Consider the following 130904-nt stretch of genomic DNA (forward strand, 5'->3'; position numbering starts at 1 on the left):
CGCTGCTGTGGCGGACGGTTCTTTCCCCGTATATAATACTGGACCGCTGAGCCCGCCTTGTCGGGCAGGTGCTCGTACGACCAATATCTGATTGTAATAAGGACGATGATAAGAGGAGGACTGAGTCGGAAGCCAAGAACGACAAATACGCATTAAGCGATGCGTCGGACTCGGGGAGCGAGAGTAGTGCTGATTCAATGAACTCCGTGTTGGAGAAGCACACAAATGAAAACGGAGTAGACGAGTTGAGAAGGGTACGGAGCAGAGGAAGTAAAAGAGCTCTTTCGCAGTACCGTGCAGCATTAAGAATTGTACAACCCTTGGGAGCAGTGGTCGACCCAACAGAAGTGGAGACCGAGCGCTTGGAATGGGCCCATGAGGCGGTAGCATTAGGTCCAAGGCAGTTTAAAAGGTTTGCTGCGAAAAACCCTCGGTTCTGCAACCGGTACGAGGAGAAAGAAGCGTCGAATGGCAGAATGAAGAGGCAACGTTCGGCGGAAGGCGACAAGCCTGCTTTCAAGAGGCAGAAAGTACCCAGTCATAGAGCCGCTAGGCAGGGAAGTCGCATAGACAAGACAAGTAGGCCCAAAGCTGTAAGACAGATGGGCCCCAATGGCGAGGTAGCAACTACCTCGAAAGCTGCGAGTCCGAGGGAAGTTCCAACTACGGAAGTAGGAGATAAGCCAAAGGGAGATAATGCTAAGACTCCGGCTTTTCCCGATAAGATGAGTGATGTGGCAAAGCAGTCACTGACTGTGGCGCTAGCAGTCCTTTCGGACGAATGACTACTGAAAGGTGGAGATTTGTGGAAAGGGAGCTTAATAGCTTAATGCTTAAGATGATGTGGGAACAACCAAGTAAGCCTCTTCCAACCTTTGATTCGGGGGGATGGTATAATGGTGTGAAGATGATAGCGTGCGACAACATTGCGAGCTTGCGATGGGTGGAGCAAGTGGTTCCAAATCTCCAAAGGCAAGGCACGAACGCGCGGTTTGAGGTGCTGGATAAAGCGCGAATCCCCAAGGTACCAAAAGTTAAGGTATGGATATCATGCGTGATGAAGTCGGAGGATATACTGCGACTTCTGCAGAATCCGAACATACCGACAGAGGATTGGAAGGTACTTACCGTATCTCGGCTTACCGAGGAAGGTCAGTTCTACATCTTCCAAATACACAAGCAGGCGGAGGATATTTTGTACACGCAGCTTGGCAAAATGTCCTTTGGCACTGGCAAAATTTACATGCGACTCAGGAAAGGAAGTCCCGAGGATAAAAATCCTAACACGCTAGAGGTGGGTGAAGTCGAAAAGGACCTCAAAAGCCTAAGGGAAAAAATACAGGTGGAGGTCCCCGACGTCACCACGAAGGTGCTAGAAGAGGACCAACCGCGAAATGGTGCTGTGACTCGCACAGAGGAACACCCGGCACAACAGTTACGAGAGGCTGAAGGGGGCTCGAATACTCTAAACCAAAAGGGCAAGGGGAGGACGACGACGTCACGATGAAGTTGCTGGAGGGGTACAAACAGCCCAATGGTGCTGCGAGTCCTACAGATAAACCTCCAACACAGTAAAGTGGCGTCCAGCGAACTCCTCCTAACCCTTGAGGGGGGTTCGTTTGACGTGGCGCTGATCCAGGAGCCGTGGCTCTCATCGGGAGGAAATGTTTCTGGTCTTAGTGCGCGCGGATTTGGCGTTTACTACGGGCAAACGGAAGGACGGGTGCGAGCTGTAGTAATGGTAGGGAAACAGCTGCATTCATATATGCTGCCTAATTACACTACTGAGGACCTCGTAGTGGTGGCAGTTGAGCAAAAGAATAAGCAGGCATTTATCCTGGCATCCTGCTACATGGCCCATGCTGCGGAGGTTCCACCGATGGAGTGCAAGAGGCTAGTACAGGACGAAGGGCGCAAAGGGCGGTTGGTCATAGACGCGGATGCAAATGCGCACCACAATGTGTGGGGAGGAGCAGATACGAACGAGAGAGGTGAATCTCTATTTTGTTACATCCTGCAAACCAATTTGCAGAGGGGAAATGTTTCTACATACATTGGTCCAACATCCAGCAATGTTCTGGATATTACATTGAGCTCCATCAATTATTAGTCATAATTTCACAAAAACTCACGCGATGTCGGCGAACGATCTCATTCAAATTCACTCAATGCACTTCAATTCATTATTTCATTGACTATTTTACATTTGCAATACAAAAAGTAAGGAAAATAAAACAAGTAAGGAAATCTAAGTTCGGGTGCAACCGAACATTACATACCCAGCTGTACACTTGAAATGCTGTTGTTGTTTGTTTTGTGTGCTTAATAGTGTTACAAGACTGCGCAATAATACATATATATATATATATATATGGCTATATTCTGAAATAATTTTTCTTCGAGTTATGGCTCCCGAATCATAGAAAATTGCCAAGCCCATTTTTTAAATTTTAAGTTTCTCCTATTTATTGTTATAAATCCACTTGGGAAATGAAATAGCATTAATATAAAGTTGTTTTTGCTAAGATATAGCTTATTTTATTTGTCCACGACCCTTTTAAAAATCTTTTATATAAAAGTGGGCGTGGTCCTTAACCGATTTCGTTAATTTTCCTTCAAAGCATTCTTTATAGTAGTGGCAACCTCTCTGCCGAATTTTGTTACGATAGGTTTAACGATTTTTGATTTATGATTAATAATATTTGTAAAATTGATTTTTTCACAAGTGGGTGGTGCCACACCCATTTAAATAAATTTTTTAAAATTTTTATCAAGAGTCTCAATATCAGTCCACACGTCAAATTTCAGCATTCTAAGTGTATTATTTACTAAATAATCAGGTTGTTTGTGTTTTCCAAAATGTTATATATATAAAAAGAGGGCGTGGTTATCATCCGATTTCGCTCATTTTCATCATTTTCATTACCAGTCTACTCTGGGTCCAGGTAAGCTCGTGTACCAAATTTAGTGAAGATATCTCAATATTTACTAAAGTTATCGAGTTAACGGGCAGACGGAAGTAGCGTAGATAGGGGGGGATTTAGGGGATATATCTCCTCCCCTGCTGTAAGCGAGCAATGACAACAACAATGCATACTTAAATTTTGCAATGCAATGCTTTATGTGTTATTAGTTTTTAGTTTATTTCCATTCTATATTGTTCTTTTCTTTTTTCTACTTCCCCCCTCTTACTGCTTTGTTGATCTCATTTTGCTTCGTTGCTATGAGTTTGGTTAACTTGACCCATAATTGCACTGACAGTGGACATGTGCGATGCATTTTGAGTCAAATTTGTAAAAGTCATAACATATTAAATATGTGTCACTTAAATGTGCGGAGTCTTACGACTCAGAAACTTGATTACCTTTCGTATTTATTTGCCGATCAAAATATTCATTTAATTTGCCTTACGGAAACCTGGTTCAGATCCAATGTTAATGATGATTCTTATTCTATAAATAAATATGTACTGCTGAGGAATGACAGAAAAGATAACATTCGTGGTGGTGGTGTTGCAATTTACTGCAAAGATGTTTTAAATCCAAAAGTGGTTTATCGTTCAGAGCATGCAAACGAGGTTGAATGTATTTTTATTGAAATAGGCGATGCATGTGCAATAGGTGTGGCATGTGTTTATAACCCCAATAGGTCTAACGATTTCACACACCTTTTTCACAAAATAACAGAGTTTTCTTTAAATTATGACCACGTCATTATTTGTGGAGATTTTAACGTAGATCTGCTTAACTGTGATTCCCGTAGTAAAAGTGTGACTTAAAAATTATAAATAAATTTGCAACCCGTTTTGCTCCTAATAGTAAGCCTAGTTTGCTAGATTTAATGTGTGTTAACAATATAAATTATATCAATCATACTGACCAGCTTCCGATGGATGGTATCCCGACCATGAAATGCTCTTCTTGTGCTATGATTTGAAATTTAATACAGCAGAGCCCGAATCTGTAATAACCTACAGAAATTACAAAGGTGTTAATATGAAACTTCTTAATGAAGAAGCCTCTCGTCTTGATTGGAGTGGTTGCTTGTCCATTTCAAATTTGGACGAGAAGGTAAAATATTTTAATAACCTGGTTTGGTACCTTTTCGATAGATTTGTTCCGCTAAAATATTTTAAAATCCAGGGCCATAAAAAGCCCTGGTTCACACCGGAGGTTTTGAAAAACATAAAAAAACGTGAGAGGGCTTACAGGGAATGGAAGAGATATCGCGATGATAAACACTGGGAAGATTACCGCCTTCTGAGAAATCAAGCTACCCTTTTCATTCGGAATGCTAAAGTAGCATACCTGAATATTAAATTTAATACAAATTTGCCAACGAGAATGCTCTGGAAAAATCTTCGATCTTTGGAGTCTGTAAAAAGCATAACATTGAATGCAGCCACGACCGAAATGTTATGAACTCGTATTTCTTGTGTGGTAATACAAACAATATTGAAAAAAATAATGATGTGAATAAGAATGATATCGATGACAGAATCGCTGTAACCTGTGTAGACAGAAGACTGGATATAAGTGCCTTTGATTTTTCAGTGGTCACCGAAAGCGATGTGCTGGATGCTATTTTTGCTATAAAGTATAATGCCGTGGGAATTGACGGTATTAGCATACGATTTATAAAACTTATTCTACCTTACGCCACCGCTTCGCTAACACATATCTTTAATTTCTCAATTATGTCCAGTAGGTTTCCTAGTCAATGGAAAATTGCAAATATTATTCCAGTTCCTAAAACGAGGTCTCCGTGTTCTTACAAAGAATTTAGACCAATAAGTATGTTGCCTGCCTTATCTAAGGTGTTTGAGAAGCTATTAGCAATGCAAATAACTCACCATATATATAATAATAATTTGCTATCCGAAGTCCAGTCGGGATTTAGAAGGGGGCATAGTTGTGCAACATCTATGCTTAAGATTCTTGAAGATATACGTCCGGCTTTTGACAATAATGAACTTACCGTGCTCGTGCTTTTGGATTTCTCAAGAGCTTTTGACATGGTTGATTTTGAAGTACTAATTCACAAACTTGAAACTAGTTTTAACTTCAGCCCATATGCCATAAAGTTAGTGCAAAGCTACCTCTGTAACCGGTTTCAACAAGTAAAATGTGCTGATAAAGTCTCAAATTTAAATTCCATAAAATCTGGTGTTCCGCAAGGATCTATCCTAGGTCCAATACTCTTTACGCTTTTTATTAATGACATAGTCACCTGTTGTCGCAATGCCTCCATTCATCTTTATGCCGATGATACTCAAATATACATGTCTCGTCCAATTGGTCTTTCCGAAGACATATTTTTCAGGCTGAATGAAGACTTTACACGCATAGGAGAGTGGGCTCAATTTAATAAACTATCTCTTAATGCAACTAAATCAAAGGCAATAGCAATATCGAACGCCTCGTATGACTTAAACAACCTTCCTGAAATTATGCTTAATGTAGACAAAATATTCTTTCACGATGTGGTTACCAATTTAGGATTTAAAATCAACTCCACTCTGACTTGTGTTGATCATATGAACCTTGTCATTGGTAAAATTTATAGGCCTCTACGAAGTTTATACAGAACTGCCTATTTGTTGCCGCGAGATACCAAGATGAAGCTGGTGAAATCTCTTATTGTGCCTCATATTTCCTACAGCGAATTTATAACCGGTAACCTTGACTCGATATCGCTAAACAAATTACAATTGGCCTTAAACAATGCGGCCCGGTTTATTTTTTCTAAAAGGAAGTATCATATATATTCATTTTCTACACAAATCCTCGGATGCGATGTATATAATTTCTTAAAAATGAGAAATCTTTGCTTCTTGCATAAGCTATTGTATTCCCAAAATCCACCTTACTTATATAAAAAACTAAAGTTTTGTCAGTCTACTCGAACTATGAATCTTTTGGTTCCGAACTTCCAGAATGTTCTTTGTCAGTTCAATCCGTCTATGGAACTCACTTCCATCTAAGATAAAAGCTATACGAAAAGCAGGATGTTTCAAACAAGCAGTAATAACTTTCCTCAGCTCTTAACTTATCCTAAACGATAGTTCGATCTGTGATTCTTAATCTGTGTACCGAAAATGTTTTTGTGTTAAAATGTATAATGCTATTTTTAAGATATTAATGTTATTAGTATTATTATGGTTTTCTTTGTATTATTTCTTTGGAATTATATTTATATGTGTCATATTTCCTTTGTAATCTTTAAGACTGATTGTTGTACTACTTAAAAGACTTAAGTCTTACTTGTACAAATTGTTTATACAAATAAATAAATAAATAAATAAACAAGTAAGGAAGGCTAAGTTCGGGTGTAACCGAACATTACATACTCAGTTGAGAGCTATAGAGACAAAATAAGGAAAATCACCTCGTAGTAAAATGAACCTAGGGTAACCCTGGGATGTGGTTGTATGACATGTGTATCAAATGGAAGGTATTAAAGAGTATTTTATGAGGGAGTGGCCATAGTTCTATGGATGGACGCCATTTAGGGATATCGCTATAAAGGAGGACCAGGGCTGACTCTAGAATTTGTTTGTACGATATGGGTATCAAATTAAAGGTGTGACTGAGCATTTTAAGAGGGAGTGGGCATTAGGTCTATAGGTGGACGCCTTTTCGAGATATCGCCATTAAGGTGGGCCAGGGGTGACTCTAGAATGTGTTTGTACGATATGGCTATCAAACGAGATATCACTATTAGGGTGGGCCAGGGGTGACTCTAGAATGTTTGTACGATATGGGTATCAAACGAAAGGTGTTACTGAGCATTTTAAGAGGGAGTGGGCATTAGGTCTATAGGTGGGCGCCTTTTCGAGATATCGCCATTAGGGTGGGCCAGGGGTGACTCTAGAATGTTTGTACGATATGGATATCAAACGACAGGTGTTACTGAGCATTTTAAGAGGGAGTGGGCATTAGGTCTATAGGTGGACGCCTTTTCGAGATATCGCCATTAGGGTGGGCCAGGGGAGACTCTAGAATGTGTTTGTACGATATGGGTATCAAATGAAAGGTCTTAATGAGTATTTTAAAAGGGAGTAATCCTTAGTTCTATAGGTGGACGCATTTTCGAGATATCGCCATAAAGGTGGACCAAGGGTGACTCTAGAATGTTTGTACGATATGGGTATCAAACGAAAGGTGGTAATGAGTATTTTAAAAGGGAGTAATCCTTAGTTCTCCAGGTGGACGCCTTTTCGAGATATCGCCATAAAGGTGGACCAAGGGTGACTCTAGAATGTTTGTACGATATGGGTATCAAACGAAAGGTGTTACTGAGCATTTTAAGAGGGAGTGGGCATTAGGTCTATAGGTGGACGCCTTTTCAAGATATCACTATTAGGGTGGGCCAGGGTGACTCTAGAATGTGTTTGTACGATATGGGTATCAAATGAAAGGTGGTAATGAGTATTTTAAAAGGGAGTAATCCTTAGTTCTATAGGTGGACGCCTTTTCGAGATATCGCCATTAGGGTGGGCCAGGGATGACTCTAGAATGTTTGTACGATATGGGTATCAAACGGAAGGTGTTATTGAGCATTTTAAGAGGGAGTGGGCATTAGGTCTATAGGTGGACGCCTTTTCGAGATATCGCCATTAGGGTGGGCCAGGGGTGACTCTAGAATGTTTTTACGATATGGGTATCAAACGGAACGTGTTATTGAGCATTTTAAGAGGGAGTGGGCATTAGGTCTATAGGTGGACGCCTTTTCGAGATATCGCCATTAGGGTGGGCCAGGGGTGACTCTAGAATGTGTTTGTACGATATGGATATCAAATTAAAGGTATTAATGAGGGTTTTAAAAGCGAGTGGCCCTTAGATGTATATGTGAAGGCGTTTTCGCGATATCTACCAAAATGTGGACCAGGTGATCCAGAAAATCATCTGTCGGGTACTGCTAATTTATTTATATATGCAATACCACTAACAGTATTCCTGCCAAGATTCCAAGGGCTGTTGATTTCGCCTTGTAGAACTTTTTCATTTTCTTCTACTTAATATGGTAGGTGTCACACCCATTTTACAAAGTTTTTTCCAAAGTTATAGTTTGCGTCAATAAACCAATCCAATTACCATGTTTCATCTCTTTTTTCGTATTTGGTATAGAATTATGGCATTTTTTTCATTTTTCGTAATTTTCGATATCGGTAAAGTGGGCGTGGTTATGGTCGGATTTCGGCCATTTTCTATACCAAGATAAAGTGAGTTCAGGTAAGTACGTGGACTAAGTCTAGTAAAGATATATCGGTTTTTGCTCAAGTTATTGTGTTAACGGCCGAGCGGAAGGACAGACGGTGGACTGTGTATAAAAACTGGGCGTGGCTTCCACCGATTTCGCCCATTTTCACAGAAAACAGTTACCGTCATAGAATCTATGCCCCTACCAAATTTAAGAAGGATTGGTAAATTTTTGTTCGACTTATGGCATTAAAAGTATTCTAGACAAACTAAATGAAAATGGGCGGAGCCACGCCCACGTGATATAAACTGTAAGGTTTAATAATTTAGGTGTAAAGTTTTAATGTGAAAAATATATAATTATGTACAATATAGAATTCTTTTGTCGCAGACGAAAAAGCCTAATTATCGTTAAAGCTTACAATGAACTTATAAAGTGTTATATTTCTTTAGAGTCAATTTATTGTTTACTTTTTAGTTAATTTTATTAACCAATAATAAAAGCTTATTTTTAAAAAAGTTTTTTTTTTAATTTTATTTTTTTCTTTAATTTTATTATATCATAATCCGAATATATTGGGGCATATTCATAATCGAAATAAAATGTGACTAAGTTAGTTGAAGCATTTTTGACAGAGAGCACATATAAAATTGTGTCAAACAGTGTTAAATAACTTAACTTTGCCTATGCCGCGTTCAGTTTACAACTACTTATTGCAGATCTCTCATCTGTGGTTTAATCTGTTTTAAAATAAAATTCCTACTTTCGCTTAGCTAAAATTCCATCGCCAAAAATCTGTAAAACAAAATCAAGTGCGCAGAAAAGTATGCAACACTTACCGATAACAGCCTAACGGCGTTAGCGTTCGTTGTATCAAAGAATTTTTACACTTTAAAAATGACGGCTGTTGTTTGCAAGGTTGCATTCCTTTGAGTCTTCGTTTTCACCATCCGGATTAACAAAGTCATGAGCCTGGACATTCGTGCAATTTTAGTGATGTAAATTGCATGGCGTCAGCGCCATTGCGGTGCCAGCTCAATGGTAGCTCATTGACGAAATGACTCCAATCGAATTTTTGACGCTACTTAGTAGTGAGTGCGTAGTACATTTCACTTGCGCTATTGAGTGAAACGAATTTTGTGTGGCAGGCACGAGTTTGGTGTTATTGGCGCTACTGGCAATGATGACACTGAGCTGATGGCGGTAGCGCTGGTAGTTCAGCTTTTGAATCAGAGAAAGAATTGATGACCCGTGCAAATTATTATGGCTTTGGCCGTGTAAATTATTATGTTGTATTTGCACCAAATGAATGCTGCGGACATAACAACCGGAGTCATTTTTGAGTTGTATATTTTAAATTTAATGCACAATTAATATGGGTGTGTTTGAGCGGCCAAATAATAACAGTAGTATTGCTAAAGTGCTGCTAAGTTGATGGAATGTCGCTATTTTCCTAGCGATGATCAATAGCTTGTCAATATTTCGTTCAACGGACACGCGAAATTGCCACATCTGCTCAAATTTTCCAAGTTTTTCCATTCTTGATTTAACTTAAGCTGTTATGCCAATATTTTTCAGCCAGCTTTTTTCAAATAGGTAATTTTTCCAAAAGCAAAATAAATTACAGAAAAGATTACAGAGTTAAACAGCCTTAAAAATTCAGCTATGTTGGTTATACACAGAAATACAACAGAGGGTTGTGTCTCTGCTTTTCGCAAGCGTTGAGATTCACCACGCGTGACACGCGTGATTCACCACGTCCAAATATCACAATCCACGGATAGGTACCGGCGGGTTTGTATGGGACTTAGGCTGTTATGCCAAAGTAAATACAAATCTTTACCGATAACTGTGTTATCGATTAATTTATCGAATTCTAACAACGTAATATTGCATTGTCATCGGAGTTATACATGTGCGCAAAATTTCAGCTCAATCGGACACCGTGAAGTGTATCAAATTTAACTTGCAAGATTCCATTACAGACAACAAAAGTGAAACTAAATAAAAGCTTATAATAATAAAAACAAAAAACTGGATACAAAGTGAAGAGATAAAAACACGTAAATATTCTGTGGAAATTAGTAAAAAAGTGATTAAAATTGTTGATGAAATTGTGTAAAAAAAGATAAAAAAGTTAAGTGAAGTGAAATATTGTCATAAAAATAAGATTTCTTGAAAAAAGAAGTTGTTCGTTTGAGGTTAAATGAGTGAAAAGAAGATTGTGTTGTTTATGCTCAAAAGGCAAATAAGTGGAAATATAAACAAAATTGTGCAGAAAGTTGAGAAAATTGTGGAAAATATTGTAAAGTGTTAAGTGAAGTTTGAAATCGTGGTATATAATTTCAAAAAGAATTTGTGTGTGATTAAAGAAACTAAAAGGAATTATGCAGGTGTATAAGTTTTTCCAAAATTTATATATGTATTATATATATATTTTATATGTGTTTTTAAAATCTATACAATATTATATAAATGTATATGTATTTGGATTCCAGCAATAAAGTTATTAAACTCTGATTTAATGGAAATTATCGGAAGAAAATTGCGCCAAAATTGGTAAAATTCCAATGAACATTAAATATACAGAAAACTTCGAATTAAGTAGAAGCATATATTTCTGCACCCGTGCTGTTAGTTCAGCTTACTCCAAGCTGGAAAAAGAAGCGGTAAAGATGGGTTTGATGGTGAATGAGGACAAAACGAAGTACCTGCTGTCATCGAGCAAAGAGTCAGCGCATATGCGCCTTGGCAACCACGCTACTGTTGGCAGCCATAATTTCGAAATAGTAAAAGACTTCGTTTATTTGGGAACCAGCATCAACACTAGCAACAACATCAGCACTGAAATCCAGCGAAGAATCAATCTTGCCAATAAATGCTACTTTGGACTAGGTAGGCAATTGAAAAGTAAAGTCCTCTCTCGGCGAACGAAAATCATACTCTACAAGTCACTTATCGTACCCGTCCTGCTATATGGGGCAGAAGCATGGACCATGACAACAGCAGACGAAGCGGCTTTGGGAGTGTTCGAGAGAAAAGTTCTTCGAAAGGTTTATGGACCTCTACGCGTTGGCGATGGCGAGTACCGAAGAAGATTTAATGATGAGCTGTACGAGCTATACGCAGACATCAACATAGTCCAGCGAATTAAAACGCAGCGGCTGCGCTGGCTAGGCTATGTTATGCGAATGAAAGATGATGCTCCGGCCAAGAAAGTGTTTCTATCGGAACCCGCCTATGGAAGCAGAGGTAGAGGGCGGCCCCCACTCCGTTGGAAGGACCAGGTGGAAAAGGATTTAAACTCCCTTGGTGTGACCAATTGGCGCCGGTTGGCGGAGCGAAGGAGCGACTGGCGCGCCTTGTTGGACGGCCATAACCGTTTAGACGGTTAAGCGCCAATTAAGTAAGTAAGTAAGTATATATTTCTGCGCAAATCAAAATCTGTGAAAAAGTTGTGAAATTGTGAAAATCAAAAAAAATTTACAAAAAAATGTTTACTTATATTTATACAAACATACACAAAAAAAGTTTTAAAATAAATTTTAAATAATTGAACACATCGCGCGCGTAGATTAATGATGGGTGAAGGATTTGAAAAATCTGCTGCCGGCTAAAGAAAGAATTAAAATATTTTGCTGAAGCAATAGATTATTATTATTATTATTAACTTCTTTATTTAGCTGTAGCTATTTAAAACTTTCACGTACAGTTTAGTAATACAAAATCGGGTATAAATATGTAGATATGGTACAACTGAATAAAATTTTTTCGAGGCCTCTTGGCATAAGGTTCAAATTTAGAGACGGATTTTTCCTACTTTTTTTCAACCCAGTCTAATGTACACATATATATGTGGGCAAAAGTCATAAACGCCTAAGTTCACAATTCATATTCAATTCCTTAAGAAAGTTTCAGTTATAATTTTAAAAGACTTTATAAATAATTTTTATTTATATGAATATGAATAATTTTCTTTTAAAATTGTATGTAAGTTTAGTTTTGTTATTGATAATAAATGAAATTAAGGAAATGAATAATAGAATGAGTAAATACATATAGAAGAAAAGAAAAAGTTTATTGAGCATTTTCTTATGATCATGATACCTTTCTTAAAGGTTAAGTTGTGTGAGAAGTTGTCGCTTTTTGGTGGCAATTTCGTAATTCCGCTACAAATTCATATCTAATCCGTTATGTTAAGATGTAAGTTAAATTTTTATTATCGAAATAATAATTAAACTCAAACCATAAAAAACAATCTTTTAATTCAATGGTTACCTAAAAGTTTTGTAGTAAGTATACAATTTCTTCAAGATTAGCAAAATGCACCTAAATTACAAATGCAAATATATTCATATACCTACATATGTATGTACATACACCTAACTAACCTCATATTGCATTCCTTATCAAAAAATATCCAAACTACAAAATCGTTAACAAAGGCAAAACCAACAAACATTCGCACATACATATATATTTGTACAAATGTCGTTTAATATACATACCTCTACCGCACTAACCCCTAACCCCAACCACTAAAATCTGTACCATTTTTAATTATTTGCAAATGAAATAAATTCGTGAGGAAGAAAGAAATGTTGCAACTTAGCTTCTTGCAAAAGTCCAAACATTTCATTCATAAAGATTCTTCCTCTTGAATGTTGATTCATAAAAATGCTTCTTCTTTACTTCCAAAAACTTCATGATGAAACCATGGTTCAACTATATACAGGTTGGCTCATCTGTAAAGCAACAAAATATGTCTGTTCAAATTGTCAAAATCTGTGTATTGGTGTTGGTGCGAATGGTATGGAATGGAAACATAAAACTTAGCAGTTTTTGTATGTGTAAGTAGAATGTTGCCAATGTGTTGGTTTCATTTTAAGTTTGCCATCTCCTTTTGACAATCCCTTCGACCATGCAATGACATAAATAAAATCAGCTGATGAGATGAGCCAACCTGTACATAATTGAACCATGGATGAAACTTTGCAACACAACATTCTTACAAAATCATCAAAATTCCAATTTTGTGATTTTTATAATTTCCAGTTTGACTTCATATTAGGGGCTTTCACTAAACCGCGCATATGAAGCTACGTTACTTTATTTCATATATTTATTTAGAAATATGCAAGCAAGGTTTAGCTGAGATCTTCACTTACCAAGTGAATGCAATGTATGGTTTAGGTGCGGTGTTACTACACAAAGCTTTTCAAATGTAAAACGAAGGAAAAAGGTAAAGTATTTTAATATAAAACAAAGTTATCTTTAAAAATGAAAGATTTTTGCAAAGCAATAATGATTATACGGTCACACGGCTGTGTGGAAGTAAGTATTTCGGAAAAAGTGTATCACAAAAAGAAGCATAGCTATCGCATAGCAAAGATATATAAAAAATAATGAATAAATTACCCCCTATTATGCGAATAAATTTAAATAATTTTTTTTTAAATATTTATCTAAAGTGCATAATATCGCGGGTTCACCGCTTCATATTTTTCATCTTTTAGATGGATACGCTTATTTTATTCTTGCCATGATTTTATGCGCAATGTTGCTGTTGCGGCTGAAGAGTTTCTAGTTTGCCCTCTTATGGCACAAATTCGCATTTGTTGCTATTTTTTTCGTTTAAAGAGCATATTTGCGCTAATTTTATAATGTAATATACAAAAGAAGATTGCGAACAGTCTTTCCAGAATAGTATGGATGACTTAAATAGCCTTATTGATGAAAACAGCTAGAATTTAGTTAATTCTAGCAATTATTTAATTCCCTTTTTTGTCTCCCGTTATCTGAAAGCTGTAAGCGGCAACACTTTTTATAGCTGACAACTTTGCCAGCGCTTCGTGTTTGATTCTATTCGCCATTGGTATACGTAAATTTGTATTTATAAATAAATATATGTTTTCGTACATACATATGTATGTATATGTTCAATGGCAGCTGACAGATGTCCATATGTACATATATTTAAATGCAGCCATGCAACTACCCCCAATCCCAACGAAAACGCTTAATTCGTATTGTTTGCGAATAAAATAATTACATTTTTATTTATTATAAGTACATACATACATATGTACTTTATGCAATGTATGTAAATTTTAGTGACCATGAATATAGTTTGCCGTCGGCAAAACGCCAATCTTATAGATCTCCGCCTGATTAATGAAATTGATTGAAATTTTTGAAATGTTCTTTTATTTTAAGTCTTATAATTTGATAGATCAGAACTATTTTCAATTCACAATATTTTTATATTTATCAAAACTAAATATCAAAGAAAAGTATATTAAAATATTTGACATAAATTATAAACATATTTAGGTATTTGAAAGTTGATATATGTACAAGTGTATATTGTTGTATACAAATTATATAATTTATTATATATTTGTTGCATAAATATCGTGCATGCTATGTTGCATGAAATTACATTTTGAAACCATGTAAATTTTTGTTGCCATTATTAAGATTTGCCGTCGGCAAAACGCAACGCCTCCCCCTGATTAATTAAATTGTAATATGGTATAATTTATTTATTTAAATTAAAATTTTCAATATTGCATAATTATTGAACGTAAATTGTGCATAAATATTCTAGTCATTTGTACAAAAATATTAACATGCTATTTTGCATGAAATCACATTTTGTAAGCATTTGTACAAAAGTTTACAAAACTTCAAAAAGCTCAAATGCATAAAATAACTCAATGTCACTCATTTTGACTTATTCTCTACTTAATTTTCGTCAGGCGAAACAAAAAATATGAGACAAGAAATTACGAAAAATAGGAAGAGACGGAAAGGCCGAGCCCAAGAAGTAGGTACATTGGCAAATTGCAATTCTGCCCGACATTGTCAGCTGGTGTCTCTTATTATCTATCCTCTTTGCTAATATAATAAGAAATTTCTATAGAAATGTCATTTAAAAAAGCTGTGTAAATATTTGTATCTTTCATCATTAAGGGCATTGAAATTTTAATTACACACTTCTAACCAAAAATTTACTCAATATTAAATGGGTTTAGTGAACAAAAAAAATTTCCATTCTATAATAGCTTTAATTTGTTTTTATTGTTCAAATTCCTGGAATCTATTTTTATTTATTTTTCATTCACACGCACGAATCACGCAAGAACGGGTGGACGGATTCGGATGAAATTTGGCACACTTGTAGCCAAAAGTCTTCGGGGATCCACTAGCTATATGTTTTTGAAAAGAGGGGGAGGGCGGATTTCACGTCCCCTAGGAACAGTTACTCTTCGTTTCCTCCCGCCATCCTCACTCCTTCAATTGTTTTTATTAACACGCTTTTATTAGCTTTACCTGTGTGTTTGTTTTTTTGTAACTCTTCATTCGCTTCAACGCGCCTGCTGCCTTATTAACATGCTTTTACAATTAGCTTCACCTTATTTGTAATCCCGTGGGGGTAATTTAGTGGCTTTTTCTGTATTATATCAGGGATCATTTCGGGACGGTTTTCAGTATCCGTCCGGATCCCGTCGTGAGAATTTTGTGACTTTTTCTGGACTATTTCAGGAGTCATTTAGGAACTCTTCCGATATCATTTCTGGAGCCGTCCGAGATCCCGTCGGGTCATTTCCGGACTATTTCCGAATCATTTTAGGACCCTTCAGTGATCAAATCTGGATGGTTTTCGGGATCTCGTCGGGACTATTTTGGGATAATTTAGGGACCCTTAGGGGATATTTTCTGGATGGAGTTTGGGATCCGTCCTGGAGCCCGTCAGGGTAATTTCGGAACTTTTTCGGGACTATTTAGGGATAATTTCTGATTCTCCCTTCAGGAAGAATTTCTAGATGGTCTTTGGGATCCCACGGGGAAATTTCGTGACTTTTTCTGTATTATTTCGGGATCATTTGGGGACTCTTCCGGCATCATTTCTGGATGGTTTACGGGATCAGCAGGGATCCCGTCAGGGTTATTTCGGGACCATTTCGGGATGGTTTTCGGTATCCGTCCGCATCCCGTCGTGGTCATTTCGTAACTTCTTCCTGGACTATTTTAAGAGTCATTTAGGACCCTTCCGACATCCGTCCGAGATCCCGTCGGGGTCATTTCGGGACCTTTCCGGGATCATTTCTGGATGGTTTTCGGGATTCGTCCGGGATCCCGTCGGGGTAATTTCGGGACTTTTTCTGGACTGTCTGGATAATTTAGGGACCCCGTCCAAACTATTTTCTAGATGGTGTTTGGGATCCGTCCGGAAGCCGTAAGGGTCATTTGGGCCCTTTTCCGTCATATTTATGGATCATTTGGGTACCGTTCAGGGATCATTTCTGTGTGGTTCTCTGGATCAATCTAGAATCGCGCCCTTGTCATTTCGGGACTATTCCGGGACAAACAAATGCTCCCAGCTTTCGCACCACACTTTTTCGCAATTTCTACACCATCGTATTATGTAATCTACGTATATAACAAACTACCTGCTGCAATACGACAATATTTTCTTATTTGTATTTTTATTTCATATTGTAATACTCTAGAAATTGTAAATATTTACGAGAAAATAAAGATTATACAATACAATACAACACCTTTTGGACCGGGACCTTCAGGGAGCATTTATGGATGGTTTGCGGGATAGTCCGGGATCCCGTCAGGGTTATTTCGGGACCATTTCGGGATGGTTTTCGATATCGGTCCGCATCCCGTCGTCATCATTTCGGGATCATTAATTTGGGATCCGTCCGAGATTCCGTCGGGGTAATTTCGGAACTTTTTCTGGACTATGTCGGGATAATTTAGGGACCCTTCCAAACTATTTTCCAGGTGGTGTTTGGGATCCGTCCGGAAGCCCTCAGGGTCATTTGGGCCCCTTTTCCGTACTATTTATGGATCATTTGGGTACCGTTCAAGCATCATTTCTGTGTGGTTCTCTGGATCAGTCTAGAATCGCGTCGGTGTAATTTCGGGATTATTCCGGGACCTTTCGGAGACCTTTCTGGGAGCATTTCTGGATGGTTTTCGGGATCCGTCCGCGATACCGTCAGGGTCATGTCCCAGCTTTTTCTGAATAATTTCGGGATCATTTGGGGACCCTATCAGATTATCAGCTCATTTAGTTTTTTTTTTTTTGCTCTATTACAAAAATAAAATACATTATAGAGAAAAAAAAAAAATTAAACAGATAACTTGGTAAGCAGGCTAACGTGAATACCCCATATATTTTATTTTCTCCTTGCGGACGGGACCGCGGGTAGAGGCTAGTAAAAATATAAAGCTAATACAATAAGAAATTTCTATAGAAATGTTATTTTAAAAAGCTGTGTAAATAGTTTGTATCTTTCATTATTAATGGCATTAAAATTTTAATTACACACTTCTAACCAAAAATTTCTTCAATATTAAATGGGTTTAGTGGAGAAAAAAACTTCCTTTCTATAATAGCTTTAATTTGTTTTTATTGTTCAAATTCATGGAATCTATTTTAATTTATTTTTGATTGACACGACCCAATCACGCAAGACCGGGTGGACTGATTCGGATGAAATTTAGCACTCATGTAGCCTAAAGTCTAGAAGGATCTACTAGCTATATGTTTTTGAAAGGGGGGAGGGGAGGTACCTTGGCCCCTAGGAACAGTTATAATTTAATTAGATATTTCGTCTTTGTGACTGAATCACGCCAGAACGGATTTTGATGAAATTTGGGACACAGATAGATAATAGTCTACTGGCTAAAAACTTTTTGAAAATGGAAAGAGGGGGGAGGTCCCACGACCCCTTCAAACAATTACTTTTTAATAATTTTTACACATTATAACTTTAAGTATACTGATCTTCACTAATACATATTACAAACTCAATGGGTCAAATAAGTCGACGGCTTACAAAGTGAGCAGTGGCACCCTCTGTCGCCCCCTGCCCCCTCCCCCCTCTACCCTATGGTGAGTTATGGTTATAACACGAAATAAATTTTCTCCTAGATCAATAATTTTTGGTATCTGGCTCATACAGATTAACATCTAGACAATCTTGGAAAAACGATCAGTGGTGCTCTCCGTCTCCTCCCGCCATCCTCCCTCCTTCAATTGTTTTTATTAACGCGCATTTAGTTATTAGCTTTGCCTGTATGTTTGTTTGTTTGTAACTCTTCATTCGCTTCAACGCGCCTGTTGCCTGATTAACATGCTTCACCTTATTTGTAATCCGTATTATTTCGGGATCATTTGGGAACCTTTCCGGCATCATTTCTGGATGGTTTACGGGATCGTCCGGGATGCCGTCAGGGTTATTTCGGGATCACTTTGCGATGGTTTTCGGTATCCGTCCGCATCCCGTCGTGGTCATTTCGTATCTTCTTCTTGAACTATTTCAAGAGTCACTTATGGACCTTTCGACATCCGTCCGAGATACCGTCGGGGTCTTTCGGTTCTCTGGATGAGTCTAAAATAGCGTCGGTGTAATTTCGGGACTATTCCGGGACCTTTCGGAGACCTTTCAGTGAGCATTTCTGGGTGTTTTTCGGGATCCGTCCGCGATACCGTCGGGGTCATGTCGTAGCTTTTTCTGGATAATTTCGGGATCATTTGGAGACCCTATCAGGTTATCAGCTCATTTAGTTTTTTTTTAATCTATTAGAAAAATAAAATACCGTAGACAGAAAAATATTTTTAAACAGATAACTTGATAAGCAGGCTAACGTTTATACCCCATATATTTTATTTTCTCCTTGCGGACGGGACCGCGGGTAAAGGCTAGTAAAAATATAAAGCTAATAATATAATAAGAAATTTTTATAAAAATATCATTTTAAAAAGTTGTATAAATATTTTGTATTTTTCATCATTAAGGGCATTGAAATTTTAATTAGATTTAATTGGTTTTTATTGTTAAAATTCCTGGAATCTATTTTTATTTATTTTTCATTCACACCGCCCAATTATGTATAAATAGCGTCCACAAAATTGATCTTAGTGTAGTTTTTACTTAAAAAGCGAAGGAAATAAGAGTCTTAAACTATGAATTTACGCATATATTTCGCGCACTTGTTTGTCATTCTTAACTGTTCTTTGACTTATACTAATTCGGAATATCGCATAGTAGGTGGTAGGAATTGGTTTATAGAGACCGAACCATACTTGGTATCAATCCATTTTGACGAAGAATATCATTGCGTTGGGTCATTACTAAAAATGGATAAGGTGGTTACAGCTGCAAATTGCGTGGCAGGTTTTGATGTGGACTTGTTCGTTGTTGCAGCTGGTGTAAGGGATTTACGTCATATACCCTCACATGGACAATTTCTTGGTGTGCGGGTAGCACATCATCCACGTAATTATAATCACGAAACAAATCATATGGACATTGCTGTGATGATTTTGCGAGGATTTTTTAAAGAGTGTCCAACAGTAAAAGCAATAGAACTTTCCACTCGTACATTTGCACTGAGCTCAGAAATGCGAGTTAGTGGATGGGGTTGGACAACTGTACAATATGAGAGTCCTTCGAAAATACTCCAGTCTACGCTCATGCGTACATTACCATTTGATGAATGTGCGTGTCGTTATTCTACTTCAGGAAGAGTTATTACACCATCAATGATTTGTGCTACTCATGATACAGCTGATGTGTGCGTTAAAGATAATGGGGCACCAGGCGTTGTGAGAAGACAACTTCGTGCGGTGGTATCATTTAATATGGGTTGTTCGCACGCCTTGTATCCGAGTGTTTTTACAGATGTAATGAATGTGGATGTTCGAGAATTTATAAGTCGATTTATAAATGCTTAATTGCAGGGTGTTGTTGTAAATCGACTGCTTAGAGGAAAATCACCCTAACTCGGCCGAATGCCACATTTCAGAACTCTTTTTTCATAAACGCTGCTGCTCACGTCAAAACATATAAAAGTTATGCTAAGATAGAGCCTTTTCGAAACCGTAGCTGAGATTTGGTGATATTTCAATAAGCAGTCGACTTGACCATATTTCTTTTTGTGTTATCTATAAATAAATATTTATAATTGCGATTAAAAAAAACATGTATGATTGTATTCAATGAAAGTGTGACACATGCAAATGCCTCAGGTTGTGAGATCAAACTTTATTCTTAGCTTTAAAGTTCCCTCTTTAATGAATAGAACTTGAAATAAAAAGAAAATTGCGGAATAAGTACTTTATGGCCCTAGAAAATTCCGTATAAAATAGCTGATGCAATCAGCATAATGGAAGTCAACGTATTCTGTTATTTACGTCATAGCATAACGCATTAGTGATAACCATACCGTAGATAAGCAATTTCTTTTTGGTTGAAGTACATAGCTGAGCCAAGTATAGCAGTTCATCAATAATAAATTATTTTCTTTCAAAACTCAAACGCTTGCAATATGGGTCTGGATCAGTCTGTCATCATGTCCTTGTCATTTCGGGAGTTTGGGGACCTTTTGGAGACCCTTCAGGAAGAATTTCTAGATGGTCTTTGGTATCCCCCGGGGAAATTTCGTGACTTTTTCTGTATTATTTCGGAATCATTTGGGGACCCTTCCGGCATCATTTTTGGATGGTTTACGGGATCGTCAGGGTTATTTCGGGACCATTTCGGGATGGTTTTCGGTATCCGTCCGCATCCCGTCGTGGTCATTTCGTAACTTCTTCCTGGACTATTTCAGGAGTCATTTAGGGACCCTTCCTACATCTGTCCGAGATCTCGTCGAGATCATTTCGGGACCTTTCCGGGAACATTTCTGGATGGTTTTCGGGAGCCGTCCGGGATCCCGTCGAGGTAATTTCCGGACTTTTTCTGGACTATGTCGGGATAATTTAGGCACCCTTCCAAACTATTTTCTAGATGGCGTTTGGGATCCGTCCGGGAGCCCTCAGGGTCATTTGGGCACTTTTTCCGTAATATTTATGCATCATTGGGGTACCGTTCACGGATCATTTCTGTGTCGGCGCCCGTCTATAAACATACATACATAAATAATAAACTACTGTTATTTATAGATCCGTATACATGGGTGTAGATAAAGTAGGGGGTTTCATTAAGGCAGAAGTTCTGTTGGTGAGCTCTAATCCGACTATGGATGAGTTTGTCCTAATCATCAGGGATTGTCAAATAAATTCAAAGCCCTACTTGAAAGATTCAGGAGTAAACAAGAACCGAAATATTCTGAGCGATGGTAGGGAAAGTTTCTTAAGTTAGTTGAGCCTTTTTGCGAATAACGACTAAAATCGATGGCCCAAACGAAGCCGAAGGTCCGAATATAGCGTAATGGTATGAGCGTAAGCACGCTGGTCCTTTAAAGCAGTTCTTATTATGAAATTTTTATTGTTATGGGAGAGCTTACTGCGCTTTGATCGGTTCAGATCGTATTCGGCGTAACGTAAAATGCTCGATTCCGTTACCGTTCTTTCTTACTTACTTAATTGGCGCTTAACGGTCCAAACGGTTTAGTCGCCTAACAAATCGAGCCCATCGCTTTTTCGGTGCGCAACATGAGATCAATTGGAAACACCAAGGGAACACAAAACATCTTCCACTGGTCCTTTTAATGAACTAGGAACCTCACTTTTCCTTTGCTTCCATAGGATGATGCCGAGAAGAACACCTTCTTTTGGGATGGGACGAGGCAATGCTACAATATGAAGAAGAAGGTCATTATGAAAACTTCTTTGCTACCCGCCGTCGCCTACCTGCAGAGGTCCGTAAGCCGGAAGCCAGCTCATCTAAAGCTTCTGCACCAAATGGTAGGACACGACTGGTACGATAGGTGACTTGTAGAGTTTGATTTTCGTTGCCGAGAGAGACTTGAAACCATATTGAGTTAGGTCCCAAAAGTCTGGACGATATTATTACGAAAATAATTCCGAAACGGATTGGTAACAGTCCCAAGAAAATCTCGAACGCAGTCTCTAAACGGTCCCGAAATACTCCTAGATATAAAATTTTAAATAGTCCCGAAAATGTTCCTCAAATAATCCTGGAACGGTCCTCTAATAGTCTCAAAGTATCTAATCTATAAACAGTTCTGAAACGATTTCGTGCACTATCCCGTTATAATCCTGAGGTAATCTAAAAGTAGTCCCGAAAAGATTCCATACACGGTTTCGAACTGGCCCAAATATTTCTGATTTCATCCTGAAAAATATCCCAAACTGTCTTGTTATAATCTCGGGAGTACGGAAATGGTCTGTAAGTAACCAGAAGACACAATCTTTTAAACTAACATCTATATAAACCTTGAACCGCGCATGCATACATGTATTATAAAAGTGAAATTTGGGATGTTCGATGGCTGGATGAACCAAAGTAATAACGAATTAGGAAAACGGTTTATATAAGTGGAGCGCATGTTACATGGATACGAAAGTTGACAGAAAAACAATTTTTTTAAATCAAAGTTCAGCAATAATATATATTTATATAAGGATACATTTTTAGCTGATTTCTGTCCATTTCTATAAAGGAAATGCTCAACATTTTTTAATTTTATTTCCAATATATTAGGTCGGTTGAAAGTTCGGAAAGTTCCACGCCCCTTAGGAACAGTTATAATTTAATTATATTTTTTCGTCTTTGTGACTGAATTACGCCAGAACGGATTTTGATCAAATTTGGGACACAGATAGATAATAGTCTATAGGCTAAAAACTTTTCGAAAATGGAAAGGGGGCACGTCCCACGACTCCTTCGAACAATCACTTTTTAATAATTTTTGCACATTATAACCTTAAGTATACTGACCTTCACCAATATTACAAACTCAACAGGTTAAATAAGTCGAGGGCTTACAAAGTGAGCAGTGACACTCACCGTGCCCTCCCCTCACACCGTCTGATGAGTTATGGTTATAACTCGAAATAAATTTTCTCCTAGATCAATAATTTTTGGTATCTGGCTCATACAGATCGAGATCTAAACAATTTTGGAAAAACGATCACTGGTGCTCTCCGCTTCCTCCCGCCATCTTCCCTCATTCAATTGTTGTTATTAACGCGCTTTTATTAGCTTCACCTGTATGTTTGTTTGTAACTCTTCATTCGCTTCAACACGCCTATTGCGTTATTAACATGCTTTTATAATTAGCTCCACCGTCTAATCCCGTGGGTGTCATTTAGTGACTTTTTCTGTATTATTTCGGGATCATTTGGGGACCCTTCCGGCATCATTTCTGGATGGTTTTCGAGATCCTCTGGATCCCGTTGGCGTCATTTCGTGAGTTTTTCTGGGCAATTTCGGGAGTCCTAGGGACCCTTCCGACATCATTTCTGGATCCGTCCAGGATCCCGTCGGGGTTCTTTGCGGGATCACGTGGGAACCCTTCAGGGATCACTTCGGGATGGTTTTCAGTATCCGTCCGGATCCCGTCGTGGGAATTTCGTGACTTTTTCTGGATTTCAGGAGTCATTTAGGAACTCTTCCGACATCATTTCCGCATCTGTCCGAAATTCCGTCTGGGTCATTTCCGAATCATTTTGGGACCATTCCGTGATCATATCTGGATGGTTTTCGGGATCTCGTCTGGACTTTTTCTAGACTATGTCGGGATAATTTTCGGACCCTTCGGGGATATTTGCTGGATGGAGTTTGGGATCAGTCCTGGAGTCATTTCGGAAATTTTTGGGGACTATTTAGGGTTCATTTCTGTGTCGTTCCATGGATCAGCCTAGCATGGTGTCCTTGTCATTACCGGAGTTTTTGGGACTATTCCGGGACCTTTTGGAGACCCTTCAGGAAGATTTATGGATGGTCTTCGGGATCCCCCCGGGATCATTAAGTAACTTTTACTGTATTATTTCGGGATCATTTGGGGACCCTTTTGGTATCATTTCTGGATGGCTTACGGGATCGTTCGGGATACCGTCAGAGTTATTTCGGGACAGTTCATGGATCATTTTGGGATAGTTTTCGGTATCCGTTCGCATCCCGTAGTGGTCATTTCGTAATTTCTTCCTGGAGTCATTTAAGGACCCTTCCGACATCCGTCCGAGATCCTGTCGGGGTTATTTCGGCATCATTTTGGGACCTTTACGGGATCATTTCTGGAAGATTTTCATCCGGGATCCCGTCGAGGTAGGTAATTTCCGGACTTTTTCTGGACTATGTCGGGATAATTTAGGGACCCTTCCAAAATATTTTCTTGATTGGATAACGGTTGATTGTACAGGTATAAAGGAATCGAGATAGATATAGACTTCCATATATCAAAATCATCAGTATCGAAAAAAAATTTGATTGAGCCATGTCCGTCCGTCCGACCGTCCGTCCGTCCGTCAGTCCGTTAACACGATAACCTGAGTAAATTTTGAGGTATCTTGATGAAATTTGATACGTAGATTCCTGGGCACTTATCTCAGATCGCTATTTAAAATGAACGAAATCGCACTATAACCACGCCCACTTTTTCGATATCGAAAATTTTTCAAAACATAAAAAGTGCGATAATTCATTACCTAAGACGGATAAAGCGATGAAACTTGGTAGGTGAGTTGAACTTATGACGCAGAATAGAAAATTAGTAAAATGTTGACAATGGGCGTGGAATCGCCCACTTTTAAAAGAAGGTAATTTAAAGGTTTTGCAAGCTGTAATTTGGCAGTCGTTGAAGATATCATGATGAAATTTGGTAGGAACGTTACTCCTATTACTATATATATGCTTAATAAAAATTTTTTTATAGTCAAATTTTAACAAAACATTTAATATCTTTACAGTATATAAGTAAATTATGTCAAAACTCAACTCCAATTATGATATGGTGCAACAAAATACAAAAATAAAAGAAAAATTCAGAATGGGCGTGGCTCCGCTTTTTTTTCATTTAATTTTTCTAGGATACTTTTAATGCCATAAGTCGAACAAAAATTTATCAATCCTTGTGAAATTTCGTAGGGGCTTAGATTCTAGGACGATAACTGTTTTCTGTGAAAAAGGGCGGAATCGGTTGAAGCCACGCCCAGTTATATACACAGTCGACCGTCCTTCCTTCCGCTCGGCCGTTAACACGATAACTTGGGCAAAAATCGATATATTGTTGTAAATTTGAAAAAGATTACACAAGTGTCAGAAAAGAATGTTCATAAAAATAGCAGTTTGAAAAGATTTTTATTAAAAAGTCACTATAACAAAAGATATATAGTGAATTAATTCAAAAAACACAAATAGTTGACTATTATTTCGTTGTATAACCCCCATTTCGGATGACGGCGGCACATCTACGAGGCATGGAGTCTCCACTAAGCGCTTACATCGGTCCAATGGTATATTAGCCCAAGCTGATTGCACTACTTCCCACAATAACTTTGCATTGGACGGTTTTTCTCATCAACGGCGTTCTTTATATCCCCCATAAGTTTTCAATGGGGTTCAAGTCCGGAGATTGAGCTGGCCACTCCATTACGGCAATTTTGTTCTCCCGAAAGAAATCCTTTGCTCGCCTGCTTGTATGTTTTGGGTCGTTATCCTGTTGGAAAACCCATTTTAGGATCATTTCGTCTTCTACATACGGCAGCATAACATTTTGAAGGATTTCCACATATTTGTGCTGATCAATGATACCATCAATTTTATATATTGGACCCACACCATGGTATGAAAAACAGCCCCAAACCATTTTTTTTTGCTACTCCATTTTTTACTGTTTTTATTGTAAACTGAGGCCGATTACCTGTATTTTGTGGTCTTCTTAGATACTTCCGCCGACATTTGGAACTAAAAGTACCACCTAACTTTCATCTGTCCATAAAATATTTCGCCATTTTGAAACCGGCCAGCAACTAGTAGTCTGTTTTTCAAGTGGCTTTTGGTCAAAAGTGGTACCTTCCGTGGGCTCTGGGTCCATAATTTATCTTCCAATAACCGTCTGCGTCTGCCGTATGTAGAAGAGGAAATCCTAAAATAGGTTTTCCAACAGGATAACCACACAAAACATACGAGCAAGCGAGCAAGGGATTTCTTTCGGGAGAACAAAATTGCAGTAATGGAGTGACCAGCTCAATCCCCGGACTTGAACCGCATTGAAAACTTATGGGAGGATATAAATAACGCCGTTGATGAGAAAAACCGTCCAATGCAAAGTTATTGTGGGAAGTAGTGCAATCAGCTTGGGCTAATATACCATTGGACCGATGTAAGCGCTTAGTGGACTCCATGCCTCGTAGATGTGCCGCCGTCATCCGAAATGGGCGTTATACAACGAACTAATAGTCAACTATTTGTGTTTTTTGAATTAATTCACTATATATCTTTAGTTATAGTGACTTTTTAATAAAAATCTTTTCAAACTGCTATTTTTATGAACATTCTTTTCTGACACTTGTGTAATCTTTTTCAAATTTACAACAACTTTGCGTGATGTAGAAAAAATATTTTTTGCTCTTAATATAATTAGCCTTATTGCGTTATTATATAACGCAAACGTTTTTAAGTTTGGTTTGATTTACTTTAGATAAATCAACTTTATTGGGCTTCTCAGAAAGTACTGCTATTAATATGAACATGACTGTATATGAACTCACTTTGTATTGGTGTAAAAAACGGCCGAAATCCGACTATGACCACGCCCACTTTTTCGATTTCGAAAATTACGAAAAATTAAAAAAATGCCATAATTCTATACCAAATGCGAAAAAAGGGATGAAACATGGTAATTGGATTGGTTTATTGACGCAAAATTTAACTTTAGAAAAAAACTTTGTAAAATGGGTTGACACCTACCATATTAAGTAGAAGAAAATGGAAAATTCTGTAGGGTGAAATCAAAAGCCTTTGGAATCATGGGACTGTTCGTGGTATTACATATATAAATAAATTAGCGGAACCCGACAGATGATGTTCTGGGTCACCCTGGTCCACATTTTGGTCGATATCTCGAAAACGCCTTCTCATATACCACCACTCCCTTTTAAAACCCTCATTAATACCTCTAATTTGGTACCCATACCGTACAAACACATTCTAGAGTCACCCCTAGTCCACCTTTATGGCGATATCTCGAAAAGGCGTCCACCTATAGAACTAAGGCTTTTTAAGATACTCATTAACACCTTTCATTTGATACCCGTATCGTACAAACACATTCTAGAGTCACCCCTATTTCACCTTTATGGCGATATCTCGAAAAGGCGTCCACCTATAGAACTAAGCCTACGCCTTTTAAAATTCTCATTAACATCTTTCATTTGATACCCATATTGTACAAACACATTCTAGAGTCACTCCTGGTCTACCTTCAGGCCCCACCGCGCCACCAACTCATACGGCCGCTCCCACTCATAACTACTATCTCCGTAGTAGAGTCGGTAGCAATGCCGAGCATAAGCCCCTGCCCCCGTCTTCTTCACCACTCTTTTCCTGCAGCAATCTTGTAGGTCAGGGAAACAGACTCTTAGTCCCTACCTCCATCCTACCTCGTTTGTCAGCACAGAATATATATGTTTGCGACATCCGTCCAATGCAACTTCTGCCTTGGACGGTGCCACTTTCCTAGATGTTCTGGTCTCCGCGACGGCAACCCCCCGACGGGTTTTATTGCGCCATGTTGCCAGGCCGCAAACCCAAATACACCGGGTACCCTAATGCTTACTGCTTTCCAAGGACGTCCAGTACCAGCGCCACAACAGCAGTTACGTCCTGTCCTTTCACAACCCCGTTGCACTTCAGAGTTCTGCAGTTAAACTGTAATGGATTAACTGGGAATATCACGGAGATAGTCGATTTCATGAAGCGGAACATCATCCGCATTGCAGCGATTCAAGAGACTAAACTCACAGCAAGATCTGATCTGTAGATCTGTTCTGGGTATAATGTCCACAGAAAAGGTCGCGAGAGCGGAAATGGAGGCGGCCTCGCGTTTATCATACACCACTTAGTGCAATATCATATATTTGATCCCGACATCCGCCGCAGGGACAGTGTCTTAGAACGTCAAGGCTTATCTGCCCGGTCAGGCTATGCAAACCTAGACATCACCAATATCTAAATCCCTCCTGCCTCTTGTTGCCCCAGTGGATACCACCCTAAAAAGCGCTGACCTTACTCACTGGCAATAATCGCATTATCTTAGGCGATTTCAATGCCCATCACGATCTATGGCATTCAAGCTTGCAGGCAGAGAGTAGGGATGAGAAGAAACGACGTTCTGCACAATAAACGGAGATGCCCCCACACGTATGGTAGGAAGCTGTCACAGTTCGCCGGATATGGCAATCGTGAGCCTGGCAGCCGATGGTAACATTGGCATCCGACCACCTGCCTATACTTATTTCGCTCGAGCTTATCGCCGACTTCATGGTCACAGAAAACGCATTTCATTATCTTTAAAAAAGGAAAGTGGGACGAATACAAATCCTTTACAGACAACCGCTTTGCTGCCCTCCCTATACCAACTGATGCTCTCCAAGGGGAGCGTGCTTTTCGCAAGTTCATTGAATCCGCCTCGGCTCGCTTCATTCCCGCTGGTAGAGTTCCCGAAATTCGGCCTCACTTTCTGGCGGAGGCCGCAAATTAACGAGAGAACGTGACCTTATAAGACAGGTCGATCCAGGCGACTCCCAAATAAGGGTTGATGTATATCAGATTGCTTGTGGATGAACACAAGCGGGCGAAATGGAGAGGGGCACCTAAGCGGTTGTAACCTCTCTGCCGGTGTAGGTAAGCTTTGGTCCACGATAAAGTCCCTATCGAATCAGTCTAAGCACAATGACAAAATCTCCATCGACTTTGGCGATAAAGTGCTGTCGGATGCGAAAAAATGCGCGAGCGCTTTTTGCCGAAAATATATAATGCATTTTACGGTCGAAAAATATAGATAGATAGGGCCAATAGACACGCACATAAACATACATTCAGCGCGTCTCCAATCACCATCACCGCCAACGAGGTTGAGGATGCCATCGGTCATGCTAAACAATGCAAAAAGCACGTCCAGACGGCATAGCCTAGGACAAGAGGGTTTTAAATATTTAGCACATGTCTTCAACCTGTCTCTTTCCACCTTTGTCATTCCCGAAAAATGGAAAATGGCCAAGGTGGTCTCGCTACTAAAGCCTGGGAAACTAGCTAACATATCGCCCGATATCTCTCTTATCGCCAGTAGCCAAGACGCTTGAAGCCATTTTGCTCTCCTACTTCGAAGCAAATTTGCGGCTTTAGACAACTCCATAGCACCACCACCGCGCTAAATGCCATTAGTACCCAGATAAATTGCGGCTTAAATCAAAACCCCCACCAAGGAACAGTACTCGTTGCACTAGACTTATCAAAGGCTTTTGGTACGGTCAACCATGGCACGTTACTGCAAGATCTGGAAGGGTCTACCCTTCCACCATGTCTTAAAAGGTGGACCGCAAATTATCTGGGTGGTCGGCAGGCAGGCCCTACGAGAGGGGGGGGGGGGGGAGATTCCCCTCGGGCCCGGGGTTTCTCAGGGGGCAGCGATTTAGAGGTACTAAGACATTTTTTTAATTCTAGAGAGTCTTTAGTTGTTCCATGTGCAAATTTTAAGCCGAATTTCAGAAAAAACGAATATTTATAATGATTTTTTGCCTAGGCCGACTCCGAAATCGTAAAGTTTCGTAGTGACACTGATGAAGGTTCATCTTCAAAAAGTCTTCCAACAATACCACTCTGTATCAAAGTCCAGAAAGTCGATATCGGTACCGTGAATAAAGAGTTTTTGCGATCTGAAGAAGTCAACGAAATAATTCGTCGAGGTCATCAAAAGTGTCCTGTAATTTCTCCACATGATCGTCATGACGACGCATTTCCTACCTCGTTGTTAAACAGAATCTTGCCAAATGGAGAGTGCCAGAAGCAGCGCTTTTTATTGCCTACCATGTCGTCTGTTAAGCACCAATACTTTAAATCGACCTAAAATTTGTTGTCCTGGCGGATATGGAAGAACCTATACGATAAACTGCCAGCACACCAAACAACTGAAGATCACATTAAATGTTATATTCAATGGCGATCTTTACAAAATCGAATTCAAAAGGAGGCTGCATTTGATACACTTATCAATGAACAGCTAATCACTGAACCTCAAAAGTGGAAAGAAATTGTATATAGAATTTTGGACACTATTTTATTTCTGGGCGAAAGAGGCCTTACTTTCAGAGGCGAAAGTATATATCTTGGTGAACGAAACAATGGAAATTTTTTGGGCATCTTAGAACTCATAAGCCATTATGATCCGATGCTTAGAGATCATTTGGAGAAAGTTAGGATTTCACAACAGCAGCATAAACGTTTACAAGTTCACTGTCTTTCCCCAGACATTCAGAACGAGTTAGAAATTTGTGCAAACCACGCGAGGGAAACTATATTAGATGAAGGCAAAAAAGCCAAGTATTTTGCTATTATCGTTGATGCTACGCCTGATGCTAGTCACGTTGAACAGACTACGTTCATTTTGCACTACCCCATTTCAATTCCAAAGCAACAAATTTTACAATTTAAGAACGATTTTTGGCTTTCGTGGATTGTAACCAAAAAACTGGTAAGGAAATCGAGGATTTAATTTGCCATACTCTAGGTAAACATGAAATACCATTAAAAGATTGTCGTGCGCAAGGGTACAATATGAATGGAACTTACAACGGAGCACAACGTCACATTCTCGACAAAAACTCGAATGCTGATTACTTGCCTTGTGCAACCCACAGTCTCAATCAGTGTTGCCAGGTGATGCAAAAAAAAGGAGCTAGATTGGCAAAAAAAAAAAAGATTAGAAACGGCTAAATTTAGTAAAAAAAGAAGGTTAAAAAAAGGCCAGAAATTGTTTGGTTAATTCATTAAATTTTTTTATATTTTAGTTTACACATTGCTAAATAAAAACTTATAAACATAACTTAAGCATAACTTCCTGTTTCAGAACATATCAGGCACATTTTCCTTGACTAGCACATGGAATTACTTTAAATGATTGCATATGTGTATATACATAAAAAAATATTACAAATTAATTATTTATATAAAATATTCCCCGTCTGTAGAATCAGAAGAGCTTAAGTCTGGGTATAAAGTTTGGCTATTTACCATAGATATGAGATCATCGGTAATTTCAAAGTCATTACAACATTTAGATAAGCGTTTTAACGAGCATCTAATATTAAGCAGCGCATTAAGCATTTTAATTTTTAGTTTGTTCCTTAATTTAGTTTTCAGAATTTTCATGCCACTAAAAATTCATTCAACTTCCGCGTTACTGAGTGGTAATACTAAAAAAGTAAATATTAATTCGACAAGTTCTAAAAAAGGAGGTTCGTTTCATGCATTTTTATGTTCTCGGACTTCCGACCAAAATTCCATGTACATTTTTCGATTGTATAGTTATAAGTTTTCGCCACTGCAGCTCTATTAATGCTATTTGACTTGAAGAATAACTATACTTCTCTTTTTCAAGTCAGAAAATACATGTGGCTTTGAAATTTTCAACGAATTTTCAGCAGAAAAAGAATTAATCTTTTGTAGAGAACTCATATTATTAGGTATTGGGTGTTCACAGGATCTATTGAAATTATTTTATTTTAGAAATTTTTAAAAATACATTCGGAGTAAAAAAAGCTAGAAAAAAGTCACGAAGCTAAACCCAAAATTTCGAGGCTAAAGGCAATAAAAAAGGCTAAATCTAGCCTCGAAAAGGCTAACCTGGCAACACTGGTCTCAATTTATGTGGTGTTGATGCTGCAGAATGTTGTACGACTGCAATTACTTTCTTCGGAGTTGTACAAAAATGTTTTACTATTTTCAGCAGCAGTCCACAAAGATGCGACTAAAAAAAATGTACCGAGCTCTCTTCACAGTCTTTCAGACACTAGGCGGTCGGCTAGAATTAAGGCAATTAGACCATTCGCAAACCATGTTCCAGGATTAACACAAGCACTAAACGCATTACTTAATATAAGTTTGACTGTACAAGCATACGGCATTCTCAAGTACATCAACAAGTTCGAATGTATTGTACCGAATTTACTTGCAAATCCTCTTATTTGCCCTTTTGCTCTGTTCGTATCACTAAACTGTTGAATAAATAACTCCAATATTGAATAATGGAAAAATGGCCTTTATTACAGTACTTCACAATAACACTTATACTTTGCAACTAGCTTGCTTAACAACCAAACTGATTGATAGCTCAAATGAAACTCTACTATTCAAAATAATACTGCTATTGCTCGCTAGATATAGTTATAAATTTCTCAGCTACAACTACAGATGTATAATTTCTCATTTGAGTAATACTTGCACAAATTATTGCCCTCTCTTGTGACAACTCAGATAAGATATATGCATGTGTTTGTGCATTGCTTCTCCGCTGTTCGTATACTTACATATGTGTAAACGCAATTATTGATTCGTTTATGGTAGATACATAATGATTAAATTATTGATGTGAATTCACGTCACTGCTTAGCATCGGCTTAGAGATAGCAGCACCCCTTAGTTTTGCTAATATTCGTAACAGTATCTTGCTGTCCTCAATTTAGTTCAAAATACTGACGACCATTAATGAAAGGAACGTCGTACTCCATCTTCTATCTAATCTAGAGACGCCACCATAGATGTTGAGGTCCGACATCTAGATGCCTTATTAGCTGATTTGAAGTTGATCAGGAACCAATGAGAAACAATTTTAAACGAATGAAAAACAGTTGCTATTCAATTGAACATCTCGCCAAAATTTCCGGACAGACGAAAGAGAAGACCCAAAAGAAGTCTTGAAGATAATGGCAATGAGATGATTACGGATGATCCAGAGTCTGATTTTGAAAACGATACATTCTTGGTGATCGTTGGTTCGGTAATCACTGGCATTACTGAACGATTTGCAGCTATGAGAAATTTGAACGAGACGTTTTTCTTTTTGTGGCAATTTGAAGACATGGCTGAAACTACGGTTCGGGTGAGCGCTGCAAAATTGGTCGAAAAATACAAGTCGGACTTTTCTCAAAGCTTAGAATGCGAAATAATTCACTTGAAATACATTTACGAAGCAAATTTTGATAAAGGTCTGTCATCATTGGCATTGCTAAATTCCATCTATGTTCAAAATCTGTATACAATTTTCCCCAACATTTGTGTTGTTTTACGTATCTTTTGCACTATACCTGTCACTCTAGCTAGTGCAGAAAGTTCTTTCAGCGTCCTTTCAAGAATCAAAAACTTTCATAGATCGTGTTCATCTCAAGAGCACTTTGTGTTGAATCCGTTTTGGCAAGTCAGTTAAATTTTGATATTGTGACGAATATCTCTGTAAGGTTATTAAATAAAGGCACAACAACAGAAACATTAAGCAAGCTGCATAAACACATTAATCATCATTTACCCACATACATACAAGGCAACGAAGAGATAACTCACATACAGATGTAGTCAAAGATGGAAGTATTACTCACATATACACGCGCATATGGCTATGCGAGAGGCTATAAACGTGAATCTGTAGTTTTTAGCTGGTAGCGTATAGCTGGTAACCAAGTAGAAAATTCTAGCAGTAGAAACGTATAGACATTTGGGCACAGCGTATAAAAGCAGCGAAAGCTGAGTAATTTGTCATCAGTTTGATTTAAGCACGCTATTGGTTGCGAAGTATAAGTGTTATTGTGAAGTACTTTCAAAGTAGTCTAATAAAGACCATTTTGCATTATTGCATATTGGAGTTATTTATTCAATAATTTAGCGATGCGAACGTTAGTTGAAGGTGTAAAATAAGAGGAGCTTCCCTAAATTCGTTGCAATATTATTATAAAAAATTTCGCAGCGAAAAAAGCAAGAAAATCCGCTTTTTGAATAATTAAAATTTATAATCATCATTATATTTATTAGAAATGTACTATAATATTACCAAATAACTTAAAAGATTATTTAAAATAATACATGGCTGTTAAAGGAGAATTTTATTTCTACGTTACAATAAAACAATATAAATAGTAAATATTCTGTGTTAATTTTATTTTCAGCTCTTAGTCCAAAAATCATTTAGTTGATGTTGCAAACATTTTTTTGAAGTCAATAATGATTAATGACGTGAGACGCCATTAAAGCAAATCAATCGAATTTATTAGTGGATTTTTTATAGGGGGCTCGTGTTTAGTCCCGGGCCCGGATTTTCTCTCTACGGCCCTGCATAAAGCTTCAATTTATGTAACAGGATAACATGGTCCACCTTGTCAAAGGTTTTAAAAAAATCTGAGTATATTGCATCTAGTTGGAATTGGTAATTGAATGCCAAATTCTTCTGCCATAATTCTATACCAAATACGAAAAAAAGGATGAAACATGGTAAGGTAATTGGATTGTTTTATTGACGCGAAATATAACTTTAGAAAAAACTTTATAAAATGGTTGTGACACCTACCATATTAAGTAGAAGAAAATGAAAAGTTCTGCAGGGCGAAATAAAAAACCCTTAAAATCTTGGCAGATATTACATATATAAATAAATTAGCGGTATCCAACAGATGATCTGGGTCACCCTGGTCCACATTTTGGTCGATATCTGGAAAACGCCTTCACATATACAACTACCACCACTCCCTTTTAAAACTCTCTTTAAAACCTTTAATTTGATACCCATATCGTACAAACACATTCTAGAGTCACCCCTGGTCCACCTTTATGGTGATATCTCGAAAAGGCGACCACCTATACAACAACCACCACTCCCTTTTAAAACCCACATTAATACCTTTAATTTGATACCCATATCGTACTAAGACATTCTAGAGTCACCCCTGGTCCACCTTTATGGCGATATTTCGAAACGGCATCCACCTATAGAACTAAGGATTACTCCCTTTTAAAATACTCATTAACACCTTTCATTTGATACCCATATCGTACAAACGCATTCTAGGCTCACCCCTGGTCCACCTTTATGGCGATATCTCGAAAAGGCGACCACCTATACAACAACCACCACTCCCTGTTAAAACCCTCATTAATACCTTTAATTTGATACCCATATCGTACAAACACATTCTAGAGTCACCCCTGGTCCACCTTTATGGCGATATTTCGAAACGGCATCCACCTATAGAACTAAGGCCCACTCCCTTTTAAAATACTCATTAACACCTTTCATTTGATACCCATGTCGTACAAACAAATTCCAGAGTTACCCCTGGTCCACCTTTATGGCGATATCTCGAAAAGGCATCCACCTATAGAACTAAGGATCACTCCCTTTTAAAATACTCATTAACACCTTTCATTTGATGCCCATATTGTACACAAAATTTCTTGGGTCACCCCTGGTCCACCTTTATGGCGATATCTCGAAACGGCGTCCACCTATGGAATTAATGATTACTCCCTTTTAGAATACTCATTAACACCTTTCATTTGATACCCATATCGTAAAAACGCATTCTAGAGTCACCCCTGGTCCACCTTTATGGCGATATCTCGAAAAGGTGACCACCTATGGAACTAATGATTACTCCCTTTTAGAATACTCATTAACACCTTTCATTTGATACCCATATCGTACAAACGCATTCTGGAGTCACCCCTGGTCCACCTTTATGGCGATATCTCGAAAAGGCGACCACCTATACAGCAACCACCACTCCCTTTGAAAACCCTCATTAATACCTTTAATTTGATACCCATATCGTACAAACACATTCTAGAGTCACCCCTGGTCCACCTTTATGGCGATATCTCGAAAAGGCGACCACCTATACAACAACCGCCACTCCCTTTTAAAACCCTCATTAATACCTTTAATTTGATACCCATATCATACAAACACATTCTAGAGTAACCCCTGGTCCACCTTTATGGCGATATTTCGAAACGGCATCCACCTATAGAACTAAGGATTACTCCCTTTTAAAATACTCATTAACACCTTTCTTTTGATCCCCATATTGTACAAACAAATTCTAGGGTCACCCCTGGTCCACCTTTATGGCGATATCTCGAAACGGCGTCCACCTATGGAACTAATGATTACTCCCTTTTAGAATACTCATTAGCACCTTTCATTTAATACCCATATCGTTCAAACACATTCTAGAGTCACCCCTGGTCCACCTTTATGGCGATATCTCGAAAAGGCGACCACCTATACAGCAACCACCACTCCCTTTGAAAACCCTCATTAATACCTTTAATTTGATACCCATATCGTACAAACACATTCTAGAGTCACCCCTGGTCCACCTTTATGGCGATATCTCGAAAAGGCGACCACCTATACAACAACCGCCACTCCCTTTTAAAACCCTCATTAATACCTTTAATTTGATACCCATATCGTACAAACGCATTCTAGAGTCACCCCTGGTCCACCTTTATGGCGATATCTCGAAAAGGCGACCACCTATGGAACTAGTGATTACTCCCTTTTAGAATACTCATTAACACCTTTCATTTGATACCCATATCGTTCAAACGCATTCTAGAGTCACCCCTGGTCCACCTTTATGGCGATATCTCGAAAAGGCGACCACCTATACAACAACCACCACTCCCTTTTAAAACCCTCATTAATACCTTTAATTTGATACCCATATCGTACAAACACATTCTAGAGTAACCCCTGGTCCACCTTTATGGCGATATTTCGAAACGGCATCCACCTATAAAACTAAGGATTACTCCCTTTTAAAATACTCATTAACACCTTTCTTTTGATCCCCATATTGTACAAACAAATTCTAGGGTCACCCCTGGTCCACCTTTATGGCGATATCTCGAAACGGCGTCCACCTATGGAACTAATGATTACTCCCTTTTAGAATACTCATTAACACCTTTCATTTAATACCCATATCGTTCAAACACATTCTAGAGTCACCCCTGGTCCACCTTTATGGCTATAGCCCTAAATGGCGTCCGCCTATAGAACTATGGCCCACTCCCTTTTAAAATACTCCTTAATACCTTCCATTTGATACGCATGTCATATAAACACATTCCAGGGTTTCCCTCGGTTCATTTTCCTACATGGTTATTTTCCCTTATGTTGTCACCATAGCTCTCAACTGAGTATGTAATGTTCGGTTACACCCGAACTTAACCTTCCTTACTTGTTTTTAATTGGTATTAACAATTTGCTAGTAATTAGTAGTTAAAGTTACCATGGTATAACTATCACTTTTTATCTACATACGAACACTTTCACAAGTATTTTATACATAAGTACACTTTATAATGTTTATAAAACCAAAATCAGGTATTCTCATTTGTTTAAATTTGTTTATTATTGTAAAATTTAACGATTTATTTGTTTACTTTCCGCGAAAACAAGCATACGTCCATTTTATCTAATTCACTGCTTGCTTGGTGGTACCAGATGCTTTTTAAATTGTTCGAACGAATGAAAAATTTTTAAATAGTACCAACGAGGAAAATGGACCTTTTTCATTGAACTCTATTTTACAAAAAATAGAAAATTTGGAATAAAAAATTGCGTGATGCACAGTAATTCTGCGTAGAACAACTTTCTGCATAAGTGGCCTTCGGCCGCGCTTATAAAAAATAACCCTCGGTTACGCTATGCCAAGTCCGGGTGTGTGGTATAACCGTGGCTACCGCCACGGTGATGTTCTTCTACGCAGAAGGGCGTACTACGCCGCCTATGCAGAAAGGTGTTCTACGCAGACTTGTTCCTTTTATTTTTTACTTCTAATAAATTATGTTAATTTCATAAAAAAAAATGCGATTTTTTAAAATAAATTACGTTTACTTCGACGACACTATTCAAGTTTTCTTGTAATTGTAACTTTTACATATGTACATAATAGTTTGCTGTATTTTTCAAATCTCATTGTAACTGATTATATAGTATAAAGATACCATTTCAAATTTTGATTTGGGATTTATTTAATTTTTTTGGGACTTATTTCATTTGGGAGTTATTTCATTTTTTTTTTTTGGGACTTGTGGTTTCATTCTGAAATAATTGGCAAATATTGGGAGTTATTTCATTTCCTTCTTTGGGAGTTATTTCATTTATGAAAGTTGGGAGTTATTTAATTTTTATTGGGACTTATTTCATTGGGAGTTATTTCATGGGAGTTATTTCTTTTGGGCGTTATTTCACTGCACCTGAAAAAGGCAGGGCAAAAACCCTCACTATCCGAATTTATTTGGTATTTAAGCTCAGATATCGCACGGGAAACGTCATTACTGTCAACGACACATTCCGATATTTGTGGTAAAGGTGGTGACGGAAACCGAGGAAGAGATTGGTTGTCACACAACTTGTAGCATTATGCGTCATGCCCACCTATGCAATACAATTGCGGCATTACGCATCATGAACTTCTATGCCAATGCATTTTTGTGAACCGACCACACGCAGTCATAGCATAATCATATTACAATATTATGCGACATAAATTACATTGACCCAACACAGCGGTAAGCCAACATCAATGGAATGCCGAATATGAAACCCTTGTCAGTTCACACCTTACTATTTTTTCCTCAGTCACTCACCCCGGTCAATACACTTGCCGATCGTCAATGTTGGTTTGTCACCAAAATATTTACACACAACTAATTTACATTGTTTACTTTGTTAATATGAATTACCCAAATATTCACATACAAAAATTTTACATGGTTCATATAAATACCATTAATACAAATCTACATATATACAAATCTACATATTTTTAGTTCGTAAGTATTAGAATAATTATGAATGTATAGGTTAAGAAATTATGTATAAAAGGGAAAGAATTTCTTTTAATAAAGACAATTACTATCTGACTCCCAAAGTGGGAAATATTTTATTTTTGAATATTTAAACCTTTTCATGGCGATCCTGCCAAACTAGATTAACTTGGCAAAACTGCTAAACAATCTAGTTGGAGGAAAATCCTGCCAGCTTGTTCAGAAATTGGCAAAATTGCTGAAGATCTTGCTGGAGGAAAAGATCCTGACAGATCTGACTAAAGATGTGAAAGGTCCTGCCAAGTTTAAAAAAAAATAGAAAATCTACTAAACGTACTTCCACAATATAGAGAAATGTGCTTGAAGAAAAAACCGCTTGGAAAATATAATACTGAAGAAGAAGAAACCCACCTTAAAAGGCAATTATTATTATTTAATAAAACTGTGGCAAAAAGTATAATGGACAAAACGAAGGAGTTATTGACGGGTGCTCGAATGAACAAATATCACAATTGACGGGAATGCCGGCGAGCATAAAGAAGTGTAATATAAATCGGCAACAAGGCAACTAATATTATACTTTTGCCTAGAATTTTTTTTTGTACACTAGGAGATATTAAAAACAAAAAATATATATATGTAAAGACTTAAAGAAAAACAAGCAAGGAAGGTTAAGTTCGGGTGTAACCGAACATTAGATACTCAGTTGAGAGCTATGGTGACAACATAAGGGAAAATAACCATGCAGGAAAATGAATCTAGGGAAACCCTGGAATGTGTTTGTATGACAAGTGTATCAAATGAAAGGCATTAAAGAGTATTTTATGAGGGAGTGGGCCATAGTTCTATAGGTTGACGCCATTTAGGGATATAGACATAAAGGTGGATCAGGGTTGACCCTAGAATGCGTTTGTACGATATGGGTATCAAATGAAAGGTGTTAATGAGTATTTTAAAAGGGAGTAATCCTTAGTTCCATAGGTGGAAGCCGTTTCGAGATATCGCCACAAAGGTGGACCAGGGGTGACCCTAGAATTTGTTTGTACAATATGGGCATCAAACGAATGGTGTTAATGAGTATTTTAAAGGGAGTGGGCCTTAGTTCTATAGGTGGATGCCGTTTCGAAATATCGCCATAAAGGTGGACCAGGGGTGACTCTAGAATGTGTTTGTACGATATGGGTATCAAATTAAAGGTATTAATGAGGGTTTTAAAAGGGAGTGGTGGTTGTTGTATAAGTGATCGCATTTTCGAGATATCGCCATAAAGGTGGACCAAGGGTGACCCTAAAATTTGTTTGTACAATATGGGTATCAAAAGAAAGGTGTTAATGAGTATTTTAAAAGGGAGTAATCCTTAGTTCCATAGATGGACGCCGTTTCGAGATATCGCCATAAAGGTGGAGCAGGGCCACCCTAGAATTTGTTTGTACAATATGGGTATCAAAAGAAAGGTGTTAATGAGTATTTTAAAAGGGAGTAATCCTTAGTTCCATAGGTGGACGCCGTTTCGAGATATCGCCATAAAGGTGGGCCAGGGGTGACTCTAGAATTCGTTTGTGCAATATGGGTATCAAATGAAAGGTGTTAATGAGTATTTTAAAAGGGCGTGGGGCTTAGTTCTATAGGTGGACGCCTTTTCGAGATATCGCCATAAAGGTGGACCAGGGGTGACTCTAGAATGAGTTTGTACGATATGGGTATCAAATTAAAGGTATTAGTAGGAGTTTTAAAAGGGAGTGGTTGTAGTTGTATATGTGAAGGCGTTTTCCAGATATCGACCAAAATGTGGACCAGGGTGACCCAGAACATCATCTGTTGGATACCGCTAATTTATTTATATACATATGTATGTAATACCTGCCAAGATTTTAAAGGTTTTTTATTTCGCCGTGCAGAACTTTTTCATTTTCTTCTACTTAATATCGTAGGTGTCACAACAATTTTATAAAGTTTTTTCTAAAGTTATATTTCGCGTCAATAAAACAATCCAATTACCTTACCAGGTTTCATCCCTTTTTTCGTATTTGGTATAGAATTATGGCATTTTTTAATTTTTCGTAATTTTCGATATCGAAAAAGTGGGCGTGGTCATAGTCGGATTTCGTTCATTTTTCATACCAAGATAAAGTGAGTTCAAGTAAGCACGTGAACTACGTTCATTAAAGATATGTCGATTTTTGCTCAAGTTATCGTGTTAACGGCCATGCGGAAGGACAGACGGACGACTGTGTATAAAAACTGGGCGTGGCATCAACCGATTTCGCCCATTTTCACAGAAAACAGTTAACGTCATAAAATCTATGCCCCTACCAAATTTCAAAAGGATTGGTTAATTTTTGTTCGACTTATGGCGTTAAAAGTATCCTAGACAAATTAAATGAAAAAGGGCGGAACCACGCCCATTTTGAAATTTTCTTTTATTTTTGTATTTTGTTGCACAATATCATTACTGGAGTTGAATGTTGACATAATTTACTTATATACTGTAAAGATATTAAATTTTTTGTTAAATTTTTAATTTAAAAAAAATTTTTTTTTTAAAAGTGGGCGTGGTCCTTCTCCGATTTTGCTAATTTTTAGTAAGCGTACATATAGTAATAGGAGTAAAGTTCCTGCCAAATTTCATCATGATATCTTCAACGACTGCCAAATTACAGCTTGCAAAAGTTTTAAATTACCTTCTTTTAAAAGTGGGCGGTGCGACGCCCATTGTCCAAAATTTTACTAATTTTCTATTCTGCGTCATAAGTTCAACACATCTACCAGGCTTCGTCGCTTTAGCTGTCTTCTGTAATGAATTATCGCACTTTTTCGGTTTTTCGAAATTTTCGATATCGAAAAAGTGGGCGTGGTTATAGTCCGATATCGTTCATTTTAAATAGCGATCTGAGATGAGTGCTCTGGAACCTACATACCAAATTTCATCAAGATACCTCAAAATGTACTCAAGTTATCGTGTTAACGGACGGACGGACGGACATGGCTCAATCAAATTTTTTTTCGATCCTGATTATTTTGATATATGGAAGTCTATATCTATCTCGATTCCTTTATATATGTACAACCAACCGTTATCCAATCAAACTTAATATACTCTGTGAGCTCTGCTCAACTGAGTATAAAAAAGAATCTTTTTAAACATTGTTAAAAATTAAAGAATTGTTTGAGTAAATTGGAATGCCAGCTAAATACTGGGAACACCCCATTGCATGGGAAGATAAAATAATTATAGATAAAGGAAAGGTAGACTACGAAAAACAACTGAAATGGTTAAAATCATTTTGGAAGACAATAGGAATGACTAGGGAACCTACAATATAAGATGTTAAAAACCCTACAACAAGGGAAGAAGAAACAGCTATGATGTTACGAGTGGTCTTCCCAAACGAAAAATAAATTTTTAAAAATACAAAATTATAAATTTTAGAATTAAAGCGTATTATGATTACTACTTACTGCTTACTCCAAACTTGAAAGAGAAGCGGTAAGGATGGGTTTGATGGTGAATGAGGACAAAACGAAGTACCAGCTGTCATCGAGCAAAGAGTCAGCGCATATGCGCCTTGGCAACCACGCTACTGTTGGCAGCCATAATTTCGAAATAGTAGAAGACTTCGTTTATTTGGGAACCAGCATCAACACTTGCAACAACATCAGCACTGAAATCCAGCGATGAATCAATCTTGCCAATAAATGCTACTTTGGACTAGGTAGGCAATTGAAAAGTAAAGTCCTTTCTCGGCGGCGAACGAAAATCATACTCTACAAGTCACTTATCGTATCCATCCTGCTATAGCATGGACCATGACAACAGCAGATGAAGCGGCTTTGGGAGTGTTCGAGAGAAAAGTTCTTCGAAAGATTTATGGACCTCTACGCGTTGGCGATGGCGAGTACCGAAGAAGATTTAATGATGAGCTGTACGAGCTATACGCAGACATCAACATAGTCCAGCGAATTAAAACGCAGCGGCTGCGCTGGCCAGGCCATGTTATGCGAATGAAAGATGATGCTCCGGCCAAGAAAGTGTTTCTATCGGAACCCGCCTATGGAAGCAGAGGTAGAGGGCGGCCCCCACTCCGTTGGAAGGACCAGGTGGAAAACGATTTAAAATCCCTTGGTGTAACCAATTGGCAGCGGTTGGCGGAGCGAAGGAGCGACTGGCGTGCCTTGTTGGACGGCCATAACCGTTTAGACGGTTAAGCGCCAATTAAGTAAGTAAGTAAGTAAGTCATATTGTCGGCGGCGAACGAACGATTTAAATTTAACATTAAAACATTTCTTTATTTGTAAATTGAGTACAAGTATTAAAATACAATTACTGATTTGACAATTCACTTCTTATTGTGTTGTTGCTTGACGTTGTGGTTAACGTTGTGTTTGTATGGCTGTGTGGCTGTGTGTTTGGTGGGGTGTGGTGTTTCAAAATTGGTGCCTTGCCCGCTGCACTGACTATATTGTACTGAAAATTTCCGTTTATATGGCATACAGTTTTGCCTGGTCTTTCGTTAAGTTGCAGTGATGCCATCTTGTTTCGAATCGTGCAATGACATCCCACTCCCCGGTGAATCCTCTGGGGGATTCACTACCTCTAAAGCGGCTAGCTTGCTTGTTGGGCGACGAATTACCCCGGAGCTGGTACTAACTGCGGCAGTTCTAACTTGCCCATCTTTAGCTACGAACACCTCAGTTATCCTACCTCGTTCCCATTGGCTTCTTGGTCGGGCAGAATCGCAAACAATTACTAATTGCCCCGGTTTAAGTGGTGGTACTTCCGCTCTCCATTTAGAACGGCGGAGTAACTGTGGCAAATACTCGACGGTCCACCTCTTCCAAAGACGATCCTTTAAGTTTTTCGCTATGCGCCACTGCTTTCGTAGACACGTTTTCTCTTCGGCTTGGCTGGGCATTTGAGTGGAATTGAGGCATCCTAACAAGAAGTGGTTCGGAGTTAACGGCTCGTCTTCATGTGGCGTAATTGGCAACTCAGTCAATGGACGACTATTAACGATATTCTCCGCCTCTATTAGAACGCTCCGAAAGGTTTCAAGTCGCGGTGCTTCTTGTAGTAACACACGCTGTAATAAACGCTTGACGCACTGGACGAGGCGCTCCCAGCAACCGCCTTCAGGCGGATTCGCAGGACAATTAACCCATTGTATATTACGTTGTGACATCTCGCCCTCAATACCTTTGAAATCAAATAAACTTTCTTCTTGCTTCAACTCCCTTTGCGCTCCAACAAAATTTGTGCCATTATCACTCCGAATTTTAATTGGCACCCCTCGTCTGTTTACAAAATTTCGCAGGCACAAAATAAATGCGTCAGTTGATAGCTCGTCTGCTACCTCTAAATGCACTGCCCTCATAGTTAAGCAGGTGAATAGTGCCACCCATCGTTTTTCTTTTCTTCGCCCTATTGTTACAAAAAAGGGACCGCAGTAATCAACCCCAGAATAGGAAAAAGGGCGGACATATGGCGTAAGTCGATCACTCGACAACTGACCCATTCGTGGTGTTGCGGGTTTGGCGTTGTTAAAGATGCACTTCGGACACTCCTTCTTGATTGACTTGAGTAAAGCGCGCGCACGGGTTACCCAAAACCTTTGTCTCATTTCATTTATGGTAAGCGAATCGTTTTGATGGTGTACACGGCAGTGATATTGTTTCATTATAAGTCGTGTAACTTGATGATAATGTGGTAGAATAACTGGGCGTCTAGCTGTGACTGGTAGGCAATATGCGGCGTCGATTCTGCCATTGACTTTGAGCAGACTATCGACATCTAAAAATGGCGTGAGTTGATATATCGCACTGGATTTGGACAGACATTTATTTTTTTCAATGGCGTTGATCTCTTCAGCGAAAGACTCGGACTGAACTCTTCGAAGGATTACATTTTCAGCGTCGGAAAGCTCTTCGACGAGTATCAGCTCTGGCATTATAGCGAAATCGAAAAACCCAGGCGACCGTTCTGACAATCTTTAAAAAAGACAAAAAATTAGTAAAAAAATATAGGATACTTCTCTAAATTTGACAGCATCATGACTCGTTTTGCCGACTCTTACAAGGCACAATGATCAGACGACAACTCTGCGATTTGTTTAGGCCAATGTGACTCATCTTGATATAGAAATTCAGGGCCCATGAACCATCTTAATTTTGGTTCACACTCAAACGATGTACGTGATCGTGTTGCTTCATCTGCTACGATGAAAGCGGTGGGAATCCAGCGCCACTGATTTGCAGTTGTAAAACTCAAAATTTCGGTAACACGAAATGCGACGAACTGTTTATAGTTTCGATTTGTAAAGCGAATCCAGAGTATGGCGGTTTTGGAATCGCTCCAAAATGTTGTACTATGCGCTCGAAAATCATGGCAGCGTTCGAGCGACTCCTTGAGACGGCAACCCAAAACTGCGGCTTGCAACTCCAATCGCGGGATTGTCATGCCCTTCAGTGGTGCACACCTTGACTTTGCACACACCAACCTAACTACAACTTTATGGCCTTTGTATACGCGTAGATATGCAACAGCGGCATACGCGCAGGGACTGGCGTCAACGAAAATATGCAACTGTATGTTTTCTGCTGCTGGCAACATAATGGAGTAACATGCAACTTCCACAACGACTGCACAAGTAACTTAAGGCTTATTGTTATGTTCGCCAAAAGACCAAACGGATCGAACATTGACATGGCAACGGCCAATAACTCGCGCTTGGTGGGCGATCGTGTACCATCGAGAACGTCGTGGGCAATTTTATGGAATCTGAAATTAAATTCTAGGATGTCGTTAGCGGTGTTCCAAAACATACCTAATACTTTCTCCATTGTTGCGTGACGCTCCATCTTTATTACCTCGTTGCTGGCAGCAATACCATTGTTTAAATTTGGCTCGACATATTTGTTGTTGGAAACGAAATTGCGTAGTTTAAAGCCAGCGGCGGCGTTAATTTCAATGGCTTGTTTAGTAACATGGACGGCTTCTTCGATGCTGTTGTAACTTATAACCAGATCGTCGACATACGTGCTTTCAACGACTGCCCGCACACCTCTGGGCATCGTTGACTGGCACTTGACGGCGTTAGTACTTTTAATATGCTCAGCACAACATGGTGAGAAAATTGCTCCGAAAATCATTGTTTGCATTCTATATGTACGGATCGGCTCGTTCTGATTTCCATCTCGCCATAGAAATCGCTGGGCATCCCGATCGGCGTCTCTGATTCGCACTTGAGAAAACATCTCCTGGATGTCACCAGCGACGGCAACTATTCCTTGGCGAAATTTGTGGATTATAGCCTGTAGTGGTTGAGCTTGCTCCGGACCTTTTAGCAAGACTGAATTCAAAGAGACGGCGTTCGTAGTTGCGGCTGCATCGAAAACAATACGCAGTTTTTTTGGCTTATGCGGGTTAATTACACCAAAATGCGGGAGATACCAAGTCGTTGGTCCTTCCTGGCGGCTTCCTCTGGTGTTCGTAGTTTTGCGTAGCCCTTTTCTAAATATTTTTCCATTTCCATTTTGTACCGACTGCCATAATCTGGATCTCTTAACATGCGTGACTCAATATTGAGCAAACTTTGCTTGGCCATTGCATAGCTAGACGGAAGATTGGCCCTCTCTTCACGCCAAAGCAAGCCAACTTTATACTAAGGCGATCTTACAATTGACCCCAAAATTTTCAACAGAAAAGTACTCCTCCACTAATTTATTGAGCTGGCCCATAGTGTCTGACTGACGGATGTGCAACACCTTTGGAGTGGTCGTCATCTCCTCGCGAAGTGGTCTGTACACGACCCAACCTAACTTTGTATTGACGGCAACTGGTTGGTCGTATCTGGCGGCGACTGTTTGGCTAGGTACGCTTATGTAGCAATTGTCCAGTCCAAGTAGCAAGACTGGTTGTACGTCCGTGTAGTTATGCACTTGCAGCGTTTGTATATGTGGATGCATCGATTTGTTAAACGACTGTGTAGGCAAATTCAGTCGTTTGATCGTATGTAAGTTTTTGAGCTGATAGCTCTGTCGACTGCTTACCCCTCTGATATCGCAAAATACAGTTCTTGAAGGCTCGGTTGTTTGGCTGTCACCATACCATTGCAAGGTTAAGGAATTGGCTCGACCTCTTAACCCCAATTTCGTGGCGACCTCATCTTCAATGAGTGTCACAGAGGACCCCTCGTCGCATATGGCGTAAACCTCCATACTACCATGCGGGCCTGACAGAATGACTGGCAATATTTTAAAAAGACTAGACTCGTAAATGCTTCGACAGTTCAGAATGTGCTCTCGATCAGAAGTGGGCCTTGGTGGCGTTTGTTCACCTTGATGTAATAGCTGATGGTGCATACGAACACAATCATTTATGGCACACACTTTGCGACGGCCACAATTAGACAAACCATGACCCTTTTGAAGACAACCAAAACACATACGTTGTTGTTTTACAAAAGACCACTTACCTGCACAGTCTAATTAAATTTACGGCAACTCGTGATAACATGGGCCTGGCTGCAGCATGGACACTTATGCTGCCCCTCACTACTGTGCAAGACACGACGCGTTGCTCCTCCGCCCGAGGTAGGTTGACGATTGGCGTTTACATTTTGGCGCCACGATGAGGAAAGCGGCTGACTATTGCGAAGCGAATTATCGGCTACACCAGGCATGATTGACACGACCTTGGCTAGATCGCTCAACCAATTGGCAAATGTTTCCACAGTTGGAAATGGAGAAATGTTGGCGGCGTGTTTGCTCCATTCGAACTGCTTCGACAATGGCAGCTTCGATATAAGTTGATCCAAAAGATTTGGGTTCATCAAATGGTGTTCACACTTTGCTGATTTAAAAAACGCTGATATGTTGCGCACTCGATTCGAAAATTTCAGTAAATGATCTAGGCGGTTGTCGTGAATGGTCGGAAACTGTTGGACTTTTTGTAGCTGTGCACGTATTAACAAATCCTGACGGCCGAAATTAAATTCCAACTCCTTAATTACTTTGGGCACGTCGTCAGGGTAAATGAGCATCGATGTAACTGAGCGTTTGGCATTACCTTGCAGAGCCTTTTGTAACCGCATGAGGTTTTGCCTGTTATTGTACCCAAACTCTGCCGTAGTATCATTAAAATTTGCCAGAAATAACGGCCAATCGTCGGGATTACCGTCAAATGTTGGCAACGGATTAAGCCTGGCTGCTGAACCCTCTACAAATTGGAATGCGCTTCTTGGCAACGACGTTGGCGGCAGTGCTATTGGCAGAGGCAAATCTGGTACTGAGTGTGGCGACTGTGCAGCTGGCTGCTGCACCTCAGACGTTACTGCGTTAGCGATATTTTATTCCATTCGCGCCCGTAACTGTTGGACCTCAGATTGGCTATTATTTATTTCGCTCCGTAACCCTTGTACACTGGCATTTAGGGTTGCGATACTGGCTACCAAAGATGCTATCGCGTCACCACCAATGGTTGCTTGCGGTTGTGTTGCAGAGCTATGTGCTCCAACATTTACGGTGGTGGCATCTGCATCAGAGTCGGAATGGCTTTCCTCATGCTCACTTGCACTAGTATTTCTATTTCTATATCTGGTGTTCATCGTTGTATGGCAAAACGTATACGATTTTTAGAATAAAAGACCACAGAAATAGTTTAAAATATGATGCAAAGTATTCGAAGAAATATTAAAATAATTTGTATATAATGGCTGCGCTTTGCATACTCTGCATAAACTTGCGTGCACTTATTGTTTGTCCGCTTACTCTGAATTAAACTTGCTGATTATTTTTTTCGCTTACTCTGCCTTACATATATGCTTGGGAACTTGTAAATTTTTCGACAACCAAAAAAAAATGCAATACTTGCCAATATTTTATGTACATATGTAACTGTCCGTAATATCTTCTGATTTTACCGTCCGTACGGTGATCTTCCAATAAAATTTGCGACAAAGTTCAGACTTCCGAATAGCGGCACACTATGTACATATGTATACTTGGACACACACACTCACAAATGGTAGTGGGTTTCTGGCAAATTCTAAATATTTGTTATTTCACCATATATGTATTTGTTAACCACGCAAATGTTTAAACAGCGATATGTATGTATGCCAGATATTTCAAGTCACATCCGATCGTTATTTAATTATTTGTAAATGACAAAATTAAATTTGCAAGCGCGCAATCAGGGATGCACCTTAACGTTAAGCTAATCGTTTATCAAAAAATTTCCACCGTTTCCGTTGAAACACTTCGAAATATTATCGATAAAGAAATTATCAAGATAAATTGTATCTCGTTTTTAACCGAAACGAAAAGCTTTCGTTAACGTTAAAAACGTTAACAAAAACGTGATACTTTATGTTTGAATTGTGCTGGCAATGCTATAGCCATGGTGAAGCCGTAAGGTGGCAACAACGAGCGCACATACACACACAAACTCTATGTAATTTGTTTGTGTAATTCGTTGGTGGTAATGTCAAAAATACTCTGAGAAATGTTCGTACTGTCAAAATTCATGAGAAAAGTTGCAATCAGCTTGGCTAATGCTTTCAACTTTAATGACTGCGCCATCAATCAGCTTTGCCAGCATAGTTTGAAATTAATAATCAACATAAACGATTTGATTTCGTTTTGATATGGCAGAAAACGAAACGAAATCATTTCGTTAATTTGACGATCTTAACGTTAAAAAACGAAACGAAATGACTTCGTTTCGTTTATTAACGTTGATTATCGTAACGAAATGATATCGTTTCGTTGGTTAAGCATGCCTGCGCGCAATCACAAGTATGTGAACAAGACGATGACGAAAAAGGCGACAAGATGAAATCACAAAATGGCAGCGGGCTGCAAGGCAATTTTGAAAACTTTTATGTCGGCGGCGAACGAACGATTTAAATTTAACATTAAAACATTTATTTATTTGTAAATTGAGTACAAGTATTAAAATACAATTACTGATTTGACAATTCACTTCTTATTGTGTTGTTGCTTGACGTTGTGGTTAACGTTGTGTTTGTATGGCTGTGTGGCTGTGTGTTTGGTGGGGTGTGGTGTTTCAAAATTGGTGCCTTGCCCGGTGCACTGACTATATTGTACTGAAAATTTCCGCTTATATGGCATACAGTTTTGCCTGGTATTTCGTCAAGTTGCAGTGATGCTATCTTGTTTCGTATCGTGCAATGACACGTATGATGGTTGATAAATAAATAAATAAATAAAAAAAAAAATAATAATTTTTAAACATGGCATGGTGGAAACCTTATTAAATGGTATACTAATAGGTATCGCAGGATACCAAGTTGATAAGAAAAATAGCGAAAACAACCTTGAAAATACATTGGTCAAGCATGAACCGAAAGCGAGTATAGAAAGTAAAGAAGAAATTTCTGATAAATGGTTAACTATTTTTGTTTGTGTAACTACATTTTTGATTGTCGCAATTGCAATTTTAGTAAAAAATTACATAAAAAACAAATTGAGACAATTAAGTAATGTACAAAGAGTTTAAAGGAAATTTCAAATAGAGATGAATACATGGCAAGAAATCCATGATAAATTAATAGAAGAAAAATTAAAAGCCCATAAATCATACAAGTGCATAAACAAGAATATTACCATAAACACAGAAACGATAGCAAAACATTTAAATATAATATTAGAAGCTCTAAATGTTGTAAAAGAATTGATCAGTAAAGTAAATCACATACTAACGATCACCAAAAAGAAGCTTACCAAATTTTTTCATTAGCAAGATATAACATTGAAATTCCCATACCAACTACGATAGAAGAAAATATCCAAATTGACTTTAACTCCGTTCTAACCGAACCGTCAAGAAACCGTACCCCTTCAGCTCTTTTGAGTCAAACTTCATCAGGGGAAGAACATAAACCACTGCATACACCACTCATAAAAGTTACAATGGCACAAACAGTAGTAGAATTTATCAAAACTGCCTCATCAGTGCTGCCAGAGTTTGATGGCAAGCCTGAAAATTTGCATAGTTTCTTAGATGCCCTTGATATCTTAGACCAATAAGATCCATACATTTCTCAGACCCAGTCCCTTCTTATCATTCCCGCTTGCTGCTAATTAATTTGGAACCATTAGAGCTCAGAAGGTCAACCCTTTCCTTGTCTTTCATTTCGGAGTTGTTAATGGAGATATTGATTGCTCCTCTTTACTGCACGCGATTCATTTTCTTATTCCAACGAGGTCTCTTCGTTCTCATAACCCCTTTTATATTAAACATAAGTCTACTAACTATGCGATAAATGCTCCATTGTCGCGCTCTCTACGTGAACTTAATGAGATCTCGAATTCTATTATGCTTGATTTTTCTTATCCAAAGTCTTTTTTTCTTAATTTACTTAACTCTGTGTTGGAGCCAGGATTAGTTATTCGTTTTAGTCAGTAAGAACCATTGTTGTTTTTGACTTTTCGAAAAATATAAATAAAATTAAAAAAAAAAAATTTAATTAATCATGAAACCTTAGCGATAACCATGATAAAGACCAAGCTAAAAGGCACTGCAAGAAATTTTATTAGCAACGAGACTACTATTGAACAAATTAAATTAAAATTGAGAACAGCAATAAAAGGCGAATCAGTAGAGGTTTTGACATCAAAACTACTAAATATCTAACAGCGCAGCAAAACTGCAAACCAGTATACTACAGAAATAGAAAAGATAACTAGGTCATTGGAAGGAGCTTATATCTCGGACGGATTAAACCCAGACTTGGCAACGAGATATGATACTCAAGCAGCAGTCAAATAATGCTCAAACGAAAAAGTGAAAATGATTATGCAGGCGGGAACGTTCACAACAATGAACGACGCAATCTCAAAGTTCACAAACAGCTGCTCGGAAATCTCAGTCAGCTTGAACACAATTCTAAATATACGTCAACAAAACCAGTACCGAAGTAATTTTCGTGGAGGTTACCAAGTTAACAGCTAACAGGTTACCGAGGTAGGAGATTTAGACCACAGCCAAGATATAACAATAACTTTAGAGCGAATACTAACAATAATAATAATCCTCAAGGAAGATTGCAAAACCAAGATAGATCCTATAATCAAACTCGCAATCAGACACGCAATGTACGTAGCTATAATCAGCAGGAAAACCAAGACACTCCACTTCAAAATCAGTAGATAGGGAAATATGTGTACTGAACCTACACTTAAATAGTTATATATCTACAAAAACGTCTTTAAATAACTCAATTTCAAATTTTTTAGTAGACACTGGAGCAGATATCTCCATAATTAAAAAGAATCAAATAACTAATCATGAAAAAATAAATACAAAACAAATGACAGACTTAAAGTGCATTGGTCAAGGTATAACCAGTACATTAGGCACAATCAAAGATGATTTAAAAGCGATGACTTTCTAATTTATCATAAATTTCACGTCGTAGAAGACGACTTTCCAATACCGTGCGATGGAATAATAGGTTTGGATTGTATAAAGAAATATAATTGTATTCTAGATTATGGCAAAACAGAGGATAAACTAATCCTAAGACCATATGATTTTCCCCAAACCATCACAATGTATCGAACAAGTTACCTAACTGCTAACACAATTACAATCCCTGCTAGATCTGAAGTCATTAGACAGGTAACAGTAAACACTGATAATAAATCCATCTCCATACCCCACCAACAACTGGCTGAAGGCATTTGTGTAGCAAACACAATCACCAATAAGGATCAAATTTTCGTCAGAATTATTAACACCACACATAAAAATACAACTATTCAAAATTACAAAATACATACTGAAAACTTAGATGACTATAATTTAATTAAAACAAAAACACACAACAAACAAAGTAATGACACAGAAAAATTAAAAAGATTAACCAAAAAGTTCCTAAAATTTGTCAGTTCACAATTAACTCCATTATGCACAGAATTCATAGATATATTTGCACTAGAAACAGAACCAATTTCCACTAGTAATTTTTATAAACAAAAACTACACATAAAATATGACACACCAGTCTATATAAAAAACTATAGATTACCCGAGACACAAAAAGGAGAAATAGGTAAACAGGTTAACAAATTGATTGAGGATGACATTATAGAACCTTCAATATCAGAGTACAACAGTCCAAATTTACTAGTACCTAAAAAATCACTACCAGGTAATACAGAAAAGAGATGGAGACTGGTAGTGGACTACAGACAAGTAAACAAAAAACTAGCAGCGGACAAATTCTCACTTACAAGAATTGATGATATTTTATACCAACTTGGAAGAGCAAAATATTTTTCATGCCTAGACCTTATGTCAAGTTTTCATCAAATAGAATTACACCCAGACTCTAGAGATATAACCTCATTCACAGCAGAAAATGGTACATATAGATTCAAAAGACTACCCTATGGATTAAAAGTAGCACCAAGTTCATTCCAAAGAATGATGACAGTAGCATTTGCGGGCCTCAAACTATCCCAAGCATTTCTCTATATGGATGATTTAGTTGAACTAGGGTGTTCAGAAAAACACATGCTGAAAAATTTAAAAGATGTTTTCTCGACTTGTAGGAAATACAATTTAAAATGACATCCAGATAAATGCCTATTTTTCAGTGAAGAAATAATTTATTTAGGACATAAATGCACAAGCAAGGGAATACTACCTGACCCAAGCAAATTTGAAACAGTTCAAAACTACCCAACACCAAAAACAGCAGATGAAGTTAAAAGGTTCGTAGCGTTCTGCAACTATTACAGAAGATTTGTACCGAATTTCGCAGAGTACTCAAGAAAATTAACTAGGCTTTGCAAAAAGAATGTTTCCTTCGACTGGACAGAAGAATGTCAAAAAGCTTTTGTCTACTTAAAGGAAGCATAAATCAGCTCAAAACTTTTGCAATACCCCGACTTCAATAAAGAATTCTGCATAACAACAGACGATAGTTGGTATGCTTGCGGAGCAGTCCTCAGCCAAGAACACGATGGCAAACAACCAATTGCTTACGCTTCTAGATCATTCACAAAAGGTGAAACAAACAAAGCAACAATAGAAAAAGCGTTAGCAGCAATCCATTAGGCCATAACCTTTTTCAGACCATATGTTTATGGCAGAAAATTCCTAATTAAAACCGACCATCGTCCTTTAACATACCTTTTCTCGATGAAGAGCCCTTCATCTAAGTTAACAAAAGTGAGACTTGAGTTAGAAGATCAGCAGCTAAAGATATCAAAAATAATATAAAAACTGAAGAAAGAGAAACCCCAAAATATATGAAGCGCTAAATAAATTTGAAGTAATAAGACATGTCAGGCTCATTTTCAATCCTCCGAAATTATATTTCAAAAAGGGAAATAAAAATTTTAGCACTATGAATACAAGCAACCTATTTGTAGATGATAAAATTGACTTAGGACAATTCTTTATCAGGCTTGAAAAAGAAGCCGCCAATTTAGGAATTGAAAAGATACAGTTGTCCTTAGGGGACAAATTGTATAAAAGTAATTATACTCGAGTAGGCAAATTTATTGAAACAGGAAATAGGGTTCTCAAGAAACTAACAATTACACTAACCCCAGAGGTTATGTACGTAACTAATCCCGGGAAAATTAAAGAAATTCTGCAGAAATATCATGACGATCCTATTAGTGGTGGCCACCCAGGAATAAATCGCATGATAAAGAAAATCAAACAGAGCTATAGCTGGAAAAATATGCGAGGTGACATAAGGAAATACGTAAATAACTGCATCCGCTGCAAGAAAAATAAAATAAGTAAGCATATAAAAGAGCCAATGACAATAACGGAGACATTTCCGAAGGCTTTTGATATAGTACAGATCGATACGGTCGGACCATTACCGAAATCGGTAAATGGAAGCGAATACGCAGTGACCATCTTATGCGATCTCACCAAATATTTGGTAGCAATTCCAGTTCCGAGCAAACACGCGATAACAGTTCCTAAAGCTGTATTCGAGCACTTCATTCTGATTTATGGTTGCATGAAAACAATCCTAACAGACATGGGAACCGAATACAAAAATTGCTTATTCGAAGAACTATGCAAACTGTTAAAAATTGAGCATAAAACCTCAACACCATACCATGCTCAAACTTTGGGCACCGTAGAACGCAGTCATAGAACGTTCAACGAATATGTACGTTCATACATATCCAGTGACAAAGATGATTGGGATGAATACCTCAAGTATTTCGCGTACTGCTACAACACGACCCCATCGACCGTACACGGGTATTGCCCTTGCCAGCTTATATTTGCGAAAAATCCACCGACATACGAATTCCTAGATGAGAATAAAATAAGCCCAGTGTATAATCACGAAGCATATGATAAGGAAGTTAAATATATACTTCAAATAGCACAACAAAGAGCTAGAAAGTTAGTGAAAGAAGCTAAAGAAAAACAAAAAGTTAGTTATGATAAAAGTAGCACCAGTACGGAAATAAAAATAGGTGATCTAGTATTAGTTAGAGACACAATAGATTAATGGTCGCAGTGCGATCCTCAACTAATTATCTATTAGTTAGAGAAGAAGCTAGCCATAAGCTAGACAGTAGATATAAAGGAAGGTATAAGGTAAAGAAAATTGACAAAACTAACAATTTTACTTTAATACCACATAGAGAAGAAACTAGTAATAGGAAAAATTCAGATAAGGAATTAATAATTCATAATAATAGGCTTAAACACATTTGAAACACCTTTTGATAATTTAAAGCAAATAATCGTAAAATAAGCATTCCAATTTACTCGGTTATTTAATGAAAACTTCTAGAAACAAGCGGATTTTAGGTGGGTCGATACATTTAAAATCCGGCTGTGTAAAATATGTAAAATAAGCAAAATATGGAAAATAAGTAAAATAAATAAAATAAGTAAAATAATTGTTAAATTTAAAAGTTTGAAAAAAAAATTGTACAAAATATTGTTAAAAAAAAAATAATAATAAAATGTAAAAATAATAAAAGTATCAAGGTCAGCATATTAGAAACAAAGTACACAAACTCTTTCACTTTCATATCAAGTTACCAAAACATTCAAAACTCAAACAAAGAGTCTTACACAATTGTTCACACAATTATATAAGCCCTTTTTTCTAAGGCGGATGGTGTAGCATTATGCGTCATGCGCACCTATGCAATACATTTGCGGCATTACGCATCATGAACTTCTATGCCAATGCATTTTTGTGAACCGACCACGCGCAGTCATAGCATGATCATATTACAATATTATGCGACATAAATTACATTGGCCCAACACATTGGTAAGCCAACATCAATGGAATGCCGAATATGAAACCCTTGTCAGTTCACACCGTACTATTTTTTGCTCAGTCACTCACCCCGGTCAATACACTTGCCGATCGTCAATGTTGGTTTGTCACCAAAATATTTACACACAACTAATTTATATTGTTTACTTTGTTAATGTGAATTACCCAAATATTCACATACAAAAATTTTACATGGTTCATATAAATATCAATCTGCTGACTTTGCATACCATTAATACAAATCTACACATATGCATACCATTAATACAAATCTACATATATGCATACCATTAATACAAATCTACATATATACAAATCTACATATTTTTAGTTCCTAAGTATTAGAATAATTATGAATGTATAGGTTAAGAAATTATGTATAAAAGGGAAAGAATTTCTTTTAATAAAGACAATTACTATCTGAATCCAAAAGTGAGCAAATATTTTATTTTTGAATGTTTAAACCTTTTCAAACTCGTACACTCCCTGGAAAAATTCAGCAAACAAGTTGCAAGAGTCGTGTGTCTTATCAGAGACCTTACCATTATACGTAAAATTAGTTGGAAAACCATTGGTCTTCCTTTTAGAATTTATATAATGCCAGAAATAAGAGGGATTAGATTTAAGTCCTGATTCAACATTAAATATATACTCTTTAAATAAGAAATTATGAAGGCAGTCAAAATTTTTACAAAACCGCTCGAAATTAGTAGTCATTTTCCCTCTGGCTTAATTTGAAACAACTAAAAGCTTTGTTTTTTCTGTTTTTCAAATTGCATAATCGCCTATTGAATCAAGGTGGTTTATTTTCTATATACTTTTTTTTAATGGAATAAATCTCGAAATAGATAACGTGAGCAAAGAATGAAAATGTTTATAAGAAACCAACGGACTATTTGGAGGGTCCAGGAAATCCCAGCCAGTTTTCGGGATCCGTCCGCGATACTGTCGGGGTCATTTCGTGGCTTTTTCTGGATAACTTCGGGATCATTTGGAGGCCCTAACAGGTTATCAGCTCATTTAGTTCTTTTTTGTACTCTATTAAAAAATAAAATATATTAGACAGAAACAATTTTTTAAACAGATAAATTGGTAAACAGGCTAACGTGAATACCCCATATATTTTATTTTCTCCTTGCGGTCGGGACCGCGGGTAAAGACTAGTAAAAATATAAAGCTATGTAAAACAATAAGAAATTTCTATAGAAATGTCATTTTAAAAAGCTGTATAAATATTTTGTATTTTTCATTATTAATGCATTGAAATTTTAATTCCACACATCTAGCCAAACATTTACTCAAGATTAAATGGGTTTTGTGAACAAAAAAATTTCCTTTCTATAATAGCTTTAATTTGTTTTTATTGTTCAAATTCCTGGAATCTGTTTTTATTTATTTTTCATTCACACTACCCAATCACGCAAAAAAACTTACGAAATGATGCCGGAAGAGTCCCCAAATGATCCCGAAATAATACAGAAAAAGTCACTAAATGACCCCCACGGAATTGCAAATACGTTGAAGCTAATTATAAAAGCATGTTAATAGATACCAAAAATTATTGATCTAGGTGAAAATATATTTCGAGTTATAACCATAACTCACCAGTGGGTGAGAGGGGGGCGACGGAGGGTGTCACTGCTCAATTTGTAAGCCCTCGACTTATATGACCCATTGAGTTTGTAATATTGGTGAAGGTCAGTATACTTTAAGTTATAATGTGTAAAAATTCTTAAAAAGTAATTGTTAAAAGGGGGCGTGGGACCTCCCCCTTTCCATTTTCGAAAAGTTTTTAGCCAGTAGACTATTATCTATTTGTTCCAAATTTCATCAAAATCCGTTCTGGTGTGATTCAGTCACAAAGACGAAAAAATATAATTAAATTATAACTATTCCTAAGGGGCGACCACCGTGGTTTGATGGTAGCGTGCTCCGCCTACCACACCGTATGCCCTGGGTTCAAACCCCGGGCAAAGCAACATCAAAATTTTAGAAATAAGATTAGAATTAGAAGAAAACTTTTCTAAGCGGAGTCGCCCCTCGGCAGTGTTTGGCAAGCGCTCCGGGTGTATTTCTGCCATGAAAAGCTCTCAGTGAAAACTCACCTACCTTGCGGATGCCGTTGGGAGTCGGCATAAAACATGTAGGTCCCGTTCGGCCAATTTGTGGGGAAAATCAAGAGGAGCACGACACAAATTGGAAGAGAAGCTCGGCCTTAGATCTCTTCGGAGGTTATCGCGCCTTACATTTATTTATTTATTTATTCCTAAGGGGCGTGAAACCCCTCCCCCCCTCTTTTCAAAAACAAATAGCTAGTAGATACTTTAGGCTATTTGCTACACGTGTGCCAAATTTCATTCGAATCGGTCCACCCTTTCTTGCGTAATTGGGTCGTGTGAATGAAAAATAAATAAAAATAGATTCCAGTGATTTGAATAATAAAAACAAATTAAAGCTATTCTAGAAAGGAAATTTTTTTGTTCACTAAGCCCATTTAATCTTGAGTAAATTTTTGGATAGAAGTGAGTAATTAAAATGTCAATGCCCTTAATGATGAAAGATACAAAATATTTACGCCGCTTTTTAAAATGACATTTCTATAGAAATTTCTTATTATATTAGTGTTATATTATTACTAGCCTTTGCCCGCGGTCCCGTCCGCAAGGGGAAAATGAAATATATGGGCCGTTCACGTTAGCCTGCTTATCAAGTTATCTGTTAAAAAATGTTTTCTGTCTAATGTATTTTATTTTTGTAATAGAGCAAAAAAAGAACTAAATGAGCTGATAACCTGCTAGGGTCCTAAAATGATCCCGAAATTATACAGAAAAAGGCACGAAATGACGCCGACGGTATCGCGGACACCATCCCGAACCATCCAGAAATTCTCCCGAAATGGTCTCCAAAAAGTCTCGGAAGAGTCCCAAAGAAGTCCCGAAATGACAATGACGCGATTCTAGACTGATCCAGAGAACCACACATAAATGATCCCGAAATCGTCCCGAAAAAATAGTCCAAACGTGACACCGACGGAATCCCGGACGGATCCAGAAATGATCTCGGAAGGGTCCCTAAGTTAATCCTGAAATAGTCCAGAAGAAGACACGAAACGACCACGACGGGATCCGGACGGATACCGAAAACCATTCCGAAATGATCCCCGAAGGGTCCCGAAATGACTCTGATGGGATCCCGAAAAATATCTAGAAATGTTTAGCATACAATCATGTACATGTATTGGGCCGCATGCGGAAAGGATTGGCGCTCAATTTAATGATTTTTGTAGAAGCTGCGGCAACGAAGAGGAGCCTGAAACTGTTAAGCATCTACTCTGTGAATGTCCAGCGCTCGATAGAAGAAGGCAACGTTTTATGGGCAAGATGTTTCTCGTAGATCTCACTGATATAGCTGAGGTCAATACACGACGCTTAGTTACCTTGACAAACTCAACGAAGTGTTGAGAGAGAGTAGGGAGAGTAGGAACAAATCCGTATGGTTTCACATTGGGCCTATAAAGGCCTAAGTGTGCCGCTCCAATGTGGATGGCAGCCACTTGAACCTAACCTAACCTAGCATACAATCCGAATCTATATCAAAATTCAAAATTTTCAAATTCTCATCTAATTATTACGATGCGTTCCCCACCTCACGGAATTTTGTTCTCATTTTGTTCCTTTGGCACGGTATCTTAACCTATACGTGAAGTTCCACGTTTGTAGCTCAATGAGAAGTTACTTAGAAATCGATCGCAAGATTCCCTCTGTTCCGTAAGATTTTTCTAAATATATCGATCCGTGCGCCCCCTATCAAAACTTTTTTTATGCGTTTTATACTGTCATCGGTCTCTGAATTATGTTTGAAATTTCTAGTCTCTAGCTCATCGAAAAGATATCTAAAAGCCAGTTTAAGTTATCATCTCATTATTTCGATCCGTGCGTCACCTAGCGGATTTGTTTCGCATTTTGTTGCATTGTCTCGCTGCCTTAACCTATATGTGCTTAATGAGAAGTTACTTAAAAACCGATTACAAGGTTTGTATTGAAAATGCGTACAAACATTCAACCGACCTAATATAAAGGAAATAAAATAAAAAGAAAATAAAATAAAACAAGTAAGGATGGGACTGTCTTGGGCTGTGCCGAAGACTTCAAACCTTTCATGAATGGGGCTGAACAATAATCTTATCCCGTTCGTAATCTCCAAATAATCGGATGTATAAGATAAGAAATATATAGTGAACAGATGTACATACCTAAACGATTTTTAAGATAAATATAAAATAAAAAATGGAAAAAACCCCCTTATCTGAACGATCGGTTGTATGAGATATATACTATATATAACTCCGATCGAAATGATTTTTACAGGAAATCTTCTATAATATTTTATAATAAATATCACCAAGTTTAACGTTTTTATATTGGAAATTAAAGGAAAATTTTCCAAAAATCTTTCTATCTGAACGGTCGGTTGTATGGGATATTGGTGCGATGAATTACCCATAGTTTTATTGGGATTACGATCGGTTTTTAAAGAAGACATTTCTGCTACACCAGCTGAAATGGTTTTTGGGCAAAATTTATGATTGCCTGGCGAACTTGTTGTTTTAACTTCTGAAAATGTTTCTCCGGCAGAAATTTTAAGTAGTCTTAAAGAGCGTTTTAAAAATGTTAATTTGAATTTGAAACATCATCTCAATTTAAACACAGGTATATTTCTTCCAATGGATCTTCAGAGTTGTAAATTTGTTTTCGTTCGGGTTATAAATAAGCATTCTTTGCAAAAACCGTATGAAGGGCCTTATAGAGTTGTTGGAAAAGATAAGAAATATTTTAGGATTGAAATTAATAATGAAATCAGAACCATTCCGATTGACAGATTTAAACCTGCAACTGTTGAAACACCTATCACAGACATTTACACCAATAACATTACAACATAAAGAAAAAGAGATACATTTAATTTATTTAAAATAGATTCTTTGAAAAGGGGAGTATTGTAGGGATTTTGGTAAAATATATTTACTTGTTTAAATATTAAGCTTGATTAAATTTTTGGTTAGAAGTGTCTAATTAAAACTTCAATGCGCTTAATGATGAAAAATACAAAATATTTATGCAGCTTTTTAAAATGCCATTTCTATAGAAATTTCTTATAATATTAGCTTTATATTTTTACCAGCCCTTACCTGCGGTCATGTCCGCAAGGAGAAAATAAAATATATGGGGTATTCACGTTAGCCTGCTTATCAAGTTAGCTGTTTAAATTTTTTTTTCTGTCTAATGTATTTTACCAGAGTGAGAAAAAAAAGAAATAATGAGCTCATAACCTGATATGGTTCCCAATTTATCCAGAAAAAGCCACGAAATGACCCCGACGCTATCGCGGACCGATCGCGAAAACCATCCAGAAGTGCTTCCTGAAGGGTCTCCAAAATTTTCCGGAATTGTCCCAAAAACTGCCGAAATGACAAGGACGCGATTCTAGACTTATCCAGAGAACCACACAGAAATTATCCCTGAACGGTACCCAAATGTAGAACGGAAAGAGGTCCGAAATAACCCTGAAGGGCTCCCGGACGGATCCCAAACACCATCCAGAAATGATCCCGGAAGGCTCCCAAAGTGATCCCGAAGTGACCCCGACGATATCTCGGACGGATTTCGGAAGGGTCCCTAAATGACTCCTGAAATAGTCCAGAAAAAAGTCACGAAATGACCACGACGGAATGCGGACGGATACCGAAAACCATCCCGAAATTATCCTTGAACTGTCCCCAAATGATCCCGAAAACTCCCGAAATAACCCTGACAGGATCCCGGAAAAGTCCCAAAAAAGTTCCGAAATGACCCTGACGGGCTCCCGGACGGATTCCAAATACCAGAAAAAGTCCCGACGGGATCCCGGACGGATCCCGAAAACCATCCAGATATGATCACGGAAGGGTCCCAAAAAGATTCCGAAATAGTCCAGAAATGACCCCGACGGGATCCCGGACGGATCCAGAAATGATGTCGGAATAGTTCCTAAATGACTCCTGAAATAGTTCAGAAAAATTAACGAAATTCCCGCGACGGGATCCGGACGGTTACCGAAAACCATCGCGAAATTATCCCGAATACCCCTGGTTGAAGGAGGGTGTCACTGCTCACTTTGTAAGCCCTCGACTTATTTGACCCATTGAGTTTGTAATATTGGTGAAGGTCAGTATACTTAAAGTTATAATGAGTAAAAAGACGAAAAAATATAATTAAATTATAACTGTTCCTAGGGGGCGTGGAACCTCCCCCCCCCCACACCTTTTCTTTCAAAAACATATAGCTAGTAGATCCTTCTAGACTATTGGCTTCATGTGTGCTAACTTTCATCCGAATCCCTCCACCCGTTCATGCGTGATTGGGTCGTGGGAATGAAAAATAAATAAAAATAGATTCCAGGAATTTGAACAATAAAAACAAATTAAAGCTATTATAGCAAGAAAATTTTTTTTTGTTCACTAAACCCATTTAATCTTGAGTAAATTTTTGGTTAGAAGTGCCTAATTAAAATTTCAATGCCCTTAAAAAAAAAATAAATGTAAGGCGCGATAACCTCCGAAGAGATCTAAGGCCGAGCTTCTCTTCCAATTTGCGTCGTGCTCCTCTTGATTTTCCCTACAAATTGGCCGGACGGGACCTACATGTTTTATGCCGACTCCGAACGGCATCTGCAAAGCAGATGAGTTTTCACTGAGAGCTTTTCATGGCAGAAATACACCCGGAGTGCTTGCCAAACACTGCCGAGGGGCGACCCCGCTTAGAAAAATTTTCTTCTAATTGAAAAATCTTATTTCTAAAATTTTGATGTTGCTCTGCCCGGGAGTTGAACCCAGGGCATACGGTGTGATAGGCGGAGCACGCTACCATCACACCACGGTGGCCGCCAATGCCCTTAATGATGAAAAATACAAAATATGTACAAAGTAGGCCGGGTCGATTTGTGGGGTAGCAAAAAAATCGCCCATTGCTCTACGAAAATCATATTCTAGGCATCAAAATAAGAAACTTTGCCGAAGGAACCATACCCCTAAAACGAATTCTGATGTCCCCCCAGTCTTACGTAACCAAGCAATTCAGAATTGGGTTCTCTCAAAATAACAGGATGAGGTTCTTTTACCATCCTAGTATGATACTTCTCATCAATTTTATCTATCGTTTCTTCTCTTGATTTGCTCTTGATACTTGTCAAGCAATTTATTCAATTTATTAAATACACTTTTTTTCAGTATTATTTCCATACCAAGTTTTTCCCAAATTCCAATCAACTTATCTTGTACTTTAATAGTGAATGATTTATGGGAAAACTTTTTTTGTTCTGTTTTAGCACGTTCGCTTAAGTAAAAATAATATCTCAAGATATCCAGATGGGTTGGTAAATTAAGATCATTTAAATCAATAGACACACCAAAAACAGTAACATCATGCTTGGGTATATGACTCATTGGGTTTTCGATAGTTGTTGATGTAGTTGCTTCATCTTGCGATGTAGAGGATGGTGGATTCATTGTAAACTTTTTGGTTTGGAATGGTCACTTCACTTATTATTTTTTTTTAAATATTTTTTTATCTGCAATTAGCACTTCACACTTTGAGTTCTTCACAACGACTTAATGCATTCACAAAAACTGTTGCGTTATATATGGTCTACGAGACGAGGTAGTAAGAATGAAATGGTAATTTCAATTCTACCTGCTGTGTCTTGTGGTGGCTTAAAAAAAACAACTCAAGCAATTTTACGATTTGCAATTGTGTCACAGTGATACCTTCATTTTTTAAAACGGTTGAATAAAAACCCACACAACTATGTTTACGACATGCAAATGCACCACAGTGATGCCTTGGTTATAAAAGGGTTGTAAAAACGCTAATTTCTAATAATTTTTTTTTATTTCTTTTCTATTACTAAGTTAAATTCATTTTTAGCACGCTTTTGTTAGCTTGGCCTGTATGTAACGGAATCTTTGAGCTTAATTTTCACCGGTTTCTAGAAGTCTGATTAATTTGAAACTTTGCATACGTATCAAGGACCGATGACAATGCTGATGGTGTGGTGACATAATGTCAACGGCCATAAGGTCAATTGGCCTTATCACCACTTTGAATGGCGATAAGTTTGATTGCAACTTTGCACACCTATCAAGGCTCGATGACAATGCATTAATGTGATGGTGTGGTGACATAAGGTCAACGGCCATAAGGTCAATTGGCCTTATTACCACATAGCCATTTAGCTGATTTTTTCATGTAAAGTGCAAAACCGGCGATTTTTTTGAAATGTTTGTATGGTGAACCCCCAGGGGGGTTCCAGGGGGTGTGCCACTGGCATCGTTGGGTCGGGCTTCCAAAGTTAGTGGGGGTCGGCCATACATTTGGACTCGATTGGAGCACTCTAAATGGGTCAAAGTGGGATTTTTCAAAATTTGCCCCTACCCAAATTGGAGGACATCAGAACTCGTTTTAGAGGTATGGTTCCTTCGGCAAAGTTTCTTACTTTGATCCCTAGAATAAGATTTTCACAGAGCAATGAGCGATTTTTAAACCGACCCGCCCTAGTACACAGCTTTTTAAAATGAGATTTCTATAGAAATTTCTTATTATATTCGCTTTATATTTCTACTCGCCTTCACCCGCGGTCATGTCTGCAAGGAGAAAATAAAATAAATGGGGTATTCACGTTAGCCTGTTTATCAAGTTATCTGTTTAAAAAATTGTTTCTGTCTAATATATTTTATTTTTTAATAGAGTACAAAAAAGAACTAAATGAGCTGATAACCCGATAGGGTCCCCAAATAATCCCGAAATTATTCAGGAAAAGCCACGAAATTACCCCGAGGATATCGCGGACGGATCGCGAAAACCATCCAGAAATTCTGCGTGAAGGGTGTCCAAAAGGTCCCGGAATAATCCCAAAAAACTCCCGAAATGACAAGGACGCGATTCTAGACTGATCCAGAGAACCACACAGAAATGATCCCTGAATTGTACACAAATAATCCCTAAATAGTACGGAAAAAGTACCGAAATGGCCCTGACGAGCTCCCGGACGGATCCCAAATACCAGCCAGAAAATATCCCGGAAGGGTCCCTAAATTATCCCGACATAGTCCTGAAATGGTCCCGAAATTACCCCGACGGGATCCCGGACCGATCCAGAAAACCATCCAGAATTGATCCCGAAAGGGTCCCCTAATGACCCTGAAATTGTCCGGAAGAGTCCCCAAATGATCCCGAAATAATACAGAAAAGTCACAAAAATGAAGAAAAAAGTTGTTTAATTAGAAAAAAAATTTTCTAATCAGCGTCGCCTCTCAGAAGTGTTTAGCATACACTCCGAATCTATATCAAAATTCAAAATTTTCAAATTCTCATCTAATTATTACGATCCGTGCCCCACCTAACGGATTTTTTTTCTCATTTTGTTCCTTTGTCACGGTGTCTTAACCTGTACGTGAAGTTTCACGTTCGTAGCTCAATGAGAAGTTACTTAGAAATCGATCGCAAGATTCCCTCCGTTCCGTACGATTTTTCTAAATATCTCGATCCGTGCGCCCCCTAGCGAATCTTTTTTATGCGTTTTATACTGTCATCGGTCTCTGAATTATGTTTGAAATTTCTAATCTCTAGATCATCGAAAAGTTACCAAAAGCCGGTTTAAGTTGTCATCTAATTATTTCGATCCGTGCGCCACCTAGCGGATTTGTTTCCCCTTTTGTTGTATTGTCTCGGTGCCTTAACCTATATGTGCTTAATGAGAAGTTACTTAAAAATCAATTGCAAAGTTTGTATTGAAACGGCGTACAAACATCCAACATACCTAATATATAGGAAATAAAATAAAAAAAACTTTGAGCATTTCCTTTATAGAAATGGACAAAAATCAGCTAAAAATGTATCCTTATATAAAGACATATTCTTGATGAACTTTGATTTTAAAATTTTGACATAGAAATAGTAAAAATATTTATGAGAAATAAAATATAAAGGTGGAGCGCAATTAATTGACTGTATATTGATAGGTTGACTCCTTTTCTGTCAACTTTCCTATCCATGTAACGTGCGCTCCACTTAAATAAACCGTTTTCCTAAGTCGTTATTTCTTTGGTTTATCCAGACCTCGAACATCCCAAATTTCACTTTTATAATATACTAGCAGACCCGTCAGACGTTGTTCTGCCCTAAATTTGGTCTACCTGCATACATTTTAATAAGCTTTTTCTCTCTAACTCTGCCCTCCCCTCTTCACTTCTTTTTCGTTTCATCTATCTCTATTTTCGTCTCACTATATCTCTTTCTCAGTCTCCTTATCCTTCTCTTCTCTCAAGTTTTTCCCATTCTTCTTCACCCATATTTTCCAGTCCCAGAGGGTGGTATGTATTTTGTTGCAGTACCATTACGAGTTCCATTCCCACTCCGAGTCTCAGTCCCACTCCTAGTCCTAATCGCATTCCCAGCCCGTCTCTGGTCTACTTCACCGAAAAGGGATCGTAAATGCTAATATAGGCAAATTTATATACCAAATTTCAGACAAATCGAATAGGACGTATGTAAATAGGTATGTGGGTATTATCAATTCATGCTTTGTTTCGGCTTCGCATGCATATTTATCAGTTTTGCCAGGTTGATGCAACTAAATCGAATATCACAATGAAAATTACTTTAAAGCTCTGAGCAGCAGCTTTCATTCGATATCCATATTACGCACACATTCTAGGGATATCCAGGTCCACGTTTTGACCTATATCTCGAGACCCTAGTCACCTATAGGTATGAAAATTACCCTGCTCTAAAGCACTCATCAACAGCTTTTATTTGTTATCCATATTCTATAAACACATTCTAGGGGTACTTAGGTCCACATTTTGGGCCTATATCTCGAGACCCTAGTCACCCATGGGTACGAAAAATACCCCTTATCAAAGTACCCATAAACAGCTTCCATTTGACGCCCACATTTTACAAACATATCCCAGGATTACCCAGGGCCACGTTGTGAGATCCTATCCAGAACGGGATAAAAAGTATCCTATGTCTGTCTCCTGGTTCTAAGCTACCCCTCCACCAATTTTCAGCCAAATCTGTTCATCCGTTCTTGAGTTATAAATAGTGTAACTAACACCACTTTCTCTTATATATGTACATATATACATCACATTAGAATCTTCAAAAATAACAATATTTCTCCACTATTTAATGGATGTTATTATACAATCTACAAACTTCAATCACTCTATCTATTAAAAAAAAGCGCATGAAAATCCGTTGCGTAGTTTTAAAGGTTTAAGCATTCAAAGGGACATGGGTCAGAAAAAGCGACTTTGTTTTATAATAATTTATAATAATGATAGTGATACATGCAAAAATACCAAAAAATAAAACTTTTTTGAAGAATTTTAAGGAAATGTTTAATATTTTTAACGAAAGATTATTTTTCAATAGATGTATGCATTCTTAACCATTTATGTTGCATTAACAATTAACCATTTATGTTACATAAATATGTATGTACATACCTATGTCAAGCTGATATTATATGAAAATACATACAATATGTACATTCATACATGCCTATAAACCTACTCCCGAATTTAAATAATGCAGCGAATGCTATGTACATATGTACGTATGTGTCGCATCATACCTAACTCAAAAGCAATTAGCGCGAACAGTTGACACCGAACAATCACACACACGAATTTTTTGGTAAAAATGTTACTTTTGCTTAAACAATTTGGCTATTATAAGAAAGGAATCGAGAATTTTTTTTGATGCAGATCGAAGGTAAATATTTCAAAGTTTTACTGAAAAGTAGAATTTTTTAAATCCATCCATCCGTTTATGAGTTATAGCTGTGTAAACAAAAATTTTATGATTTTTTACTACATTTTGGCAATTTGCCACGCCCCTATAATATATATCTTCAAATGATTTCAACTGTACCATCTCACCTAGCTAAGCTTTCAAATGCAAAAAAACCGTTTTAAAATCGGAGCATTCTGTGTGAAGTTATGTGCATACCTGGCATTTAGCGACTTTATTTTATAAGATTGATAGATGTATGTATGCACTGTTCAAGGTTTATATAGATGTTAGTCTAAAGGATTGTGTCTTTTGGTTACTTACAGGACAAATTCGGCATCATTCTGGGACCATTTCTGTACTCCCGAAATTATAACAAGACAGTTTGGGATATTTTTCAGGATGAAATCAGAAAAATTTGGGCCAGTTCCAAACCGTGTATGGAATCTTTTCGGGACTACTTTTAGAATACCTCAGGATTATTTCGGGAAAGTGCTTAGAATCGTTTCAGAACTGTTTATAGATTAGATACTTTGAGACTATTAGAGGACCGTTGCGCGATTATTTGAGGAAAATTTTCGGGACTATTTCAAATTACCGTGTGCTTATCTCCGCGACTGCGAGTATTTCGCTTTTTGTTGGGACTATTTAAAGATTATTCTCTGGACAATCTCATTATTTTTTTTTTTTCAAGATCATATCGTGCGGACAGGGACGCCGTGCTAGGCTAGTATTACGAATATGTGAAATATGAACAGACGTTTAAACCCACAACAAATTAACACCTTATTAACACTTAACGAAATATATTGATTATGTCAGCCCATTTAAGTTCGAGCGGTTTTGTTGCTCAGAATTTCGTGCACTTCTCCCAACTTTGGTTTTTTGGCAGTATACAATAGAAACTATTAGCAGTTTGGAAACAGATAAAACTTCACTAAAAATATCGTCATTGTACACATATCAATTTGATAACACAATTCAACTGTGGAAATATACATATATATAAATAAACAAACAATTATTAGGAAATTTTCTTTTGAAAAAGTATAGCAAAATGTTTTGTGAAAGCCACGTGCATTTCATTTCGCTGGTATATGCGTCAATATGAATCTTTCCATTATAGTTATTAATTAAATAGGCTTATTGGGCTCCTATATCAGAAAATTTGTATGGGAAGGTATAAAAGCTTAATAAGCTTTTTGTATTTGCCATAAACTCCGAAAATCATCCAGAAATTATCCCGGAAGGGTTGCACTACTCCCTTTGTAGCCACTAGACTATGATCTATCGGTGTCCCAAATTTCATCAGTCACAAAAACGAAAAAATATAATTAATATATAACTGTTCCTTGGGGGCTGACCTCCACTCTTTTCAAAAGCTTATAGCTACTAGAAACTTCTATACTATTGGCTATATGTGCGCCAAATTTCATCCGAATCCCTCTAGCTGTTCTTGCGTGATTGAGTCACAAAAACAAATGTATGGACATCCAAAAATCTTAACATTCGAACTTTCGCATTTATAATATTAACTAGCCTTTACCCGCAGCCTCGACTGCAAGGATAAAATAAAATATATGGGCTATTCATGTTAGCCTGCTTATCAAGTTATCTGTTTAAAAATTATTGTCTAATATATTTTATTTTTGTAACAGAGTAAAAAAAAAACAAGTAAAGACGGCACTGTCTTCATACCTTTCGTGAATGGGGCTGAACAATAATCTTATGCCGTTCGTAATCTCCAAATAATCGGATGTATAAAATAAGAAATATATAGTGAACAGATGTACATACCTAAACGATTTTTAAGATAAATATAAAATAAAAAATAGGTAGGTACTTTGTGTGAGGATGCAAAGTTTCAGGTTTTTTGTGGTCTGCGTGTAAAAACTATGACTACGAAACACATATTTCAACAATATATGACGTAAAAGTAACTATTTGATGAAAATTGATGAATTTTGAAGCTTCTAGCCGTAAAAAAGGGGCAAAAATTATAGTTTATATGGGGTATATAATATATTACCACCGATCTCAATGGTTTTTTCAGACATCAATATATGCTATACACGTAAGCATTTGGTGAAATTTGAAGCTTCTAGCTGTTAAAATGGGGCTGAAATTGCAAAAAAAATGTATATATATACTATATATACCATCATATATCTAATATATTGTCACGGATATTACCATCACTAAGTTATCCCATCACTAAGGCGATGCTAAGGCCATGCCAAGCAGTATTTACGTTAATAATCAAATCAAGTATACACATATATAAGGCAGCCCATAGAGATATCACACACAGATGCATTTACTTATACGCCTATGTGCGCGCAAGAGACTGTAAACTACAAACATTCACATCAATAATTCAATCTTTATGTATCTACATAAACGAATAAATAATTGCGTCGACACATATGTACCATCTACGAATACGAGCAGCGGAGAGTCAATGCGCAAACACATGCATATACCTGAGAAGTTTGAGAGCTCATGGACAATGCTAGCACATTCTGGAAAAATGCGAACGAGGAAACCAAAGGGTATAAAAGGCAACAGATGTGGAGGCGCTGCAATTCAGTTTGAGTTGAGCAATCAATCATGTATTGATTAAGCACGCGATCTGGCGGCCAATAGTAGAGTTTACTTTGAGTTATCAATCAGTTTGGTTATTAAGCCAGCGAGTAGCAAAGTATAAGTGTTATTGTGAAGTACTTTAATAAAGGCCATTTTTCCATTATTCAATATTGGAGTTATTTATTCAACAGTTTAGTGATTCGAACTTAGCAGAGGATTGCAAATAAGAGGATTTGCAAGTAAATTCGTTACAATTGGTGTCAGAAGAGGAATTGTTGAATAAATTCCGAAGATTGGGAATACAACTTGGACATGGCAAAGTTCAGTGAATTGAAGATCCAGCAACTGAAAAAGGAGTTGGAGAACCGTGGATTAAATACAACCGGCAATAAGATCGAACTTCAAGCACGGCTACGAGAGGTAATAGAGTCGCAAGGAATTGATGTGGACGAGTTTGTCTTTTATCCTGATGGGGACGAAACAACAACAAAAATTGAAGAGAAAAACGAAACATCGCAGACAGTTACAAACACAGACTTGAACATGATATTGGCTGCAATATCGGCACAAATGTCCGAAATGTCATCACAAATATCCACCAACATGTCATCACAACTGGAAGAACAAAAGACAAATATAACATCCCAACTGGAAGAATAAAAGACAAATGTAACATTCCAACTGGAAGAACAAAAGACAAATATAACATCCCAACTGGAGTCACAGAAGACATATATGGCATCCCAACTGGAATCACAGGAGGCACGTATTTCAGAAATGACGTCGCAAGTGTCATCTCAACTGGAAGACCAAAAGACATATATGGCATCTCAATTGGAAGCGCAAGAGGCACGTATATCTGAAAAGTCGGCAGAAATTTTGGAACAGGTATCATCAAAACTGGAAGCGCAGGATGCAGAAATGGCTCAATTTCAGGCAGAAGTAAATGATTTAAAAGGTCGTATGGAGCAGTTACAACTAAATCGCCCAGCTGTTGCAGCGAGTAATCCAAAGGTAAAGACACCATCCTTTGACGGTTCTGTTCCTTTTCAGGTCTTTAAGCTACAGTTTGAGAAGACCGCAGCAGTGAACCAATGGAATGCTGAAGATAAAGTTGCAGCTCTGTTCGTGGCACTGAAAGGGCCTGCCGCGGAAATCTTACAGACCATCCCGGAGTACGAGCGGAACCATTACGAAACATTGATGAGCGCTTTAGAGAGACGTTACGGAAGCGAGCATAGAAAACAGATATTCCAAATTGAGTTGCAAAACCGCTACCAAAAAGCAAATAAGACATTGCAGGAGTTTGCTTCAGATATTGAAAGATTGGCTCATCTTGCAAATGCGGACGCACCCGTGGAATACCCTGAAAGGGTAACAATCCAGAGTTTCATAAATGGCATACGGGACGTGGAAACGAAGCGAGCTACATACGCAAACCCAAAGCTGACATTTGCTGAAACGGTATCACATGCATTGACTCAGGAAACGGCCTCACTATTGAGTAAACCAGCATACAAAGCTCATCGTGTAGAAGTGGAAAGACCAGATTGGGTAGACACTATTTTGGAAGCACTGAAGGGATCACAACAGAAAAATGCCGGAGTTATTAAATGTTTCAAGTGCGGCAACCCAGGTCATATTGCACGACATTGCAGCAGCGGCCCCAATAGCTCCAACAATGTGGGTGGTCGTAAACGCAGAGCAGAAGGTGATGAGCAAATATCCAAGACCACTGAATCGTTAAACTAAATCGAGTCAGCCGCAAGGGGCGACAGCTGGCTCCCGCAATTGAATGCCCCATAATCTCTATCTCGCAGATTGGAAGAAGATCGAGCAATCTTACTGTTGGAGGACATGTGGACGGAAAGGAACGGTTACTGACTGTAGATACGGGTGCATTTCATTCCATCATTCGAGCGGATTTAGTCAACAAAAAGATAAGACCATTGCTTGGAGCAAGATTACGTACAGCCACGGGAGAGGACACCCAGGTAATTGGAGAAGTAGAATGTGAAGTCGCAATTGGGAACGTCACGGTAGTACACAATTTTATAGTGGCAGAAATTGTTGATGAAATCATAATTGGAGTGGACTTCTTAATCGACCAGGGCATCAAGATCGACATGCAAAGCAAGACGATGCGATATAAAAACATGGATGTGCCACTTAATTTCGGCTACGAGAGAGGCTACAGCAGTAAACGAGTTCTGGTGGAAGAGAGTCAGCGAATACCACCAAAATCCGAAGCAGTCATCTGGGCAAAGGTTGATGGAGATTGCGGGACAAAGAAATTGTGGGTTGTCGAAGCAGTAAACAAATCAGCACTAAACATACTTGTAGGAAAAACCCTGGCTATGACAAAACAAGATGGACGTATTCCGGTAAGAGTACTCAATGAGTTCAAGTCACCACTCAAACTGACTAAAGGAGCTATTTTGGGAAGATGCCAAGAGGCTGAATTAGTTATTAACTGTGAACAGCTCCAGGAACACGTTTCAGCTAGTAATACTGATCTTTCAAATGACATCACGGCATGGATGCAGGGGCTAGAGGAAGCATATCAGAGTAAGGCAAAACAACTGCTACTAAAGTACGCGAACATATTTGACCAGGATGATTCTAAACCAGGCCGCACCAATGTTGTGAAACATCAAATTGACACTGGAGATGCGAGGCCGATCCGTCAAGCTCCACGTAGTGTTCCACTGGCGAAGCGGGAAGTTGTGAGTCAAATCATTCAAGAAATGAGCGACAGCGGCGTCATCGAACCATCAGCTAGTCCATGGAGCTCACCGGTAGTACTTGTAAAAAAGAAGGATGGAAAAATGAGGTTTTGCGTGGACTACCGGAAGTTGAATGACGTAACGAAAAAGGATAGCTACCCATTGCCAAGAATTGACGACACTCTGGACTCGCTATCTGGTACGAAATGGTTTTCCACGCTGGACTTGAAAAGCGGTTACTGGCAAGTGGAGGTGAAGGAGGAAGATAAAGAGAAAACAGCCTTCAGTGTCGGTGATGGTCTTTGGCAATTTACAGTGATGCCTTTTGGACTTTGTAATGCACCAGCTACTTTTGAGAGACTCATGGACCAGGTACTGAAAGGACTACATTGGAAAACATGCTTGGTGTACCTGGACGACATCATCGTATTGGGCAAGAACTTTGATGAACATCTTAAGAACTTGGAGGAAGTTTTCCAGAGAATAGCTGGCGCTGGTCTGAAGTTAAGTCCCAAAAAGTGTGCGCTGTTTAAAAAGGAAGTCAATTATTTGGGTCACAAGGTAACGACAGAGGGCATCTGCACTGCGAACGAAAAAATAGAGGCTGTAAAGGATTGGCCAAGACCACAGAACCTACATGAATTGAGAAGTTTTCTTGGGCTGTGCACATATTACCGCCGATTTGTACCAAATTTTTCCAGCGTAGCCCATAGCCTCCATGAGCTTACAAGAAAAAACAAAGCTTTTGAATGGAAGAAGGATCAAGAAGTGGCTTTCCAAACATTGAAGGAGCGTCTGTGCACTGCCCCAATGTTAGCATATCCGATTCCAGGAGCAACATTTATTCTAGATACAGATGCGAGTGGATATGCTATAGGAGGCGTTTTATCACAACTGGTCGATGGACAGGAGAAGGTAGTTGCATATTACAGCCGTTCGATTGGAAAACCAGAGAGGAACTACTGTGTTACGCGGAGAGAGCTGTTGGCATTGGTAGAGTGCATTAAACATTTTCACAAATACCTCTACGGCAAGCGATTCCGTGTCAGGACAGATCACGCAGCGTTGAAATGGCTTCTGCAGTTCCGTAATCCGGAAGGACAATTGGCACGGTGGATCGAGCGACTACAAAGCTATGACTTTTCCATTGAGCATCGAAAAGGTAGTACCCATGGAAATGCTGATGCAATGTCACGAAGACCATGTAGTCTGGAATGCAAGCACTGTTCAAAAGCCGAGGCTAAATAAGACATTATAGATGTCCGGCTAATGAATATAACATGTACAGATGAATGGGACAAGGAACAACTAAGAAAGTGTCAGCTAGAAGATGCAGACCTGTCACGTGTTATGCAAGGGCTCGAACGAAATGAAAGACCAAACAGAGAAGAGATGTCAGCAGAGAGTCCCATTGCGAAGTCATATTGGGCACAGTGGAACAGTTTAGAATTGATATCCGGTTGCCTTCATCGAGTATGGGAGAGTGAGGATGGTAAATACAAGAATAAACTGATAGTTGTTCCCTGAAAGAGGATTCCTGACGTGCTCAGCGAGCTGCATAATGGTCCAAGCGGAGGTCATCTTGGAATAACGAAGACGCTCGAGAAGATTACACAGAGATTCTATTGGGTTGGTTGCCGTCAGTCGGTCACTGAGTGGATTGCGAACTGCGAGGTTTGCAGCAGAGCGAAAGGGCCCAGAACACGAAGTCATGGCCAGATGAAGCAATATAACTCAGGTGCGCCATTTGAAAGGATCGCCATGGATGTCGCAGGTCCATTTCCTACTAGCAACCGCGGAAACAAATACGTACTGGTGGTTATGGATTATTTCAGTAAATGGCCAGAGGTATACCCAATCCCAAACCAAGAAGCAGAAACAGTAGCAGAAGTGGTTAAAAACGAATGGGTTGCAAGGTATGGTGTACCAATGGAGTTACATTCTGACCAAGGCAGGAATTTCGAATCAGCTGTGTTCCAGGAAATGTGTAAGTCATTGGGCATTCGAAAAACACGGACAACTGCATTGCATCCTCAATCCGATGGTATGGTAGAACGATTCAATAGAACATTGGAGGAGCACTTAAGGAAAGTAGTAGACAAGTGCCATAAAGAATGGGATATCCGCATACCATTATTCTTGATGGCTTACCGATCAGCAGTGCATGAGACAACGGGCCAAACCCCTGCAAAAGTAATTTTTGGCAATGACCTTAGACTGCCAGCTGATTTGAAGTTTGGGATAGATGCCAATGCGGAGAGAAATGTCAGGAAATCCACTAGTGATTTGGAAGAAGAGCTAAGAGAAATACATGATCTGATAAGGCAACGAACAAAGATTATGAGTGACAAGATGAAAGCCAGATATGATAAAGCAATTAATTCAGAAGGTTTTCAAGAAGGAGATTTGGTGCTGTTATACAACCCACAACGTAAAAAAGGTTTGTCCCCGAAATTGCAGTGTAATTGGGAAGGCCCATACAAAGTTGTAAAACGGATCAACGATGTAGTGTACCGTCAACGATGTACAAACCATCGGTAAACCACGAACCAAAATGAAAGTGGTCCATTTGGAAAGGATGGCAACGTTTAGATCGAGAGATTTGTCTGATCGGGACGATCAGACTTAGGTGGAGGGCAGTGTCACGGATATTACCATCACTAAGTTATCCCATCACTAAGGCGATGCTAAGGCCATGCCAAGCAGTATATACGTTAATAATCAAATCAAGTATACACATATATAAGGCAGCCCAGAGAGATGTCACACACAGATGCATTTACTTATACGCCTATGTGCGCGCAAGAGACTGTAAACTACAAACATTCACATCAATAATTCAATCTTTATGTATCTACATAAACGAATAGATAATTGCGTCGACACATATGTACCATCTACGAATACGAGCAGCGGAGAGTCAATGCGCAAACACATGCATATATCTGAGAAGTTTGAGAGCTCATGGACAATGCTAGTACATTCTGGAAAAATGCGAACGAGGAAACCAAAGGGTATAAAAGGCAACAGATGTAGAGGCGCTGCAATTCAGTATGAGTTGAGCAATCAATCAGTTATTGATTAAGCACGCGATCTGGCGGCCAATAGTAGAGTTTAATTTGAGTTATCAATCAGTTTGGTTATTAAGCCAGCGAGTAGCAAAGTATAAGTGTTATTGTGAAGTACTTTAATAAAGGCCATTTTTCCATTATTCAATATTGGAGTTATTTATTCAACAGTTTAGTGATTCGAACTTAGCAGAGGATTGCAAATAAGAGGATTTGCAAGTAAATTCGTTACAATATAAAATTCTTCTGTCACGGTGTTTGAGGCTTAACTCCTCCGAAACGGCTGAACCGATTCTCATGAAATTTTGTGAGCATATTAGGTAGGTCTGAGAATCGGCCAAGGTCTACCTTTCTTTTCACTACGTACCTAGGGTCTTGAGATCAAAACGTGGGCCCGGGAACCCCTAGAATGTGTTTATACAATATGGATATCAAATGAAAGCTGTTGATGAGTGCTATAGTACAGGATAATTTTCATACCACTGGGTGGCTACGGTCTCGAGATATAGGCCAAAACGTGCACCCGGGTACCCCTAGAATGTGTTTATACAATATGGATATCAAATGAAAGCTTTTGATGAGTGCTATAGTACAGGACAATTTTCATACAATTGGGAGGCTATGGTCTCGAGATATAGCCCAAAACGTGGACCCGGGTACCCCTAGAATGTGTTTATACAATATGGATATCGAATGAAAACTGTTGATGAGTGCTATAGTACAGGACAATTTTCATACAATTGGGAGGCTAGGGTATCGAGATATAGCCCAAAACGTGGAGCCGGGTACCCCTAGAATGTGTTTATACAATATGGATATCGACTGAAAGCTGTTGATGAGTGCTATTGTACGGGATAATTTTCATACAACTGGGACGCTAGGGTCTCGAGATATAGCCAAAAACGTGGACCCGGGTACCCCTGAATGTGTTTATACAATATGGATATCAAATGAAAACTGTTGATGAGTGCTATAGTACAGGATAATTTTCATACAACTGGGAGGCTAGGGTCTCGAGATATAGCCCAAAACGTGGACCCGGGTACCCCTAGAATGTGTTTATACAATATGGATATCAAATGAAAGCTGTTGATGAGTGCTATAGTACAGGATAATTTTCATACCCCTTGGTGACTAAGGTCTGGAGATATAGGCCAAACGTGGGCCCGTGAACGCCTAGACAATGTTTTTACATTGTAGGTATCAAATTGAAGCTGTTGATGAGTGCTTTAGTACAGGGTAGTTTTCATACCTATTGGTGACTAGGGTCTCTAAATATAGGCCAAAACGTGGATCAGGGTAACACTAGGATGTGTTTTTACATTATGGATATCAAATTGAAGCTGTTGCTGTGTACTTTAGTACAGAGTAAATTTTGTGCCGCTAGGTGACTAGGGTTTCGAGATGTCGGCTAAAACGTGGACTCGGATACACCTAGAATGTGGATTTAAATTATGGGTATCAAATTGAAGCTGTTGATGTATGCTTTAGTACAGAGTAAGTTTTACACCGCTGAGTGACTAGGGTCTCGAGATATAGGCCAAAACATGGACCCGGATACCCCTAGAATGTGTGTGTATTATGGATATCAAATGAAAGCTGTTGCTGAGAGCTCTAAAGTTCATTGTGATATTCGATTTAGTCGCATCAACCTGGCAAAACTGATAAATATGCATGCGAAGCCGAAAAAAAGACAAGAATTAGTAATACCCACATACCTGTTTACATACGTCCTATTCGATTTGCATGAAATTTGGAATATAAATTTGCTATATTGGTGTTTACGATCCTTTTTTCCGACCAGATACGGACTGGGACTGGGATTAGGACTAGGACTGGAACTGAGACTGAGACTCGGAGTGGGACTGGGACTGAGACTCGGAATGGGACTGGAGCAAAATACATACCACCCTCTGGGACTGGCAATAAGAGATGAAGAAGAAGGAGAAAAACTCGAGAGAAGAGAAAAGAGAAGAGGAGACTGAGAAAGAGATAGAATGAGAGAAGATGGTGATGAAGCGAAAAAGACGGAGGGAAGAGTGAAAAAGGTTAGAGGGGTAGGGCAGAGTTAGACGGAAAATCTTATTAAAATGTATGCAGATAATCCAAATTTAGGGCAGAACAACGTCTGCCGGGTCTGCTAGTATATTATATATATTACTGTAGTAAAGTTAAATATTTCAGGCAGTGAATAAAAACACGACACGTTTAATGGTAGTACAAACCGGAAGAGAGAGTATAAAAATTTCATTTTATTTGACAGAATATATATGGTAGTGTACATAGCAGAGTTGTATTTAATAGTATGAGGTATCGTTCTATTTTACACGTCAACAATTACACTGGTCAACAACATTACATGTACATGGGTCGTGCGTATATTTTTTTATTGCTTTTGCACCCAGAAATAAGATTATGAACATAAAAAAGTTTTTGATTTGGTTTTGTTCGAAAAAATGAGAAAAACGAAAAACATGAAAATTCATCAAAATTTGACATAGATTTGATTTATTCTAGTATAGTTAAAATCAATTTAAGATTTATTCTTATAAATTTAGTTTTAGAATATAGTTTAAAAGTTTAAAAATGCTTTTTCCTGCTTTTCCTGCCATATTCGGTAACATTTTCTCTTATTAACGTCCAAATATAGTCCCCCAGCATGCCTTCCGTATACTGGCCTTGGTAGCGTTTCTCAAACTCCATTATATCTTGATGGAATCGCTCCCCGTGTTCTTCTGAATAAGCTCCCATATTATCTTTGAATTTATCCAGATGTGAATGTAACATGTGCATCTTTCTACATCCGATGGCGGAAAAATTCGTAATCATGCCAGTTATCAGCTCATCATAATTTGCATCCATATGATTTCCAAGAAAGCCATGAACTACTGCCTTAAAACTGTTCCACGCTAGCTTCTCTTCATTGCTAAGTAGGTCCGGGAAAATATCGCAGTTCATAATTTTTTTTATTTGAGGGCCAACAAAGACTCCAGCTTTAATTTTCGCCTCTGACAGCTTTGGAAAAAAGTCTGCAAATATTTGAAAGCTTTAGACTCAATATTAAGAGCCTTCACAAATTGTTTAATAAAGCCCAATTTAATATGCAATGGCGGCATCAATATATTTTTATGATCGACAATTGCTTCATGTTTAATATTAAATCTTCCCACTGCATACTCAGTACGTTCAGGCCAATGTTTTTGGCGATAGTGGGCGGCATTATTTCTGCTATCCCATAGGCAAAGATAACAGGAGTGTTTGGTATATCCACCTTGCATTCCAGTAAAAAAACAAACCATCTTGAAGTCTCCAATAACTTCCCAATTGTATTCCGTATATTTGATTGCTGTTAATAGCATTTTAATTTTCTTTGAGATGTATGGAATGTGCCAGTGGAATAGATGGAAATTTGTTCCCATTGTGTAGTAAAACTGCTTTTAGACTTTTTGTTGAGCTGTCGATAAAGAGGCGCCATTCATTTGTATTACAAGGAATACCAGTTGCTTCAAATAAACCTTTCACGTCATAACAAAAACAGAGTCCATCTTCCTTACTGTAGAAACAAGAAAATTCTTCATGACGCTTTCTTTGCGGAGATATTCGAACATCAGAAGTAAGTAAATTTCGTTGTTTAAGCCGCGATGCTAACAACTCTGCTTTGTCTTTTGATAGTTTTAAGTCTCTTATTAAGTCTTTGAGATCTTCAGAGTTGATGAGATGTGGTATTCCTGGTTGAAATTGAGGAGCAAATTCGGAATGTACGGATGCAGGTGAACTCCTTGAGGGAATAGTTGCTTTTCCAACACAGGTGGATTAGGTACAGGATTTTGTTCCGAATGTGGTACTGGAGCGGATGTCGATGGTAGTTCCGGATATATTGTTTTCCTTAAACGTTTCCCTTTCAGTGGTTTCACTACACAAAAATAGCAATCAGTGTCATGATTACTCGGTTCCCTCCAAATCCTCGGCACTGCGAACTTCATGTCTCTTTTCTCACCCTGGTACCAAACAATAACAAAACGTAAAGCATTTCATAACAATTTCAGTTATTATGCAATTATATATGTATATGTAGATATATGTATATATATATGAAACAGTTAGTACAATAAAAAAGAGAAAATAAACTTACGCTCCAGAATGCTTCTGCAAGAGTTACATGAAACATGTGGAGCCCATTTTTTGTCCTGGTTTTTAACAGGTAGACCAAAGTAGGCTAGGTAGGTCTCGCAAATCCTTGTGTTTTTAGTTAAATCAAACTTTTTTTGTCTTCTTTTAATACATTCGCCACATATATAGCAAAACGAAGTAGCCGCTCGTTTACAACTTTTCGAAGACATCATTCCTCTGTGATATGCAAAAGCAGAGTGTCGCCCACAACGAGTAACCCAAGAAACTAAAGCTTCTTAAACAAAATTTTACTTACAAAAACGCTATCAGGTAGGTGGCATGCTCTATTGCTAGGCCTGCCAATCCGTCAGTAAAAGTCTCGATGAGTTTCTTAATATGTACTTAACGAATTGCAAAATCTACCTAAAATCATGTGTATCTGGGACCTTTTATCTCCTTTTTACTGTTTCTCAGCCACATTTTTTTGTTTTTTTTTAAAGATGAGTATGTTGTGCTTTAAGCAGATATTTTTTCGATGCATCGCTGCATCAGGTAGCTACCCGCCGCCCTCTATCGACCGAAATAGCGCGAAAGGACCTACATTAGCCTGGTGCAAAAATGCAAAATTTTCAAATCGCTATAACTTCTACAAAACCAAATATTTTTGATTCGCAGTTGCATTTTTTTATAGAATTGAACATAGAATCCGAATATATAGGCAAAACCCATGTACAAAAAAAAATTTTTTTGTTGACCTGTGTTATATATATCACCGATCTCTATGATTTTTTTACACAACAATATATACTATATACTTAAGCAATCGGTGAAATTTGAAGCTTATAGCTGTTAAAATAGGGTAGAAATTGCGAAAAGTTTCTTTTCTGAACAATCGGTTGTGGGGGATATATACTATATATGCGACCGATCTCATCAATTTTTTCAGAAAACAATATGTGCAATATACGAAAGCATATGGTGAAGATTAAAGCTTCAATCTGTTAAATTGAGGAAGATATGACAAAAATCCTCTTTTTCTGAAAATCGGTTGTATGTAGGATATATGCTATAGTGGTCCGATCCGGCTAGTTCCGACAAATGTCAAATCGAACACGCAAATACACACGCTCACCAAATTTTATAAAGATATCTCAAAAATTGAGGGCTTAGTTTGCATACAAACAGACAGACGGACAGACGACAGACGGACATGGCTAAATCAACTCAGCTCTTCATCCTGATTATTTCGGTATACTTAATGGTGGGTCTATTTATTTTCCTTTAAGGACTTACAATTTTGGGTTTCGTGACGAAATTAATATACCATTTCATTTTCATGAAAGGTATAATAATTAAATGAGCTGATAATCCGATGAGTTATGGGAAAAAAACTTGGATACATGCTCAACTACGAAGTAGGTTTTTACTTGCATATGAATATAAATAAATAAAATTACTTAGGCATAGTAGGAGGGGGAGGACATTAGTCTCGTTTTATGAACGAAAAAATATTTCTTTTTGTCGGTTGTGTGCCATGGTTCCGAGTGGAGACAAGACCTATAGGTTTTTAGGCCGACTCCCAGCAGCATCTGCAAGGCAGATGAATTTTCGCTGAGAAGCTTTTCACGGCAGAAATAAACTCAGCGCGTTTACCTAACCACTGTCGAGTGGTTTCACCGCTTAGAATAGTGTTTTTTTTTTTTTGTTTCGTTGTCGCCTTACCACATTAGCCCAGCACCAAACGTATCTTCATTGGCTACCTAACGAAAAATCACTCTTACCAACAAATGCGGGTTTGAACTGAGTAGGCAACTGAATGTAAAGTTCTATCTCGGCAACGAAAATTATACCCTACAAGTCACTTATCGTACCAGTCGTGTCCTACCATTTGGTGCGGAGGCTTTAGATGAGGTGGCTTACGGCTTACGGACTTTTGCAGTTTGGCGACGGCGGTTACCAAAGAAGATTTCATAATGAGCTTCTTCTTCTTCATCTTGTAGCACTGCTCGTCCTATCCCAAAAGAAGGTGTTTTTGTAAGCGTCATCCTATGGAAGCAAAGGAAAAGTGAGGTTCCTAGTTCACTGGAAGGACCAGCGGAAGATGTTTTGAGTTCACTTGGTGTTTCCAATTGGTCTCATGTTGCGCACCGAAATGCGAGTTCGATTTGTTGGACGACTTAAACCGTTTAGGCGGTTAAGTGCCAATTAAGTAAGTAAGAAATAATGGTAACCGAATCGAGCACGCCGAATACGATCTAAACCGAACAAAGCGCAGTAAGCTCTCCCATAACAATAAGAATTTCATGATAAGAACTGCTTGAAACGACCAGCGGAAGATGTTTTGAGTTCCCTTGGTGTTTCCAATTGGTGTCATATTGTGCAACAAATAAGCGACGGCCGCAATTTGTTAGACGACTAAGGCCGTTTAGATTAAATCACCACTACTTCGCATGTGCATTTCTCTCCAATCGTGTAATTACTATAAACGCCTTTCGCCCACAGCAGTCCAAGAATCTATTTGTCTGCCCTTTAGAGGATCAGTGCGGACAGAAGGCATCCTCGTCTATTCTACGCTTGTATAAATACTCCTTGGATCCGCTGTGCCCACTCAATATCTGCTTGATGTGGTATTTTAGTTCGCGTGTTTACGTTCATACCATTACGCTATATTCGAACCTATCGTGAGGGTCCAGCGCCTTTTTCTCGCTTTCTCCTATATTTCTTGCCGTTACGTTGGACAATAGCTGACGGTTAGCTTTGTCTGGGCCACCGATTTTGGTCGTTATTCGCATAAAGGCTCCACTAACTTAAAAAACTTTCCCTACCATCGCTCAGATTGCTGTGGCACTTGTTTACTCTTGAATTTTTCAAGTAGGGCTTTGAATTTATTTGATAATCCCTAATGATTAGGACAAACTCATCCATAGTCCGATTCGAGCTCATCAACACAACTTCTGCCTTAATGGAAACCCCTTCTTTATCTACGCCCATGTATACGGATCTATAAATGACAGTAGTTTATTATTTATGTATGTATGTTTATAGACGGGCACCCAGTAACTGGCTTTGGCCCCTTAACGGGCGCATAACTTATCTACTGTATATATGTAATCAGCTATCTGTCTATCTGTCAGTCATTTGTTATGGCATATTTTGTCAACAATGTTATTAGTTAATGTTATTCGTTTCTAGTCGTATATACACATACATATATACATACATACGATTTAAGATACAAGCGCAGCGTTGACAGGTTGACGACGCGGTCGTCATTTTGACGATTTTCAACTAGAATGACGCTTGAACGATTTTGTCATAGTGTACCTATACCAAGTGTGTTCACTAAGCGATAAACGTCAAAACTACAAACAGCCTCGCTCACCTGATGGAAATCTCAGGTCTAGAGTCGCATTTTTGGTCTCAACGACAACATTTTTGTCTACCAATCGTCTCGACTTTTTCAATTTTTCAATCATTCGGAGCATTCGGTAATGGTATCCATTTTGAATTCGCTGTCATTCCGAATTCAGCGAGTGCCTGTCAGAATGCTTGACAGATAAGTCAACACACTTGTACTTGTACACTATGGATTTTGTAATGAAAAATGAGGATTTAAGCCTGCCTTCTATGTAAGATTTATTTTATATATTCAAACACCAAGAAATTACATATATTTAAAATTGAGATACAAGCTTTATTGAACATTGTATACCTTATACTAAAAATATGCTAGCTTTTGCTGCAGACGAGGCAATTACATTACAGGCTCGAAGCATTCGGTCGCCCGAATTTTTGAAAAAGAAATTCCTGAATTAATTACTTTTAAATGGATATGACATTCTTTGGCGCTTTGCTATTCGTATGCCTGCTTAAAGCTACCCAGCAGTGTAGTGGTGCGCAATGTGTATAATTACGTTTCCAATAGTTCTCAGAGAAGTACCTACTCAATCGAAAACGATTGAAAAATATAATTGCGCTATTGGAATTGCAGCCAAAAAACATGCTACATCCATGTAAAACTCGCTGGCTATCCTTAGAGGAATTAAAAATATTTTTTAACTTCGCTGTTAATGTTGACAAAATAGACAGTGCAAAAACCATTCTTGATAACTTGGATGATATGAATGAAATTTATCTCTCCTTCCTGAAGTATGTCCTTCAAAATATTAATAAAGTTAATAAAATTTTCCAGAGTGAGGGGATTCAAATACATAATGTGACGAATATGAGTGACACTAAGTGATACTCACATCCCTAGTCTGATGCTAAGTAAATAAAGTCACAACAACAATAAAGCAGACAGTCACTTGTATCTACATCAGGCATCGGCATTTAGTAGCACAATTGTACACACTCAATTCACACGTATTCTTATTCTCTTTAGTTTAGTAGTCACTGAGCCATTGTAAACTTTACCAAGTAGCGCAACTAATAGCTGATCGCTCAAAATTTGCACACACACACAAACATCACTAATGGCCATATTACGGAAATCTTGGGGAAATTGAAGTTAAATTTTTAAACAGACATAAAATGTTATAATTTTGGAATATATAGCATCTAGGACACCTTAATTGCAGTAATTGAAAGAAAATGTTTGCTTATACTCAAGTATTTAATTATTTTTTCTAAATTTATCTTTAATATTGATGCAATGATTGATCCAATGCAACTCTGGTCTTCCTACTGTTCTTCATTCCACTCCATTCGAGTGCCTATTTTCACGGCCTGCGAGTGCCTTCCACTCTATTCGCAACATAACCTCGAATTAAAGCCGGAGTCATTGGTGCCGTATGTCGTATCGCTGTATCCGTATCCCTAACGTAATCAGCTGTTTATCGTTACGACGGTAAACCAAAACCCAATTGGTTGGCTACGATACGGTTACGACCTTAGCGGCACCAATAATCGATTGCATTGATTCTCATAAGGTTGGTCGAATCAGCTGTTAAAAGGTTACCGATACGGTTACCGATAAAGCACCAATGTCTCCAGCTTAAGCTGCCAAACTATATAGTAAACAATGCACTGAGCATTTGGCGCAGCAACATCGATTGTGTGCGTCGCTCGCAATGTTGACGAATATTATTAGCAAGCAACAAGCGAAGATCGTTTGTTAATTCTTTCAATGCGCACAAGCGAAAAATATTAATGTTGACCAACCCTTTTGCGCAAATACAACGTATTTAATTGTATAAACCTTTTGCTTCCCATTTTGCGCATTAAAAATATAATAACAAACGATTTTGTCTTGTTGCTTTCTAATAAGCGAATGAACTAAGCAAACCGATGCATCAAGTGATTTGCGCGACTATCACGCTCTCACTACCACACCTGCATTTCCAAAATGCCGATGCCTGATCTACATAAACGAACCAATCATTATGTCTTCACATATGTACGTATACGCAGCTGAGAAGCAACGCACAACCACATGCAGATATCTTATCTGAGATGCTCCTATAGGTATGCTATTACAATTGTGGAAGTGTCGCTCACACATACAAGCGCATGGGGTATGAGAGAAGCTATAAAAATTATACATCTGTAGTTGTAGCTGAGAAATTTATAACTAACCAGTAAGTTCTGGAATTAGAAAAGCCTAGAAATTTGCAATGAAGAGGTCGGACAGTATAAAAGGGCGACAACAGTGTAGGCGAGAATCAGTTTCATTTGAGCTATCAATCAGTTTGGTTATTAAGCAAGCTATTCGTTGCAAAGTATAAGTGTTATTGTGAAGTACTTTAATAAAGGCCATTTTTCCATTATTCAATATTGGAGTTATTTATTCAACAGTTTAGCGATACGAACGTTGGCAGAAGATTCCAAATAAGGGGAATTGCAGTAAAATCGTTACAATAATATGTATTCAGAAATAAAAAGATTTTATTATGTATGTATATTGTATTATTTTGTAAAGCCGGAATGTATTACATTATACAACATAGAAATTATAGATTATAAAAATATTTCAAATATATTGCAAAGTGATCAGATTTATATAAGAGTTTATGCGATGGATAAGCTTATCGCCTCTAACATTTCCGAGCAAGAAGAAGCCAAATTTAAACAAGATTGTATTATTTTTTATATTGAACTGTGTGATCAAATTAGAAAGCGTTTTGATTTTAAAATTGTTGTTCTACAAAACTTAAGTTTCGCGGATCCCAAAGAAATTGCTGGAAAAAAATGGATTCTTTGCATATGGTCTTGCAACATTTTTCGCATACAATCGATCAGAAAATTGTGCAGGATATTGATAGCGGGTATAGGGAATTAAAGTTTTTAGAATTTGAGACATATTTTGAAGACATTTCTAAGGTTACTCCAGAAGTGTTTTGGAAAACTATTTCTACTATCAAAAGAGCTGACTCTACATACGCTTTTTCTAATTTATGTACATTTGTTGCAGATCTAATGTGCTTGCCACACTCATCAGCGAATGTAGAACGAATATTTTATAAAATAAACTTAAACAAAATAAAAATCCTAAACCGTCTGGAAACTGATATATTAAAAGGAATATTGCTAGCCTAAGATTATTTAAAATTGAATGACTTTTCCTATCATAATATTGAACCGCAAATAAATATGCTAAAAAAAATTAACGCGAAAATGTATAACTAAGAAACTAAAAGGATATAGGAGTTTATGCGAGATTCGATTCGAGCTCAAAGAAAACAAAAGCAAAATGATTGTTAAAATTACCGAAAATAACTACCTTTTGTATGTAATACAAAATTTATCTTTTAAGATGTTTTTGTTATAAAATAAAGAAAGTTCGATCGGTGCGGACGTGTTTATTTTTGCTCCGCAGTTTTTGTGTGTATTCCTGGTTATCTTTATGTTTTTTTTTTCAAAGTGGATCTGGGAATGGTCTTTAATCCTCAATTAATAATTGATTTGAGGTAGTGACTGGAATCTTGTTCCAAAGTATATACTTTCTATAATTTATCTACAAATGATAAATGCAAAAATAACTAATCTTTGCTTATTATTAAATTTTTTACTATGCCGTGTGTGTGTGGTCAAAAGGTTGATCGTGGTCAGCCGAAAGTATGTTGTGCGAAGTGCAATGACCTCTTCCACTTAAAGTGTGTGAACATATCATCGACTGATCTCGAATTTCTTCTCGCATCAAACAGACATTTTTTCTGTAAATCTTGTACGGCAGAGCGGCGCGCCTCTATACGTAGTCCGCCACCAAACTCTCTCTCTAGTGCCGTAAACAGTATCGGTAACAATATGAGTGCAAGTGAAAATATAAGTAACCAACAACTACTTTTGCTTGACTTTTCTAAAAATATTGAGGCGTTACGCGCTGAAAATGCTCTCATTCTCACTACAATGAATGCGTTAAAAGACGATAACATTAAACTTTCGCAAAAGCAAGATTCTCTATTTGCTGAAGTTCGCTCTCTAAAATCTTCGATTGTTGATAAAATCACAGAAATCTCTACTTTATCATTGGAACTAAAGAATGTGCATAGTGTTGTTGCTGCTTTTGCCAATGGGCAAAAATCAACTCGTGCTGGTTCTTTACAAAAAGATGACAATAAAGAATTGGCTGAAAAAACAAAGAAGCCAAGCAATAACAACAAAGACAATAAATCTGATGCGAGTGCAAAATCAATGCAGGCTGAATTGTCTAAAAAAACAAAGCATCCAAGCACTAAAAACAAAGACAATGACATGCTCGCGGGTGCAAAAACAACGCAGCCTGTAAATAAATAAATCGGCGACTAACAATGTCTCGGCCTCTAAAGCTAAACAATTAGCTAATATAGCTAAACAAAATGCAAATACCAATTCGGCTGCAACAACAAATCAGCCTCTAATTGATTTGTCTTTGACAAACACAACCAGTAGTGACTCTCAATCGGCTGCCATGCAAAGCAATAACACTATGACTGCAAAGAATGTGATGCCGTTGAAGTCTGCCAGTGAAACTGTGCCTACTTATGCTGACGTCACTATTATGGTGAAAGGTAATAATAAACATTCTGCATCTGATGACGTTGCTTCTGCCAGTGAGACCGTGCCTACTTGTGCTGGCGTCACTATTATGGATAAAGGCAACAATAAGCAATCTACATCTGATGTCGTAACTTCTGAAATTAAGACAAATAAATCCAAGAAGGCTGCTACTATCGTTGTAGGCAGTAATGTAAATGCTGATCTTAATCTAGCTGTTCGCCTAAAATGGTTACATTTATCCTCATTCAAGCCGTCAGTTAATGCAAGTGATATTATCAGTTATGTATCAAAAAATGCGAATATTTCGCCATCTCTTATTCATTGTTATAAGTTAGTAAAGAAAAACACAGACTCTAGCTCGTTAGTAAGATGCAATTTCAAACTTGGGGTCTCGACTTCAATCTATAGTAAATTACTAGACTCTTCTATATGGCCAACTGATGTTAAAGTAAAGCCGTTTCGTTTTTTTCAAAAGGGCAAAGGCCAAACGCTCAACCCCTAGTAAATAATCCGCAAAATTCAATTTTTAATAATGTAAATATTTACTACCAAAATATCTCGGGGATGAGAACTAAAGCTAAGGATATTTTCTTAGTCACTTCGCGCTGTGAATATGATGTGTATGTCATAGTTGAGACCTGGCTCAACAATGATTTCTTTGACGCAGAATTTTTTGATACTACTTTGTTTCATACCTATCGTAAGGATAGGGATCCAATCAAAACGGGATGCCAAAGAGGTGGCGGGGTACTAATTGCCGTAAGACGTACCCTCCTCTCTTCTTTCGTTCAGCTCCCCAATACTGACTCGCTACTGGACCAACTGTGTGTCTCTATTTGTGGGTTGTTTGGAAAGCTGTTCATTTGTGTTTCGTATATTCCGCCTTGTAGTAATGAGTCTCTGTACTGCGCGCATGTGAATAATATTTTTGAAGTTTACGAAAAAAATGTAAACAGTCATTTTTGCGTTTTGGGTGATTTTAATATGAACAGGGTTGTTTGGTCAAAATTGCTAAATGACAATCTATTAACACCTATGAATGTCAATCATCAACATGAAATATATTTTTTGGATACTCTTTTTAGTGCCAACTTTGTTCAGATTAATTCATTTGTGAACCAGCTAAATAACATACTGGATCTTATTTTTGTCGATAAAAATTTAATTTCTCACTTATCTGAGTGTCAATTTCCTATCTGCAAATCGGACATGCATCACGTGCCCTTATCTTTATTATTAAATTTCATTGAATTTGTACCTAACAACAATACCACTCAAAATACTCCCTCCTACAATTTCAAAGATGCAAATTTTGATGCACTCAATTCGAGTATTGCTGAAATTGACTGGAAGTCTATTTTCTGTGCTAAAAATGCCTCTGAATGCTTTGAAATTTTTCTGCTGCAGTTATCTGATATATTTAGTAGAAATCTCCCCCTTCTTCGAGGCAAAATACATAAATTACCCTGGTACAATACCAGGTTAAAAAAGCTTAAAAATCTTAGAAATAAGTATTTTAAGTTGTACAAAGCAACCAACGACTTTTCATTTAGAGATCGATATTTATTATACATGAATCAGTTCAATGTGCTTGATAAGTTTTTATATAATAAATACATCTCCCGTTTCGAAGAAGAGTTAAAGCAAAATCCCAAGGCCTTTTGGAACTTTGTCCGTACAAAAAAAGGTTGCTCCAATATTCCAACATCTGTCAATTTTAATGTCATTAGTTCAAACAGTTTAGTGGAAACAGTGAACCTTTTTGCTGATTTTTTCAAATCTAATTTTGTTGTTGACTCTAATATTTCTGATGTTAGGGTTGGTTCTGATACAGCTAATTCCTTGGACTTTGGCTCATTATTGGTATCGGAATCAGATATTATTATTGGCATCTCGTCCCTACAATCTTCTTTAAAAAAAGATATTGATGGGCTGTCTTCTTTTTTGGTTAAAAAATGTAGTAGTTCGCTATGCGTGCCGTTGTGCCATATCTTTAATGTGTCATTGTCCACTGGCGTTTTCATTGATCGATGGAAATTGGCTTCTATTACTCCAATCTTCAAGTCTGGAAATAAGAGCGAGGTAGCAAACTACAGGCCAATCTCTAAACTATCAACCTGTTCAAAACTGTTTGAGAAAGTTGTAAAGGAGAAGTTGGCTTTTGCTATTAAAGGAATAATCGATCCATGTCAGCATGGGTTTGTTGCGTGTCGTTCAACAGTGACAAACTTAGCTGTTTTTTCGCAATACTGTGTTTCTGCTTTTAAGGATGGGTATCAAGTTGATACTATATATACATATTTCTCTAAGGCGTTTGACACAGTGTCCCACAAGATACTTCTTCAGAAACTTGAGTACATTGGTTTCCATTCAGCTTTTCTGTCATGGTTAAAGTCATACCTGACAAACCGAATTTTATTTGTTGAAATCGAGAATATGAGGTCGTATGAGTTCTTGGCAACCTCTGGGGTGCCACAAGGTAGTATTCTCGGTCCAATCTTATTTGTTATCTTCATTAATGACGTCGGCTTATATTTAAAGCATTCAAATTATTTACTTTATGCTGATGATTTAAAACTGTTTAGGCGTATCACCACTGTATCTGATGCATTGCTCCTACAGAGAGATTTGGATGCTCTTAATGTGTGGGCTTCTAATAATCATCTGAGACTTAACAGTAGCAAATGTTGGCATATAACGTTTTCTAGATCTACAAGTGCGCTTACGTCAACATACTATATCGCTAATACATATCTTGCCTCGGTCAAAGAATTTCGTGATCTTGGTGTCATTTTCGACTCTTCGTTCACTTTCGTTAACCATGTTAACTATCTTATACCAAAAGCGTATGCTAATTTAGCTTTTTTACGGCGTTATGCGAAGGATTTTAAGGACCCATACACTAGGAGTATATTGTATAATTCATTAGTGCGATCTAAATTAGAGTACGCCTCTATCATATGGAATCCCATTTACAGCACATACTCTGCTAGAATTGAAAGGGTTCAACGTAAATTCATTCGATTCGCCCTCCTACCCCTTCATTTTGTTAATCCCCTACCTCCTTATATAAACAGGTGCATGCTTATAAATGTTATGCCACTGCATGTCAGACGCTCAGTACAACATTTAATGTTTATTTACGATATTATCTCTGGTACTATTGATTGCTCAGCTCTGTTGGAGCAGTTAAATTTTCTAGTTCCTAGTAGATCTCTACGCTCTCATAATATATTCTACGGTGAAGTTCTGAGAACCAATTACCTTAGCTTTGCCCCTCTCACAAGAGGTCTCGAAGAGTTTAATAAAATTTCCAGAATGCTAAATCTTGACTTTGCAATGCCCAGGCCTTTGTTTAAGTTACGGATTGAGTCTTACTATCGAGAAAATTTATCTCATCCTTGAATTAATTAATTTTAGTTGCTTAGTTTTAAGTTAATTTGCAAACTTGTAAATCTAGTCAGTAAGGTTTCTGCCATTGACTCAATAAATATGAATATGAATATGAAACGAATTAAAAACGATTTTATACGTTGTATGTGGCAACAAAAAATAACAATCAGAGACAATTTTCAGAAAAGCGCTTTTAAAGTTAATATTGTTGAATGAAGTCCGCCGATCCCATTTTGGTTTCCGGCGAATACAATCGTACGTCCCCTGGTAATAACCCAACTTCGTACTAATTCAACTTTGGTTGTTGCCATAGATATGACGATTTTTGACAATTTTTTGGGCGGCGTCTGACGACATGGAAAAAAATATATGGCAACGCTGCACAAGCGTCTAATCAGCAACACCTCCCATACATACAGCTGCTTGGCCCAATCCTCTTTTGCCCCACTTCCTCCTTTTAGAGCTGAGGAGCTATCCAACTTTTGTTTCATTTACATTTTTAAGTAAGGGAACGTACCCAAATTACGTGACCCCTTTAGGGGGTAGGGGGGTTTCTTTAGGTTTTACACCTGGTCACAGGGGGGAGGGGAGGGATTGGGGCTTTGTCACGTAGTCAATAATCTCTAGAGAATCTTGCAATTTTTTTGTGGAGTTTATTTCGCGTCAAAAATGTCCATGAAAAATCATCAGAAAAACGTGCACGGTAATGAAGTGGACGACGTGTCTCGCGTGCCACCTCTGCATGTCCTCTCCAGGAGACCAAAAGAGATCTTATGTATCGTGGAGCAAAGCGCGGAGTGGATAGACATCGAGGCAGTCGACGAGGAAAAAATAATCACGTCTGAGGAAACTCCTGATGCTACTGCTCCCATAATCTACGATGTATCCCAGTGGCTTGATGCTGGAAGCGTATTCCTTATAAAGTTGAATTAGATGAAAAGAAATAAAAAGGAAAAAGACTTTATAAATTAAGTTGTTGTTCGGATATGTTTTTAAATACATTTTTTCTTCTTAATATTATTAACTTGTAATTATATGTATGCACGCACGCTTCGCGTAACGCGGCGGATGCCGAATTAATAAAAACAAATATCAATCAAATAAAATTTTTTTAAGTTAGGAAAAAATTATTTAAAATCATACTTATGAACTACTACGTGAAAACTAAAGGGGGAGGGGGGGTCTTAAAATATACTACCGATGGTCACCGAGGGGAGGGAGGGGGATAAAAGTTGTAGAAAATGGGTCACCTAGTTTGGGTACGTTCCCTAATTGCTTTATTATAATTCCAGCTTGTGGAAATTTTCTATTTTTTGCATAATTTTTATACCCAGCTGTACTTGTACACAGGGTATTATAACTTTGATTGGATAACGGTTGGTTGTACAGGTATAAAGGAATCGAGATGGATATAGACTTCCATATATCAAAATCATTAGTATCGAAAAAAACGAGCTTTTCTGGACCCAGAATAGATTGATATTTAAAATGAGCGAAATCGGATGATAACCGCGCCCGCTTTTTATATATAACATTTTGGAAAACACAAAAAATCTGAATATTTAGTAAATAATACACCTAGAATGTTGAAATTTGAAAAAAAAAAAAAAATTTAAATGGGCTTGTACCGACCACTAGTGACAAAATAAATTTTACAAATATTATCATAATCATAAATCAGAAATCGTTAAACCTATCGTAACAAAATTCGGCAGAGCGGTTGCCTGTACTATAGGGAATGCTTTGAATACAAATTAAAAGGATCACGCGCAGTTTCATATAAAAGATTTTTAAAAGGGTCGTGGACGAACAAAATGAGCTATATCTTTGCAAAAGAGAGCTTTATATCAATGCTATTTCATTTCCCAAGTGGATTTATAACAATAAATAGGGAAAACTTCAAATTAAAAAAAAAAAAACGGGTGTGACACCGCCCTTCTCTGTTTCGGGAGCCATAACTCGAAGAAAAATTAGTTCAGAATAGAGCCAGATGTATATGTATTATTGCGCAGTCTTGTAACACTATTAAGCACACAAAAAACAACAACAGCATTTCAAGTGTACAGCTGGGTATGTAATGTTCGGTTTCACCCGAACTTAGACTTCCTTACTTTTTTTATTTTCCTTCGTTGTTTTTTATTGCAAATGTAAAATAGTCAATGAAATAATGAATTGAAGTGCATTGAGTGAATTTGAATGAGTTCGTTCGCCGACATCGCGTGAGTTTTTGTGAAATTATGACTAATTAATTGATGGAATATGGCACAGTTTGACATATGTTCACAAAATAAGAGACAAAAGACAATGGTAAGGTATTCTCCCTATGAAATCGGATTGAGTAACTGTTAATTTATCTCTGAGAATGAATCGGGGACTAACTTTAATATACTGCAAGATGCAATATCTATGATATGAAAGCGTGCAGGTTTAATCCGTCGTTCATATAAGCCCAGAGTTTACGGCTAAGCTTTTTTTCATTCAGTTTGTACTCATCTGTAATTCCTTAATGGTTAATGGTTATATCGCTAGCTCCTAATGACCAATACAGTAAAACATCTTCGACTCCAAACCTACCAAAGCCATAAACTTACAGTCAGAAGTGTGGGCATCTTATGATCTTCTTGTAAACTCGATAGGGCTCGCGTGCAATATTGGGGCTACGACAACAAGGCAGTACCCTATCATCATCCATCTGACTTTGTGTTACCGACGTGCATACTTCGTAAGCTCAACAGGTGAGACGTTAAGTTGGCTGCTTGCGTTGATGGAGACTGCAAACCGGTGCTGGAGTTGTGTCTCAGGAAAGTCCGGTATTATGTATGAAACGAGATGGCAGCGCCACGACAATAAATTATTTATATATACATCTGGCAACTGTGTTGCCAGAACATTCTTTATCTTCTTCTTTATTACTTTTTTATCTTTCAATTGATATACTTTGATGCATTAACTTTAAAATGTACCAATTAACTTATTTCATTAATTAAATAAACACTCATATATAAAAGTGGTGTCAGAAGTGTATTTTAAAAATGAGCCTTACACCGGAGGATTTAAAAACAGTGTTGGATGCGCTAGCAGGAGCAATCCGAGGAGCTGTGGAGGAGGCTGCACAGAATGCTGCGGCAAATACAAACGTAAATCGTTCGGTGTCACCCAAACCGCCACCGTTTAGTATTACAGAATACAAATCAGAAGATAAATCCTCAGTACAGGATTATTTCACACGTGTAGATTGGGCATTACAGTTGAGCAAGGTTCCAGAAGCGGAACAGCACAAGTTCGTACGTGTACACATGGGGGCAGAGCTTAATACAGCGCTAAAAATTCTTGTTAGCCCAAAAACACCAGACTCGCTCTACTACAGCGAAATAAAAAATATCTTGATTCGCAATTTTGATGGCTGTAGGAATAAGTATGCAGAAAGTATCAAGTTCCGGCAAAACAAACCAAAAAAGGGAGAGCCGATTTGCAAGTTCGCACTTCGGTTAAGAGAGGCGGCTGTACACTGTGAGTATGGAGAATTCTTAGATAGAATGCTGCTAGAGCAATTGTTGTATGGCGTAGAATCACGAGTTATTTGTGATGAAGTTATTGCAAAGAAACCAAAAAATTTTGCTGAAGCATACGAAATTGCGCATACAATCGAATTAACACAAAACGCCACAACAGACCTAAAGTGCACAGAGATGATACAAACAAGCGAGCCAACGTATAAACTGGGATACGCACCAGTTAAAACAAAAAGAAATACAAATTCGAAAAACCCGAGTGGCGAAAAACCGATTCAGAGGGAAAAAGGGAAAGGGTCCAATTGTTACGGATGTGGGGGGCAGCACCTTAGAAAAGACTGCAAATTTAATAATTCCAAATGCTTTGCATGTTGAAGAGTGGGCCACATCGCCAAAGTGTGCAAGACCAAATTAGATCAGATTTCAGAGGATGAATGTGAATCAGTTCAATGAGTTCAGTAATGAATTGCAAAACGTTGCGTTCGATTAAACCAAATTTTAGGTTGTTAAAGACAGATCGACGATTTGCAGGCTATACGGGCCACAAGGTGAACTGCATTGGACGGGTCGTAGTAACTGCGACAATGGGGAAAACTTCACGACGACTTAATTTGTATGTCGTTCAAGGAGATTGTGATACACTTTGCGGCCGAGAATGAACATCGCAATTCGCACGAGAAATAAACTTCACTGAACTGTTTTCATCGTCTAACCGAATCAATACTATAAATTCAACAGCACCAAAACTATCAATAAACCAACAAACGCGACTGCAACATCTTATTACACGTTTTGAGGACATCTTCAGTACGACAGCTGGGAAGTTGAGTGTGCCACCTGCAAAAGTAAAGCTCAAAGCTGGAGCAACACCAGTTTTCGCGCGAGCGCGCGATGTACCGATGGTGCTGAGAGAGGAGTATGCCCAGGAAATAGATCGTAAAATTCAGTCAGGTTTTTACAAGAGAGTGGAGCATTCAGAATGGGCCTTAACAACACAGTAGCAGCAAAAAAGAATGGGGGTATTCGCATTACCGGTAATGATAAGCCCACTGTCAATCCAAAAATGATCATCCACGAACACCCGATTCCAAAAGCAGAAGATTTGTTTAATAAAATGAAAAACGCTACAATATTTTGTCACTTAGATATAACAGATGCATATACGTATTTAACAATTGACGATGAGTTTGCGCATGTATTGACATTAAATACAGTGACGCATGGGCCTACTCGTGCGGTATATGAAGCAGCAAATATTCCAGCTATCTGGAATGGAGACTGTGTTACAGGGAGTCCCAAATGTTTTAAATTTTTTTGATGATATCTTGGTGTTTGCTGAAAACTTCGAGCAGCTACTGATAGTTTTGGAAACGACACTAACTCGCATTAAATCACATGGTTTGCATTTGAACAAGTCAAAGTGTGTCTTTGCGACACCATCGGTGGAGTTCCTTGGCCACCGTATCGATGAACCACGTATTGTAGCGCATTTATTCCAGATTTGGCCACAAGTGCACGGCCATTGCAGGATATGCTGAAAAGAGAGAAATTTTACTGGACTAAGGAGGTAAACGCAGCGTTTGCCCTATTGAAAGAGATGTTGGTTTCACCTCAAGTGTTGATGCCATACGACCCAACACTACCTGTACTACTGGCAACAGACGCGAGTCCAACAGGACTAGGAGCCGTGCTTTCACACCGTTTAGAGAACGGGACCGAACGACCAATTGCACACGCAAGTCGAACATTGAATGCTACAGAACAACGTTATCCACAGATTGACAAAGAGGCATTGGCAATTGTGTGGGCGGTTCAGAAATTTTTCCAATATTTATACGCACGTCATTGGACACTAATCACCGATCATAAGCCATTGTCACAAATATTACAACCTGACAAATCGCTTCCAGTATTATGCATAAGTAGAATGGCGAACTACGCAGACTTTTTAAGCAGATTTGATATCGAGGTAGTGTACAGGAGCTCAAAGGCGAACGCGAATGCCGACTATCTTTCACGCGCCCACTTTCGGCCACCGAAATCATTACAAATTAAGCAGTTGCAGCAGACAGCCATGACGAATCTAGACGAATATGATGAGTTCGACCACTTCATGATTCGCCAAATCAACCTATTACCACTAAGACCGCAAGAGAGTCCAGAAAAGATGAACGAACGGGTAAAATAATTAATCTACTGGAAAGTGGCCAGTGCTTGAAAAGGGCAGGGTACAAATCCCCAGAAGTAAATTATAAGTTGTCATCCGGATGTTTGACGTTAGAACATCATGTTGTTATTCCACCAAAATATCGAAACAAACTGCTTGACAATTTACACACGGGGTATTTAGGAATTGTTAAGATGAAAGGGATTGCTCGCTCATTCATATACTGGCCGGGCATAGACAATGGTATCGAGAATATTGCGAACCAATGTGATGCATGTGCAAAACAAGCAAACAAACCGGCAAAACGTGAGGATCATCATTGGGAATACCCCAAGGGACCATGGGAACGTATTCATATCGACTATGCAGGACCTTTCGAGGGAGCGATGTTGCTGATAATCTCGGACGCATACAGTAAGTGGTTAGAAGTGAGAGTTACTAAATCTATAACAGCAACGGCGACAATTGCGTTGTTGGACGAAGTGTTTGCGGCTTACAGCATGCCGCTAACTGTCGTTTCTGATAATGGGACAAATTTCACTTCTGCAGAATTTAACAACTTTCTGACAGCAGTTGGTGTTAAATATCACAAATATTCAGCGCCGTATCACCCAGCAACTAACGGACAAGCAGAGCGTAGCGTACAAACAGTCAAGAAAGCATTGAAAGCGATGGATACTACGAGTCGTTCATTAAAGACAAATTTGAATAAATTTTTGAGGCAATACAAAAACGCACCGCATGCAACCACAGGGTTATCACCAGCACTACTATTTATGGGGCGACAGTTGCGCAGAAGGTTCAATCTGATTCGACCAGAGGAAATTTCAAAGAAGGTAGAAGAGAAGCAATACGTAAAGTCCAAGAAAACTATTAGAGAGTTTGAATCAAATCAAAATGTTTACTTTTTGTCTGGAAATTCACGAATTTGTAAGTGGCTCAGGGGAACCATAAACGCACGTCTAGGTGATCTGCACTATGAAATACTCTTCAATGGGAAAACTGTAAAACGGCATGTGGACCAAATACGCAAAGCCCCAGTTGGACCTGATAAAACAGCTCGGGAAGTTGATTAATACAAGGGGAGGCTGTCAACCGAAGACAACACTAATGAAACCGAGACATCAGCTGAAGTAGATAGCACTGAAGCAATAACGCAACCGGTGGTTACTGAAACGGCGCAAAACGAATCGTGGGGATCGGAAGATTTTGAAGGCTTTGCTTCGGCCAATAGTACAATAGGGCAAAATCCTACATCGACACCGCATACAACACCCGAAACAAGTAGGATACCTCAAATTCCATGGCGATCAACCAGACAGAGAAGGGCACCTGTCGGATACTCACCTTAGCCCTTGCAGAGGAGGGAAAAATGTTATGTATGAAACGAGAGGGCAGCGCCACGACAATAAATTATTTATATATACATCTGGCAACTGTGTTGCCAGAACATTCTTTATCTTCTTTATTACTTTTTTATCTTTCAATTGATATACTTTGACGCATTAACTTTAAAATGTAACAATTAACTTATTTCATTAATTAAATAAACATAAAAAAAATAAATGCAAGGCGCGATAACCTCCGAAGAGATCTAACGCCGAGCTTCTCTTCCAATTTGCGCCGTGCTCCTCTTGATTTTCTCTACAAATTGGCCGGAGGGGACCTACATGATTTTATGCCGACTCCGAACGGCATCTGCAAGGCAGATGAGTTTTCACTGAAAGCTTTTCATGGCAGAAATACATCCGGAGCGCTTGCCAAACACTGCCGAGGGGCGACCCCGCTTAGAAAAACTTTCTTCTAATTGAAAAACCTTATTTCTAAAATGTTTGAATTTGCTTTGCCCGGGGTTTGAACCCAGGGCATTCGGTGTGGTAGGCGGAGCACGCTACCATCACACCACGGTGGCCGCCAATTAAATAAACACTCATATATAAAATCCGGCATATTTTGCTTAACGAATTTTACATCGAAAAAAAAAATTTTATAAATATTTCCTATATATGACAGGCTTCCATACTAGTTATGAGATTTTCTTACAGACTGGGAAGGTTTGAGTGGGATTTCTTTTCTACTAAGAATTACAGAGCTTTCACAAAGATTTGATACTTCTGTTTTCATGAACGGCTCCAAAATGACATGAGAACCAGAATAGGGAATTTTTGCTGCCACATCCATACCCGGCATCACAGCGACCTTGTTGCTATATGAGATTTTCGTTATAGAAAAGCAAACAAGACATCGCTCTTACAAAAAGCCAAGCGCTATTGTTAGATATTATAGAAAGAGAACCTTGAAAGCCTCGTCTTTAATTTGGGCTTCTCGAACGTCATAACCTGCAACTTTTGCCCCTCGGTTTAACCAAGGGTCCCATCTCCCAGAAGGCGCTAACGAAGCCCAAAATAGGTATATGCTATTTATGCTCTGCAGGCTATTTGGCGGCTCTCTAAAAGTTTCACATCCATATCGATTTACTGTTGCGGTCAAGTAGCGATCAAAGCCCTCCAAGGCAGATGCACTTCATCGAAGGTAAAAATAGACTGGATGTGGTGGCTAAAAAAACTGGCCTCTCGGTGCGGCACAGCTATAGCTTAGTTGCTTGTTGTCGTTGAAGCGATAAAGACACCCGCAGAAGGTTTAGTGCGAGTCTTATCGTATATAGTTCCGGCACGTTCCCGTAACAAGCAACAGTAAGGTACTAGCCCGAACATTTTCGAAACGATTTAATATGGCCAGATTGAAGCTTCTAGGCCATAATACCCCCAAATCTCTAGCTCCATGAATAACTTAGGGTCGACAGAGCGTCGCCTGCTAAATAGTGTATGATAGATTAATATTTGTAACAGGATACCCAACGCGTAGGTAACGTCGACAACTGGGTTGCGGAAACTTTTAAGCTATAAAGCTTTGAATTGCACTTATTTAACCCCTTTGATGTGATCACAGTGGTGTTTCTAGGATCTATTTTGCTGCCGAACTAGCGAGCTTCCCCGCTGACACTATACAGAATGAGTTAAACCAGCTGAGTGACATTTCTCTTCCTCTTGCTGTGAGCAACTACTGACTTCTACTTACTATTGAATTTCTGCTTTCGGCGAGAAAGCTAATACCAGATAAACACTGGAAACCACATATGACGTACCTAGACAAACTTGGCTCCGCATAAATGAAAATCGAAGTAGATTCGTAGTTAATCTTAATCATCTCTCCTTAGATTCATTATTTAAGATATTTACGGGCCATTGTCTGATGTAAGTAGTCGGCGAAAGCATGGACGTCGCTGTAGGGACGTAGGCAGATATAAAGTGTTTCAGCACTTTCGTGTCCCTATCAGCAGGACACGTGTACAATTCTGAAGGGGCACTACATTGACAGACTTTCTAGCGCAGCTTGTATTAGGTAAGATCGGAGACATTCTGCGCTGCATGTGAGGGACAAATCGGTGTGATGCCCTACATATTTAAAGAGGAAGAGCTTTAGCTCAGCCAGTAAATACCAACACAAATATGATCTTCATGTATTGTACAGATGGGCATTGGACTCCTTTGACACACAAGGCACAATTGGATTTGTAAAACATCTCATGTCTCTTCGAGATTGTCTAGCGCACTCATAGGAAAAACCTTTTTTTAGAGCTTCTCTACACTCAATAATATAATAACCCAAGGACATCTCAAATAATTCTACTGCCCGGGATGAGTAATTTACTCAGTAGAACGGGACTCTGATAGCGGCTGTTGGATACTCGTTGGCTTTGCGAAATTTTTCATTGGTTAATGCATGAACTGTGATATTTATTGAGCAAATCAACGCTGAAATTAGTAGCCACACCAACTAACTATCATTTAATGTGATATTTCTGTTAGACATGTTATCAAATGGCTTTGACCTTTGATTTACATATTTCATATTTTATCTGCTTTATTATATGACGGAATATAATGTGGTTTAAGGATCTAATTTGGAAAAAATGTCAATAAGATAAATTAACAAGTAAGGAAGGCTAAGTTCGGGTGTAACCGAACATTACATACTCAGTTGAGAGCTATGGAGACAAAATAAGGAAAATCACCATGTAGGAAAATGAACCTAGGGTAACCCTGGAATGTGGTTGTATGACATGTGTATCAAATGGAAGGTATTAAAGAGTATTTTAAGAGAGAGTAGGCCATAGTTCTATGGATGGACGCCATTTAGGGATATCGCCATAAAGGTGGACCAGGGCTGACTCTAGAATTTGTTTGTACGATATGGGTCTCAAATGAAAGGTGTTACTGAGCATTTTAAGAGGGAGTGGGCCTTAGGTCTATCGGTGGACGCCTTTTCGAGATATCGCCATTAAGGTGGGCCAGGGGTGACTCTAGAATGTGTTTGTACGATATGGGTATCAAACGAAAGGTGGTAATGAGTATTTTAAAAGGGAATGGGCTTTAGTTCTATAGGTGAACGCCTTTTCGAGAAAGCGCCATAAAGGTGGACCAGGGGTGACCCTGTACGATATGTGTATCAAATGAAAGGTGTTAATGAGTATTTTCAAAGGGAGTGATCCTTAGTTCGATAGGTGGACGCGGTTTCGAGATATCGCCATAAAGGTGGACCAGGAGTGACTCTAGAATTTGTTTGTACGATATGGGAATCAAATGAAAGGTGTTACTGAGCATTTTAAGAGGGAGTGGGCATTAGGTCTATAGGTGGACGCCTTTTCGATATATCGCCATTAGCGTGGGCCAGGGGTGACTCTAGAATGTTTGTACGATATGGGTATCAAACGAAAGGTGTTACTGAGCATTTTTAGAGGGAGTGGTCATTAGGTCTATAGGTGGACGCCTTTTCGAGATATCGCCGTTAGGGTGGGCCAGGGGTGACTCTAGAATGTATTTGTACGATATGGGTATCAAACGAAAGGTGTTACTGAGCATTTTAAGAGGGAGTGGGCATTAGGTCTATAGGTGGACGCCTTTTCGAGATATCGACATTAGGGTGGGCCAGGGTGACTCTAGAATGTGTTTGTACGATATGGGTATCAAACGAAAGGTGGTAATGAGTATTTTAAAAGGGAGTAATCCTTAGTTCTCCAGGTGGACGCCTTTTCGAGATATCGCCATAAAGGTGGACCAAGGGTGACTCTAGAATGTTTGTACGATATGGGTATCAAACGAAAGGTGTTACTGAGCATTTTAAGAGGAAGTGGGCATTGAGTCTTTAGGTGGACGCCTTTTCGAGATATCGCCATTAGGGTGGGCCAGGGGTGACTAGAATGTTTGTACGATATGGGTATCAAACGAAAGGTGTTACTGAGCATTTTAAGAGGAAGTGGGCATTGAGTCTTTAGGTGGACGCCTTTTCGAGATATCGCCATTAGGGTGGGCCAGGGGTGACTAGAATGTTTGTACGATATGGGTATCAAACGAAAGGTGTTACTGAGCATTTTAAGAGGGAGTGGGCATTAGGTCTATAGGTGGACGCCTTTTCGAGATATCGCCATTAGGGTGACCCAGGGGATGGCTCTAGAATGTTTGTACGATATGAGTATCAAACGAAAGCTGTTACTCAGCATTTTAAGAGGGAATGGGCATTAGGTCTATAGGTGAACGCCTTTTCGAGATATCGCCATTAGGGTGGGCCAGGGGTGACTCTAGAATGTTTGTACGATATGGGTATCAAACGAAAGGTGTTACTGAGCATTTTAAGAGGGAGTGGGCATTAGGTCTATAGGTGGACGCCTTTTCGAGATATCGTCATTAGGGTGGGCCAGGGGTGACTCTAGAATGTGTTTGTACGATATGGATATCAAATTAAAGGTATTAATGAGCGTTTTAAAAGCGAGTGGCCCTTAGATTTATATGTGAAGGCGTTTTCGCGATATCGGCCAAAATGTGGACCAGGTGATCCAGAAAATCATCTGTCGGGTTCTGCTAATTTATTTATATATGCAATACCACTAACAGTATTTCTGCCAAGATTCCAAGGGCTGTTTATTTCGCCTTGTAGAACTTTTTCATTTTCTTCTACTTAATATGGTAGGTGTCACACCCATTTTACAAAGTTTTTTCCAAAGTTATATTTTGCGTCAATAAACCAATCCAATTACCATGTTTCATCCCTTTTTTCGTATTTGGTATAGAATTATGGCATTTTTTTCATTTTTCGTAATTTTCGATATCGATAAAGTGGGCGTGGTTATGGTCGGATTTCGGCCATTTTTATACCAAGATAAAGTGAGTTCAGATAAGTACGTGGACTAAGTTTAGTAAAGATATATCGGTTTTTGCTCAAGTTATTGTGGTAACGGCCGGGCGGAAGGACAGACGGTGGACTGTGTATAAAAACTGGGCGTGGCTTCCACCGATTTCGCCCATTTTCACAGAAAACAGTTACCGTCATAGAATCTATGCCCGTACCAAATTTAAGAAGGATTGGTAAATTTTTGTTCGACTTATGGCATTAAAAGTATTCTAGACAAACTAAATGAAAATGGGCGGAGCCACGCCCATTTAGAAATTTTCTTTTATTTTTGTATTTTGTTGCATCATATCATTACTGGAGTTGAATTTTGACTTAATTTACTTATATACAGTTGGTGTTGCGGGTTGCGTGTTGGTAACAGCTGCGGGTTGATTTGGTGGACTGTATGCGGATGCGGAGATACCTTTCCAATGTAAATGATAAAGGCCGTGTTTCGATTAAATTCGCCTTAATTATAACAATACACTTTATTGTAATTCAATTGATAAATATGTTCACAATTAATTATTTGTGGCGGTATGTAGTGCACCGCGAAAAGCAAGTAGTTAAGTAGAAAATTCAAAGACGACAAGAAAAATATAAGAATATGGAAATAAGGCAAATGTCAGACATGATTGACGATGCTTGCGCATTAACCCTTTCAGTGCTATTATGAAAACTTTCGATTATGTTAATTCGAACTCAACAACAGTAAAGATATTAAATTTTTTGTTAAAATTTGAATTTAAAATAATTTTTTTTTAAAAAGTGGGCGTGTTCTTCATCCAATTTTGCTAATTTTTATTTAGCACATATATAATAATAGTAGTAACGTTCCTGCCAAATTTCATCATGATATCTTCAACGACAGCCAAATTACAGCTTGCAAAACTTTTAAATTACCTTCTTGTAAAAGTGGGCGGTGCCACGCCCATTGTCCAAAATCTTACTAATTTTCTATTCTGCGTCATAACGTCAACCCAAGTTTCCAACACCAAGTTTCATCGCTTTATCCGCCTTTGGCAATGAATTATCGCATTTTTTCAGTTTTTCGAAATTTTCGATATCGAAAAAGTGGGCGTGGTTATATTCCGATATCGTTCATTTTAAATAGCGATCTGAGATGAGTGCCCAGGAATCTACAGCCCAAATTTCATCAAGATACCTCAAAATTTACTAAAGTTATCGTGTTAACGGACAGACGGACGGACGGACGGACATGGCTCAATCAAATTTTTTTTCGATACTGATGATTTTGATATATGGAAGTCTATATCTATCTCGATTCCTTTATACCTGTACAACCAACCGTTATCCAATCAAAGTTAATATACTCTGTGAGCTCTGCTCAACTGAGTATAAAAATTATGTAATGTCGCATGAAATGATGATGCTATGTGATGCGATATGGCGATGTGATGAGATAAAATAATTTATGTTTTTTTGTATCTTTTACATAATTTGGTTTGACTATTTATATATTTTTTATATATGTATTAAATTTTCAGCTCATTCATCACCCGTGATATCACATCATCTGATGCGTTTTTTTAACGGACTTCGTTTTTCTTCTTAATGTAATTTTATTGAAGTTTCATTTGTTTTTTTGTTATAAGTATATTCATACAAAATTTAATATGCTTACGTGTTTCTAGTTTGAATTTTTTTTGTAAATAACTTTGACATTGTTTTTATAATGCAGTGGAATCGTGCAAAATGGCAAAAAACTGACTTTACGCTTGAATGAGCTGATTTTTTAAACGGTTTTATTTAGCTTGAGTTGACAGGCCGCATGACCGCATGCACGGCTGCACGGCCGTTGTGAACGAATCTTGTAATTGAAATTTAAGTAACTTCCCGATAAGCTACAAGCATGAAACTTGGAATATAGTTCAGAACCCGATGACAATGCAATAATAAGAAAAAATCGCCGCTAGGTGGCGCATGGATTGAGATATTCGCAAAAATCGTATTTGTGGACCGATTTGGCTGATGTTTGGAACACTTAATTCATACAAGAATAGAAATCGACCTGTGAAAAAAAATCGTCGCTAGGTGGCGCATGGATCGAGATATTCACAAAAATCGTATTTGTGGACCGATTTAGCTCATATTTGGAACACTTAATACATACAAGAATAGAAATCGGCCTGTGAAAAAATCGCCACTAGGTGGCGCATGGATCGAGATATTCACAAAAATCGTATTTGTGGCCCGATTTGGCTCATATTTGGAACGCATAATACATACAAGAATAGAAAGCGACCTGTGAAAGAAAATCGCCGCTAGGTGGCGCATGGATCGAGATATTCACAAAAATCGTATTTGTGGCCCGATTTGGCTCATATTTGGAACACTTAATACATACAAGAATTGAAAGCGACCTATCAAAAAAAATCGCCGCTAGGTGGCGGAAGGATCGAGATATTCACAAAAATCATATTTGTGGTCCGATTTTGCCCATAATTGGAACACATAATACATAGATACATGAATAGAAAGCGACCTATGATGCCCGATTTGGCTCATATTTGGAACAAATATTGCATACAGTCCGGTAGAAGTGACATCAAAATATTTTGGAGTTGGAGGAGGGACAAGCATAAGCATACGTGGCGCAGAGTCGAGTAAAGTCTTTGGGAGGATTATGTATTGAGGACTTAGGTTGTAACAAATTGTCAGGAAAGAGTCCTTGTAATAATGAGTCACTAAATGAACTAAATAGAATGAGAAATAATAGGCAATTAAATAAAGACTAAAAACTTGAAAATAAAATAATTAAAAAAATTTTTTTAAGTTAAACGGTTTTATTGAAAACAATACTTACATGAAGTAATAATAATACGAAAAGCTAGAAAATAATTAGGTAGGTCCTAGGTACTAGTCATCACACTCCTTATCAATCTATGGCGTTGATCAGACAATTAAATAAAATCGTTGGACGCGTCATATTTCTACTGATAGTCATAAGTAAAACTAACTGAACCTTAATCAATCACATTTTTAGAAATTTCACGCGCCCAACGCTTTTATTTAATTGTCTGATCAACGCCATAGATTGATAAGGAGTGTGATGACTAGTACCTAGGACATACCTAATTATTTTCTAGCTTTTCGTATTATTATTACTTCATGTAAGTATTGTTTTCAAGAAAACCATTTAACTTAAAAAATTTTTTTTAGTTATTTTATTTTAGTTTTACAGTTGCTTACTTGTATATTCGTCACAGAGTTGGTACCCTGCAAAAATCGTTGGATCATGTGGTCCACTGGAGTACTTACCATTATACTCCACTGTAATGCAGCAATGGACCAACTCATGTTTCTACACGAACATATTGTAAGCCGATCATTGCTTGTTTTTAACGATTGCAATCACTGCACGATGTTTATTGGACTGTGGGCACTCCATGGATTACTCTGATGTAATGCGGAGCTGGAGTATATGGTCCAGTCCTAGGACATCGCAATGTTAATTGGACCATATTGTTTGTATGAATTATGGCTAATTTTGGAGCACTCGGTTGGTCCATAGCGAGTACTCCATACATGCATGCATGGAGTACTCGCAATTTTTGCAGGGTAGTTATTCATACATACACTTATACATATGTACTCAGTTGTTTCCCTGCAAAAAATCATGCGATTAATCCCTAAAGAGATTGATCCCCGATTGATCTCTTTTGTCTACAGTTGGGCATAATTGATCCCCTTTAGTCTCTTTTGGGTACAGTTGGGATTAGTCAGTTTGAAATCTATGTAGCCCTTTTTAAGATATATTGAAAACAAATCAGCAACGAAATGAGGAAAATATAAAAAATTACAGGTGATGGAATCGAATTATTTAAGAAAAATTGTTGCGCCCTATACCGAACTTAAATTACTAGTACTTACCGACCACGCCGAAGTAAGGGTTAAATTTTCGGAGAATGTTTTTTATCCTTTTTGAAAAGTGGGCGAACAACTTACTTCAAACAGATTTTGTGGCTTGATTAACTCTTCGATTGTGCTTCTGCCATGAAAGTTTCTCAGCAAAAAAAGTCATCTGCCTAAGCAGATGCGTTCGGAGTCGGCCAAAAACGTTTAGGATGACCAGTGGGAACAATTAAAAACAGCACACCACATATTGGAAGAGAAGCGGATATTTACCGAGAAAAAACACTATTATTATTATTTTAGTAGAATATATAGGATCATACTCAACAGTAAACTTGGCTGCTTGCGGGTTAACATATAAATTGCATGTTCTTTTAAATTTGTACATAATTGTAGGGCTGGACTAATTTTTCCTTTGAGGAAAATCAAGTATTTATGTTTTACTAAAGATCCTTTAACTAAAAAGATAAACACCACCCTCTACTACTGCTAACTTAACGTACTTCATATTTATACAAAACATACTTTGATTTTGCGTTTTTTAATAAACTTGGAACCTTTTAACCTAAATCATCCCAAATAGTACACAGCAACCAAGGTACCCAATATCCAATTCGCTTTCTGCACGTTTCTCTGCTTAAATTTTTTCTTCAAGTCGTTTATTCATAGCCCCAAGTGATTCGAATAAATTATTTTGTATTTCACTGTACCTCTTCATAGGCAAGATCAGATTTTCTTCGATTAATTCCGCTTCTTGTGCAAATTTTGTATTATCTTCTGCATGTCGTATAAGCTTTTCAGTACGTTCACCCGGTATACTGCGAATTTATTCAGCACCGAGTATGGATTCAAGTTGTTTGATGCGTTCCAATTGATCAAACTCCATGTAAATCTGGAGCTGTAGCATTGAGGTTTACCCCTTTAGAACGCACTTGCTGGGTTATCTCTAAAAAATTGTGATTGAAATATTTTTCCAGCTCAGAAGCACGTGAAATAGTTTTAGTGATTTGTTCTCGGTTGCCAGTAACTTCATTTAACATACTATTGACTGCTAGAAAGAAGCCAACAATTATTTCTGATGGAGTACCTGCAGATTTATTGATCTCAGCAGTGTCAGTTGCAGTGGCTGTATTGCCATCTTCGCAAAGTGGGCCCAATACGCGATTGAGAGAATCTATTCTTTTTCAAGTATATTCAGAACTCCATTTTCCAAGTTCTGTGTTGGTGAAGTAAACGAAGAGTACCTATATATCCTATATAATTTATCCTAAGTTGCTTACTTTTTAGGAACTCATACTTGCCTTTTCCTTAGACTGAAGTATTTTAAAAGATATTTTTATACAATTTATATTTCCGAAGTTATTTTTGTATGGGTAATAGTCTAGTTGAGGGGTCGACTGCTAATACGCTACCAAAAATATCGAGAGAGGTGTCAAAAGACGCGTCTTGACATCAGTATTAATAATCCGAAGGCGAAAAATAAAAATATTAACGCGTTCAAAAGATATTAACGAAAAACCGAAAAAAGACCCGCGGGTACCTCCGAAACCGGGGGTCGGATCCATAGTATTTTTGCGCAGAACACCTTTCGGCGTTGGCGGCCTTCGGCCGCGCTTATAAAAAATAACCCTGGGCTACGCCATGCCACGTCCGGGTGTGTGGTTTAACCGTGGCTACCGCCACGGTGATGCACAATTTTTTTGGTGGGTACAAACACAACAACAACCACATGGAAATCGCCAACTTCAACTGCAAATATCTCCGGACAGAGATAAAATTTTTCTTTTCCGCCTTCAGATTATTGTTCTCGAGGTTAATACGCGTCTTTTGACACCTCTCTCGATATTTTTGGTAGCGTATTAGCAGTCGACCCCTCAACTAGACTATTACCTTTGTATGTTACATAGTATATAATTTTGTGTAGAAAATTAGTATATGAGAAAACTAAAACAAAGGCAGGTAATTCTATACGACAGCATGACACTGCTAATTGACATAAGTACTAACAATCCGAAACCGGAGAAGAAAAATTTTAAGTCGTTCAAAAGATATTAACGAAAAACCGAAAAATGATCCACGGGTCCCTCCGAAACCGGGGGTGGGATCCACAGTATTTTTGCGCAGAACACCTTTGCATTGGCGACCTTCGGCCGCGTTTATAAAAAATTACCCTGGGTGGGTCCAACACCGGTTTGGAGACCAAAACTATATCCGCGCAAAACACTTGTATTCACAATTTTTTTTGTGGGTACCCCAACATTACAATAACCACATGAAAATCGCCAACTTCAACTGCAAATATCTCCGGACAGAGATAAAAGTTTTCTTTTCCGGTTTCGGATTATTAATACTGATGTCAATACGCGTCTTTTGACACCTCTCTCGATATTTTTGGACGCGTATTAGCAGTGTCATGCTGTCGAATAGAATTCCCCAAAGGCACTTTTTCGGTAAATAATGGTGTAATATCTCAACAATGACTCATTTAGGCCTGCGTATTTTCAATTTTTAATCCTTCCATGTAATTGAATTTCTCATGGCTCTTTAGTAGGTAGAATACACGTCCTGAATTCTAAAAAAAACTGGCGACCAGATCCTCCTTGACCTCCTTTGCTGAGCTTGTCCCAACATAAACGTATTTTCTTGGTTTCACAAACTTGAGTACAACATTGGTATTTGTTTATTTTAGCTCACAACTGCTAAAACCAGACCAAAAATATCGGAAGAGGTGTCAAAAGACGCATTTTGATTCCAGGACCACGAATCCGAGAGCGAAAATTCTAAATTTTATTTCTGTTAAAAGTTATTTCCATAAAACCGAAAAATGGCCCCGGAGCGCTCCGAAACCGGGGTGGGATCCATAGTATTTTTACGCAGAACACCTTTCTGCATTGCCGGCCTTCGTCCACGCTTATAAAAAACTACCCTGAGTGGGTCCAACATCGGTTTGGAGACCAAAACTATATCCGCGCAAAACACTTTTACGCACAGTTTTTCTTGTGGGTACTACTAAATCATCAAAACAACAGCAACCACATGAAAATTTTCAATTTTGTTTGCGAATATCTCCGAAACGAAATAAAATTTTGAATTTCCGCCTTCGGATTCGTGATCCTGGGTGCGTCTTTTTACACCTGGACGAGATTTAGCAGTTGACAGCTAAAGTAAACGATTAACAAAACTTTGTTCGGTTTAAGGCTGATCATCGCCGAATCGTACAAATTCATCGCGTCCAAACTTTCACGCGCAATTTTATAAACCCACTATATATATTTAATATATTGCAATAAAACGATGTCAACAAGAATGTTCAATATTTTTATGCTCGGAAAAGAAATAACAGCTGTTTTTTGTTATCCATAGAGCTGCAAAAATAACGATGGCACTATCGATTGTTTTATTTTAGGAAAACCATCGATTTTTTTCTGTCGAATACTGTCGAATGCACATACAAATTATATGAGAGCAACCGAAATTGAATTTCTGAGGAAAAAGCTAACGCGCTTCCAATTCTTATTTCGGTTAGGACATTAAGAGGTCATTTATGTTCGTGCGTTAAGCGAACGCAATGATTTTTTATTAGAGTGGCCTGTAAAAATGTTATAATTAAAATGAAAAATTGGAACCTGTTGCAGATTTTTGACATAATTTCCTTTGAGCTTTCTATCAAAAAAAAAAAAAAAACAACTAGCTTTAATAGCTATTTTATTTAGATTATGAATATTGTATCTTTGTAACAAAACGATTCATGAAGTTGAGATATTGCTAGCATGGCACTGTCAAAGCATTTCAGCGAAGTGACGCGTCAAGCGTTCTATGTTAACGCGTAGTTGCGTTACTTCGCCTGTTATTTAATCAAAATATAAAACTTGTCTAATGTAGAACGATACATGACGCGTCAAGTGTTTTATGTAAATCCTGCCTCACATAGAACGCTTTCAGGGCCGTTTAAACTTGACGTATCCATATCCATATAAAAAAGCTGATCCAACCAACTTTAGAGAAATCAATGTAATTGGTCAATAGTACCATACCATAACGCCGTAGCCATAACCATTGTGAATGAAACTAAGTGTGATATCCTATCTGTCAACTGACTCACAGGATGTTCAATATGGCTACTTTTTTTTGACAGGGTGTTCAATATGGCGGCGCATAGAGCCGGCTATCTTCAGCGGGTGATAGAAAGAGATACAGAATGAGACAGCGATAGTCAATTACAAATCAGGTGATCCAATCACTTTGGAATTTTGACGTCTATGCAGAAGATATTACACTTAGTTTCATTCACAATAGTCATAACCATACCATGGCCAACCAATTGGTTTTTGGGTTTCGCTATATCGATTAACCTAAAAATATTTGAGTTGGTGAATTTTATAAATTTTTGTAGATTTTATTCATTGTTTTGGATACGTTATGACTAAGAGACTTATTTTTTCTGGAATATGTTAGTAATTTTTTTCGTTTTCTTCATTTTTATGAACATTTCACGATTTTTAGGCTGAGGCACCGATAACTGATGCCAATTGATATGTGTAAGTAAAAATATGGTTACGACTATGTCAACTTTGACAGGCCCTTCTCCCAGTGCTTAGATTTGACATACGATCTCAACTAAACAAGTTTAAAAATTGTTTACAATAAGTACAGAAAATTGCATGCAATATTGTTGGTATGCAGTGAAATTTTTTTTATAAGATAACAATGACAAGCCTTAACGTTTTCTTCGGTTTGAAGCGCCCAGATGACTCTACCAGCAAAATATATTTCTGGCGTGCATGTTCATAACGATAAATGTCAAAATGTACCTTTTTTAACTTATTTGGCAAAGCACCCCAGTAATAAGTTTTTCTTATGATCGGAATAGTGGATTAGCTATCACAATTCTATCGATAAATTTACGTGCAATGTAATCGGTATTTGGCAGTCATTAGTTTTAGCAAATTGAGTGATAAGTGCAAAATCATATGACAAAAAATTTGTGTTGAATTAATAAAAGAATAAAAAAAAATACAATAAAAGAACTATCGCAGCATGAGTAAGGTAAGTAAACGCCATATGCGTCGATTAGTTAGCAGAGAAAGGAAAAAGGGTCGTGCAAAATTAAGTTTGGATAGAAAAGAAACTAACCCGGCCGCGCAAATTTCTTGATCGACAGATATTGAAGAAGTGCTTCCTGATGAGCCAAGTTGCTCGCAGAAAGTACCTCTTTTTGAAAAACTAAAAAAATGGGGAATTCGTAACAAAATAACATATAAAAGTCTTTCCGAACTTTTAACGATTCTTTTAGAAGAAGGTATGAATGTACCCAAAAGTGCGGAAACTCTTTTAAAAAATAAGTCTGGAATTTTACTTAAAAATATGAGCCCGGGATTCTACTGTAACATAGGCATTAAAACGCAACTAAATAGAATTGGAGAAACGTTAAATAATTATAACAACATAATTGTTGATGTTAATATTGATGGGTTACCATTATATCGTAGTTCTAGGGTACAAGTTTGGCCAATTTTATTGCGACTAGTTAATATAACAAATACGGCAGTTTTTACTACTGGAATTTATCTAGGTAAATCGAAACCAAGTTCAGTTACCCAATTTTTGGCTGAATTCACTGAAGAAGTAGCAGAACTTCGGGAAAATGGTTTCGATTTCAATGGCCGCTGCATAAAATTTACAATAAGGGCTTTTGCGCCTGCAAAAGCTTTTCTTTGCGGAATACTTGGGCATACTGGGGGACATGGTTGTCCAAAATGTACTCAAGTGGGACACAAAATTAATGGCGTCCTAACTTATAGCACAGAGGCTGGAACGCTTGTTTCTAACGAAGATTTTTTAGAACGAAAGTACCCTGACAAACATGCGCCAGCTTTTAGAAATAATTTATCTCCCTTAGAAAATATTGGCATTGACATGGTAAAACAAGTACCCATAGACGTTATGCACTTAATTGATTTAGGTGTAATGCGAAAATTTATTAATTTTATTTATTATAAGCAATGAGTCAAACTATAAATTTAGAAAAGAAGCAAAAATTAACATATCTTCAAAACTACTAGCTTTACGTCCCTATATAACAAAGGAATTTGTTCGAAAACCAAGACCTTTAGTTGATATAGCGAACTGGAAAGCTACAGAATTTCGTATGTTTCTTCTCTACTATGGAATCTATGTTTTTAAAGACGAAATTCCTGGAGATGTATACTATGAATTCCTTCTTTTACATTGTGCTTGCCGTTTATTGTTTTGTCCTAAAAAATGTAGCTCAAATATTGATTTAGCGAGTGATATTCTAAAGTTATTTGTTAAAAATTATGCTGCTGTGTTTGGAGAAAATAGCATTAACTACAATGTGCATGGTTTACTGCACATTGCGGAAGATGTTAAAGAACTTGGTATTCCTTCAAATTATTCCGCCTATTCTTTTGAAAATTATTTACAAGTTTTGAAATCTTACGTAAGACAACCAAGACAAATATTACGACAAATATCAAATAATGTAATGCAGGAAACAATCGTCACTGATTCTAAATTTTCAGGATTTAAGACTAAAGATAATTGCATAAACAGTTTTTATTTTGACGGATATATGCTATCCACACAACGTCCAAATAATTATTGTTCGCTGAAATCACAAGATTATGTAGAAATAGTAGAATTCAAAGATCAAAATAGTAATGTTATAAAAGGAAAGAAATTACTGAATTTAAACAGCTTTTTCACTGAACCTATCGATTCTCTTACATTAGGAATATGCACTGCCGACCTCGCTCCTTCGCCTATTGTAGAAGAATTTTATCTGGATGATGTCGAATACAAATTGATGTGTATCCCTCTAACAGATAAACTTCTTCTAATTCCAATTTTACATACTTGCATGTAGTTATTTACTTCCTTACTTTTATTTATTTTATTTATATTTATAACTAACATTTTTTTCTTTTTGAGCACATTTTCAAAAAATTTGAGGCGCAAAACAAAAACTCCTCGACGGCGGCAATCCCAGCAAAGAAAGTTAAATGTAAGTAAACACTCCTTCTTTAACATGATTTATTATCAGAGCTGCGTAGTAATGAATATACTTGGTAATTAAAAAATTTAGTTCTCAATTACAATTACTTGTTACTGGTACTTGGTAGCGAATACACCATTTTTAAATTTTTGATCAATTATCTCAAATACTATCGATTACTTTCAATTCTTTTCAATTATTTGCTCATATCTATTTGAGAATTAAACACCTGTCCTTGATTCTACCAGCTCTGTTTATTACCTAACATCGTTTAACACATTTTGAAAAATTATAGTTTCAGATGAAAATAGTTACCCGAGAACCAGCAGCGTTACGTGTGCCAGCGAATCTACAATAGGTAATCAAGCCTTTCATACGAAAGTAGCACTTTAAAACATACCTCCTGTTGCCAGTGTCAATCACAATTAATAGTCGACCGCTCAGCAATTCGCGACTATTCCTACAATAACTACAATGATTATTACATATCAATCGACACTCGCAATGGATGAGTCTTTTTAGCGCAAATTTATAGCTGTAGACTTATGGTTAGACAACACTGATAAACTAAATTTTTCCTATATTTTTAGAATCTCGTCGGATCAGCTTATCATCGTCGGTCATCGAACATACTACAGGTAAAGTTTTATCACACAATAACGAAAACTACGCAATGAAAAAATATCTCGGCTAAGTAAAGTTTGCCTTATATGTCGGTAAATTTAAATAATAATGTTTTTTTGCAAGCGACCTTAAAAAGGAAACGCTCCAAGTAGCTATACACTTTCATCATGGCGGAACTATGCAAGTGGTGAAAGGATTTTGGCTAATTGGCTCTCTTTTTAGCTGCTTTGACAATCCGTTTACCCAACGGAACTGGCTTACTTCGCGTTGTGCTTTCTAGGAAATTCGGTAATTTACTGAGCGCTTTATTTCCACCAGCTTACAAAAAAACGCCGATCGAAATTAATTGAGTTGATACAGGATTATTAATTCACACTATTAATGATCGTTTTTCAATTTATTATAGAAGCCACCCAATGCGTTTTCGAAGTTGTGTCCTGCAGCCACTTTAAAATATTTGAGAGGCAACTACAATCAATTGAGAAGAATTTAGAAAAACTTGATCACCTGCAAATGATAGTTGATACCCAAAATACCGCTATCATGGATGCCATAGCTGGGCTGAAAGTTGCTACCGAGCAGTTAGTTCGTCAGGAAGTACAAAATACACCCGTCGTAAAGTATTTTCCACTTTGTGACGTATATGAGATGCAGCAAATGGACGAAAAAATTACATCTTCTAACAGAGATGTATATGTAAGTTAAATGTCAATTTTTAAATACTTTTTAAATACCATTCGTGCCTTTTACAGGAATCTACGATTGCATAAATATTATGCAACAATATCAAAAATTTACCACTAATTATAAAAACAGACGTGATAATTGCTTTGAATTTGGACGGGACTCACGGCAAAATTGGGCTGAAATCGGTCCCAAACTTGTATAGCGCATTGGCAGGTATTTACATATAACCCCTTATATAAATACATTGTTTTTTGAATTTAAACTTTTAGATTTTTAGGAGCTGTCTACACTTCCTTTTAAGGGATTAACCCCCGAGGATATGCTCCGAAAAGGATTGCAATTTGCCAAGTCAAAACATTTTAAGAAGCTTCACCGACAAAAAAAACAGGGGTCACAATTATAACAATGCATTAGTACAACAATATGTCAGTTGATCGAAATTAATGCATACATTCTTTTGACTTGACACTCTTCTGCACGGCAAATTGGGTTGAATTCGATTTGCCATCACCTTATTCTGACAAATTCGTCATATATATTTTAGAGGGTTGTCTATCATACATAACTACATTTGAATTCTACTACGATCAGAGTAAATTTTACTATACGTTTACAAATAATAACTTTAGAAGCCGCTGCCAGAATTTTTTAGACAAAAAGATTTACGGTTCGAGACCAAAACTCTTAAGTTAGTTTTATGATATATAATAATTTTATAAAAAGTATAATAATATTAGGAGCTTTCGTTTGTCCAAAAGTTGTGCAAAACAACGCTCATTTAAGGCAACAAAAAATCTTGTTATGAATTATTTTTCGTTTTTTTTTCTATGATTTTATTGTGTACCGAATGTACATATATACTTTATTACTGTGTGAATTACTTAAATTTGTGTTCAATACAAAAACTTTGGCCACACTTAAATATTAAAAAAAAAATTATATACAAGTAATTAATACAAATTTTACACAGGAGATTAATCTTTATCCAAAGCCTTTATTGAACTCAATCTTCCGTACAAAATGCAAATTCTGAATCATTTCATTAGTGCTTTATTGAATGCCGAATGTAGTCAAAAATTTGGTACGTTTTGCTTTATTGGTCGGATTTTATTGTCAATGTAACAAATGACAATCAAATTTCATTATACCAAATTGTGATTCGATTAAGTTTCTGCGTGAAGTCGATATAATAAACATATATCATTTTATATAACTTTGTGGCTATAACTTTTAAGTTAATTTTAAATTTAAAAGCTTCTATACTTGTCCATATAAATGCATATCTTTTAAAGATAGTAAACAAGTCATATATATAGTATTCCTGTGTTGCTAATACAAAATGCTCACAATGAGTTTAGAATTCTAAATCAAAACAGTACAGCCTACAAAATTTTTGTGACTGTAGCAGCATAAGTGTGACAAGAAAAAATTTTAATTAAGGTACATTCGATTATTGAATACAAAAACTAAAATATTTAAACAGCATTGTATCCGCACTCTGATTTTATGAGTGTACCTAGTCTGAAGTAGCAATATATGAGTAGGTATTATATACATGTATGGTAGTCGATTAAGTTTGGGCTGATAAAACTTTGCCGCGTTACTTGACATTTACTACATTGGCAGAAAAATGTTAATCGAAATTAATTATATATGATCAATTCACTAGGTCTCCTATTGTCCTATGTACTATCTTTTTAAATACGACTCTCGTGAACACCACATCCTGTTGTAGATCGTATTTAAGTATATCCGTAAGGAGGGTCATCTGTAAAAAGCCTGTAAAAATCTAAATGTATGCTACCGCTTATCCTTCTATTAATGAAAATTCTTTGACATTTAAAAAAATAAAAAACAAAACAATTTATTTGGCAATAACTTAGTACATCTGATATGCATAGGCTGCTGAATTGTAGTTTTTTATCCAAATTTTATATAATAAACAACAACAAAGCACATATGAGAGGTTTAAAATCATAGCACATATAAGGAATTTAAGACCTTGTGAATTATCTAATAATTTATTGCAATATTTACAAAAATATTTTTTGTTCTTTCCCATAAAGTTATAAGCACAAAAAAAAAAACGCGCTAAAATGCTCACTAAATGAAACCAAAAACTTTTGTCAAGCCACACAAAAAGAGTCCTGGCCAAGTTTCAGAGTTGATAAGAGTTTATTTTTAATTAAACAAATGAATGAATGAAATAAACTAGATAAAAATGAGATCTAATAATATATTAATATAATTTCAAAATAAATAAAGCCATCTATTATTAAGTCTGATCAACTGATGTCTGAAAAAAGTTTAAAACTTAAGTTATTTCTAATTAACAAAATGCTTGTGTTTTACTGAACTGTTTTAATGAGTAGCATTAACGTAGTACCTGCATAAAAATTATAAAAGACTGAATTTTTAAACTTGCTTATTTCAATATAAACCGGAAATGAAAATAAAACTAATTTTAATTATTGTTTTATTTTTAAACGGATTACATCGGTGAGTATGTATCATTTTACTACCATTGGGGTAAAAATGCGACTGGTCCGTATTTGAGTCCTTATTGGGCCGAAAAGAGACTACTCTCTTATGTTCCCATATGGGTACAAAGGGGATTGGTCCCATCGATCCCTTTCGGGTATAAATGGGTACAATTAGTCTCTTCATAGGACATGCTCAAACAAAAGGGAACAGTTGAACTCATACAAAGAGATCAAAACTGGCATTGGTCGCATACTCCCTTGCGACTCATCCCGGACTCATCCTAGACTAATCGCATTTTTTGCAGGGTTGTTTTATAATTTTCTATTAGCGCTCGTGCAGTTAAAACTATACTTTTTTGATAATGAAAACGATTTAAGTAAAACTTGAGTGAGAAAAACAACTCGACATTCTAACTCAAAAATAAGATAATTTATAGAAAATCCCATATTGCAATTATATGATGCAATGGCCTCTATGCTCAGAAACTCGCGTAACTTTAAGGTGTCCATCCTTATTATGTGAAACAGCCAGGCAACCTTGTATGCTTTCAGTCCTACTCAATTACTTGTAAGCTAGTGAAGGAATGTATTGGAGGCCTAAATGATCTGGAAGCAAGTTTTGGTAGCATGGATTCCCGAGCAACGGCGACATGAAGGTAATGAACAGGCAGGCTGCCTGAGGGTGCTATAGCAGCACTCTATGGTCCATAGCTGTGGACTCACCAAGGCATGCACTAGGGAAGCCAGAATTAACTGTTAGACGGCCCATACATGACACAAAAGCCATGCGCAAATATAAAACGACGAAATTTGTGCAAATGAAAATTTTGATATACACGGCTCAAAAACACTGCGCAATATTCATTTTTAAAGTAGCGCAACAAATGAAACATGTGTTCTAATTGTATAAAAAACTATTATGTATTATTGAATTTGTGTGAGTTCCTGTTACAAGCTAGAGATGGTACTTACGCCTTCGATATTAACACTTTTATGCAATAATTATTGATGTTATATTATCAGAAACCACAGGTAAACTGTGTTACCATTCACCACACGCGACGAAAAAAGCATGTGCAATATTTGCAGACATGCGTAAATATCAAAATCGTTTTGATTTTAGCGCAGTTCTCTGCGCAAGCAGCGCAACCACTGCACACACCGGGCAAACCCTGTCACGTGTAATTGGCGTATTAGAGAAGGCAGTTCAGACAACATTTGATGCATGCCTAGGGCAAAAACGAGCTTAATTGTTTAAACTCCTAGCAATGAGAGTACCAACATAATTATTTAATCTAAGCATAGAAGGCCTACGAACTCTCACTGGGCACTATACGGCACACTGTCATATATGATATTACCTAAGTAAGCTATATCTATCCGATTCACAAATCTGTCGCTTTACAGAGACTCTTCCGTCTAGGAGGCGTGACTCTAAAGCGCCCATTACTGATACTTAGCATAGACTTGACTTGACTTGAGAACTGTCAACATTGCATGTTACTGATTACTCAAAACTTAGCAACGCTTTACTTAACTTAGAAGTCTGTTGAATTTTGATTTTCTATGTAAGTTCTAAGTGACGTTTACATTTTGAGATGCCATTTGTGTTTCCATTTCATTTTTAAATTTTGTCATACAAATTGACATTTATGATTATGATGCTAGATTGTATGCGCTAAGTGGAGTATAATCGTGGCTAAGTTGCCAAGTTTACGCCAAGTCAAGTCAAGTCTATGCTAAGTATCAGTAATGGGCCCTTTAATCCCACAAAATAAACAAAGGGGTACAACTCCTGTTCTTCGTAATCATAAGTGAAAGTGTTCATACTTTTAAATAAATTTTCGCATAAAATTTGTTTTCATTTTATGACGTCACTAAATGCTAATTACGTGTATTAAGTATTTTCGAAAGCTAATTTTTATATTCTATGTCACATACATATATATAAATATTATTTTTTTATTAGTATGCGTTGAAATTATTAATAACTTTTTTTCATCAAACGCTTCGTGTTTTGTTTTTTTTTTTTTTTGTTTTCATATCATCTTTGCCTCTGTTGGCAGCTACTTTGCTTTTTGTTTGTGTTTTGCGCCACGTAGCTGACTGCCGGTGGTGTATATTCTACATTTTGACAGGTGATGTACTTGCTTATATGCTAATAGGGTTGACAGAAGGTGGTACTAACGCTGATTAACCATGCGCTTAATTTTATTTAAAGTCGAATGTGATAGACAGCAGTACGAACGTATATGAACCCTTCAAAGAAGAAGTAAATTCCGTAACTGAATTACCGAGCTTCGCTATTTATAATTACACAAATATATAACTCAACTTAGGTGTCCACGTGACACGGTCGGGAAAATGATGGAAAATGATGGAAAGCCTCCTAAAAAAACGACGTTGAAGATGGGGAAGATCTGTCCTATCGGCAGCATGGCTTCCGCAAAGGCCACCCCACAATAGACACCATAGCCGAGGTTACAAATGCTGTAAGAGAAAATGATATGGCATTCCACCAAGCAAGGTCGGTTGGCTTATTGGTCATGCGAAAAATGTCTTCAACATTATCAGATTATATGGCATGCTCGCGCCTCTAAAACACTTTTTCAACATATCCCCATATTGGCCACATTTAGGAACTACCTAAAATATCGCTAGCTCAGTTATGAAACAAAGCAAGGCCAGAGAAAAGTAAGGACAACAGGCAGAGCAGCTCATTGCCGAAATATGTGGTCCTGGTGAGCTCGAGCGTTTATTATAGCTTGTACTATGTTGCGCAGTAAATTGTGCGACAAATAATGTGCTTGGAAGAATCACTTCAAGTTAATATAATGCGAGCACTGCAAGATCTTGAGGCAACTTAGCATGGAGACTGTCCATCTCTTAGTCCGTCAAGTACAGCTAATTTCGATTATAAAAAAGTGTTTTAAATCTGATAAAAAGGTATTTGGTGGAATTGAGTTTTACTTAAAAAAAGTTATTTTAAAATTGACATTTTACAGATTATATTACTCATAGAAGAAAAATCTAACATGTAACAAGAGCTCAGTAAACTGCAGCATGAAGTTCATCGGTTGGAAAATACACTTGCTGAAATTTGTAATGATGGTGTATCACTGGGTCCTGTTCAATCTGGTTCTGAACGTTATTCTGAAATTCGTCGACAGCTCGATTGAATGAAAAAAGACCTTATAGAATCAGATGCTGCACGGGAGGACCTGAAATTGAGGGTTCATCAGCAAGAAAATTCAAACAATACAACAGCGTAATGACGATCTGGTAGTAAATATCGTCCATATTCATAATGCAACCAAAGATTTGCTATTTTCATTCACGTATTAATTTTATCTTTTTGTATCAAAGAAAAACACTTCTGAGTTATCACAGCTTAAAGATGAAGTTGACGTGCTTAGAAATCTAACGATAAATTCAAAGAGTGCGAAATCCAATTGGAAACATATAAGAAAAGACTCGAAGAATATAACGATTTATTTCATAAATTCATGGAATTTTCCGAATTTTGAGTTTTGAGTGAAACGAAGCTCGCTGTGACGAGGGTTTCAAGGCCCCACCCCGTCTTTCCAAGAAAAAAAGTTCGGATTTTCCCACCTCTTGTATGCTAACATAACGCCAACTTTTATCGTGGCAAATATTTTACTTGGTGATTACATTTCATTTTGGTTACAACAAATTTAAAATTTCTCAGGAAAAGCAAAAACCTTTTATTTTTATATTCAATACTAGCAGACCCGGCAGACGTTGTTCTGCCCTAAATTTGGCCTACCTGCATACATTTTAAAACGCTTTTTCCGCCTAATTCTGCCCTCCCACTCTTCACTTTTTCCTAATCCTTTTATTCACTCCTCCCTCCGCCTTTTTCGCTTCATCTATGTTGTTGTTGTTGTAGCAGTGCTTCGTCTATCTCCATCTTCGTCTCATTCTATCTCTCTCTCAGTCTATGTCTTTTGTTCCAGTCCCATTCCCAGTCCCACTCCGAGTCTCAGTCCCAGTCCTAGTCCTAATCCCAGTCCCAGTCCGTATCTGGTCGGAAAAAAGGATCGTAAACACTAATATAGCAAATTTATATACCAAATTTCAGGCAAATCGAATAGGACATATGTAAATAGGTATGTGGGTATTATTAATTCATGTCTCTATTTCGGCTTTGCATGCATATTTATCAGTTTTGCCAGGCTGATGCGACTAAATCGATTATCACAATGAACTTTAAAGCTCTCAGCAACAGCATTCATTTGATATCCATATTACCCACACATTCTAGGGGTATCGGGGTCCACGATTTGGCCTATATCTCGAGACCCTAGCCATCCAGTGGTATAATATATTCCTCGGTAATAAAACACTCATCAACAGTTTTCATTTGATATCCATATTGTATAAACACTGTCTAGGCATTCACGTGCCCACGTTTAGGTCTATATCTCGACACCCTAGTCACCCAAGGGTATGAAAATTACCCTCTACTAAAACACTCATCAACAGCTTTCATTTGTTATCCATATTCTATAAACACATTCTAGGGGTACCCTGGTCCACGTTTGAACAAAATCGACTGACACATCTCTTCTTTCCTTTTTAGTCTTTCCTTTTATATATATAGATTTTTATTTTTCACACTTCACTATAATATTAAAACGAAATGCAGATATTCATTGCTTTTGAAATTCGGCTTAAAAATTTCACATGGAACAACTAAAGACTCTCCTGAATTAAAAAAAAAATGTCTTAGTACTTCTAAATCGCGGGCCCCCGCAGAAACCCCGGGTCAGGGGGTAATCCCCCCCTCTCTCGACGGGCCTGGTGATGTGCTGTACTTGATATCATTCGCTATAATATTTTTTATTGATAAGCAGGTTCTTTAAGTAAACACCAAGCAATTACACGGAAGTATATCCGCACCACATGAAAATATGAGTGCCGCTGCGTATACGTAACATTTTATTATTACGTATAAACATTTAAAAAAATTGCAATTAAATAATATTGCGAATATAAACTGAGATATAACCTATCCTATATTTCAAGTTAAATCAAACTACACACGGAGTGCAAAACAAATTCAAAATCGGTTTAGTTGTATAGGAGTCCATCGTGAACAAACATAGTGACACGTGATTTTTATATATAAGGACCATGGAGAAATTACTCTTTAAAACGCCATTTGTTGGTTCTAATTCTTTCATATTTTTACGGGGGTGATTTGAATATATCATACCAAATCATAGCATATAAAAGAATAACAAATTTTATCAGGTCTTTTTGTATTTATTTGTATTTAATCATTACACGATTGTTATAACTAAATTTTTAGTTTTTAAAAATAACTATACTAAAGAAAAGGTAGTACAGTTCCTACAGATATAACTGAATTCTATAAATAAATATATATATTTATATATATATATAAGAAATACTATCCTTCAAAACTATAGAGACTATTTCATTCAAAATTAAAATAAGGTTCAACGTTTCCATTTCAGTTTTTATATACATACCCAACAGGCATTTCTGTAAATGTTTTGAAAAGTAACTTAAGGTCATATATGTAATACTCCTATATTGCTACAAAAGGCTAGGTACATTCCCAAACATCAGAGTGTCGAAATATTGCTTTTAAACGTTTTTGTTTTTGTATTCAATAATCGAATGTACTTAAATTTGATTTTTTTCTTGTCACACTTATGCTGCTACAATTACAAAAATTGTATAGTCTGTCTTGTTTTGATTTCGAATTCAAAACACATTGCGAGCATTTTCTATTAGCAATATAGGAGTATTACATATATGCTTAAAGTAAACTTGTTGTGTTAAATTTTATATAAACGTTTTCAGTATTTAATATATTTTAAAAGTTTTGAAAGTAAATTGTAAATGTTTACAAAGAAAGGCGAGAAAACTATTTGTCAATATTTTTCAACTTTGAAAATTTCAAATTATTTTCGTAAACGTTTATTCATGAGAGGGAATGGCTGCATTTAAACCGTTTCCTGGATTCTCCAACAACCCATTCGAATCGTAGCCATTCTTCATTTAATGTATGCATGAAATTCAGTATTAGTTCATATGTATATTTACATACACATATGTATTTGTTAATATTAAAATGATTGAAATAAAAATTATCATTTATAAAAAGCTTTCTTTTAGAAATTACTTTTGTAAGTTTAAAAGCAACGAGCAGTTTCGATTATTTCACGCCATGATGAAATAATAAAGGTGATGTCAACAACATAACCTCAATTTTTCGGCAGCTCTATTTGACAGTGTTTACTTGTACTACAAAAGTATTAAATTTTTATTTTATTTATTTCTAAAAATTTCCTCAAAAAATTAAGTTTTCTGCAAAATTTTGTCTATAATCTCTTGTGGAATACAAAGTTATGTTTATGTTTATGTCTAAAAAATTCTGTTGTTTCTAAACGAAAAGTGAAATCTACTCCGATCGTAGTAGAATTCAAAGGTATGATAGATAACCCTGTAAAATATGCATGCCGAACTTGTCAGAATAAAGGAAAACGCCAACGGGATGAGAACACCTGAATATTAATTTCATCATGATTCCACGCTTAATTCTAAATGATTCCACGCTTAATTTAAACAAAAAAAATAACGTTTTGTAAGCGTTTTGGAATGGGGGAGACAAAGACATGTGTACAAAATTGAATTCCTTTATTCGGAATCGGAAGATGGATTTAAGTCCCGCTTCCTCAGTTCGATTTCTAAATCGTTCGGGGCACAAAAACGTTTGTGTTTTTCTTCCTTGATCTGTAGCGTCCGCGAGTTGCCAAGCTTGTCATCCATATTGAGCTTTGCCTCACTTGCGGAATTTAAATTTTGCTCCAAAAGTGTTAATTGTGGATCCTCACCAACTTTTCTCCTCCTCTTTGAAGTGGACGGGGCATTATAATCTTCAAAGTCATAATCAGTAACTTTGATCTTCCGTGTCGAAGTTGTTGAGTTGTTGTCCGCATCAATTTCAATTTCCTGCAAAAACTCAATGGCTTCAAAGTCCTTGCTTACCTCGTTTGGAGATTCAAGAAGGTGTTGGGAAGATCCCTTAGAGATGTTACCCCAGGTTTGCACTGACCATCGCTTCTAATTTCTCTTCGTAAAGTCCACCACCAGTCCGAGACTTTGAGCTCCGGTTAAAAGTCAGTTTTCGTTTGGCTTGGTATTTTTAGTCAGCATATGCCTACAAAATATAAATATCAAAAAATTACTTATTATCATACCAACAGATGAGTGTTCCGATCGGCTGTTTGATTTACCTTTCTCCCCATTTTTGCATCCTTCATAGGTGGGCCTACAGCGTTTAGTTTTTTTGAGAGTTCCTCCCACAATCTTTGCGAGGTCGTCTTTCCTTGGGCACATTTTGGAATAACGTTTTTGGCCAGGTTTGGGTGCTGCTGCATGAACTCTCCCATAATTTCCTTTTGCTTATAGTTTAGTTTATTTAGATGCCTCCTTTGGGGAAACAAATATTTTATATTATAAACACTTTCAGCCATTTTTTTATTATTTAATTACATCATTAATCGAGTGTTCAGTTCACGGAATACGTAATTCGGGCCCAGTTTCCAAGCTGTTAGAGCCGCGCAAATTATTGTTGTTATAGCAGTGGTTACACTGAAATGACATCCCTTGGGCAGGAAAAATCCCGAGTCGCTACGCTATATAGAACCGGCTGCCTTAGGAAGCGCTGCTCAAATTGCCTTGGGATCCTGTTGCAAGAGTTAGCAACCAACTCTTTCAAGGAAGAAAATTAGTTAGCCCTCCGTACTACAATGATGAAACACTTTTGTTGTTGTAGCGATAAAGACGCTCATTGAAAGTTTTGTGGAGTGTTATCGATGTTGATGGTCATTTTCCGAATATAGAGTCGGTACGTTCCTATAGCAAGAACCTTTAGAGTATAAGCCCAACCATCTGGGGAACGATTTATTATTTTTGTTTATTATTACCGCATTGAGCATTTTAGGCCATTCCGCTCTCAACTTACAGTTCCAGAAGGAACTTGGAGTCAGCAGAGAACCTCGGCTGCCAGGGAAGCAGGATTCGCTACGGGTCAACGTAGCCATATAAAATCGTTCCCAGTTTTGCTTCTATAAAAAGCTATTCGTAATAAATTGAAAGTTAGCCCAAGGTCTGGGTGAGATCCATCGTATTTTTGGGAAAACCACATTTCTTCATGTGGAATGTTCGGTCCCAATTTCTGAAATTAACCTGGGCGTTTCTAAGCCCGGCTACACGATGGAGGGAGTTTGCTCACAGAACGTCTTTCTGCATAAGTTTGTGCGTATGTTGAACCTAATCATAAGAAATGCAGCAACCACATGAAAAGTGTAAATATTTTTTGTACTTATCCCGATATTTTTAGACTTCTATTAGTAGAAGTTAGGCTTAAAATCTCTTCGTAGGTAATCGCGCTTAACATTTATTATTTTTGTTTATTAGTAGTCGACCCCTGAACTAGAGTATCACCAATTGTTGGATTTCGATGGTATCAAAGGCGCAATGGAGATGCTGCCGAACCAATGCCGCCATAGTTCTAACCGAAGTTCAGGACAGGAAAACATAGCTAAGATTTGGCAGACTAAAAGTAGTCCAGCTTCGTATTATCCATATGGAGGGAACAAATTCCACTCATCCAGACTCTCAAGAACGACATTAAAAAGCGAGGAACCATGGTAAGTTATGAAGGTTCTATGAATCGGGGCATAGTAAATACAACAAAAACAATTCAAGGAGGGGATCAGTATTTTTTCGCCATCAAGAATTGTCACTTCAATATAACCCTAATTAATTTTTCGCATCTTCAATTCAGCTCTTTGCACCCGAACTATTCCATGTGGTCTCGCTTCGAGAAGCTATCGATTCCCGCCCCAAGAGTTCCACTGCGTTTGCCGAAAAAAATATACATATAAGACACTTTCACTCTTAAGACAATAATCCTCAACCCTGCAATTATTTCTACACCTTTGTGTTAGGTTAGGTTAGGTTTAACTGGCCGATCCATGAGGACCTCACATAGACTGAATAAGTCCGTAGTGTTACCAGAAGTTTGTTTTAACGACCAAACTGAAAAACCTAATCAAAAACCAGGACTTTTATTATAAAATAACTCTGTCCTCTTGGCAAATACGAGAAGCTTCCTAGGACTTAAGCCACTTTCTGCTTCTAGATCTGACAGCTGTATCACTCCTAATAGCTGGAGTCTTAGGCTGGCAAGTGCAGGGCACGAGCACATAACGTGCTCCATCGTTTCCTCCTCCAACCCGCACTTCCTTCATCTGATATCACTGACCAAGCCTAATTTAAAGGCATGTGACGCCAGAAGGCAGTGTCCAGTCAGAATACCCGTCATGAGTCTATAGTCCTCTCTTTTTAATGATAGAAGCTACTTTGTTAATCTAAGGTTGTAAGACCTACACATAATCTTGGACACTTTACAGCCCCGCGCTTGAACTCACGCCTTTCCCGATGGTCGATCAAGTGTACCTCTCGTCTTAGCTTAATCTCGCCCAGTTTAATTGGGACGTCTACGGAGCAAGCTTCAAGGCATGCGCCCTTTTTAGCTAGTTCATCCGCTTTTTCATTCCCATATATTCCCATATGCCCTGGGACCCAATATAGATGTATGCTTCTCCCTGTCCCGATTTTCTCCAGAGACTGCTTACACTCTAACACACATTTTGATGCTGTGCTATGCGAAATGTTTGCCTTAATTGCTGCTTGACTGTCAATAAAAAAGTTAACACGGTTGCAGCTCAAGCTATTTTCTTCCAGAGTTTCTACTGCTTTGGTTACGACTAATATTTCCGCTTAGAAAACGCTACAGTAATCCGACAGCCTCTAGGAACTGTTTATTTCCGCATCAGCACCGTATACCGCAGACCCTCTCCTTCCACTACTTTGGAACTATCTGTGTACACATATATCGCCTCGTCCGCCATTTGAGCTCCCTTGCGCCAACCGTCCACCTCGTTTGGGGCCTTAAGATCTCCCTCGAAGCGCAGATAGGGAATCAGGTAGTCTGTTCGTCTTGTGATTGATGACGCTAAACTACAATGGCCGCATGGGCGGCGCTCAAGCTAACCCGTGGCACCGAGCCTGGTTGCAGTTGTTAACGCTATGTTCTTTGCTACCAGATCTACAGGTGGAATGTGCAGAATGGCATACAGTGCAGCCGTCAGGGTTGTTTTCAGGACTCCCGTAATACTAAGCATTGATAGTCCAATGAGAGAGAGGGTATAAGCCCCACGTACACCCCAGCATTCTTTTACATGCATAAAGTGCCGTTGAGACCTTCTTCACCCTCTTCTCCACGTTGAGCTTTCATGACAGCTTACTGTCTAGGATGATTCCTAGATATTTTGTGGAAGGTTTCTCCTGTAGGGTCACCCCTTCTAACTTCGACCTGGTCCAATTTGGGACCTTGTACCTCTTTGTAAACAAGACCATATCCGTCTTCTCCGCGTTGACTTTCAACCTCACATTAGATGCCCAGGTATGCATATCCCGAAGCGCTCGATCCATCAAAAAGCTAATCTCGTTGGAAGGCACTTTCCACGATTAGCAGCCGATCCATCTGGTTAAGGCTGGATGTACTTTAATGTAATTAAGACCATCCAAAAACGCCCATTTAGAAACATTATTGTAAGCCCCGACAATATCTAAGAAGACTCCTAGAGCATATTCCTTATATTCCATAGCTTTCTCTATGCTTATTACCACTCTATGCAATGCGGTGTCTGCCGACTTGCCTTTGGTGTACGCATGTTGGGTTGTGGAGAGCAGCTTTTCATCCACGTTGGACTTTATGTACTCATCTATCAGCCTTTCAAAGGTTTTGAGCTGAAATGATGTTAAGTTAATGGGTCCATAGTCTTTGGGGTACACGTGCTTCGCCCCATCCAATAGGTGCGACCGATCACAAATTCTCATCAATATCCTCTAACGGGAGTACAAGGAAACTTGCTGTTTCAACAGGGTTGGACCATAATGAGAGGGGTGTTAGAGGCGTTGGTTCCACATTACAATTAGTCATGTGTCATGTGGGGGACATTGCAAGCGGGGCATATATTTTGTATGTCGGGGGTTGATTCGGGATAGGTAAGAGTTTAACCTGTTACAGTATGCAGATCTAAGTTGAGCTAGAGTTATTCGTGTTTCCCTGGTGAGTGTGCGTTCCTCTTCCGCAAGTTTTGGTACTGTTCTTTGAGTACTGTATTCATCGGGAAATTCCCGGCATAAAGGTCCGACGCCTGTTTGTGGAGTTCACTGAGGGCCTGCTTGTGTTTTTTGGCTTCATACGGCTGAGTTCTCAGGTGCCGTATTTCTTCACAATGCTTACGTAGATGACTCCTTAAGTCCCTGGGCGGTTTTGCCTCATCAATGAGATGCCTGCTGGGGTGCCCATGTTTCTGGGTATTCAAGAGGAACTGTTTGGTTAGCATCTCTTTTCTGTCGCTGATGGAGAGTATTCTGGCCTCGTTATGTAGATGGTGTTCTGAGGACATAAGAAGACAGCCCGTGGCGATTCTGAGAGCAGTATTTTGGCAGGCCTGTAGCTTCTTCCAGTGAGTAGTTTTTAGGATTGGCGACCATATAGGGGATGCATAGCATGCAATCGGGTGGCCAATTGCTTTGTATGTGGTAATGAGCGTTTGTTTGTCTTTTCCCCAAGTACTGCCAGCAAGGGATTTCAGAATTTCATTACGGCTCTAGATTTTCGGTACAATTGCGGCTGCATGCTCATCAAAATGTAGATCTTGATCAAACGTCACACCCAAGATTTTAGGGTGTAGGACAGTCGGTAGCGTAGTGCCATCGACGTGGATGTTCAAAATGGTCGACATTTGGGACGTCCATGTTGTAAATAAGGTCGCGGAGGATTTAGTCAGTGATAACGCCAGCAAAAAAACGGGAGAGTTCAGGGAGGTAGCCGTTTATTCTGTTGCAAATCTCATCGGTCTGTGGGCCCGGGCCTGTGGCCATTATTGTGCAGTCTTCGGCGTAAGAAACGACAGTAACTCCTTCTGGTGGCGAAGGTAGATTTGATATGTAGAAGTTAAACAAAAGTGGGGATAGGACACCACCCTATGGCGACCCTTGTTTAATTCTTCTTGGTTTCGTTTCTGAAGTGCATCGATGCCTGCCGACCACCCAGATAATTTAGGGAGATCCTTCCAGGTCTTGCAGTAACGTGCCATGGTTGACCGTATCAAAAGCTTTTGATAGGTCTAGCGCAACGAGTACTGTTCAATGGTGGGGGTTTTGATTTAAACGGTAACTTATCTGGCATTTAGCGCTAATGGCATTTAGCGCTATGGTGGTGCTATGGACTTTTCTAAAGCCATGCTGATAACAGGCTAGCTGCAAATTTGCTTTGAAGTAGGGGAGCAAAATGGCTTCAAGCGTCTCGGCTGCTGGCGATAAGAGAGATATCGGGCGATATGAATCTCCTATGTTAGCTGGTTTTCCA

The 130904-nt window shown here is 37.9% G+C and overlaps 2 protein-coding genes across 5 annotated transcripts; one reads left to right on the forward strand and one right to left on the reverse strand.

Annotated features, from left to right (window-relative positions):
• Positions 1 to 43060: 43060 nt before the first annotated feature.
• LOC137243720 (uncharacterized) lies at positions 43061 to 119564 on the reverse strand. Of its 2 annotated transcripts, XM_067771707.1 has the most exons (4): positions 119369 to 119564; positions 49770 to 49971; positions 44876 to 48846; positions 43061 to 44789 (listed from the first exon to the last, which is right to left on the reverse strand). In XM_067771707.1, the coding sequence occupies exons 3-4, from the start codon at positions 45409 to 45411 to the stop codon at positions 43316 to 43318; spliced, it is 2010 nt and encodes a 669-aa protein (XP_067627808.1). In that variant the 5' UTR covers positions 45412 to 48846; positions 49770 to 49971; positions 119369 to 119564; the 3' UTR covers positions 43061 to 43315. The 2 variants fall into 2 exon arrangements, 1 of the variants encoding a protein (XP_067627808.1); XR_010950593.1 differs by lacking the exons at positions 43061 to 44789; positions 44876 to 48846; positions 49770 to 49971 and adding an exon at positions 92438 to 92719.
• Positions 112496 to 118385, forward strand: LOC137243719 (uncharacterized). 3 transcript variants are annotated; one of them, XM_067771703.1, is made up of 7 exons: positions 112496 to 112633; positions 114539 to 114611; positions 114898 to 114960; positions 115193 to 115240; positions 115633 to 115922; positions 115979 to 116126; positions 116183 to 118385. In XM_067771703.1, the coding sequence occupies exons 1-6, from the start codon at positions 112625 to 112627 to the stop codon at positions 115994 to 115996; spliced, it is 501 nt and encodes a 166-aa protein (XP_067627804.1). In that variant the 5' UTR covers positions 112496 to 112624; the 3' UTR covers positions 115997 to 116126; positions 116183 to 118385. The 3 variants fall into 3 exon arrangements, with proteins under 3 accessions (XP_067627804.1, XP_067627805.1, XP_067627807.1); XM_067771704.1 differs by having other exon boundaries at positions 116191 to 118385; XM_067771706.1 differs by having other exon boundaries at positions 114904 to 114960.
• Positions 119565 to 130904: the final 11340 nt, after the last annotated feature.

This window comes from Eurosta solidaginis, chromosome 3 (genome assembly GCF_040869045.1).
Source record: "Eurosta solidaginis isolate ZX-2024a chromosome 3, ASM4086904v1, whole genome shotgun sequence".
NCBI classification, from domain to species: domain Eukaryota; kingdom Metazoa; phylum Arthropoda; class Insecta; order Diptera; family Tephritidae; genus Eurosta; species Eurosta solidaginis.

What these genes read in the sequence shown, in the direction of transcription:
- LOC137243719 (XM_067771703.1), top strand. An exon ending in CCCAGCAAAGAAAGTTAAAT is followed by an intron (nt 114,612 to 114,897) that starts GTAAGTAAACAC and finishes GAAAAATTATAG; the next exon opens with TTTCAGATGAAAATAGTTAC. An exon ending in GGTCATCGAACATACTACAG is followed by an intron (nt 115,241 to 115,632) that starts GTAAAGTTTTAT and finishes AATTTATTATAG; the next exon opens with AAGCCACCCAATGCGTTTTC.
- LOC137243720 (XM_067771707.1), bottom strand. Translation starts at nt 45,411, where the DNA reads ATGTTGCCAGCAGCAGAAAACATACAGTTGCATATTTTCGTTGACGCC. An exon ending in TCGTCTGATCATTGTGCCTT is followed by an intron (nt 44,790 to 44,875) that starts GTAAGAGTCGGC and finishes TCTTTTTTAAAG; the next exon opens with ATTGTCAGAACGGTCGCCTG.